The following is a 121896-nucleotide window of genomic DNA, read 5'->3' on the forward strand; positions in this document are numbered from 1 at the left end:
CTGTCAACAGAGCATTTTCCTGAATGTTAATGACTGGAAGCTGTAGAAGAGAAGAAAAGAGAAGAGAGGCTCTCTTTCGCTGTTAGCTCCACTGTTACTGTTAGCCGGCTGAATTGAAACTGGTTTCCGCTAACATAGTTGTCAGGATTGTGCGGTTGAAAGTGGAATTTACGCATTTTTAGGGCTTCGCTCCGCGTAATCTGCTGCTAAGGTATGGAGTTACTCACACCCAAACTAAAGGAGAGCCATTACATATTGTTAACAACCCGTTTTTGAGGTGCCAACTCCAAAGGAATTGCTTTAATTCAATAAATCCTATACACAAAAATGTTCAAACACACAAGGTATTTAAAAATTGTGGAAATCCACGTATTCAATCAATAGAAAAATATATATATGTAAATAATAAAATATCAAAAATGGATTGTTATTGATAACGATTTCTGTAACCAGATGCTATTCAATCAATTAACAGTGTGTCTTTACAGAGCCTTTGTTTACATGTTAACCTAGGGCAAGAAACACGTCTCACCGCTCCAGTGACAACAGCGCCCGTACAGTCATTATTTTAAATGTTAATGGACCGTTCAATGCACGCTAACTCTCTGTTAACACACGAGCCGTTAGTTTATGGGCCTGTTAAACGGTTGAATGTGAGTGCCGACTATTAACATGATTGCTTGCTTGCGGAATAAGTTCCCGTGGGGCGATAACTAATTTTACGTGTTGCGAATGGCATTTCAGCAGAGAATAAACCTCATATATTTACCTGGTACTACAGACACTTTATGATTCCGAAGAGTATTCTGTCCTAAGGCTTGCATCACACCTGATTTATAACTTTCAAACCTCTTTCTATCTCTCACATGCATGTTTTTTAATTTGATTTCAATTAAACGCCCCATCTTGTCGAATTCTAAGATTTAATTAATTTAACCGTTCAATTCAATGTCTTATCAAGAGTTCGATTGGAAAATAAGTCGCGTTACAGCTACGAAACTTGGACTTCTCACGAGTCCACGACCCGTCATCGATGACTTCATTAGCCATTCAAGTTTTTAGTTTTTCCATTTCCTGAATGACTTTCATATGAGGCATGCTAAGTAGCAGCCGAAAAGTATAATTAATAAAGCTCATGGCTGGCCACTCCCCCTTCCGGTGCACTGTGGTCCGGAATTGGATTTTGTTGGCATAAAGTTATGTTAATAAAGTTAAAAGTTAAGCTACACGTCTTAAAACTTTGTACATTTTTAAAATCACAAATAGTTTGCACACAATTGTGTCGTGATTCACTTTCCAGATTGGGTGCCAGTTTCCTTTCTAATCTTGCTCCTGCATTTTGGTAAGATAAGTTTCGGCGTCATTTATATGATCAATTTCCTTTTAGAAAATAATTGCTTAAGAACTGTATATTGACATAAAAATGTAGACTTTATGCCAAAAACAAAAAAAAAAACGAATTCTGGACCATAGTGCGGTGGCCGAAAACAAGTGCCTTTGTGTAATGTTCATTTGCATGGCGCGCGGCACAAAAATGTTGTGTACATTGCGGTAATTAGGCTACGTGCATGGCATTTGAACCCTTTCAATTGCCGTCTGGCATTTCAATTGCGCTTAACAGATGCACCTGCCGCTGTTGGGAAAGCCCTGTTAGCAACTGGAGTTATGTAAACGCTAACAGAGGCGCTCTCTTTCTGCGCAGAGAGCGGCTCTCTCTTTGTTGTTGACTCTCCGCCGAGGTGACGTATTGTATTTTACAGTCGAACGCGAACCAGTTACTTCCGAAGTTTCCCAGCGAGCGGTACACGGGCGGACGATTCGTCCGAGAAGCGAAACGAGTCTGCATTTTTAGCACGTCACGACGAGGCAAGCAAAATCTCAAAAGAAAACACGAAAAGGCGAGACAGAACTGTGCGTGAAACATTGTGCAGCGTTGCGAGTGCTTCTATTCAAAGCACCCAGCGAAAATATGTAAATAAAACGTTGTAAGCGACAGAATAAGCCCGGTTTCACAGTGCGCCCCATTCATATGCAAATCGGAATCGGTGCCGCAAACTAAGCAGCACATAATTTGCGAATTAAATCAAAACACACGTCGCTCCGTCTCGCTCTTTTGAGCCGGCATCCTGGCAGCAACAACAATTGCAGGACATTAAACGGACGCCTGGCTGAACGTTACGCGACGCGAACCGTTAACCGTTACGCTTCCGCTTTACGGCTTACGTAGCTCGCGCACGGTCCTGTGTGTGTGTGTGTTTTGCGGATTTAACAATTGGCAACGGGGCGGATGAGAAACGCGATGCCGCCCACGTAATGTGTGCCGAAATTTAAATTGCACTCTATGTATACGACTGTGTGTCGGCGTGAGTGTGTGTGTGTGTGGATAACGATTACCATAAACGTAAACAAAAGGATTAGACGTTACGTTGCCGGGATTACGCCAGCAGTAGCGACAGACTTTTTCCGATAGCTCCAGCTTCCATTCTCAGGTGAGTTTCGTAAATGATGTATTACCTGAGAGGCATGCGATGTGGGCGAGGGCGGGCCGGGGATCCTGTGGCGGCACTTGTGGTTGCTGTGTGTGGCATGTTAAGTGCAATCCATTATACAGATATGTGCCTTGCACATGCAGGTTTGCTCTCCTCTCGCCTCCAGCCTCTCGCCTTCTTTATTGCCCTGTCCCTTTCTCCGCGTTCTGTTCTGTCCTGTCCTGTTTTTGATTCTGTTTCTGGGCTTTCCTTGTGTGTGTTTTCGGTTACCACAAAACTTAGCCTGCGCAAGTGTGTGTGATCTCCGCACTGAGTGGAGTGGGGGGGAGTGGCGGGGGAGCCCCTTAATGCATCCATCAACTTCATTGGAATGCCATTCAATCAGCATTTCCCTTTTTTCCTTAGAGTTTTTGCCGTTTTGCATTCTGCAGTTGCGCCACAAAAGAAAATGGGAAAAGAGCCCCACTAAGAGCGGGAAAACTGCTGCAGGTGCACCACTCATAAGGTCGTTCTTCTATAACTTTAAAGTATTTCGCAAATACATTATTCGACTGTTATGGAGAAAAATTGTTGTTGAATTGATGCAATTTAAATATACAAAATATTTAAACTGTTTTATTATCTAACTAGAAGGCATAGGAAATAAAACCAGTACATAGCAAGCATTTTTAAAGGGTTTAAGTAGTGATTTTGTTGTTATCAATTGGCTCAGCTGAGTTAGTAAACCTGCGTGTTAAAGGGGTAATAAATCTATTAATGGACATACAAAAGTAAGGTTCTAGCGAGCAATTACGCTCTTAAATTTCCCTACCACTAGCCTATGTATAATTTAAAAGCCAAAGTTTTGGATGGCGACTCGTTTGTTCGAGTTTCAGAATAGAAGTTTCACTATGCTAGTTCGACTGTCGAGAAATGTTCAACTTATGGAATATGGAAATTATAAAGATAAAGTTTTTGTTGTGCTCGGCTGGCAGCAGGAACCAAATTGAACATATTCGTTAGCCCAGTTCCGATGGCAAGACGGGTTGGGGCGCCACAAGTTTTGATTCGGGGAAAGTTTCCGAGACAAGAATATGATAGCTTAATTGGAATTGCCGAATGCAGGCAGGCGAGCGCCGAATGCAACCAGAGAGAAAAGAGCGAGAAACGGAACGGAGAGAGGGTAATTAAAAGTTTTGTCGGGATACTGTGGCCAATGTCGAAGGTCCCCGACGGCACAGAATTAAATACAATGGTGTATAGTATACGTATGTATGTAGTCCATTTATCGAAGGGCTTTCCGGCTTAGCCAATAGTTTCCCTTTCAATAGGCCTCCGTTGCCTAGGCGGCCACCCCTATGCGATCTCGATCTGATCTGGAATCGAAATGCCACAATTGATTGATTCGATGCCATTCGATGCCTAATGAACAGCAATAAAAATTCATTTGGGCTACTTACGACCGCCACTTCAGGGTTCAGCCCCAGCCCCTTCCCTTCCCTTCGCCACCACCTCGGGGCACTTTCAATTGGACTTTTTTAATTACCAGCCAAACATTAAGAATTTTATTCCCGCTATATTGAAATATCGTATGCCGGGTATTCCCCGGCGCTTGTCATAAATATTTTAGCAGGTTCCCGCGCTCCAAACAGAGCAACACAAATATTTTAACCATAAAAATTGGCAGCCCGGCGGGAATCGGCAAAAAATCCTTTTTCATTGCGCTCCAAGTGTGTGTATGTATGGGTGTGTAATGTGTGTGCACAGGACGAGCGAGGTGTATGAAAAGATACAACAGTGGCAGTAAAGAAAAACGCATTTTCCAAAATATTTACACAGCAAAAAGGAACAACGGCAGCGCCGATGGAGAAAACTAGAAAAAGACCAGAAGAGGCACAAATAAAACCCAAATAAAATATGAAACAGGGGGCGGTAGGAGCTATTTTATTTTTCGGCAACAATTTTTGTCGCCCGGCGTTGTCCTCTGTGGGGGTGGGGGGTGGTGACTATGGTGTATCTGTATCTGGGCGAGCTGCAGTAAATAAATATACGCGTATCTCTGATGGGGATTTATGGCAATGAGAGCCTCGGTCCCGGCGCAGCTCCTCTTGCTCTGCCTCTGCCGCTGGCCTAGGACTTAAATAAATGATAGATTGAAATTTATATAGCCTATGGGCCTCGTTGCGCTCCCCGCTCGTTTCCCAGTTCATATTGCACATTTTGAACACTGCTCGATGGGTTTTGATTTGCTCTCGGGCGGCATACTAAAATCGGCGGCACATAAATTGACTAGGTAACTAAATCTATGATGTATCTATTTTCGCACCCGAAATTTCAATGCAATTTCCATGCTGGTTAACATTTGCCACTGCGGGGTCGGATGAAAAGTGCACGAATCGCGGCGGGGAAAGTGAAAAATGTACCATGCTATTTCAGGGATTTATTTGCCGGAATTCGGTTGCCAGTCAAGAGGAATTTGGCCCAGAGATATTGTAATTCTTATGAAAATATTTCAATTCCTGTTTCCCATGTTTGTAAACAGTTGCATTGATATGAAAATCACTTTCAAATCCCATTTAAATGGCTGGGGCTCACCTGAGTTGAGCATCTGTGCCTCGCCTCGATGATAGAATGCTTTGTTTGCCTTGCATTTTCATTGATACATATTTACACAATTTCCAACAATGTTTCATAATTAATTTTTGTGCTTTGCTTTTCTATGCCCAAGCCAGAGGCTTTTTATGCGCCCCCCGTCCGACGACCGCACATTCAAAATGCAATAACAAAAGTTTAACAGGCAAGCGGCAATATGTTTGTTTTTCCAATATTAAAACTTTGCCAAAGGGGCGCTGCAAAAATGCGATGCAATTTATATGAGCCAATTGGCCAAAGCAGCAAAACTGCAGCAATTGCAACAACTGCCACTTCAATGGGATATTTCGGCTGTGGAATTGCAATTTAAATCTGTGCGTTCGTTCAGGTAAAATTAATATTAATTTTAATGAAAAGCAGCTTAAAACTGTATCCCGTCCGAGTACAAAAAGGATTGTTAATATGTAATACCCAGAGGAAATCCAAGGCCAGAGATGCGATAAAATCACAACCGAACTGAGGCCAACGAGAATTTGAATTGTGAATGGCAAGGCCCAGAGCTGAAATAACTTTATTTGCAAAAATGGGAATACAAATGGGAATTGAAGTTTGAAGAAAAGGATGCGAGCAGATAAAATGGACTGGCGCCGAAGTATGCAACAGTTGAAAAGCTGGCTGGAAATTAAATTTTAGCCAGCAATTCACTCAGCCATTTATTACTTTTTAAGTGCGACTTAAAGCCAGTCTGTCTCCCAAGTGCCTTAGACTGTGGCTTATTTTCTGGCTTCTGCGAGCTTTTCCAATTTCCCTGCAATTTTCCAGAGGTAACCACAAGCCCAAACGTCTCCCCCTTAAAAATAAATTCGCCCTAAATGGTTTCTCTGCTTATTTTCCTCTCAAAGCTGCACATGAGCTCTGCCTGCTGACTGTAAAATTAATTTCATATGGCAAATGGATAAGAAAAATGTTTTGCCACACAATCTATGAGAATTTTAGCCCAGCATAGCAGAGCGAGCGATGGGGAAGCGGGGAAATGCCAAAAATGCTAAATAAGATGGCTCACATATCTAAAACCCCAAAGAAGCTTCAATAAATAAATACGTGTGTGTGCCCCCCTAGTCGGACGCCCCTCACCCCGATTCCTGGGGAGTCTGGTTTAATTTTGGGAAAGCGCACTCAAATGTTAATTTCATTTCCCGTTCGCCTTTTGTCTGCATTTCTCTGGGCCTCCGACTCAGTCGCAGCCTCAGCCTCTTCTGTCTCACTCTCATATGTATGTATAAAAAAAAGATGATATTCGTATTTAATTTCAATTTCAAAGGATTTTCCATGTATTTATTCAAGGACTTTATCTTAGGCATAAATTACGGGCCAACGAACGAGCGAGCGAGCGAACGGGTGCGGGCTCTCCACTTGGTTTTCCGTCTGCCTCTGGCTTTCACCTACTTTCTAGCCGGGCCCGAAAGGTAGCCACCCCAGCAAACCCCACCCCATCCCACACACGCACGCTCTATCGTCCTGGCTCTGCAGGAGCCGGGATCCCCTCTGGATCCCAGGACAAACATTGTCTGGCTCTGAGTTGAGGCTGGAGCTGGCGATGGAGATGGAGATGAAGCTGGAGCTGGAGCTGAAGCGGCTCCTGCCGCCTGTGTTTGCCAAACTGTGGCTTCCAGGTTATCTGTCTCACTCCCCATCTCGACCGTCCTTCTGTCCTCGTTGGCGACGTCGTGTGCATTTGGTTTTCATTTACATATGAAGCTCCTTAATAATCCTTTTGTGCACAGGACACAGGCGGAGAAGCGAGTGCCGAGAACCACGTGCACACAATTCGTGTTGCGTGCGCATAAGGAAATGTTTAAATATATGCAAATCTAGTTAAGTGTAATCATTTAGCACAAGAAAAAGTGGCCCTCCTGCTACCAGTTTACCAAGTAAAAAGCATCCTTTGTAAAAAGTTGGCTCAGGAATTTAGAATTTAAATGTATTTAACGCACAAAAAGGAAGTTATCAACAATGGCCAGGCGATAATGAAGTAATAAATGCATCATTCCCTTACCTTCATTTGGAAAATAATGTCACTTAATACGAAAAGAATGAAGCAATTCTATGAAGGTAGCTTCACACTTTCAAAGCTGTTTTTATTTACTTAAGTAAACAGTGGAATATTATCGATACAGATACCAATAAACTGTGTTATATGGGCCTTAGAAACGAAATTCATTCGCAGATAGTTTTTGGTTGATTCATTTGCTAACCCGTTCTTGTTCATTAATCCACGCATTAAATTGAGTGCCCCTGCTAAGAGCGCATTCAGCCAGAGACCTCCGCACGCATCGTACGCATCTCATTACCGAGGGTATATACTAATAAATTGCAAAAGAAATGCGAAAAAATCCATTAACGCTTTGTGGAATTGCGTTTAAGCCGCCAGCCCCTTAAAGCTCGCCCGCATATCCATATAAGACCCTATCCGGAGCTCCGACTGAGACTAACGAGCGGCGTTAGTTTAATTTCTAGAGCAACATTCCAGCTCAGGAATACGGAAAAAATCATACATAATGAATGCAAATGCTTTTGCGCTCATAATTTCATCATCATCATCATCACCACCATCCACGGCGGGATGAGGAATGATGAGGAATCCTTGTGATCATCAGGGAGTCTGGGCTCTCTTTCGCTCTATTGCTGTCTCCCTCTGCGGTTTGGCAGCCAGGACGTTTCGTGTGTCTGCAGCGGATATGAGCCGGTGGCATCACAAACAGGCCACCAGGGGGGTCCGGGCCACCAAGTTGGTTGCCTATTTTCAAAAACACGGCATAAGGATAACAACCTCTTAACCCAGTTTGCGAGTGCGAATGCGACTGCAGGCAGCGAAGTTGGCCACAGATACAGATACAGATACAGACACGGCTACACGGATGCCCAGATACCCAGTTACTGGGATACTGAGATACACGGATACTCAGAAACAAGACTGCCGAGGCAGCGGCAGCTGACAGAGGCGTATCCTTGTGCATGTCCTGGGCTACCCATTTTAAATTGAACTGTGCGCATTTAAGCGTGAACTGACAGCTTGGAAAATCGAAAGCAAAAATAAATTGTCTAGTGAACTTGGTGGTCCACACAGCTGAGCTGATGGTAGCCTTTGGGCTTAGTGTCAGCCGGCGGGCGGCAGGAAATGGGCGGGCCAAAAGGACACTGGCAGGAAATGGCTCTCGGGCCGTAGAGTGTGTGTCTGCGTGCGTCTGTCTCTGGCTATTAATTGAAATTCGTTGTGCTTAAAGCCTGTGCCTCGGCAAGCTAGAAAGTTTTAAAAGCTCGCCAGGACGTCGTAGGCCTTGAAGGACATTACCGGCAGCAGGGCAGGCTGCCGAGGATACTTGTCGCCTCAGAAAGGACCCACTCCTACGGCACGAGCGACCCTCTCAAATGGCATTTGCATATATATCATCTCGTATATCCTTTTTGTCCGAGCCCGGGCTTTGCACGGTGTGTTAAAAACTTTGTCCCTTTCTGCCCGAGATTTGCATAGACCGTACATAAGTTCTTTGCCTGTGTGCGAGTGCTCATATATCAGTCAGACCGTGGTAGGTTCGGCCCATCCGCTCCTCCTAGAAAAACTAACTCTGATAACCGGTTTCGGCTCCGGGATTACGGCTACCCCTGTGCTCCTTGTTAGAGAGGTAAACAAATCTGAAACTAATCCTTCGCAGCCAACTGGCAATTGTAAACGAATTCGGATTGCTGGGCTTGTTTGGATTGAATGCAAACCCTGACGGGTGGACTCGTTTTTAATTAAGAAATTTCGGGAACAAAGTTAATGAAGCATGAATCGAGGCTGCCAAAAGGGTTCGGGCAACGATGTATTACAATTAACGTATCTCAAAATAATAACAGTACTCTTATGGAACCCTAACTCACATGCATGCGCCTAAAACCTCAACATTATTATAATTATTTGGGCTTGTGATCGGAAACGACTCATGGGGTTCTCCCTTACGTACTTTTGGGTTTTGGCAGTCAAATCTAGAGTGTTACTTTCAATACATAAAACCTGAAAGGTCTTACAATTTGGAGTTTGGCATGCACGTATCTGGTGCCGTTGCAATTGCTACTACCCTGATGCATTCTCGGGCTGGAAACGCACTTGCCGTGTCAGCAATAAAATCGAAAAGTTGCCGATGCTCACCTGGTGCTGAAGTTGCTCACCCGCCTGCAGCTGGTGCTGCAGAACTGGAGTTGGGAAGGGGTTTTTCCGGATAGTTTGGGCAACTTTTGCCTCCGCAGGGGATCCGCCAGGCAGCCCGGCTCCTCGTGGAGAAACTTTTCCACAATGCCTTTTTACATATTGAGTCCTCTCGGCTACCGCTCCCTTATGGTTTCTCTTTCTTTTGCATGCCCGCTACTTTTGCGTTTGCTACTTAAAGTTTGCTTTTTGTCTTTGAGTATGAAGATATATACACATCCCCTGCCTTCTGCCCCATCCAAGCCTGCCCCCTCTGGCACCCAGCTATACTTCGTCTGGGGCTCTTTTGCTATCCAAATTGTGAGCAAATTAATTGAACGCAAAGAAATTCAGAAGGTAAACAGAAGAGAGAAAGGAGCTGGAGCGCGATGACGCTGAAACTTCTTCGTTATGTACTCGTCCCAATCCCGACGGTGGATATCCCGACCAAATGCTGCTAGCTTGTTAAATTTAAAACGCTTACCAGTCTGCAATGCTCCGGCACCTGGGGAAAACCCTAAGTGAGGCAAATAGAAACGGCTCAGCTGACCTCAGGGAGCAAGAGGTTACGACTGGGGAATGCTCTTGAACTTTAAAGTTTATAATTGGACAATATCACAGGTACTGGAGTTAAGAAAAAATGGCTAATGTGGTTTTCCATTTGGAATCCCGACAGGTATTGTCCGTTTTTCGAATCAGATTTATTGCTCATGCTGAAAGAGATGGAACTTATTTTATTTTTGTAGGACTTATATGAGAGCTCTCTTACTTTCAATGCTAATCTATTCAACGTTAGGACGAACCAACACACCTACCGAGTCGTTACTTCTTTAACGCCTAACTTATATACCCATTTGCTATCCCTTAAATTGTCTGTGGCATAAAAAAATGTAGGGAAAACGTTTCAAAGTTTTTGCCACTCATTTTTTACACGCAGTCCTTGGGCTTCTGGTGCGAATCCCCTGCGAACCCCTCTCGGTTTCTTCCCCTCTCCCTATCTCTCTCTCTTTCATTCCCTATCTGCAGGTCTCTTTCTACGGCGGCTTGCTAATCCAGGACAATAAGTGTTTGTCGTTGGGATTTAGACAATTATTCACGTTAAGTTGACGTCTGAGACGGGGAGCCCAGGCAACTGACAGTTGCGATTCGCCGGGCTCCGCTTCCTTCGTTTCTTCCGCGTCCCTCCCCCTGTCCTCGTGCTCGACCTCATCCACATCCTCATTCACATCCACTTCGTTTCGAGTCCCAGTCTGGCCTCCTCACGCGCTCCTGGAGCCCTCATCTTTAGAAATTTCTGACGGCGAGTCTGCACAGTTTTGTAATTTCTTCAACGTTTCAATTTGTACCGGTCTGGATTTTGGCCCGCTTATTTTTGGTTCTCTTTCTCGAGGATTTGGCTCCTCGGGGCACACGCAACATTTTGTATTATAAGCGCATTTGGGTTTTAAGGTGTCAGCAGCGAGCGAGTCGCGTTGATATGTCATCTGGAAATAATTTTTATTTATTCGTTCGTTGCCATCGCTAAGCCGTCTGGCAATTTTACGATGACATTTCTGCCTCTTCGAGGGATTTGCGTTTGCCAAATTTGCAATATACATTTTTCATACTTGTGCACGAGGGCGGAAGGCAGGAGGATTCCTTCTTTCTTCGTCCTCACCCACTCACAGCGCTTTATTTGATTTCGTCGCCACAATAAAAAACAAAGTCGAACTCGCACGGAGCTCGGTTCGGTGTCTCCGGGCAGCTTTTTACGCACTCTATGAAGTGACCCGCGATCCGCACGCTCCTCACTCACATGCGTCCGGAGCGTGGAACTCCGGAACCCCCGTCCTGGTCACGTACGGAACATAAAAGTATTTACAAATAATATTTCCATATGGTAAGACGTGACAAAGACTCAAATTAGCGATGGAACGTTTATCTTCGACTGGTGGGTTGCTGGAGGAAGGAAGGTCCCAGCCCCGCGGCAGCTGGCCATATAAAAGTCCGGCCATAAACAAACATCGGGAAAATATCGTCGTAAACATCCAATTTATATATGTATATAAATATCAGAGAGCTTAAAGAAATATTCCCCAACTTTGTACCATAATTTTAATGCCCCGAATCTGAACCTTTTTTTCTGCCAATCAATGCTGGGGTGGGGGTGAGTGTTTAGGCCATTAATTTAATTTTATGTTTGATTTTGTGTGCACTTTTTACGCTTCCACCTTTTTTAATAGTGGATTGCTGTTGCCGTCGCTGGCTCGCCATTGGAAATGATTTTGTTTGGCAGTTTTAATGGCTGCATTTGGCGGCAAAGTTTTTTGTGTTCCTCGCAACTTTAATGACCCAAATTGATGCAGGATTTTGTTCCAGGCACTTTTAATGTCCGTACCGCACTCCGAGCTGGATATTTTGAAACGGAAAGTAAGTCTGCAATTTGTTCTTAACGCTAAGTGGGGAAGCCTTGGAATTGTGCGAATGGACTGACTGAAGGACGTTTAGGGTCTTAATGGATCGTGTTTAGCAGCCTCAGGACTCAAACTTATTCATCAACCATCTGGCCCTCCCGATTGGAAGGAAACCGAACCAATCTCGTGCAGTCAAAGTGGCGGCATCATTAACCCGCATTTATGATCCTCACATCGTTAAGCCAACGCCAAAGCCCAGCTCGAACCACCTTCTACGCCACTCCAGTTTTATGCACCCATTAATGTCTACGACTAGCAGAAGTTTCGCCACGAAGCACCTCCTGTTCCTCTAAACCTCTGAAAACACTTTTAATTGCTTGAACTTATTAAACAGCTGCCACTGCAGCTTGCTACAAAACCCTCTCCTCATCTTCCCCCCGTTGCACCCACAGCTGCAGTCCTAACTTTCTGTATTTGCCTCATATCCTTAAAAAAATAAAAAAATATAAATAAAACTTTACTCCGGCTGCATAGACAAAGACAAAGACCTAAGACTTGGCTTAAGGTCAGCAACTTTTATTTCTTGGCCAACACTTGCACATCCCATGTCTGAAGTGGCTGCTCCATCCCCATCCCCGAGCCACCAACTATCCTCATCCTCGGCAGCGCCCATCGCTCGTCGTCCGTATGCTTATCTTTTTGCTCCTCTTGTCTTCTGGATTTTTTCGACGACGCTGGTGTTGTGCCCATTTTATTGTTCTTGGCCTGGCCAACACCAGAGTCCTCGACACGGCTGCATTTTGGCATTTTGCAGCGGTCGTTTTATTTTCGTATCTTTTTTATTTTGAAGTTTAATGCCAGAGTCGTGCCTCATATTTCGACGATGGAATACAATAGACGGCGGAGCAACAACAGCGGCAGCAGGCGTGCCACGGGGGCGGAGGTGTCTTCTGGTATTCGTTGTTACTGTTTTCCATACCCTGGCTTAAGGTACTTTGATTTGAGCCAAAGAAAGCAGAAGCAGAGTTAATGTGGATGACTATATGATAATTGCAAAATTCAAATGGTATTCTTATTTTCACTGACTGTAAATACATTTTTTAAATTATACTTATATTATAAAATGTATTATAGCTCATACGAATTAAATGTAAGGTGTTTGATTATTTCTCCTTAGATACACTTTAATGTACTTGAGAAGATGTTTCAATAAATCACCTAGTTTATATTTTGATTTTATCATAGTGTTTGGTTTTGTATAAAACTGTCTGTTTTATATTTTACAACTTATTTATAGCTTCATTATTTCTATTTGGTTATTCTTGTGTACAATTTTATGTTTTCTCTTGTCAAGACTTTTATCACAATTTTCATCCTATGGGCACTTAGGGTATTTACCTATTTCGGTCTTGAGTGATTTCCTCTCCCTGCGTATTTTTCTGCAGTTGTTGTTTCTGTTTTTTGGCTGCTGCACAAGTAGTCGATGCTTTGGTGGTTGCTACAGCTTTTGCTTTTGCTGGTTTGGTAATCCGCCTCACTTTAGCACTTGAGCGGCATCTTCTCAGTCTGCCCTACCCCTCCACCATCCACTCCCCCGCGACCGACCCGCCGCCATGAGTGCCCACCCCCATTGTCCACTCGAAGCGCTGACTGCAGATTGAGCAAAAGTTGTTGTTTGCCAGCTTGCCAGCCTCTGGGAAGTGTGAACATTTTGGGCAACACTCCGCGTGCCGCCCCAGCCCCCCGTCGCCGGTCCGCTACCCTGTTTCCCAGGCCCGGCTCAAAAGGTGTTGGTAATGATGATTTTGAATTATTCATGATTCACGACGATTGAAATTATTTGCGCGCGTTCGTTCGTTCGCTGCCTGCTTGTTGTTGGTTGTTGTTAAAGTTTTCTGGCCGCGTGTTGCAAGGAAAGGAAAGGAGTCGGAGAATCGCACTTATAAGGCTGAAGAAGCAACAATAGCATCGGCTGAGGGGTGTTCCTGTGTGTCTGCTCAGTTCTACCTTTTCGCTTTATGTTAAATCATTTAAATTGAACAAAAAAGAATAGAAAACAAAGCCAGCCAGCAGCAGCTGAGGATCTGCCACAATGGCTAGGGGAGGGGTGAATCTCGCGAATGTTCTCAGGGGATGGATGCTAAGCTGGATGTAGATGCTTCAATGGAAGGCATTGCTTGGCTTGGGATCGGATGGGTTCGGGCTCGGGCTCGGATTTGCTACATATTCGGAGTGCCAGAATTGCCGGTTTCAGAGCGGGTATTATGCCACTGACATGGGGTTTGACAAGGCCTATCACAGGATCTGCTGGGTCATTCCGTGAGCCGGCAAATCATCGGTTCGGTGAACAATCGAAATGTCATAAATGCAGATCGCCGGCTGCTTGCTCTTTTCGATGTTTCAATTCTAGTGCTAATGGAATTTGGGATTAGCTCGAGCTCAAGATAATTGGAAAAGAGCAAGTTGGCAAATCACGATGAAACTGGTGCGATCTGATCGCAAAAACTAAGTGATCTTCCATTGTTTGGATTCTCAAGCAAAGTGAGGTGTAGGCAACTGACATTTAGTTATTAAAAATCAGTTTTCGGTTTGTTACATCCTAATATCCCAAAATATAAAGCGAGAACTTCCTTTTGGCAGATGCAACCCACTTTCCAGCAACCTCACTATTTCCCGCTTTGTGCCATTTTCACCGCTTCTGCAAAGCATTTCCCTGTGCCACTTTCTGCTCATTCAGCATTTTCCACCCACCCCGCGACCCCCGACAAGCCCGGCTATTGTAACTTGCGCCAATTGGCACCGGGGATTTGGTCAAAGTCATTTTGCGCATTTTCAATTTGCCAAAACTTTCGTTTCGTTCGCCGCTCTCTCCCTTGACAACTTCGTTCTGCTGGCTGCTGATTTTGGCTGCTTTTGCTGGTTTTTGCCTGCTTTTGTAGTCTTAGTGCATTGAGGCTGCTAATTAGGCGGCATTAAGATTGGACCCCGGGTCGTTTCCCCTTCTCCCCCTTTCCCCTCTTCACCCGCCCCCTGTAAGCGCATTAGATGGTTCAGTTGTGACGCTCACAAAGTCAAAACGAGAAATAAATGCCAATAATTTGGTTCGCTCAAAACCAATCACCCACACACTGACTCCGAAAGTCTTTTGCCCTTTTTTGAATGGCAATCGATTGGGGCGGTGGTGTGTGGGGGGTGGGCACAATTTAGTTTTCCTTCTTTTTGGAAAGGCTAACGAACTATTTTCACAGAAACCAAGACGACCAAAGCCAAGACGAACGAAGTCGAATGCTGTTTGAGGCCACTTGAGGCGGTAAAAAAAAGTGCAAGCCAGGCCAAAAAGAAATAGAAAATCAAAGGCAAAAAGGTTTTCCTCCCTCTAAGCCCCAGGTTTTGTGGTTGTTTTTGTTGTTGTTGTGTTTGCTACGTGCACACAAACTTAATTTGAAGTTAAAATGTAGCGTAAAGTGTAAGGCAAACAAGGATGAGGTGGAGAAGCTCGAGCTGGCCAAGGAAGAGGGTTCGAACGGGACTCATCTTGGCTTTTATGATCGAGTTAATTTGAATTTTCAACAAGCCAACTTCTGCGTGCATCTCGCCTTACTTTGTTTCTGTTTTTGATCAGCTGAGACAAAAAGATTTCTGGCATTTGCCATCGGATTCAACAGGAGCTCAGGCCGAACCCTTTCCCCGACTTTCCGACTTTGTTGATTCACTTTGAAAAGTATTTTCCCGCCGCATGTGTCTGGTATAACTTTGGGAGCTCCTGCGGTTGCTTTTCCCTTTCCCTTTTCCTTTTCACCGCTCCCCACCTTTTTGGGTCTTGGGTGTGTGTTTTTTTTTTTTGGAGCCAGAATCGTTTTGTACGTGCCCGGGTTTATGTGCATAGGATTTTCAATGCCTCCGTTCCCTATTGATTTTTATACAATACATACATTTTTTCTTCCGCTTTTCCTGCGCTGCTGTCCGTCTGATTGGTTGCTCCTGCGGCTGCATCAGCTCTTTGTCATCGTTTTTTTTTTCATATGTAGAATGGCCCCACACACAAAGCATCAGATTCGATTATGCGATTTAATCTGATTTCGCACAAACGAATGATTCAAATGCAAATAACACAAGCACACACATGCCACTAAAGGTGATGGAGGAGTGCTCCGTTGGCATAGAAATTCGAGCTGCTTCCTCCAGCATTCCTCCAGCCGTCCTTTTTTTGGTTAATAGCCTTCGATTTATAACAAGCAGATGAAAGCGAAAAGATTTGCATTACAAAACAAACGACAGGTAGGCCGAAAAAGGGAAAAGGGTTGGAATTGAAAGCTCCTGGCAAAGTCAACCCAGGACATACAATTAGTGTGATGGGGTTCGCAGCAGGAAAGTTGATTGGGCTGCGGTTTGTCTGCTTGCCAAGGCAACTGGTTCCACCCAAAAGGGGGTGGCGAAGCTGGGCTAAGCTCAATTATAATGGGATGCATGCGGGTTCATTCGGTTAAACACATTTTGACTGAACTCGAATTGGATTTGAACGAGCGAAGGGGAAAGCTTACAGAGAATATACAAGGACGTAACCAATTTATAAATAAAACGAACAAATAAAAAGAGTAATGCTCTGGGGTTTCCATAAGAAGATAACGTAAGATATAATGTGCATAGCGACATTGTATAATGGTTATGCTCCTCTCAACAATACACTAATAAACTAAATATGGCATTCCGCTACTCTCCATAATCCGATTCGATTCGATCCTCATATCTCTTAAGTCATTGCCCACTAATACTTTCCTCATTCCATAACTAGCAATCCGAGCAGTAATCAACTCATTTCCATTGAATTACACCACTATACATATGTTATTTCTTTGGCAATCATTTCATTATATAATCATAATTAGGCCGAGCAAGGTGTTGATGCTCCCCATCTAGCCTCCTCTGCATCCAACGCAGGCGTTGAGTGAATCTCCAGCCTCTTTGGAAAGCTTCCCACAATTGGCCTAGTCCGATTGCAATTGGAGTCTGCCGGTGTTCTTCCCACAGATTATCACAAATTAGATGCAGTTCGCGTCGGAGTCTGGCACACATGGATCAATCCGAGCTCTGGCCACATGCCTCGCTCAAATTAGGTTTCCAGCTCGGCACTTGAGGGGAAGATAGATCCCCCGCATTCCTGCCCGCCTCCATGGCCATGCCTGCACATTCTCCCTCGATGGCACATAATTTTCGCACACCACCGTGCGCATGACGACGATGATGGCCCCAACTCGTGTATGTTATGGATGCACAATGGCCTTTTCCTCATAACCAACACGTACGACCAATTCACGAGGCGAGGCCTTCACCAGAGGTGCTAATGCTGATCAGCAGTAACTGATACCACTCGGCTGCGGACCTGACCGGACCGGCCCGGGCCAGGAATAATGCAAAGAAGCCAGTCCAACTTGAAGCCTGCAGCCAGAACAATGCAAAGCCAAGAAAACAACAGAATTAAGTCCAGCTCGGGATGCTGAACAATGCTCAGTGCTGGATGCTGTAAGCAGTAAGCTGGATAGTCGTTGTTGGATGCTGGATGCTGGATGGAACAGGGACCGGTCGGAACGCCCGCTGAACGTGTATCTGATAGGGCACATGGCCAGTGGAGAGTCCCGGCCAGCTCCGAGTTAGTTGAGAGCTGAGTCGAGTTCAGTTCGGAACACAAATCATCTTCCAGCGCTCACGAAATTGTTGCGCAAACTTTCAAAGGAAACAGAAACAAAATCCCACCAAAGAAAAGCAAACCAAACAGAGCAAACGAAAACCAAAAGTTGCCAGCTCTGTAGTCACTGTTTAGAGTACCCTCACCAATGGATAGTTCCTTAATGAATAGTATTTAATGAGTTCTTAACTAACAAGTCATAGACTATAAGTCTTTGGAAAATAGAGATTTTATGTTCATATGGAAATGAACATGGGACGTCCATTTTTTACGCCCTTTCCTATTAAAAGCCAACTCGTTGATGGAACTATGATACTCTCTGTTGAAGGGTAGCCAAAATCAGAGTAAAGCTGGCAATGCGTGAGGGGCTGGCCTGGAAGACAAAAGGAGGCGTTGGTGTTGGTGTTAGCTGATTGTTGTTGCTGTTACCTGTACGGCCCGATGCGGTGTCTGTGGATCTGCAGATCTTGCCACCAGAAGGAGTAGGAGGCGGAGGAGGGCCAGTGGAGTCGGGCGGAGCGGTGTGGACTATGTGTGAACTCGCAAAACGTGACACATTTATATCACTTCGTTTGAATCGCAAAATAATAATAAATATAATAGCAACAACGTTGCTGGGGGAGTCTCTGGCCTGTCTGCAGTCCGAGTCCCTGGAATGGAATGGAATCTTTCGGGTCTCCGGCGGCCGACAGACAGTCTCTTTTTGGCCAGGCCGTGCCCAGGTTTTGACCTGCCGACGCTTCGCTGGGAAGTTTTTATTTTTATTTCGCCTGCTTCTCTTTCGTAGTTTGCCTTTTTGCTTGGTTTGGCCCAAAATATTTGCGCTGCTGAAGCTGGCGGCAATTGTTAAAAAATTTAAGCACCAGCGAGAGATAAAGAGAATGTTAAAGCTTCGGAGGGATTGGCTGAAGTATGCGAATGCGGTGATACCCTGGCAACAGTTTGCGGGAAGGTCGCCTTACCGGCCCTCAGAAAACACCAGGGATGCCTTTGTGTGCAAGTGTTTCATTCAATGAGATTAAAGAAAGCTCTAATTACCTGTTAATGCAAAACATGTTAAATACGCCCGATCGTAAAACTATCAATAAATAAGGTTTACAAAACTAAGTGTTTAGTTGGACGACCCTCTAAAATGTTTTTTATGTCTCACCTTTCCTACAATCTAAGTCAATTCGCCTCATTCGTGGTTTGAAAAACATAAAATATCACTGGTTCCGTCGAAGCTTCTCAACCTTTCAGGTAGCCACATCCTGGGAGGGATTCCTCGGCCACTGCTTTCCCAGCCCCGATGAACCTCCGCAGAGCTCGAAAACTTTGACCATTGGGTCCAGTCGAATGAGTTTTCGGTATTTTCGGGTTTCTCCTTCGCCCATTTGACAATATACGAAATATTGCACCCCTGGGCATGCGACGTTGCCCTCCATCCTGCCTAGAGTTGTCAGCGGACGGCGGCGGATGTATTTGTGGCGTATAATGTTACATCTGCTTAGCAGAAAGATAAATCAACGGAGCGGGCGAGCGTCGCTGGCATCAGCTACCAGTTACCAGTTGCCAGTTCCAGCATTCAGCTTCCAACCGAGCATCCACATCCCAGCAACCCAGCATCGCAGCATCCGAGCATCCCGACATCGGCATCAGCAGCAGCGCCAAACGTCGCACTCAAGTTGACAATGATAAATAGTGAAAAAGCACCAGGCGAGCTGGAGACTTCGAGGGGAGTGGGAATGTTGTGGGGATCCATGAGGTGACAGACACTCCACTCCCAGGTTGGCAAGTGGTGAAAGTTTTTCCCCATCCCGGGGAGAGAACGCTGATGGAAGTAAAACATTTCGATTAAAGTTTATGAAACGGCAACCTCAGCGGACCTCCTATGACAATGAGTGTCAGAGGGATCCCCGTTTGGCCAGGAATTAGTAGCTGCGAATGGATTGGGTCCAAATGCCCGAGCCAACCAACTGTGAGTGCTCGGTGTGAGCTGAACTGTTCTTGATTAAAACTTTGTTCCAACTTAGCCGGACTGAAGGGGCGAAGCCCTTTGAATATCGAGCAGGAAGTCTGACCGAAAACTTGGATGGAATGGGAAGGCCACAGAAGGAAGCTTGGTAGCCATTAGACGCTGCCTTCGACAATCAGTTTTGTCTCTTTTCTGTGCCGACAACAAGTTATCTCGCCTGGCAGGACAATATTTCTTCCCCGCAGGCAAAACAAAAAAAAAACTTTTCCGACCATGGAAAATAAGTTAAGCTGAAGGCGAAACTAAACACCCTTTGAGGTACAAATTTAAATATAAATAAAGTGTCAAACAAAGTACCCGTGCGAACGCTGCAGCGAAGCAGGTGCAACAGCAGGATCCGAGGCGGGATGCTGGATTCTGGTGGAGGTGACTCCATAATAAATAAATAAAAATGCAACAAAATTGCATTAAAGGCAAATTCAGGGGAAGAAGTGATGGCGGCAGCAGCAGAGCTCCTTGGTGCATTCTTTCTGGGTGTCAAGGGGATGCTGCGAAGAGCAGGGTTCGGTTCTCATCAGAAGGGCAGGGGCTGTGGGAGTGCTACCCCTGACTCAAGAACTCCGAGGTTTGCATACAAATAGTGTCGGTCATGGAGGGCGGTCTCGCAGCTGGGGGTTAGGGCTAGAAAAACTAGGGTTCCCAACCCAAGCACGGGCAAAGGTGTTGGCAGGAGCAGCCAAGTGAAAATACCCAGCGAACTGGACGGAATTATGCTAGCGGAAAGTTCTGAACTTATAATTGGTTAGGCGGTTGGAGGTTTTTTACCGGCTAGGTTCACAGATCCCGCAGTGGTTCCAGCTGTGAGATCATCATGAGCCCTGGCTGAAGGATCCAAGGCAGCCTGGCAGTGAACTTCTGAAGGGACTCATGCTTGAAGCTTCAAGCCTCAAGAGTAAGGTCAACATAAATCGAAGCCAGACGCAGCAGGATAGTTTTGGAGTGCAGTCTGTGGTGTGGCGTGTGTGTACTTGCAGCAGACACTGTGTACTTTGGGGTGCCATAAAGCAAAGTATAGTTCGCCCAGTGTCCTGGAATATAAAATGCTCGTGCTCGCACCAACCCAGAGCATAAACAAAACACAAACACCCTACTGGCATGACCCGCATGGAGGTGTCCTCTCCCCAACCCCTAACTACTGTACATACATACATATATATGTATAGAAATATGTGTTTTTATTTACACGGACCCTCCTGTATGTGCCCTCGGTTGACATGATAGCAAAGGCGGCGAAAAGAAAGCCGTTGACGAAGCAGCAGCAAAATTTTGAACTAGTTTAAGTGCCCCATCATGAAGTCCCAAGTTTCTCGTTTTCGCCAGGATTGTTTTACTTTATAAAGCACACTCACATGCACACCCGACCATTGGAGCTGCATGGTTATGCAAAGTAATTTGGTTGTGTTTGTGCTGGCGCGGGGATTTGAGGGGCTTTGCTAGGGTGGCAAGGAGCTGCCAAGGCAAGGACAACACATAAAGCATTGGGGATGCTTCTGCTCCGGCTGCCTGAGCACAGTTTACAGTGCTCTGTCCGCCGGAGGGTGGACATGGAGGGAGCCTTTCCAGGGGCTGTGGGTTAGGTTAGGTGTCCTGCCGGACTGTGTAAACAGCGGCGAGCTTCAGCAGGAGCCATCCTTGCTCCTCATTTTTTGTTCCTCTGGCCCCTGCAAATTGGCAGAGTGCGTGAACTGCTGCCATAAAGGGTCTGGGTTGGGGTTTCAAGGAGCTAGGGGGCACCAGCTGCACATGACCCCCTTTCAACAGCTGCACACAACGAACTGCAGTGCCCCCCACCTCTATTCAAAGTGCAGATAATTTCATTTGAAGTATGGCAAAATACAATTTTTTCCAGCGTTCAAGTTTTACTCTATGCCGTGCCCCATTTTCATTTTCTCTTTCCCGCCGAGTAATTTGTTGCTGGAGTTTGTGCTGTGGAGCTTTGGAGTCCTTGCTCCCCGTTTTTGAAGCTCAACACAGCGGCAGCAGCTCATTTCCTTTCGGCTAATGATGTGGGTCAATTATAGCAGCCAAAAGCGTAGCGAACTCTTCTCCGGCTCTCTCTATTTAGATTTTGTCTACTGGAATTAATGGCATTAGTTTTGTGCATTTAGTTTTGACTAGTGAAGGGAAAAATGGACAGAGGGAGGCGGCTTAGACATTTGCATGTTTGCTGCAGGGAGCTCTGCATTCACCGAAATTCGGGTTGAGAAAAACAATTGTGCTGGTTTCATTTATCCGGCGTCTGGTATTGAAGGGATTTTTTCGATTTGAGGGGTTAGTTTGGGAGAATATAAAACTTTGGTCTGGCCAATTCGGTTTTTTGAGTCTTATGGCTGATTTCCTGCAGTGGAAATGGTTATGGCCTACGGAAGAAGCGTTGAGAATGGCTCTTTTGGGAAGGAAGAGGAAGTCATTAATGATTTCCCTCGTTAGCTCTTTTTTGCTTGGAGTGAGCATCTTTCTAAATTTTCTGTTGCCTTTAAATTTCCTCAGCTGCTTAGTTCGGGTAAAAATCCTTACCCATTTACCTACTCGGACATTTGCCAAAAATCTGCACCTGAACCGCATGCACGTTCCGCTCAACTAACCCACCTATCAGATCCCCCGTCCCATCTTTCGACGCCGGCGTATTCGTGCATGAAAATCAAATCTCTATGTTTGTTTTTTGCACAAAGTTTTTGTAATATTTTTTAAATGTCAACGGTCTTGTTTTTCCTCCCTACAATGTTGCTTTTTTGCGCGCCCTTTTCATATTAATGCTGCTTCAATTGTACGCTGATTGGCAATCGAGAATGTGACTTGCATTCGGGAGGAGCGACCTCATCCTTATCCGCTTTGGGGCGGAACCGAAACAAAGCCGGCGGGTACGGGTATTTGAATGTCGTGGGTGGATGCTGCACTTATTAAATTAAAAACACACAGTCCCGCAACTACAGGGTATGCGCTGTACGTATGTGCACTGTACACAGCTGAAATACATACATATCTCTTTTTTTTTGCTATTAAACGTGTGCATGCTTCGGCAATTTGATTGTGGCCGAGCAGGCGTATGAAAATCAATTTCACGCTGAAACGCACCAAAAACTTTAATAATATTTGCGTCGCGGCACTTAACAGACAGCAAGGACGACGAGGACGGCGAGGTGGAGGTGAAAATTGGCAGAAGGAAGGGCCAGGATATCCACGCAAAGTGGGCGGTCGCAGAAAATGCGAGGGGGCACTGAGTGCATTCAATTAAGTGTTTCAATAAGAAGGGGAAATGCATTAAATGGAGTGGTCAATACCAAACAATTTCACTTACAGTATAATTTGAAATCTAATACATATTCTTGTATAATTTGTGTTTGCACTTCTTGTTTTTTAAAGAATTAAGCTCTCGACTACAAAAGTAGATGAAGTTTCAAGTTCGTACAATTAAAGATCATGCAAAGTGGCAGTTAAACCTCCGCAAGATCTGTCCGTTCGAAAGGGAGTTCCCAATATTCGTGGACCTTTATAGCCATTCTGATGTCGTATCTTACTCCCATTTCCTGGGTAACCTGGTCTTGGAATTTATCACCTTGCTACGAGAACCTCTGAATCCGCTCTAGAGGCCCAGAGTTTCGCCGAAACCGAGTCTCGCAGACACTTGGCATAGTTTTGTGGCCACCGGGCGGAAGGTTCCGACTGGGAGTGGAGTGGAGTGAGTGCGCCGAGGATCCTACACGTAGCCCTAACTTTTGCTTCGAACATAAAGTGCGCGCTAAGAATTTACCGCATAAATTTTGAACAAGTAGCAAAAAGAGGCAGAGGTAAAAGCCAGAAGTTGCAGGTAGTCCCGCCGAGGGGCGGAGTGGAGTGGAGTGGCATGGTGTGGTGTGCTGTTGTGGGGCGGGCCGAACTTACAAACCGCACTTTGGCACAAAACTCACAAGACACTCATAACTTTTTATGTTGGTTCGTTGCACACATCCGAACAGCCCAAAAGGCCAAGACAGAAGTCCAGAACCCAGAACCACTGACCAGGAGGGGCGGGGGAACTGATGGCGGAAAGGTGGTCCGGAGACCACCCTAAGATGCAGTCGAGTGGTGGCTGCCGGTGGCTCAAGCACTTGGCCAATTCCCCTGGCTTGGGCCAGGGCAAAAAATTTAAGTTTTTCCTCAGCCGCGTCGCGAGTTTTTATGGGTTTCGGTGTTCTGGTACATAATTACACAATGGGAAATTTAAGTATATTTATCTTAATAGTAAACAAATATAACTCTCTTACATTCGCAAATCTGCAATTATGAACTTACCGACCCATTTTATTAGTACTAATTGAGGGAATTTCGTTTAGTCGTTCATTCTCAGTTGTTTACAACATTTATAACATAAATAGTTTTCTCCACGTGTACTTCTGCCATCATCCCCTTGTCGTTGCTCATGTGTTTACAAAGTAATTACGTACCTAAAATTAAATTCATAAGAAGCTGACGAGCAAGAAGGCGGCGAGCATTTAAGAAGCATTTCAGTTTCTCCTGGCCAACGACTCCGGCTCACTTTGTTTTCCCATTTTTTCTCCATTTTGGCTGGCATAGTTGCTGTTGGGGGTCTGCTACAGTTAATGCACGCTAAAAGGTTTTCCCGCCACTCGCTGGGCGGTGGCCATGCAGATTAGCGGGGATATTAAGGCAGGTATTTAAGCGCGGCTTAGGCAGCGAGCGCCGAACAAGATGAAGACCCACTTTGGGCGGAAAGTTGTGAACAAGCGGACTTAGCCGGTGCAGCAGTGCAAAGTTTAATTGAATCGCGGGGAGCGGGGAAGCTTGACATGCTGCAAAAGGCTTGAAAGGGGGGTGGGGGTGGCTCAGCGGAGAGCAGTTGGACAGGCGGTATAAGGTGGCATCAGTACTCGAGTTTTATGGAAATTTAAGAAGGGTTTAGCAGTGCGTCCAAGACAGACATCCAGCGACTGGGGGAAACACGTAACCCGAGTGGATTGCTCAATCTCGGTAGCTTGAAAACTAATCTGAAAGAAATCCAATCGATTGGAAATTCATTGAGAAATAATAATAATGAAGGTAATCTTTATAAAAACGTTGTAGGGTTTCTCGGAGATGAGGAAGCCAAAAAAGCCAGAAGAGTAAAGCACGGCTGAAATAAATATAGATTTATTTGAAACTTGAGATAAAATGATTAAATATGTAAGACTTATGTTAAGTTTTCGGCAGCAACAAATCAATTCAAAGTGTTGCCTTCAAAGTTAATATATAACGTGTATTAGGTCCAAGGAGCCCTCCAAATGTTTTCGGAACCATTTGGAACTCTGCGGACGTGGGAAGCTCTTGGGATTTCTTAGAAAACTAGAAACAATACAATAAAGCACAATGCCGGGCCTTCCGCCGAAGGAATTTTTTCAGCTCCTTTGGCTTGCATACATCAAAATTCCTTCGCCTCCGTGTCCGCTTGCCATTTTCCTGCGGGATCCTTAAAGTTGTTGGCTTTTTTAACGCATATTTTAAAGAAGCCGCGGCACAGATTTCGGCTCCCTTTGTATCTTTCGCCTACATTGTGGTGCTCCGCAGTTGAAAAGCCGTCGAGGGAGCACGTGCTTCCATAACTGAGCCCGGTGGGTACAAATGTGTCTAGGATATGAATAAGGGAACGAATTAATTTTGAATATGTGGAAAATCTCGCACGCCAATGTACGGACCGCACCAGGAAATGCCGGCAATAATGCCTGCCAAAAGGGGTGGCCGGGGGCGGCATTTCCAGGCAGCTCCAGGGAAAAGCCCCAACAATGAAGATGCCAGGCGATACGACAAGTACGTCAAGCTGAGGCGACGAGCAAGGACTTCAGTCTCTGTCAGTGTCTGTGTGTAGGCCTTTTATTGCTATTGTCAAACTATTGTGCCTGTGTTTGCGAGTGTGTGCCTGGTGCTCTCTTCCATCCTCCCCCCACCCCCTTCCCCAGAACACCACCCCTCCTGAAATCCCACTGTAGGCCTCTTCATCGTCTGTTCGAGTTGCTTTTTATGAAACATCAAAATGTCAGTCAATGTCATTAAATGACTTTTATATTACACCTAATACGATGACAAGGCCTCCAGCCTGTCTGCCAGTCCAGCCCTCCCCCGCTTGATATCTTTTTGAGTGTATCTTAAAGATTCTAAAATTAGACAATTGTGTGCGCTATGCCAGCCTGTTTATTTGTTGTTCTTCTAGTGCACGACCCAGAGATATTCCCCGATTCGCCTCAGACTGACTGTGCACACATGTGATTGCTTTTTGTCTGCGGTGACAAATCGCAACTGGAAACTGGTTCTCGCTTCTCGGTTCTCAGTTCTGGGTTCTCCGACCACCTCTTATCCAAGTGGCATACACCTCCTCGAGAACTCCATGTCGTCTGCGTCGTCTCGTTGAGAAAGTCAAACAATTTGTTGAAATAAGTTGGAAATTGAATGAAATTGTCAAAAGCATTTCGCACATTTTATTATTTTTATATTCTTTTTCCAGCGCTTTTTCTGCCAGGCAAAGTTTTTTAGTCGGTTTTGCAGGGTGTGCAGTGGGTATACAAAGGAGATGAGCACTATAAAGGCGCGAAATTAAAATAATGGTATTAAGTCAGTTAAAAATACTGCCCATGCATTGTTGCATTTAAAATGTTAGATTCTCATTATGAATAAGTCATTATGCGTACGTAGATATTTTACAAATAAATTCAAATAAAACATGTGTCAGTTACAACATGCTTTTCGAATATTCTAATATAACCATCTCCTTAGCCATTTAACTGTCACTGTGTTTATTTGTGACCTTATTCGGGAGTTTTGCATCCCGATTCGACATCTGCGGGGATTTTTGCTGACTTGGCTGTGGCAAAAGTGAAATTTTCCTTCTTGGCGGCATTTCCGCCCGCTCTACTCCCCCTGGCCCATTTTCGCTTTCTTATGTATGCATCATGTGTTCCAGGGGCTTTAATAAAGCACAAGCTAAAATTGGTGTCGATGTGTAATGAAAACCATAAAATATTTAATAAAAATATTTACTATGTGTTCCGTCCGACATCGTTGGCGTCATAAATTAGTTGTTTTTAGTGGCTTGGCCAAAAGTTTGAGTTGCGCTCTCAGCCGGAGTTGGAGTGAGGAATCTGGAGTTCGGGGGAACTCTTTGCGGTTGCCTAGCCTCCGAACATATATACATTCATATATGGTATATATAAATTTCGGGGGCGTGAGCTTGATTTATGTTCGAAACTTGATATCACGTTCGTTCAAGCGGATTTTTTCCTCCTCATCTACGTTAGTATCCATCCCCACATCTTATTTCGTTCCTCCATCTCGTTTTCCGACTCTATGTGTGGTTTATTTTTATGTAAAGCGCATAAAGAAAAGTTTTTTAGAGTCCGCACATAAACTGATTTTTATTTATGGCATTAGCAATGGGCATGGGACGGGAGTCCGGACTGGGAATGCGAATGAGATCGAGAATGGGGAAATCGAGACGTCGTGATATGATGAAATGGGAGCACCCTCTGGCCCATTAATCGTGGGGACTGGTAGCGATGAGCCCATCACGCCTTTTAATTATGCCAGCTCTTTAGTTAATAGTTTTAGTAACGCAGCTGGAGCGGGGGAGCAATATTTGTCGGTAATATGAGGGCCCTTAGTTTTCCATCTCCGGACAGGGGGTTCGGATCTGTTCGTGTTCGGTTGGTAGTGTAAATCTGCATTTGAATGGGAGTCCACCAGGCATTGAAATCTGACTTTTATGTTGATCTATTAATAAGGCAAAGGGGATCGTCTCTAAGCCAGATGAAACCATAACAAAGAGCGCTTCCCGTACAAAGTGAAGTTTATGGGGAGCCTCAATGGAGAAGTCAAAACATTGTGGTCGGGGTAAGATCCAAATCCGTTTTTTGTGAATACATTCTGAGGGTATGAGAATGTGTTGCTCGGAAATGGGGCCATATATCTTTTATTGAAACTATAAACTATAGGTATCTCGAAGAAAGTTCATCATTTGCTTTCTTCTGAATAGAATTCTAGTTTCATTTTCCTGAACTTATAGTAAATTCCTAACGAATTCCCGGTACTTATCATCCCCGAGATCTTGATGCAACTTTTCCGGGCTGAAGGAGCGGTGGTTTTCATTTGCCTTCGTCCACTTTGCCGTACGGCTCCTTTATCCTTTCGTTCATTTTTTCTATTCCGCCTTTGCAGTGACTCCTTGCTGGCCACAGCCATTTTTTATGGCCCTCGCTCTCCTTGCCGGCTCTTTTAGCAGCATCTCTAGATTTCTTTTAATGAAAAATTTGTTACAGCGTTTTATATAACAAACAAAATGCAGGCAGAGCTGGGCAATAACAGCAACTTTGTATCCGGACCGCGCTATCCTGCTTCTCCCTCTCTCCCACTCTCGCACTCACCGACTCACTCGCTCCTCTTCATTACTGACTTTCATTTGCTTTTTGGCTTGGCAGGGGCTGATTATTTTTAACTGGCAAACAGCTAATTAAGTATGGAGTAGCATTGTTGTTGTTCCTGTGCCCGTGCCGTTCTTCATCTTCTTCAGCCAGCTTGTTCATTTTGTTAAAAACGTCTGGCAGAGGGCGCCTTTGTTGCAAGGGGAAGGTGCAACTAAGTGCGTTGAATGTAGACTGGGACTACCGACTGGCGAAGGCAATGGCAAACAAAGTTGCAATAAATGACGGAAAATGCACAAAGGTGGCCCCAGGCACTGCGCGAAAAATGGTTAAAAAAGGGATCCAGTGGGGGGCAAGGGCTGGCCCATTTTCGGTCAGTGCAGCTGCTGTTGGTTAACTTGGTTTGACGTAGTTATGTCGTTTATAATAAAAACGTCGTTGCGACTCAACGCGACTTTAATGGCTGTTTGGAAGCCTCCTCCTGGCCTCCCCTTGGTCTCGTCCTTCCCCCACGATCCTGGGCATCCTTTGCCTGCATCTTTTCAAATCAAATGAGTGTGTGCAGGCAGCAACAGCGAGGCAGAACAAAACAGGGAAAAGTCTGGCGCTGCTGATGCTGCTCATTGGAGTTTTCTCCTCCGCTTTCTTTTTAGCCCGCTCGCTCTTTCATCCTGTGGTTTGGGCCACTCCAGATGCGACTGCCTGCATGTAAGTGGCCCCAGGACTCTCTTTCTGCTGCTCCTGCACAGCAAGAAAACCTTGCTTCAAAGCAAGTTATATATTATTATATAACACAGCAAGATCACTTTTAAAGACAACATCGCGTTGATTTTTTAATTGATGAACGTTCAGTTGAATATGGATTATAAAGTCAAGATAAGGTGTAGGTATTCTGCATTGTAGTCTGAGAAAAATAGATTCCATGATCTTATGTTTTTCAGTGTATAGCTCTTCCTTTCTGCTGGTGCTGCAGTTGCCGCTGTGCGTTGTGCTTGTGCTGCTGCTGTGTGTGTGGCATATAACTACATTTAGCATTATATCGACATCTGTTCGGCAGAAAGTCATCAAAAGTACTAAAAAGCAAAACAAAGTTGCCCTCGTCCTGCCAGCAGGCCAAGTCCAAAAGGAGCGAGGAAAAACTTTTCCCAACTTCAAGTTGGGAGCTGCTCTGAAGTGGAGCGCTCTCCCCTCCGTCGCCCTGTTATGTATTTTTATTCCATGTCCTGCATTGCATCGAAGTACAAAAGTCAAGAGATTTACTAAATAATGATGTAGAATTTATTTGCAATTGCCAAATGTGAATAAACATCGGGGGATTTGCGCAGGCGAAGCATATTTCAAAGATTTTTGTTTGGAGGAGCGTTTCCGGCAGAATTCGCTGATTAGAGGCTCCGCCGAAGTAGAGTGATTCATTAGCAGATCCAATTGGATGAATAGCGCGGAATGATACTGTGTGTGTGTTTGAAGTGCGCTGAACCAGTGACTCATATCGCCGTCGTGGATTTCGTTTGGTTTTTTGTCCGCTGCCTGCCTACCTGCTATATTACTACCAAACAAAGGTTTTCGGATTGTGTGGAAATTCATTCGGATGGAAATTTCAATGCATTTTTCGGCTGCGTTTTCCAGCAGTTCCCTTACCTGCTTGGTTCGCCGCTGCCTCGTGGAAATTCGTTACATTTTGTGGCTGTTGTAGTGAGTGCAGGTGGGGAAATTGTGTGGAAAAAAGTTGTTGCATCTCCTCCATCGCGTTGACATTTTCTTTGGCCCGCTGTGCTGCACTATGAGCCAGTAATGAGACAGACAAGACCGACCAAATGCACTTTCCCGTTTCCCGCCTCTCTTGGCGAATTGAAACTTATTTATGCAACAAACAAAGCCAAATGCCTCATGGCGGAGATTGTTGATGGCTGTTGTTGGCCTCGTTGTTGCTGCTGCTGATGATTATGACAATATTTGCATTGCCGCTGCTTGTGCATACATATTTTTACAACCGGAAGTTGACTTTATGCATTTTGCCACTGTTTACACACTATTCAAAAATTATTGCGCAACATTTTTTATGGACTATACTCCGTCGCTCCATGGCGCTATGTTTGCTTTCGGTTGTTGATTTAAGTTGCGGCCGGGCTTCTGCCTTTGACAAGTCTGTTCCATTGAAAAAGCCATGTTAATCGATTGTATAATGCCTGCAAACAACACCACACAAACAAATAATAATATATTAAGATACACTTTTTTGGCCAAAACTAATTTATTTATTATTATTCTTTCGTTGCAGGTTCGTAAGCCACCAAATGATACTGCACTTAAATCGAATGAGTTTTTCACTTAACGAACATATAATTTTATGCGGACACACGATGTTGGGCGAGCTAATGCATCTCCATTTCGTCGATCGTCCTCTGAATTATGACAGTTTATCTGAGCCACCCTATCTCGGTCTTTAGGCCATTTACTAATTCCATTTGCTACCACTTTGGCCGTAAAACCGACTGGCTTTTCATTAATATTCCATCAGGGGCCGATATGTAGATGGGAATTTCTTATCGGGTCAGCTACATATGTACATGCATACATACATTCATGGATGTCGGTGACTCAGCCGAATGAAAGGGGCTAGAAATGCACTGGTTCGGAGGAGGGGCAGATAAAGGTCGGTCTTAACTTGGCTAATGGCTGCTCTTTAACCATTTTATTGTAGCACTTTCCTTATCGGCAGGTTCCCCAGAACCTTTCGCTCTCTTCCGCGCTGTGTGTGGCTCAAAATTTAACCCTTGCGCCGCCTGCATCCATAGAATGCCCCATTTGATGGTTACACGGTGGAAACCTGGTTTGAATCACTCGTCTATATGGTACGCCAATTTTATGCAGTGGGCGGGGGGCGGGTTTACATTGTCAAATAAAACTAGAGGCCTCTAAAATGGCTTTTAAAGTCATAAAATTCCACGACTCTCGAGTCGTACCGTAAAAATTAACGATGGGTGCGTGGGGGTCGGAAAATGGAAGGAACTAGCAAATGTTTGTTTTGCTTTTATTGTTCTGTTTGCTTTTCCCTGGTTGGACTTGGGCCCTTTTTTAATAGAATTTCGCTTAATTTGAGTCCGAGGGGGCGGGGTATAAAAACTTTTCCACTCTTTCCTTTTTTCAACTCTTTTAATTAAATGGTTATTGGCAAGAGGGTCTCTCCTGGGGGCGGGGGCAATGTCAATAGTCGGCGAAAGCGTAAAGCGTATTAATGATGAATATTTATGTGCGGCCGGAGCGGAAGTGCAGGAAAAGCGGCATAAATTAGGTGGAAGTGCGGTCAGGGGGTTGGTCGATTGATTCGAGCGGTTACCGACGGCGATAACTTATAGGGATAAAGGCACTCCGAGGTTAGATAGATAGGGATAATTATGCGCCAGCGCGCAAGGGTTAAAGCCGCGCCGAGTGGATGCCTCGATCGGGCAGATAGCGCGGCTGAGTGTGTTCCCTTCCATTTGTTCTTGTTTTCCTGGGAAGGCTGCTCAGTCATCAATTGTTATCGCGAACATTGTTCTTCCCATCGACGCTGACTTATGACGGCTAAAATTCCATGACACTTTTCCTCACTAACGATGTAACCGCTACACAAGCAAGTTCACACAGGGATCCCGTATCCAGAAATCCTTCGGATTTGGCTGGTGGCAAAACCTGCGTTAGTTCCGCTCGCCACACGTTGCACGTCAAGCAAATTGTCTCCTGCTTCTGCCCCCTTCCACCTCCCTGCTCCTAGCTCCACCCCAAGACTTACTTCCGCTAGGAGAACGCCAGCACCACCGCCACCGCCGCAATAATCCTGCAGCTCAGTCGAAATGTCGCTGGCAATCTAAGGAAGAGGAAAAATGCCAGCGACAGCGGTGGGGAGTCAGTTCAGCTGGTGGAGCAGCAGATGCTGCTGTCGCTCAACCACCCACTTCCACACCTCCTCCACTCCGCCGCCGCACCACAATCTTCTGCCCCTTCAAGGCTTTGTCACATTCAAGATGCTGGGACTGCTCCGTGGTGGAGTAGCCGAGGAGAAGAAATTCAAGTAAATTGATTTTTTCTATGCTCTTGGCTTTGACTACTGGGACTGTCAGTTGGAAATCGCTTCGTCGACGTTCCATCCCATCCCGTGCCATCCCATGCCATCCCACTCCAGCATCAGCTCCAACCCACTACCCATTCACTACTGCCCCTTAGTGGGGCCTTGCAATTTTTGCTTTTGGCGCGTAATCGACTTCATGCTTTTGCTTTTAATGGTATTTTTCCTGTGGTTCAAACTAATATCCATAATGCATAAATATTGAAACCCTGCGACCTAACCCAGCACCCTTCTGAACCTCCAATCATTGAGCTGCCTTGGCATTTTTTGCTTGATAAATATTCCTTTCCCTTCTGGTGATTCAACTCCAAGTCGTTGGTCGTCGTCGTCTTGGCCTTTCGCACACATATATATCATTTTTTCCTGTACATATATATTTGGTGCGTCGTTTCGCTTTTATCATCATCATCATCAGTCGGTGAGTTTTCTCGTTTTTATAAAATTTATGCGCAAAAATCCCTACTACGTCTGCAATTTATTGCATTTTCGTAAGTCGAGCGATTTGAAAAATGCCACCGGCATCAAAAGCGACCAAAAAATAAAAACATCGAAGGGAAACAAATAACATTTTTGCTGATTTTAATGTTTTGTCAATGTCCCAGCAGCCCTCGCTTTGACCCTCCGCCCAGCCTGCGGGCCTGCCTTTGTTATTGCTGTTGATTTGTTAATAAACAATTTTTATGTCCTGCCGGCCATTGGCATATAAAAAGCTCACACGAACGACAACAATTTTTATGGCTGTGGGGTAGGCTTACTGATTGATACCCTCTGTTAAGGATGTTTTGAGAGGCTTACTTTTTTTCGAAAGTCGTGAGAATTATTTAAGAAAATAAATAATTGATGCAGAAAAACATGAGATGGAAGGTTACTTTGCTTATTTATACCAATGTTTACCAGAAGCTTGCCATCTTTTAACAAAGGGTCACTTTTAGCCGCCTTTAGGTCATATCCATAGTCTAAGCCTTCTTGGGGCTCTCTTATTTTTTCCACCTTATTATCTGGATAACTTTTGGCCCGACTTTTGCTGACTGCGAGCACAACAGATGTTGCATTTTCCACTTTCCCCTCGGTGGTTGCTCAAGTTGGAGGAGCTGGAGCATGTGGTGGCACCTTGAGATGGAGGAATCGAGGCTGACTTTGAGGCTGAGCACGGGCTCAGAGCTTCTTGTTCGGCTGCTGGCTCTTAACTGACGGCCATATATCTTTCCACGCTCCCTGGTCCCGGCTTGGTTCTGTTCGGTTCGGTCTTAGACCATTTCTTATACTAGTCACAGTTCTATAATTTCTCGATTTATTCTCGCCAGCGACAGCCTGTGTTTTGTCCTTGTTGTCCTGGCTCTGTCTCTCTCGCTGTCTCTCTCAGCTGCCAGGGACAATCCAAACATTATTCAAAGTCAAACTTCATTCGCGCTCACACTCACACATGCGTGCAGGCAAATTTTTAACCACATTATTTATTTACTGTTTGCTCTGTCTAGGCACACAGCTCCCGCCCAAGCCACCCCTCCCCCCTATGTATGTAAATATGTTGCACACTTCTGTGCTCGCAGTTGTTATTTAGATTGTTTTTTGTGCTGCTGCTGCCGGTTTTTCTGCCTTATTTTAGTATTTGTATCAGCCACAATTTATCAGGGACCATAACAAAAGGCGCCGAGTTGGCTGCCAAAAACCGAAATCAAAAACCAAAAACTGCACGCCGAACTGCTCCCCCCGCACCACCTCATCCTGCTGCTGATGCTTCTGGATTTTTTATTATAACGCGACACATTTTCTAACTCGACAAATAATAATTTCACCGTGGCATACAGCAAATATAAATTTCATGCTCTGAATATTGTTGAAATGAAAAACCATAAAAAATTGCCTATCGTAGAGCAGTGATGGGGGAAAATATGATTTGCCATCAGAGAACTGCAGCCCGCCACTGGCACTCTACGTCCACCCGATAAACACTCGGTCTCTAGGCACCCCGTCTTTTTTGACACCCTACTTGCGGCAACATAAAATATTCGGGTGTTTTACCAACGTTGTGTTTTTGTTACGAGTAAAAAAACCACCCGAGGCCTGCTGCGCAAGAGCCGTATGGGTGAGTGGACGCACAGTCACCGATCGGCCGCAGGTCATTTTTTGTACGCCTAAAATTTGTATGGGTGGAAGCGCGACGGGTATAAGAAATGAAGGGTAAAAGGGAATACCCAAGAAAAATTTCGTGCTCATGTCGGGTGCCACCCGTTTCGAATCATTTCCTTACTAATTTTTCACAAGTCGCTAGCTGAATACTCTAATGACAAATATTCTTACATAAATTCATTTTTGAAATGAATTTTGTGACATTATGTACATAGATTCGGCTATTAGCATTATTACTATTACTATTATTTTTACTATAATTTACATTTAAATAATAAAAACGTTAATAATATATATAATATATAATAATATATAATATAATAAAATATAATATAATATAATAATAATATAATAATATATAATGAAGATGAAGGGCATATTTTACAAAGTATTCGACAAAGTCTAGAGCCACGCCGAAAGAATAGTGTGTAAACGTATGGAGTGTAAAACGTATGGAGTTACGCATCTTGTCTGTGACTCGACTATCTACAAGAGTAGATAGACTGATAGAGACTATTACCCGAGTATTTTTCGAAACACCCGAGTATTTTTGGAAACACCCATGTGTTTAACGGTAAACCCACAAGTGCTTTTGTCACTCATCCCTTTTTAGGCATTTGTCTTTTTCTGACTGTTTGTCTTCTCTACCCTCCGTTATGGGTGCCGAGTATGATCGGCACCCGCGACGCAGGTCACCGTATTGATTCGGGTGCGGGCACAACGGGGTGTCTTGTCTACATGTGCAGATGTATACTGTGTGTTTGTAAGTACCCGCAATGTGCGTGGCGGGTAGCACCCGCACACAAAATTGTTGGGTGTGAGTCGAGTGGTAAAAAATGCCACCCTTGCAGTTCTCTGTTTGCCATAAACAAAGGAAACTGAGAAATGAGGTCGCAAACAGGCTTGAGTCGTTGGAGGGGTAATCCATCTTAAAAGACCACTAACCACGTAAGGAAAATATGAATCTTTTAAGGATCCAAAATTGGTTCCATTTAAAAATGGGTAAAAAGGGTACCGCAGCCTTTTCCCAATTCGTACAACATTTTCTCTTAACTATATGTTTACGTTTTAGAAAGTGCTTTTATTAGTAGAACTCAAATATATGGACAGATATCGAACACAACAACGCCTAACTCTGGCTTATTGGCCACACAAGCTCCAATTGTTGTTTTGGCATATTTTATGCGTGTTTATCTTTATACGCTTTTTTGAACCGACTTCCACTCACACAGCTACTATGACAATAAAAACAAGAAGGAAAAGTCTATAAATTAAATAAATTGTAAAATATGACTGCAAGGGGTTGGCGGGTCAGCAGGGGGAGGAGATCGCTGGGCGAGGGACGCGGGAAAGAAGTCTGCTCGATATTTTATTAAATTAAATACTTCTCTGCAATAAAGATTATCAGTTGGCAAAGGCTGGAATGATAGAGCACACAGACAAATAGACCGGGCGACGACTCACTGACTCCTCAAACAGAGACGGGGTGTTCTGGGTAGTAATGTTTGAGGGGCGATTGGGGCACTGGGTACAGCATCACATACTCTTACATGAGCGTTAACATTGTAAGCAGACCATATAAATGTAAATGAACTTTCCTGATGCCGTTTCCGCTTTCTCTAGTCTGCATAGCATTTCCTGTCACACACACACACTCACGCTTACGCACACAGGCCCAGTTAGGCAGCCATTTTTTGGTGATGCATGATTCTCGTGCCACCCACTCCGCACACAGCCTCGCCTCGCCACTTTGCATGTGACTCTTATTCAGTTCCGTTTTTATTTGCTCAAACAATATTCGACATAGTAATTTTATGCTTCGACTGCGGAACACATAAAATTATCTTTTGAATAAATAAAGATAAGAGGAAAACACACACACACACTGGCAATAGGGATGTGGATGTACATGCTGGCAGAAAGAGAGAACATTACGTACATTGACATAGACATAGAGTAGATGTTCACATTTTAATGTTTTATTCAAAAGGAAACATTCAGAGACGAAGATGCAAATTAAAATATCATTCAATGCTGGCAATTTAATATATTATTTTTGATAAATGAATACGGCACTGCCAGCAGCAGAGAAATACTTTCCCATTAACATATGCATCAGAGAGTGTGTGTGTGTGTGTGTAGAGCGTATCTAACATAGATACAGGCGGGCTAAATCGTTAGAGCCTGGTTAGAGACACCTACGCAGATAAATCTTGTGTCTTACGCTTGGCCAAATATATTTCTAGCTCTGCAGAATTCTTTGTTACATCTCATATTTAAATTTCGGACTTGTATTGTTTTTGCTTGCCGAAATATTTTTGCACTTTTCGAGCTTTGCTTGCGGATTAGGGCAAGCTGGAAAATGAAAATGTTTTGTGGACCTGGCTAAATGGTTTTCGGTCCTTTTGTTTGTGCTTTCCCGTTTTATTGGGCACAATAGCACGCACATGTTTATGGTTGGATTTTGGACAATGCAAATCGGCTTAATGATTGAAAGTTGTTTTTGGACTGATTCCCACACGATGGCCCCATTATCAGTATGAATATGTAAGGGGTCTTTTTTATTTTGTTGTGAAACGCTGTCATTCCGCTCTTCCTGAAAGTCCATGTCCTAAGTTGGAAATTTAAAGTTTTGTCAATCATTAAAAGTTTCCCTATGAATTCGTCAAAAGGTATCAATAAATCTGCTGGGCTCAGTAGGTTGAATCCCCCACCCACTAGCCTAGTCATATTAATTAAACTTTTATGCAACCCCACTCAAAATATATGCCACTTGGCTCTGTCTGGTCACGGAAAATGTCGGATGTCATGTGAATCGGCATTAGGCCTTTTAACCCAAGCCCTCATATGCATGTATGTACCGTGTGTACATATGTACATATGGAGATGTACGTATGTATATATCGGTGGCCATTTTTGTATCTCTTCGTGGTCGGACGGTCAATTCGATTATTTTTCATTTTTCACCTTTCCCGTTTAAACTTTCACATGTCGCGTGTAGTTGTAGTTGGCCTCGCTTGTTGTTGTAAATTCCATGTAAATTAATTAAACTCGCTGGCCGTGCCACAAAAAAAGACAACAAATTGCCAGGAGCATCTGGGATGAGACCGACTCGCCTCGGTTTTGGTTTGAATGGAGAATGGATGAGGAGCAGATAGCGGATAGCGGAGAGCCTCCATAGCGTAAAAATTATATATTGCATGTCAAAGGGCAGACAATGTGCCCGCAAGGGGTCAGGGGCCGGGTTGTGGCATGAGGGTGCCACTTAATATTTTTTCATATGCCACAAATCGACCGCACGACTATCGGAGGCCGCCGCTGGACTCCGCCAAAGGACACGAAGGATACGCACAGGTGCGCGACAACAATTAACGAAAATTTATTCAATTTACGCACCGCCCCTTTTGACGCACCGACCAGATATTTATGGAGTTATATCGAGTTTTTTAATAATAAATGCAATTTTAATATTAAGCTCTCGCCGCTCTTTCCCCGCACCCGGCCGCTATTAATACAAATAAATTAATCAGCGCAGTTTGCAAATTGCTTCAATGAGCGACCAAGTTCTCATTTCGATTTCAATTTTAATTAACAATTACCATTCGGCATGGCTCTCCATATAATTACCATTCCGCAAACGGCGCCATTTCTCTTTTTTAGCAATACATTTTAAGCGGATTCCTATAAATTATTGTGTCCAGTCAGTTAGGGTCAGACAGGCGAATCTGTTGCAATTGTCTGTTGCAAATTGGGGCTGGGGCTATATGGCTACACCTAGCAGATAATCTGCGGTCGTTCCAAACAATCCACCAATATCCTGCGCCGAAAAGTTGGAATGCAATGGGGCCAAATTATCAGTCGGTCATAACTTATTGAAAATTATGATAATTGCTCAATTGCCTAATTGAATATGCATCAGGAAATATCCCACTTGAGTGGGCGTCTTGGGGGGAGAGGCGGTTTTCTTGAGGAAGGGCTGAATAACTTTCAATCGCTCGCCGCTGACCTCGTCCGCATTCCACTGCCGCATTCCGGAAGCCACCACCCAGTTGGCCAAAACCAACTGACCAGGCCTAGACACGCCAAATGCTCATTCAATTTCCATCCTTCGTTCGCGTCGTACTCCGCTTTTATTATTGATTAAAAGTGTGCAAACGTTTTTGCAGCAATTTCGTTTTTAAAACCACTTTTCGATTTCGATTGGAGGTGGCGTCTGGCCAGGATTTTAAGTTTGTTTTTTGCATGGACATCACGTATTCAATCAATTGCAACGACGACTATGATTCGAGGGGGCTCGTACAGCGGGTGGTGCAGTGCTCAACTGCGCTTATTTCGGTTGACCCATTTCGCCAATTGGCCAAAAATGTCTGCAACGTTCTCGAATGCATCTTTTGAGGCCATTTCCCGTCCCGTTCGTCAAAGCCGGCAGGGCACTGGCCAAAAATTAAGATACGAGCCGTTGCCAGGCCAGGCCAGCATCGAACAGAATGGAGCAGCAGCCGGGCAGAAGGGTGGAATGGAGCAGGCCAAAAGCTGCAGCTGATTGCAGATTGGTTTAGACAGGAATCCGCACGAACACACACATGCACAGATGTAGGGGAAGCCTCTCTGTTCTCTGCTCTGCCTCCTCGGGTGTTGACATTTATGTCCAATGCAGATTTTTCCACAGACGGCCAATGCCACACCGCCCACACCCCCGTCTCCTCGCCCTCTTACCGATTTGGCCCCAGCCGGGGCAACAATAAAATTTGCCACTGTGACGGGACACAAACAGGACGCAGGATGGTCGGATCGGTCGGCCGTGTGGTCAGAAGGGCAGGAAATCGGGCAGCATGAACTCCTGTGTTAAACAGGCCAAAGTCCCAGTCACTCCTGGTTGGCGGTCGAACAATGTAAACGCTTCGTGTTGTTACAAAACTTGTTATAATTTCATACTCGCAGGATCAAGGGTAGCTCCGCTGGCGGGTATATGCGTTAATTGATTGTAGGATAAAAAGGAGAGTAGTTTGACAGCATCAAGGTCAATTGAATATTTTTAAATCAATCCTTCCGCGCCTGTAATTCATTGAAAGAGGCACTGTGAACACTTTAGGAAGATAAAATAATTGAATTTTTCCACAAGACGATAAATCCTTTGACTGTAAAAAAGTTTAACTTAGACGCGAGAGAACTTCTGGCCCAGGTAAACCGTTAGTCGAGCCCCTCCGGCCCTCATAATCCATCCCACTTATGGTAAGCAAGTTGTTTAGGCTGCCGCCCACTGCATTCCTCCCCAAGGATGCCCATCGAACGCTCACCCTTTGCACATCAGTAAAAATCATAGCATACTGCGGGGCGCCGGCTTTTGAGCGCTGCAGCGCTGTGCAGGAAAATTTATTGAGCAAAGTTGCTGAGCTGATGTATTGCCTGGTAGGCAGGCCGGCATCCGACGAGATGGGCGAGTGGGCGGTTCAGTGTGGGGGGCGTGGCAGGCGGGAGCGGGCTGACAGTTGGCATACTTTATCATCGGCGGAGCAACGACGACGCTGAGGGATAGCCGAAGTATGTAGCAAGTAGGATGCAGGATCAAACCACAAAATCCAAACTGATGCACACAAATAAAAAGGAAAATAAAAAAGAAAAAAGCAGAGAAAGGAGCTAGCAGCGCTGCAGCGACTACACACACAGTTGAGCTCCCTTTCCATATGTGTGCATTACTGGGGATTGCATGGTTGTGGCCAGTGGGTGGCAAAGGACTTTAAACGGAACTTGCCGCTTCGCTATGCGCTTGTATTGCTTTTGGAGCCATTGTGGCATTCCCCATCTCTTTCATCGCCGCCCATCTCCCTTCCTCTCCCGTTCGCTGTGTTTAAAAAGTTTTATGCTCGTCACGAGAGAAATTTATTGCACTCCGGTGTTCAAAGCTTTTATCCTTTTCATACACCACGGCTAGCCATATATGACAAGGGTATACGAGCACCATGAACCGTGCCTTGTGTGTCGGAAGAGTATTGCAAACAAATCGGATGGATTCAACACAATTAAGTGCAGGAGATCAAGTGATCTGGTTACCAGAAATTACCAGACTCAGAGGTTACCGATGCTAGACAAATCCAGTTTATATTCGTGGTTGGATTACTGCCCTTATTCCATTCTATCCATCCAAAAAAAATCATGTGTTTCTAAAATGGTAGCACTTATGCAAGCCGCGAGTTATCCTTCGGTTAAAATCTTAACCCCATGGGGCAAAACAACACGATCGACTTGTAACAGTGGCACGATTGGCAGATTATGTGTTATAAGAACAACGTGAAACAATAATAGTCGTATGTTATGCGCCTATTTCAGCACTCCAATGGGAAAGGACATACTTTGTGGTATCCTGTAGTCTGTAGCTTTTTATATACAGCAATCCTTGCTGTTATCATTTTATTTTATTTTCGGTGGAGTGCCGCCCCCTGTCCGTCACTTACATTTCGGACTCGGACCGTGCCTGAAAAACGGATGTGATTTATTTGGTAATGCTAATGATGTTTTTGCTGCAGACGCCGCCTCCTGTCGCTCAGTTGAGTCGCTCCTCGGCCCACAGTCCCTTTTACCCAGTTTATTTGAGCAATTTTTATCGCATGTGTAGCAAGTCGGCAACAACAACTGAAAACAGCAGATGGAGGGGGGAAAAGAAAAGAAGCGAAAACCTGCCGAAAGTTTTTCGACAGGCAACAACAAAAAACCTTTGCGGAAAATGCTTACATTTCGTTTTCAATGTGAAAGCGGGGCGCTGGGAAACTGTAAACATTTTGCCATTTATCTTGCGTAGCCAATAAATCGCTTTCGTGTCCCCGTTCCTCGTTTTTGCCGCTGGCAAGGTACTCGAAGTTAATTTTTTAAATGAGCCAAAGATTTCCTCCATTCCGGCTATATTCATGTGGCCTCTCAGCGTCTCCTTGTCTGCACGAACCATGAACCATGAACCAACCATGTATTCAATGTCTTGTCACTGCCTTTGACAGCCCCCATTCGATGGCATTCGAAAGCGATCTAAGGGCTTTGTGCTTTAATTGTCTAGCTTAGGGTTTTGGTTTATTACACAGACTTAGTCGACATTGAGCTTTATTAATTGTTTGCCCAGCACTCTTCCCTCCCGACCACCATGTTTGCCATGACTCCATGTCACCAGCAGTCAAGGCAGCTGGAATGGCCGACCCACAAGGTTATGCTAGGGGACAAGGTCAAGCCGGGGAAGGGGATGAAAAGTCCTGCCAAGTTTTGCAAATGTCGAGATGGCCATGGAGGTTAAACGCATATGATGACATGAGATCAGAGACAAGTTATTACGAGCGGGGGAAGTTCAATAGGAGATAACAGAGCAGGGTTATTGAGATATATAGAGCCAAAATTAGTACAACCAATTTAAGCAATTGGGTTTCAGGGGAACATTAATTTTTATTCCGACAAAGAGCTTAGAAACCCTAAAGAGACGACCCGGATTAAAGTTTAGCTCCCCTCCAATTATATTTTCCAGCAGCGTTCAAGCACCTCCCTAATTTAATCCAATGCCACAATTGTTTTTATTATTTGCCAACCCTTTCAACAAGTGACTTGCTTTTCCATCATCAAGCTAAACTCACCCAGGGGACCAACTCCCATCTCCCAGATGTTGTCATATTGGCTAAGCCAACTGAGCTGTTCTCCGACAAAAGCCACAGTTTTCAAGCTACATTTGCCCCATTCAGAGCCCTCTTCTCCTGGGCTGAGCATGACATTGAAGAAAACGCCGAGGGGCCTTGGAGGGATGGATGAGTGTGTGGCTTGGGGGCTGGGTAGTTGGGAAGTTGGGTAGTTGGGTGGCTGGGCGAAGTGCCTGGGTGATGGCGTCTCAGCTTGTGGCAGGGACAATTAAAACGGTAACCGAAGCTGTAATCGTACAGAATGTTTACACTCAAATGGCTGCTTTGTGCACATTCGCCCCTGGAATCCCGCACCCTGGGAACCTCAAGCCGTTTCAAAGGGAAATATCAGGCATTGTCATCCACTTGAGTGGAGCAGCTCTTGGAAAATTAATAATTTATTTGTTTTGTCATTCAACATTGTAAATAATGCGAGAGATTTTCAATAATCTTCTTTGTTAATATTGAAATTAATTTGTTTACAGTTGTGCTACTTAATTAAACAAAACGGGAGCACGCACCACACGCACTTCCCGGCCCCCAAGCCCCCAACCCCCCAATCCCCCGAACCCCCATACCCGATTGTTGGTTTACCGCAAGCTCATAAATAACAGCAGGAGGAAGCCCGAGCAGCCGGAGCAGACGGGCTAGTGTCGTGCGGGAAGGACACGCGGTATCAAGGTGGAGCATAAGCCAAGCACAACAAATGCATTTTAAAGCCTTGAAGAGGATTTCGTCCTGTTCAATTATGCAATAAATTTATCAGCGATACAGGTGGCTCCCTACTGCGCTCCACTTCCGCTCTTAGTGGTCTGCACTGATTTTGTCTCGCCGCAGCTGAAATATTTATGCCACTTGTCGAATTCCTCTTGATTCCCATGATTGCATTCGATTAATTAATACCCCAGACACATTTAAATAATCATAAAAATATATGTTTCTGCTGAGGCCGAATGGCATGAAATTTGTAATGGCAGGAAATTTGTTAGCGCTCGCCGTAACAAATTAAGTGAGAAACATCAAATTGTGTTCCACTTCTGCCCACACGTCGTCACACGCTCCTCCCCGTGGATTCTTCTCTGGAACGCAGTTTCCTAGTATGTCCCAAACAGATTTATCTATTCATCTAGCTTACATATAGGCATGTATCGCACCCCGTACCCGCCCATCGCCCATTAGAGATCTCGTGGGGAACAAAAAATTAGAACAACTTAGCGACATGGGGAGAAAAAGAGCGGCGATAAAGCCGCCGTGCCGCCTGTCATCATTTATTTTGTCAGTCTAAAAACAATTTGAAAACTTATGGCTGCAAACAAGATACCGGCCCGAGATGTAGATACAAATGAGATGGAATCTGAGAAATACTCGGCCCCAATCTCATCGAACATGCAATGCCCTTTTGGCTGAGGAAATTCGAAAAAATCGAAAGGTTTTTCTTGGCTTGGAAACTTTGTATTTAAAATTATTAAATGAAAATTTCGGTAATAGGTTTACAGATCAGTAGTATTTTTTGTATCTGAAAATTCAATTTATGTTTAAATTAAGAGGCCACGGCTTATAAATACAAAAGATCAAAGGAATATTGTTCTATAAACGAATCAGTTTGAAAACATCTTTAGAAATGCATTTCCATTCCCTACTACCTACGAAATTAAATTTCAGAGTCTATATTTCACTTGTCTTCCCTCCCATTTTGAGCACTAAAAGAGCAATCAGATCTTGGACACAATGTTTCCTCGCCTTAATCCATTTCCTTGTGCCATAATTCCATTTTTCACGATGATAACCCGGACCAGACAAAAGTCTCCTCGCCCGGGCAAGGTGTGTTCCCAGGCATCTATTGTCGGAAGACGGTCCTTTATGCCAGTGGGTCCATTCTTTCATTCTTCTCGGCCAGCAGGTCGAGCCTTTCAGCCCGGCTAACAAAGTCATCAGGCTGGTCGGAGAGGCCCTTTTGGCAGGGTATCAAAGAGATGTGGCTGGATATCCGAGGTAACGAAAGCCCAGGCAACGCCTCCCCGCTGTCTCTTAATGATGTGTGGCTGCTGCAGAGAGTCTTTCTTCTTTTTGCTGCTTTTCCTTTAGTCATCATTGTCGTCTGCACCTACACACACGCACACACAAGTCATTAAGTGTTAATTTAATGGCCAGGAGATCTTTGTCACAGATAACAAAATGCATGCAAGAGAGTTCAGTTCGGTGCGGTATGGCCGGCTGGGCTGTCTTCTGTGGATTCTGTATGCTGTTCGGCTAGGGAGTTCTCTCTTTTTGAGGCCCTATCAGCCAGTTGGCATCTCTTACAAGTTTTGTGGAAAAAACATTTTCTGTGCGCAGCAGGTGATATATGTGTGTGTCTGTCTGCTTATGGAAACAACAAGCGGCCAATACCAATACCAAAATAATACCAATGCCCCCAGCCCCCTGGTCATATGATATTTGTGTTGTCGGTTTGTTAACGCTGACAGACAATTAAGTGTTTGCTTTATGTTTATTGGAATGGACTTTGGTGGGGACTTGGAGCTGCGCGCTCCGTTCCTCCTTAGCGAATTGATTGATGGCGCTGGCTGAAAGAGTTGTCTCGGGTTACCTGCCATCAAACATTTGTTATTTGCTACTTGGTGCAGTAAAAGGGCCAAAACTAACAGCCTACAAGATGCGGATTCCGGAATCTGGATCTGCTCGGGCCGGGCCAGATGACGTAACGGAACGGAAACTTTTTAATTAAAATTCGAAAAATTAATTAAATATTTTCTGTGACGTCGTCGAAAACAACAACAAGAAGACCAAGTACAGGCAGTGCGACGGCGTTGACGATGACGACTTTGAGATTAAATTTCCTACCTTCATACCTACCGAAAATGCAAAAGGCAGCCCCAGACACAGGGGTCCATGGTGCGAGGGGGGGCGGGCCATGGGCAGGAGGGAAAAGGGAGAGCGTTGAAAAGTTTCACTCTGCCAAAATAAAAAACAAGCAGAAAAAGCAGAAGAATTTCCCAGGCAGGAGGCAGCAAAAACGGCAACAATATCAAGTGCAAAATGAGAAAATTCACTTGCCTGGTTCAAAAACACACAACTACGAGAAGTGAGGGGTGTGGGGTGGGGGGAGCATTGGGGGGAGTAGTTGTAACGGGGTCCCGACTTATAGCAATAGACAGAAACAAAAGAAAGTTCCCGGCCTGGGAATAGAAAAGGAACGTTCGTTCGTTTCTTAGTGCTAGAGAAAAGTGAACGGAGTTTCGCAATTGCAGAATGAGTAAGAGCCGAGAGAAGAGGCAAGTTTTATGATGCGCAGCTGATAAGCCAAAAAGATGACACACAGCCAGCAGAAATCGCTGGAAGTAGCAAGAGTGGGGTCTGGAAAGGAGGCTGGCAGCTTTCTCCAGCTATTTGTGTATCCATTGCAAGCTAACAGCACAAACAGACCCAGAGTAAACCGAGTTGGATTCTGCAGACAGACGGACTGCGAGATTTAAGTTGCAATTTGCTCAGCATAATCCTGCATACTTAATCCACTCGCTAAAGGTCATCCACCTACCCGGATTGTCCAAGTTATCCGTCCATACCTTTCCAAGCCCATTCAATCAATCATCCTTAGGGCAGCGATATATGGAGATAGAACCCCCTACTGCTGTATTAACGTATGCCCTGTGATAAGATGGATATCCCCCAGCTCAGATACTTTCGGATTCAGATACTCCGCTTTAAAGTTGGCCTTTGTTTGCCTTTCGTTAGAGCCAACTCAAAAGATAACCAGAGCTTGCCAACTTCTATCAGGGTGTGTGTTTTTATATATCCGTGCATTTAATCCAATTGCACCCAAGTAGAACTTTTTATAACTATGCCGACAAGCCAATTATGCCAGAGTAAATAGCAATCTCCACCCAGCACCAGTTGAAAATGTTTAAAACTTAAACAACGCTGACATATTTCCCCAGATGCCTTCAAACTTCCATGCCAAAGTGGTGAGAAGAACGAGGTCGGGAGGAGCTATACAAAAATGTTATGTCAACGCAGCTCTGAGGCCGACAGCCCCCCTTTTTCCCCCCTTTCCCCCTTTTCACCGCTTTGATGGCAAGAAAACCTTTTTTCATTTCGTGTTTAATGAAAAATGTCAAATAAAAGTGCCCAAAACAGAGAACGTCAGCAAAGTGCAAAAAGCTTTGTGCAATAGTTTGCAGGTGAAACGAGGCAGGAGGTGCAGAATGCCAATAAAAAGCACACGGGGTGGCGGGTGGATGGCCTGCGGGGAGGGGGAGGGGACTCAACTCTTTTCGGCACACTAATTACTATTTATTCGAAACGAAAATTGCTAACGAGCAAAAGATATTACCAGGGCCATAATAATCAACAGGCAGCAGGGCGCTGAACATGGCCATCCAGGCATCCAATAGAAGGAATTATTATTTTTTATGATTATTTAAATTACGCTGTAGCTGGAGCTGGAGTTGGAGCTGGAGTAGCCCAGGCAGGAACTGCTGGAATGTCGGTGCAATTTACAAAAGGCAGCCACTTTGCAGCTCCATAGCTGCCTTCACTAATAGTTTTCATCAGTCGGCTGGCCCACTTACAGTGGTCTAAGTCTCGGATGAGTCCCGCCCAAAAGCCCGTTGCCCGAATAAGCCCTAATTCGACTAAGCTTCACATTTTCGAACCACTGTACATCCAGTGGTAGCAAGACCGAAGAAGCCTGCAGCTTTTAGTGCAATTGGCTGCCAGCTTGTTTAATGATCATTAAATACGAAGACGACACACGATGGACACAGAAGCCTTGGGTCGCAGGCGCAGTTTTGATTCAAACCGCTCTTGACCAGGCCTTAATAAATGAGAACAGGTAGTTCCTCATTCTCCTGCTCCCCCTCCTCCTGCTCCCTCCCGCCACGAAAAACCCCACTCAGCTCAACTCAACTCGAGCCCGGCCCAGACTTGTTTTTTCCACCGCCTCTGTTGCCCGGGGCCAAGTGCTTTGGACTCACTCTAATTAGTCAATTTTTTTACTCAATTAAATCTGCAAGGCGGCGAGCGGAGGAAGCGGCTCCGATGGGCAGGAGGGTAGATGGCCTGATGGGCCTGGAAACGGCGGCAGAAGAGCCACTCGAGTAAGCAAATGATGTGCAGTAATTAGTGGAGTCCCAGCGCATCTGTATAAACGTGCATACCCACATAATTCCCAGTTTGACTTGTCTCAGAAAACCTTGCTCCGTTGACGATAAATAATAATTTTTTGCCCCACCGCACGGCCGGCACTGGCAATTTTCGCTGGCAGGCTGCAAGGATGACAGGTGCAGTGACAACCACACATGCACATGCATCCAGATACACGTTCGCACAGGCACAGATACAGATGCGCACTCCCATGGATACCCAGATACTCGGCTGCAAGTACAACAACTTACATGTCATACAAGTTGCCTCGTACATTTATAATCAAGCTGCGGCAACCGCAGAACTCTGGAATCGACAACAACCACGAGAACGCACGGCATCGCTGCTGTTGTTATTGATGTTGCAGTTATTGTAGTTGTTGCAGTTGTTGCAGTTGTTGCTGCCACATGATGGAGCATCTTGGACGATGACGAAGGCCCAGTAGCATCCCGTGTACATGCCGCTTGTATCTGCTAAATGAAAACATACACGGCAAGCCAACCAGCCCCTTTCTCCCGATCCCTGGGCTTCTGGGCCAGCGGCTAAGCAAAGAAATTGCCACAAACTGCACACTGGGATGCGATTAGAAAGTATCGAAATGTGCAAAAAAGAAGTACTAATTACTAATGGTGGTGAGAGAGCATTCCACTTGGTGAGGGATATTAAAATGTGAAAGCATTCGATTACTCCCGAAAGTGGAAGGTGAAAGGAAGAGAGCAGTTCGCACAAATCAGAACCCATCGTTATTAATGATGTGTGAAATGGAGAGGGCAGGAATGGCTTGTGATTGGGCCAATGAGTTGGCTAAATATTGTAATTAGAATGGAATCAATTAAGGGAAAGGAATACCTCAGCAAGAAAACAATTTGTATGGCATCAAATTTCCCAGTGGGTATGGCAGTGATGGCCAAACCAAAACCATTTATTTTCCCGTAAGCATCGACAGCTTAGAACAATAGATTGGCACACTTACCTTTAAGTTGGATGCTGAAATGGTATTTGCTTCAAGCTGACTAGACAATATATTGCATTAGTTTAAGTTCTCCTGAGTGGTCTGTGTAAATCAGACGCGATTCTGTTGAACTTAGAATCAAGCTTCAGTAGCATTAGTTAGCTTATTTTCCAACTCAGGGTTGAAATCAATATGAGTTTGGCCTATTGCAAGCACCTTGGGACCCCCTGAGACCTCTTCCATGTGGACTTGCCCCACTGTGGCCATGGCAAAACATCCTCATCAATGTCGTTGTCCGTCTGCCGGCGCACAGAAGCAGCCACAGACCAGATCTGGGGCCACAGCCTCCCCTCCTGCATAACTACCCGCTCCATCTACAAATCGTGCAATGATGAAACCCATTGGACAAAGTCTTTGACTTGTATTCATTTTTTCCAGCTTTTCTTTCGCTCTTTCTCCCATTCTTTCTTTCCGCTTCTGTTGGCTCTTTTTTCTGTGCCGCACGGCGCTTGGGAAGGCTTTTATATGCCTCATTCAGTTGCATCTTTTTGCTCTCCCATCAGATGGAGATGGAGATGGAGCCACCTTGGGCTTGGCGATAGAGGGGGCTACAGGCAGCCGGCTCTGTCCGTTTTGTCTGGGTTTTTGTGTAAAAGCGACTAATGTGTCTACGGAAGCCATTTCGTGCCTTTTAGAACCAGTTGCCGGAGCAATCTTCGAGTTTGTGTTTGTTTTTCTTTTGGCGTAGTTAATTCGCCAAGTAATAATATTATACGAGCGGCCGGGCGAAGTACTTGTGCTTATGAATGTCCTCTGGAGATGGTGGAATCTCCAGAACCTCCTGAAATGATCGATACTCGGGCAAGGAGGCGCTCACGATGCCATCGCTGGCTGTGTGTCGAGGACCACTTGTACTTATGAATGTCGTCTTGGTCTTGGGCAACATGCTGTGCACAGGCTGCAGCCTGGCAGAAGGAGGAACCTGCCGGACCTGCCCCCCTCCAGGCTAAATTGGCTTGAATTTTACGGCAGCAGCAGCGACGGCCAGAGCAACAATCATGATGATGAGGACGATTGGCCTCGCCCGAGCTCGGCCTGTATTTAAGAGACATCATTCATCTGACCGCCCCATCAACGACAGTCGAAGTCTGCAGACTGCAAACTCTGCCTGGCAATGACGACCACGATGATGATGATGATGATGATGACGACAGCAATAATAATAACAAACAGCAAGAGCAACAGCAAAAACAGGGGAACCCTGTGCCCTGTGTTGTACAAAGTACAAGTCCGCATAATTATAATCAACGTCATTTAACGTTGCCGGCCGTCACTCAGCGCCATCGAGAACATGGAGCAAGAGGAGCCCGAGCCCCATCGAGCTCATTGTTGTGTATCTTTCGGATACATTTTTGATAACAGCGGTGGAGCGGAGGGGCGGTACAATAACTTTGTCGTTGGGAAGGAAGTGGAACATAAAAGTCACCTATAAATATACCATAGAAATCTGCTAGAATATTGCGGCCGTATCTTCGAGATACATTTGTCGAATGGCAGGAACTTCCTAAAATTACTTTTATTGGTCAACATTAGGAAGAGATTGTTATGGCGGGGTATATCTTGCTGAGATATATTCAATTTTCCCAAGGGCACATCGCATAAGATAATCAAAACGTTATTACTATCTGGGGTAGTGAGTGAGAGCATTCCATATTCGCAATGGAGGAAAAGCATTCTAGTCTCTGAAATCATTCTCCGTTTGGGGCTTTACAATTCTGTTTGTTGGCCTGGCGTTTGTTGACCTTTGTCAACTTTGAACACGCGACTAAGCACTCGGAATTAGCGCAAATACATTTTAGTATCCACGCCATACGCACTCACACAGCTGCGGAGGTGTCTATGAGTTGTGTCGAGCCAGCGGAAGTTGGCTATTTATAACAAATTACCAACCATTTGACATTTACCCAAAACGCCGACGTCAAATTAAAGATTTGTGTAAGACAGTGTTGGCTGAACAGGGGGCGGCTGGGCGAGCACTTTTGGCATGTAATCAAATGTAACCGCACACCAAATATGCGCAGACAGCTGCGATGGCAACTGAGGAGGAGGGCCTGAAGAGTAGGACAACTGGTGGTATACGGATGGACTAGACGTCGGCAATGCGCTTGCGGTTCGCTTAGCTAAGTCGCGGCGATTTAATACAATAAATCCCATTCCTCGCCCAGTCTGGCCCCCACATGGCTTCCTAACTAACAGAAGGAGGGATAGTCGTCCGGACAGAATTACGGACAAACGGACGGACAGACAGGCGGACGGACAGACAGGCGGACAGACGGACAGCTATTTGACTCGGGCTCAGTTCTGGGCGACCTTCTTCATTAAAATTATGACAAGCTGTAATTATCTTCGATTTGCTTTGACCAAGCCACCATGCACTAATTGCGTGCGAGGTGGAAGACGCTTGACATCGGAGAGGGAAAAGCCGGAATTAGTCATTCTAAGACACAAAAGATAATGGTTCGGTTAAGTGCAGACGGGAAAGATTTTGATGTGAGTGAAACTGATTTCCATAGCAGATGATTTCATTCTTAAATTTTAACGTTTTAAATAAGTGTGAGATATTATACTCGTATTTGCCATCTTCCTGTTAGTGGGTTTCCAGTTCTTATATCTCAGGTTTGAGTTGTTATCCCCCCGCCGAATTTAATTTTCCCGCTCACTCGAGTACTCTGAGCAATTTCGATTTCCGACGTACATTGCTGTGAAAACTGCGTGACCAGGCTAATTAACGCTTCAAGGAAAATGTTGACGAACTCCCAACAACAACAATGGCAGCAAAAATTAACCGTCAACTCTGTTGTGATGTGTGGATAGATGGATGGATGGTTGGGTTGTATGAATGTCTGCGCGGCTTGAGTAGACGGACGAGTATCTGAGTAGCTGGGGATGTGTATCCCATAGATACCGGTTCATAATTTATGTAATTATATGCGTTTAAACATTGCAGCACGAAAGAAGACCGAGGGCAGGAATCGAGTTCTTTCAACCATTATAGCCGACAACAAATTATAGCAATTATATAACATTTTTTCTCTTTCCTTCCAACTTTCAGGTTGCATCCGCCCGATCAGGCAGAGCTTAAGCTTTGTTCATCCGCGGCTTTGTTCGTGTGACAAGCGAAACTAATGAGCACAAATCGGAAGCAGGAAGCAGCAAGCAGCAAGCAGCAACGAAAGTAAAACTGCTTAAGTAAATACTCGTAACTGTGATAAGACCAAAGAAAGCACAGCGGATCACAAGTTGCGTAATTACGAGCCATCGTCCAGTGATTTTGCGCGCAATAAATGTCAACGTGGCAACAAGGAAAGTAATCACAACTATTTGCTAAACCCAAGCACCCAGCAAACCAGCAAACCATCTCACAAAATGGCTCACCCACGGAAGGCAGTTGCGCCACCAGCAACACTTCAACTTGCCCCACCAGCACAAACAGCACAAAGCCCGGCAGCAACATTGCTGCACAGCAGAAGAGCCTCAAGTTCAAGGCGGTCATCGTTAATCAGATGTTTTATATCCTGCCACACGTTCAACTTCTTCCTGCTGCTTCTCCTCTTCGCCAGCGGAGTCCGGGCTGCCGGCAAGCTGGCCACTCGGAGCAACAAAACATCGGGCTCATCGGCAGCATCGGGAGTCGGAGCCGGAACAGCGGCAACTTCGGCAGCGGCGGCGGCAGCGTCTGGAACACCCATTTGGGATCATGCCATCGATTTGAATGAGGATTTTCGCATACTATGGCAAATCATTAATCAGGATATAACGTTTGAAATACAGGCACGTACCCTGGGCTACGTCGGGTTCGGATTCTCGCCCGATGGCAATCTGGCTGGTGCCGATATGGCCATCGGCTGGGTGGACAAGGGTCAAACCTATTTTCAGGTAAGTGAAGCGCAAAATAAAAACCCAGCACAAAGAAAGTTCCTGAGGGTGGGGTTTGGGCTGAATACCCGTAGATGGGGTCTCCTGCGCTGCGCGCCTAACGATTTTTCATTCCCCGCAGAACGTTTTCATTTTTCCGATGCGTGTGGACGGAAATTAAGGGCAGTCCAAGCCGGCCGGTTGGTCAACTAAATGAAAAGTTGTCGCCCTAATATCATCCAATTTATTCTCACACAGTCTCGTTCCCAGGGCAAACATTTTGCGCTGCCTCTGTGTTGATAAATATGTTGTATGAAAAGTACACAAGAAAAACATTTTGCCACTCAACTTGGATTGTAATTAATTTGTGGCAAAAACAAACAGTCCCACAAAAAAGGTGCGCGAAATGTACATATACACGTAGACGGCTTCGCCGACTCGGTCGCTTGAATAATGACAAACTCATTTGTGGCATAGGACAGAAAAGTTTTTGTTGGCGCTCCATCCGCGCTTCCCTGGCTAGCTAGCTAATGGAATAGTTTTTAGTTTTGCGGTTGTTACTTGATTATATCACTTAATCTGGCCGCTCGGGAGATATTGCCAGATATTTATTGCCCCGTTATGTCATTTCCCTGGGACGTGCTTAAGGATATCGAGGTCGCCAACTGGATTTGTCCTTTTCAATTACGGCATTATAGCCAAGGTATGACATACATACTTACTTTTGGCTTTTGTAGGTCACATTTCACGTTAGTCCGGGTCACCTTCTGGTTTTGTTCGATGCGACTATCGGATTGTAGAAATTAGTAGGACCGATCAACCATTCCGTTTCAATTCATCAAGAAACCGACCACCAACCGCCAACTTTTGACCTCGCCAGCCAATAAAACGCTAATTTTTCGTTTTTATGTGTAAGACTCGTTGGAGACGACGTCATTTGGCCAAGGTCCTGGGCCAAAAGAAAGTGGTAGCACCTTCACAGCTCCTATTGAAGTGGGTGACCCTCCAGGAAGAGTAATAGGAGTCGTCACTGCAAAGTGTCTAATGAAATGCGAGTATTGCGTGCTGTGGTTGCGTAGCTCTTCGTTTTCCTTTCTCTCTTTTATTTTTTCACTCCTGGCCTGACAGGATATGCGTGGGGCAGGAGTGGGCGGTGGGCGGTGCGCGGTGGGTGGTAGGCCAATTGTACGGCTGACACAAACAGAGAAAGCTTTTTTCTTCCTCGTTGTTGCTGTGTGATTTAATGATTTTCGAGGCAGCCAACGAAAATGTCACCCACACACATAGCGATTGTTATTGTTGTTGAATGTTAAATACCAGCCAGATACATTAATATGTCTGTCTACCGCCCCCGACCTGCCCCGCCCCCTGCTCGGTCTGCTTGTGTGACGGTGTTAATTTCACATCTTGACGTGTCGTTGGTAATTGCGAGTTGCTTCAAACTGTACATACAATATCGTATAATGGGACTCGTGACTGTCACCTCACCACCCCGGTTTTTGTGGGGGTAGGTGGGCTGGGGAGCTTTGCTTTGCCTTTTTGTATGGGCGCCGATTTGTGGAGAGGTTAAAAGGTTAATTAGAGCTGAAATAGATATGCCGATTTAATATATTAATTAAGTGCCACAGGTGCACAAGCGAAGGTGAGTGAGGAAGGACACAGACATGATAAAGGACCTGGTCTAGTTTGCACTTGCCCCGGGCTCAGTGCTTTTGGCATGCATGATTCGCCTCTTCCCTCCTCGCCTCGATTCAGAGAAGTTTATCGCCTCTAAGTTTATAATTACAAGTGTCTGCTGGCCGGCCTGCTAATTGAAACAAATTATGCCATTATGCATATTTCCGATATGAAAATATTTATGGCAATCAGAGCAGCCTCGTCGCCCACTAATTGTCTAATTTTTGGAATACTATTGTCGCCAGGAGGGGTATGAAATATGAATAGGCCAGTACATTTTTATGTGGCTGGCATTTATGGAATTTCCATTTAAAATTCAACACACATCGAGAGGGCGGGCGGGAGCAGAACATTGACCATAAAATACTTGCTTCTAGAATTTGTTCAATTGACTTTAAGCAGAGTCGGAGGGAATGGAATCCGGTGCCTAAAGCCTACGGGCGACTCGACATCGAGAGTCTCTCTCTGTCAAGAGTTTTTATCTTAAGTGTCAGCCCAAGGGCAAATATATAAGCATAAGCTTAAGTATTTTGGGCGGGAAGGGCGCAGATGGGGGATAAGCGATGGAGCAGCCACTGACATAGTTCTCATTAGATTGAACAATGTGTGGGAATTTTCGCATTCAATTTGGGTTTCCTTTGGCTCGGCTTTTTGGGCAACTGCCATGTGCCTTGGCCTGGCATACTTGAAATCGTTTTTGCTGGCATGGTTATAGCCTCCTCAGCCATTATTATGATTATTTCGCGAGTCTGACAAAACCTCAAGAAGTTTATTTTGGTTTTTGAAAGGCTTGTGGGAAAACTTTAAAGCCAATTGAGTGAGCTCAACTTTCAATATTAGAAGCTGTTGGAAAATATTTAATATTTACTAAGTAAAATTCATAAAATACATGTACATAAAACATCGAAATTGAAAAGTCCAGAATAAAACAAACAATTTGATAATGCAACAACAAACGCAGTCCGAATTCAATCACATCAACATAATTTTAATATCTGAATATAAAAAAACTGCTTTGAGGAATGTATTTGAAATGTATCTCACAGATAAGCACGCATCTAACTGGCATTTTAAACATTCCTAAGTCTTACCAACCGCTTACACACAGCTTTATTGGGATATCACTCAAGTGGGACAAATATTTGATAAGTTTCCTCGGGTTCCCTCCTTATCTCTCTGTTTGGCTACCCAGGCTTTCCCAGCAGCCGGTTCTCGGATTTCACCCAGAACTATCATCATTTATTGGCCAGTTGACTAGCATCTGAAGTTGACACTCCCACAGCGCCGACGACGACAATAAGTGTAACTCTGTAAGTCCGTTCTCGGAGTTCCCCTGCGAGCAGAAACTTTGCCCACTTTCACCCGCAGAGTAGGAGACGTAGAAGTCGGCCAAGTCACGCAAAGTCAAGTCGAGTCAACTCTACTGAATTGAAGACGGGGACAGGCACTAAATGGCCTCGGCGAATCCGCTTTAAAAGCTGACATAATCAACAAGCCAAGAAGTGGATCTGGGGATGGGGATGCGGATGCCGATGGGAATGGGGATGGGGTCCCGGCCTATTAGTCGCCCATTATTTTGTAGATACTTTTGCGATAAGCCCTTTGCCGTTGCCGCTGCGCCGAAAAGCGGCGATGATGATGATGATGCCACACCTAAAGAGAAATACTAATTTCGTGTAATTTATTTTCAACTTTTATTACACGCGCCCCGAGGAGCGGGAGTCTTATCAAAATTTTAATTAATACGCATCTAAGAAAAGTTTTGTGAAAATGGTTTCAACGCCGAGCGGCCGCTGCTGCCGGCTGGCCAAGGCCGAAAGGGCCCAAAGCCAAAAGCTTCTTCTTCTGACGTTAATTAGTGCCATCCGAAGTGGCTGGCGACTTTGTTGCACTCGCTGGCGGTAGTGAACTACAACAAACAAGCCACAACAAGCCATTAGCTGTTTAGAGCAGCCAACAAAAACCAAGAAGCGATTAGTATCTTAAAAGTACTTAAAAGGTCGTTACCCTGGCCCCATCTAAATACGCAGCGAAACAAAACAAAAAATGTGGAATACGGCGAACTTGGCCAGCGACTAATTATTTAATTTCAAGTTTTAAGCATGCCTCAAGACTGTCAGTCACTCTGAATGTAGCTTACCCCTAAGGGCAACCCCACCCCGATCCGCTCCACTCGTAGGTACCCAACCCATTAAGCGCAGAGATAACAGATCCATTATAGGAGAATTACGAGTGCGCAACATCAGCGGAGCGCCATCAACATCACAGTCGTCGTCGTCATCTTTTGCTAATGACCATCGATGCGATGTCGATGTTTTGTGCTTGTGGCCATCGCAGTACATCACTCAAACCCAAGGTTGCCTAAGAATTGACAGCGGCGGCGGCGGGAGGGGGCTTGCTCTTGGTATCCAATGTATCTGGTCGGTGTCCATCTGTTTATCTCATTTTCAAGTGGTTACGCTGCACAAAAATAAGACGAAGCGATGCCGAAGCTTCATTACAAACTCATTAAAGTTGCTCGAAATGAAACAACAGTTTTGGCAACCTTTTGAACCCCATGCGTGCGCACTTTTTCCCCAGATATAAGTGTATCTGCGAGATACATTCGACATTACCATCGACATTGGCATTAGCATTAGCGCGATGTTCTATTCGGTCGTACTGTGCTGTTAATTATCGGCGGATGATTAATTATGGCATTCGGTCCAGTTCGAGCATCGCAAGATCTGCGGCTTGCTTGGGGTCCGGTTCGGAAAACTCCCCAGCTCTCCCTTTTGATTGGCATATGAGTAATGAGCTTTTTGTTCTGCGTTTTTTCCTTTTCCACTTTTCGTATTTCATTTTTTTGGTGCCCATGACATGCGAACGTCTTGGAGTGTTTTGAGTAATTTTTCTGCTTGTACAATTTGTGTGTGAAATTGTTTTTCCCCTGGTCATACCACAAATTCTATCTGCTGCCCACACACACTCGTCATCGGTTCGTAGATACATCTATCCAACTGCTTGCATGTCATCACTTCAGAGTTCAGATACGGAGTTCTGGGTTTCTTTCTCAGCTTTTGGTACTCGCTTTTTGTATTTGTTTGATTGGTCCGCTGGTGCTTTCATTACTTTCTCACAGCTGTGGCTTAGTGGCGTGCTCAGCGCTTAGAATTCAATTAGTTTTATAGACATTATCCAATTTGTTCCTCTTCCATTTGGATTCGTGGCTCTGGGAGTGTTGGGTGCGTGTTCCGCGGGAGTGTGAGCCCGGTATCCATAACTGAAGCGATTCGCGTGCGGAGCTCAATGGCTATTCTGGATCGCACTCTCTATTGTTCCGTAAAGCACTATTTGTAGTGGCGACACGCACACTCACAGAACGCCTACGCACACAGACACTCCTTCATAAATCATAAATACATGCTGGCAAATTATACGGATGAGAAACCCCTCTGGTTCTGGTTTCGGTTCTCCTCCAGCAATTTCTCTGCTCGCGCATCGAAAGCACCAACCCAAACCAAATAAATAATAGTTAAATTTTTTCTATTATATCTTTCCAGACGCATAAATATTTTGTTATTTAATTTTGTGATATTTACCCTCGACATTGCCTTGGGCTCTTTTATTGAGTGTGGGGAGTGTGGATAGCAAATTGCCCCAATTGTTATGGGGAGTTGAGGGGGATATGTGAGAAAGCTCTTCAATGGGATAAGAATGGACTGTTAGTCTTGCGATGATAAGCTATATTCTTCCATTGCAAATTGCAAATAGGGCTTAAAACTATTTACTACTTTTGCGGTCCACTCCCTTTTTGGTCAGCATTACAAAACGGAATTGCAGTGATTATTGCCATTACCATAACTCAAATCAGCAGCTCATCAACTAATGAAATTCCATAACTTATTGATGTATATCCCCAACTCCTGCACCAGCATTCCAGTCCCAATGGACCCAACACATTTCAATGGCCATAAACTATGCATGGGAAACTTTCTCGGGATGTGCCGCAAAAGTACTTACCCAATCGAAGCGAATCGAATCCAATCGGGCCCGACCGAGCTGAGCGATTCCAAGTGCATAGATTTATGCTAACTTTCGGCCAATATCAACGTCATTACTCATCAGTTTCGGGCTTAAGCTCACTCTCATACACACTCAGAAACACACACGCACAAGAAACTGGCAAATCAATTAACTGCCAAATCAATTTACAATTTATGCATAAACTTTATAATCAATAGACTTAAGCGCACGATGACTCCGCCTCGATCTCAATCCCGATCCCCCCACCATCCTACCATCTTGTCAGTTTTAAAGCCAGAGCCGTAACAATTATGGAGGAGGGGCCCAGACCGAGGACGGGCAAATCCGTTAGGCCATAAAAGCCATAAATGCTCAATTACAGGAAGTAAATATGCACACTTGATTGCAGAATATTGCGTAGATGGCCAGGCCTTTGGTTCTGGCTTTTACTCAGTCTTTGGCTAAGACTCCGGTCTGAGCTGAGACTTGTCCTGGCCAAGTTGGTTGACTTTTAAAATTATCGCACATATCAAAACTGCACAAAGTGTCTGAGCCTGTGTGTGTATGGCAGGGAGAAATTTAATTTCATTACTTTCATGTGACATAAACCGTTGTCGGATGGCCTGGCTGGATTTGGCCTGGGCCTGGTCAAAAGCCCCTGGTCGTGTTGTTTCGTCTTCCCGGGCTTCATGGCTCCTCTAAGCATTTTGATAATCTATTGCACATAACGCAAACCTCAAAAACCGCAAAACAGCCAGCCCATACCCCAAGACACTCCTCATGACTGGATCCTGGGTACTGGTTACTGGATACTGGAACCCCTCCACCACACCATCCCATCCCATCCGAGCTGAAGGCCCCATCTTCGGGGCTATTAGTGCGTCGTTGTCTTCGGCGGGACAATGCCAAGTGCGCATATTTGCTTTAGCGGCCGCATCTTCGACAACGGTCGCCTCTTGGCCAAGACAACGGATAATTGCAGAAAGTACCGTTGGCCATATGCGAAAGATTCTTTTTCCCAACCCCACACTCTCCCTCATCCCAACCAGGCCTGGCCGCAATTTTCGTTGCGTTTGCAAAATATTCGCTGGTGTCTCACCAGCTCAATTTATGAGCGTTGAAAAGGCTTAGAAAACGCGAAAAGGGGGGAGGGGTGCACAGAGAGGGGCCCCTTGATTATGTTGATAATGTCAGCAGGAGAAAGGGGTTAAGAGGGGCCAGCGCCAAACCAGTTCCGACCGGTTCCCAGGCAGCATCTTCTTCTGGCCGGCCAGTCATATTAGCCCGTCCCGTTGCCAATGTCGCTGCTTGTACCTGTTGTTCGTGCTGCTGGCGTGCGTAAACCGCCGGAGTGCAGCCCAATATGGTCAACGCTCTTTTAACCATGTTTACACGTTAAGTGTGTTTGTATGTTAAGCATTTGCCTCTTCGCCTCTTTCTTGCGATTCTCGCTTCCCAGGCTCGGCCGCCCGGCATTCCCAATTGTTTTTGCAGTTGTCGCCGCTGTTGTCGAGTGTCTTGCTAATCACTTTTTGATTGTCAGAGGTACCAGAAATCACACCCGGCCCAAAAGATGTAGATAGATTTGCTCTGCATCCTCTGCATCGGCCAGCTGAATTGGTAAATGACCATCTCGAACCGGGTAACCTTTCTAGCCTGGGCTATTTGTATATTTGTTTTGGCGTTTGTATCTGATATCCGCACACTTTACTTGCTAACGGGACTGCAGATGCCACCAAGCCAAAAGGAGTTGCGTGAAAGCATATTTATGTAAAGTGTGTGTGTTTTTTTCGAAAGGCGAGTTAAGTGACATTGCAATTGGTGAATGGCAAGCGGAACGCAAAAATAAAAATAAACTAAAGCTAAATCCATATCTTGCATCTCCCTCCACCAAGCTGCCGCGCTCTCTTTCCTCTTTGCGGCGGCAATTTTTATATTCATCATTAATTAAGCGCTAAACAGACGCCCGCTGCGCGGAGTTTCTGGGGGATTTTCATCGGGAAATGGTGGGGCTCCGAAAAGAGCTCAGCATGACATCATATTCAAGAATCGGTAAGGGAAGTCGTCTTACATCCATGTATGCACGTATGCATGAATGGAGCAGTGCGAGGGGCGAAATGTGAGTGCTGTAAACTGAGAAAAATCGTTGGAAAGTGTTAGGTAGTTCTAAAAATCTTTTGGGAATTTAATAAGTTTACTCGGTCAAGGGGACTTTATTTACTTACACCTAGATGATATCAACATATTTCTCCAACAAATTAAATATGCTACCTTAGCAATGAGAATCCTTAAAGCTAGTAACCTTTTTTCTTAGTGCACTTATTAAAAACTGCGTGGAATTGATTTGGAAATAGAAGCAACCGCCGCAGCTCATCACGGGGATGGAGGGAACGATTATGATGGTGATGCTGCCGGATTGCGGACGCTGCGTGGTGAGGACTCCTGCCCGGGCCGCGTGTTAATTAAAAGCCACTGGACGCTGGACCGGGCGCCTGGTGGGCATGCGGAGAGCAGGAGGGGCGATTAGAGGCGACGGGGAGTGAGTGCAACAACCTTGGCACTTCCTGGGTACTTAGTCAACGCTTCGGCCTCTTGATTATGGCTGCAGTGCTGGGGTGGGGAACACACACACTCGGTCTATATCTATATATATAAATGTGTACTCTTAAATGCGAATGCGTAGGCAGCACCAATATATACGCTCCCCATAAATCCCCTTTCGTGCCCAGTAGCTGGAGACAAGGCGATTTGAGAATGGGCACTGCGAACTGAAACTGGAACTGGAACTGGGCATTAGCGTCCGCTGACTAATGATGAAATGCGTGGCATTCGCTGAGCTGGGTTGGGTTGGGTTGGGTACGGGCACGGGTACGGGTACGGGTCTCATTTATGTAGAAAAGGATTAAGGCCATAAACCAAATGGCTGACGTTGGAGCTTAGCATGAAAAATGATTGCCGGGCCAGTCATCAGTCGGTAGTTTTTTTTTTTTAAAGGCCCAGCCCTACCCTCCGAAGGTAGGTGTTAAAGTGCCACAGATTGTGGCCTCCGTCTCGGACTCCTCCGATCTCAGCCAGCGGAGACAAGTGCACTGGCGGAGAAATAAGCTGGGATTGGAAGCTGGACTGGGATTGAGATTGGAAGCTGGGTGCGTTCTCGGGCGGCCAAAGCCTCTGAGTTATTTGCATAAGTATTTCTGATGTACGTTGATGATGGAATTTCAGTGACTCGATTAAGGCGGTGAAAATGTGCCCAAGCATTCGGGTTATTCAGTATGGAAAATTAATTAGAAATCCTGGCTAGGGCGGGATTGCCAGCGCCTAGAGCGCCTCGATAATTCATGCCAGGCGATTGAAATCGTTTGGGCCAACATCTTTGGCTAATACTCGGACATTTGTTCACTGGCCTCGGCGAAATGCCCCCGCAAGAAAAGTTTTTATTTTTCAACTTTCTGTCAAACTTTTGCGGCCACCGGAACGAGCTCCAAGTCAAACAAAGCTTGACCACATCGAGCGAGACAATGGCACCCAAAGGCGCACTTAAGGCGGTCAAAATGCACACAAATCAAACTTGGCCCAGTCCGGTCGGGAGACGACCGTTGGTCTTTTATTAAAAAACCGTAACTAATGATGCCTAAATTCGCAATAAAAATGAAAAACCAAAGGCACAATATGGTCCATTAGAGGGCTTTGTTGCTGTTTTTGCCGAGCTATTAGAGGTTCGCCGGTCGCAATTTGAAACAATTTTAATAATACAAAATAATATTGCGCAGAGAAGCCAGAAAGGCAAACATCGTGGCTAGAAGAGCGGGCGGGCACCGGCTTATTGTGACAAATTTTAAGTAATTTCATTTTTATTTCACCAACAGCTTCAGCTTTTTATATTGTTCAAAGGCCCGAAGCAAAGGAAGTAGACGCAAAAGCACAAAATCAGCCCAAAGAAAAATCCGAAAACAAGGCAGAACTCAAAGCAGCTTTTCACTTTATATAAATTTCCCTTTCGCAGAATCCCAGCCTGCTTCCGTCTCATTAAAGTCGCACTGGGGAAAAACAAAACTTTCGTAGTCTCCCGAATTCCCAGAATATTTATTTGCACCTTCGCCGAAGGAGAAACGCTCCCCCCTTCGACACTTCCCGCTCTTGTTTTGTTTATTTTGCATGTGTCTAAAAGGCAGACAAAGCCAAAGTCAAAGCCAAAGCCAAATCCAAATCCGAAAGCCACATGGCCCAAGGCGTGCGAAAGCCGACAAAACGGAAAATACTTCAATCAATGTAAAAATTGGGCGAAAAAGGTAGAACATATAGGCCAGGTTGGTGGGACTGAAACGGCCTGCAGTTGGGCAACTGGGTGGCTGGGTGGCTGGCACCAGGAAGTGGAAAAATAATCAGAGAAGTTAAATCTGTGGGCGCCATATGCCCACCGCCAGGTCGACAGACAAACCGACTGACACTCCGATGGCGAGGGAGTCAGACAGAGACACACCCAGGCACATAAACAATGAAATGGCTGCTTAAATATATCTTCCTCTTGTATATGCATACCCTGTAGAGCAAAAAAGGGTAATCCCTAGGGCATGACAATTGGAACGAAGATTTGGGCGATGAACCAAACGACTGTTACTATTGTTATTACGATTTTTCCAAAATTCCAATACTTGCAAAGTATCTGTCCCAAGTAATGCATCTAACATTTAATCGTAAACCATGAGATACATTAACAAAATTGTGTAATACAGGCTTTGCAATGCAATGAGTGTCTTTGCTTCGGTTACAACCAGCCTTCAAACCAAAAAATTCGACTCGGTTTGTTTGAAAGCCGAGAGCAGAAGTACCCTGCAGACTGGGTAGGTTTGGACCGGGGTTTCGCCGCCCTCATGGCAATTGTACTGAGCTTTTGAAGGCTCCTTGAAAACCTATTGGAGCTATAAATCCTTTGTGTTTTCAATTTTTATTTTATTGCTCTCCGCAGGCAAGTGTGTGTGTGTGTGTGTGTGTGTGTGGGTGCGTGCCTCGCCCAAAGTGTTTGTTCGTGTATGCGTGAATTTGAGTCCTTGTGGCAAGGTGAGCACCAAAACACCGAACCGAACTCTGCCATTTTTCGGGGGAGTGACTCAGTGGCAAGAACAGAGCCAAAAATTACAGCACGCTTTCAGGAACAAGGCGCAAATGCACAAAGTAGTAGAATTTAAACAGATACAACTCAAACTCGGCCCCTGGGGGTTGGCCACTTCCATTTCTTTGGGGTTAGTCCTGGGACGGGGGGTTGAACACTACACTTCCGCGTTCGAGGCAATTGAGTTAATCTAGCAATGAGTTGAGGCCTGATGGGGCAGGTAGAGCAATTGGGGATGTGTGAAATTGTTGCTGGGGTGGCGTCTCTGAAGTGGGCGTCTCCGGAGTGTGGTTGCAGCAGATAGCAGATGTGCCTAAATAATTGCTGATAAATAACAATAATTCCGGGGACGGGCGAAGACAAAAAACGTAATTGGACGCCCGGATATTGAAAGTGAAGTCAGCCAAATAAAAGTTGATTTGTCTGGGATATTATATTCGGACCTGAATAATTCCATTTAATCTGGGCAGATTGCTCCGTCATTTCCGAGGCTGATTCTTGAACACTCTTTTGATTAGAAGCCGGGTGCTAAGGTCTTTAAGTTTGCTGATGTTTCGACAGTACAGTAATCATTTGTTTTGTTTTAAAGCTAGCACCAAAGTCGCAGCACAATGGGATCTTATACATATATACACTCTAAGGACTCGATTGCATTCATGCTCCTCGCTTCATGTTCTATTCCCCAAGCAATTCATTCAGTGTAGCTCTTTATCCGCCCGCTGTTTTTGTGCCATTATTGTTAGAGTTGCTTTGTTGCTGCTGCTCGCTTTTCACGCTCCCGCCATTTAAACGTAGAAATAAATGACTCCTTGGCTGGAAAGTTTATTTTAACCTCCAAGCCCGAGAGTGCACGGAGCAATAATCGAATTTGAGTGAATTAAGATTGGGGAATTGGTCTCAAACAATGGAGTGAGTGGAAAGTCCTGCCACATGCGAAAATTATCCCTAAAGTAAACACAATAAGAGGTAGAGAAGAGGCTTTCTCCGGCTGACCCTCCTCCATCCACTCGAATGTATTTTTTTATTTGTTTGCCGATAACACTTGGCACTAAAAGGGGACCACGAGGATGGCAGCTGGCACATGTCCTGGCCGGCCTGGCCTGCGACAGCAATCAGGACTCTCTACAAATAGCAACAAGCCAGCTTCCCCTATCTCGCCCTATCTGCTCTCCGCTTGTGTTTGTGTTTTCATCAAATAAAATTGACACACACAAGTGTTAGCCGCTTAGGTTGACAGCCTTCCCTTTACTTCCATTTCCGCTTCCACATCTGCTCTATGCTCTCCTTGGCTTTCCCTCGTCGGGGGACCGAGGATCCTACGGCTAAGGACCCGACTGAGGTCTCCCCATGCCCACTTTGACTTTGGCCGCCTGGTTAACTCCCCATCTTGGTGCTTTTGGGGTGTTTGTGCTAGGCCTGAGCTTTTGATTTGACAGTTTAGTTAAATTAAATTGGGGTTTAGACAAAATAAATAGGAAGCCCTGAGCGAACGGAAAATCTATTCAGTGACGTGAGTCTCATGAACCCAAGGAGTTTTGTTACGTTGTCAGGAAATCTAAAATTCGGCTTATGTTTTGCTTTTACTTATGTTATGAATAATTAATAATCAACAACGTTAAGAAGATGCTTAGCAAAAAACTTGTGAAATATAATAAAAACACATAAGTAAAATAATACAAATTTCATTTTAATCAGTGAATTTAAGCCTTTTGCATTTTAATGGGACACTTTATTCAATATTCTACGAATCGGAAATTTCTCAATTAAGTATACAATTAATTTGACTTTTGACATTAATTTTGTTTGTTTACATTCGTGGCGACGTACAATCACACAGCCCAACAGCTACAAGGTAAATTTCAAATGTCTAAATTGCCATTTACCTTCATCAGAAAACTCGCCTGCAAGTGGAATCTAGTTATATCCTAATCGCCACTCAGACACACCCACATAAACACTTTATACCCCCTCCGAGCCCGGTTTAAAGTTCAAAAGCGTTTGAGGCAACGAAATGTTTGAGCGGCAGAGCGAATCCCGGAGGGTTGGGGTTGGGTGATCCAAGGGTTTTCCCGGGTTATCCAGGGTTCGGAGGGGTGGAGTTGGCTTGGGGCACCCGGCGATGCCTGCGTCAATTGAAGTTTTAACATACAAATGTAATTAAAACGTTTTACGTATCCGCCGCCAGGCACAAGAACCAACAGCACAAAGTGTATGGGGAAACCCTTGGCGTCTCGGTGTGTGTGTGTGCGTGTGTCCAGAAAGGGGAAAGCGTTTTCCATTCCTCACACAGCCACAAACACACACATCCCTACAGTATAGTATACACTCACACAAACCAGGCCGAGACACTCGAAATTGTTGCCGGCGGATGCAATAAGTTGGTGATAAGGTGTTCATTCCCTGGGGTCCGCAGGGGAAAACCTTTTGCAAACTTGTCAAAAATCAGAGAAACGGGGAGAGGATACAAAAAACGTGTTTTCCGAGTTGCTCCCCGGCAGTGAAAACAATGCCAATGTCGTTGTTAACCTTTTTTCAGCATTCGCCGCTTGGCTGCCGGGCACCCACCACCCATTACTGGCCCAACCCCCACCGGTGGAACAGCTCCCCTGGACTATGACGCAAACAATGATATTTACATTTTTTATCTTCGTTACCCCGACCTCACCCTCGAATTGGAAACAAGCCGAAGGGCTCCAGGCATCTCGGCACGTTTTTGGGGGCATTCGCATTTGAGGAGCGAAATAAAAACGGTGGGGATGAGACTCATATCAAAGCGATCATAGATTTATGGCCTTAATAATAGACGAAAGAAGGGACGGGCCGGCTAAAATGGACAGAAAAGGGAGAACGCCAGTGGACCAGTAATTAGAAAAAGGATTTTCCTGTACATTTTTTCGGAAATGAGCCATTTCGTTTTCTCCGAAAAAATAGGCCATAAAATACGTGAGCTGTTGCCCAAATGGAAATGGCGGGAATTTACGCGAGACTTCTATCTCAAATCTTAGTTGTTTTGAATTTAAAAGTCCACTCTTTCGTTCAATGTGCACTTATTAAAGTGTCGTCGTCCCCATGGTATATATTCATCAAATTCGCCCTTTAAAAGCGACCCTCAGGGTTGACAGCTTATCAAACTCCCAAACAAAGTCACAAACAAAAAAGAATCCCAAAAAAGGAGCAGCTGCCACAAAGGGTGCACACCACACACACACATGTGTGCTTGGAAAATATGCGGGAGGCGAGACACCATTTGCTCATTAAAATAAAATTTTTGCACAAATATTAAATAGCCGAAAATGTTCCGAGGCATATAATCCGAATGTCGCTGGCAATCCCCAATCTGCGACTGACATTGAGTGGTTAAGTGGTGAGCCGGAGGGCAGGGGCACTTTCATTGAGGGACGAGTGCAAGTTCATTTTTCTGAGATAACTCTCTGGTGGCACGGAAAGTGTCAAAAACGCTTAATAAACGTCAATGTCAGGCGATTCCAAGTCAGCGGCGAAATTCAAAATTTTTCAAACAAAACACACTTCTGTCAGTCGGGGAAGACGGGCTGCGAGGCTGGTGGGAGTGGGGGGATGGATGCTGTCAGGGTTTCAGGATTGGAGATTGGTATTGGGGATTGGGGATTGGAAACCGAAGCGCAATTGAATTCGCAGAGTCAGGCGAACCGGGAAAGGAGCCGGAGCATCCTAGGACACCCAGGACACACATCTCGGTGCCAATCCCTCAATTCCGGCTCTCGGTTTCACACACTTTCATTTCATTTCACTTCCATCCATTCCGTTTGGTTCGCTTCGTCTCATCCAGCCGTCGTTCATTCGCTTGACAAATGGAGTGTCATAAATGCAGCCCTTAAGGGCAGACCTCCCCTAACCCTCCACCCAAAACACCTCCCACCCCTTTATGCTAAACGACACGTAGACAGGCAGACCCATCCCACAGACATCCACCCCGCCCCTTCCACCACCCACGCAAAGCAGGCCGGAGAGCTAAAAATGCACTGGGGGATTGGAAATTTATTTGAATTTGCTTTTAGTTTTCGGGTTTGCCTGTGTGTGAGATACATTCAACAGATTTCGATGGCAGCCGTTACGGATCGCATTTAAAAGTGGTTTCAATGTTCAAACTGGGCGACAGAGTTGTCTTTTGCACTGGTTGCACTGATGGACGAAAGATGTACCTAGTAGGCATTCATTTAATTAATTTACAATTTTACCACGGTATTTTCAAAGAAATTTGTACATATCTGCAAGTTTTGATTATTTTTTTTATTATTTATGATATCGTTATTATTTTGAAAGAGAACTGGCTGGTAAACTGGTAGATTACTTGAAAATCCGGATCATCTACTATCTATGCAGTGTGTCCGAGCAGGAGTGTTTGCTCCTGACCACCAATTGCACGGTACCAAAGAACCAAACGAACACCACCCACCACCCAGCTGCAGAAGGGACACCACCCGTAACCACAGACGAAAAGTGACAGACGTCAGCTTAACAATATGACAAATACAATTTTTCGTCTTTATAATTTAATTTTGCTATAAAAACGCATTATGGTATAATGCGTTGGGCTATGTCTGACTGCCCCGCCCCCTTACCTACATCAAACGCAGAGTGCCATCATCAGCGTCAGCATTCGCATCCAGCATCCGCATCCGCAATGGTATGCGCACTCGCATCCGCATCCGCAGGCGAGTGGGCGTGGCCGGAGGCAGAGAGCCAACAGCGTTTGGGCGGCACACTCTCGGACAATTGAAAGCGATATATAAAAAATAGTCACTTCCTCTGGCTCGCTCTATCTCGCTTCCTTTGTTTCTTCTCATAATTCCTCCCTTTTTATGAATTCTTTTTATTCCTCCATTTTTGCGGTATTTGTCAACAAGGAGGGGGTGGGCGGATGATAATGGAGTGGGGGGTGGGGAGAAGTATCTGGATGAACGCCCTAGAGTTAATTTTGAGTGACGTGCAAAGTTTGTTAATTGAATTTGCCTTTTTGATATGTATGTCACATTGATGATGACGCCGCAGTACAGTGGGGACTAGCTAAGTGGGTTGTGTACATGACATTAATTGAGCGCACTAGTTAAAAGGGTTGTTTGCGCTCCCCCTCCCGTCCATTACGTCGCCACCCCACCCGTACCCGATCCCGCCGGTTATGGACAGCCATCAGGTTCAGCCGAGCTGAGTTGCCAGTTGGGTTTCGAGAAATTGTTTAATGCAAATGGGCAAATGGGCGAATCAAGTTCCCCCTCGGGGCTACGAGACTGAGATTGCGGATAGGAGAGTGCTAAAAAACAATGGGGAGTGGGGCGGTCCCAGAAGTGGAAAATTAAACAAGCGTTGACTTTGGAAATTAAAGAATCCCTTTGATGAGTGCTGTCCAATTAGGGGTTAGAACAACAATGAAATTATCTCTTCCTTTTGGCCATTAAATGCAATATTCTGAAATTGGTCCAATAACGCTATTACGGCGCTATTTTGAAATTACTTCAAGTATGCAAATTGTTAGCAGAGAAAAGAGCTTGTTAAAGCGAAAGAACTTTAGTAGTTCATAGTTCGAAGCTGTCTTTCTTATCACACACCTGATTGGTCGATCCACTTGCCCGAATGTCCACTGTGCACTTTCATTAATCCGGATGTTACTCTTTCTGTGCGCTGTGCTCCACTTTGATTTTGATTGTGTGCAGCTGCATTTCATTCGACCACGTTTTCACCCATCCTACCCCATTCCATGCCACACCTCCTGCCCGTTTTTAATCATTTTAATATGCCACTTTTTGTCCGGCTGTCCGACGCTGCTTAATGCATCAATGAATTTAACAGTTATCAACGGACAAGTGGCGAGGCGGGAAAGTCGGGGGATTGTTGGAGGAGCCGGGGAATGGGACTGACAAATGGCACGGACTAATTTATATGTGTCGAATGCCATCGCATGCATTCATACAGCCTTAGTGGGCAATAATCACTGGACGATTTAATGTAATATGACCATTGAAGAACATTTAACTCGTTCAATTGCTGTCATTCCCGTTCCTGCTCGCCTGCTCCATTTTCCGCTGGGTTACAAATTGCCACACTGACTGAACAAGACAAAGTGATTGATATTTAATCTAAAATAAAAGCCGAAAGTCCGTTGGGCAATTTCAATTTTAATAAAATGCCTTTTATCTGCATGAATAGAGGGGCGGGATAGATTGAAATGCAGTGGGTCGTTGGGTTTCGGCTGGGATGATTGAAAGATGGAGAGGGAGATGAATGAAGGATTCTCCCACTTGGATCTATACAATGTTTACAATCGGAGGGCGGGTGCCGGCCAAGTTGCATTGCATTGCACAATTTGTTGCTGTTTGATTTCATAAAATATTAACTAGCAATCTGCAGTGTCTGCATATATATGCTGCTTATGTAGAAAGCCGGCCAAAGTCTAGGGTTAGGCAAACACACGCAGCTCCCGAAGATGAGAATCCGACTGAATGATGGTCAGCCAGGCTGGCTTAAAATCAACTGAAAGCGATTTAATTTGCCAGAGTCCGAGATAGAGAGCACTCTGGCTGGAGGATACAAGCTCCTTCGGTTTTTGGCTGAGGCTTCAATACCATCCGAAGCACTCAACGTGCTCGAGCCCCCCTTGAACACACTTTAACTATATTAATTGATATACTTGCTCGCAGCGGTAATTTAAGCCAACTGAAGTCGCCTGCCAATGCCAATATCATCAGACCGCCCAGCCCCACGCCTCCAACTACTCATCAGCATCATCAGAGGGGACGGGCGAACGGGAGTGGGAGTGGGAGATTTGGAAGTGGAATTGCCTGGGTGTGGGCTGAAGCCTGATTCTGGGTGGAGATTTCGTTTCTTGATGACTTTGCCCAGAGGCGCGCTCTCTTTTTGGCGCTGACGTAGGGGAGAGTCTGCCCTGCTGAGAGATGTACACATTGTACACACAGAGCAGACTTTGTGCACTCCTGCAGGCAAATAAGCAGGCAACATGGCGGATACGTAATCAAATGTACATAAGGCATCAAACGACGACGGCGGCGAAGCCATCAATTCCTAAGCCAAAACAAGCGCGGGCGAGTGTGTGAGCAGGAAAACTCACTCGGCTCTCCAAAAAAGCTCCTGTAGCATATAGTATAGTACATCAAGTGCAGGCTAGAAGGCTGGCCGGCTGGCCGGCTGGCAGGCAAGGAAATGGCGCAGGAAAGGAAGGACAAGCAGTGCACAGGAAAACAATTTACAATGCCACCAACTTAACAGGATGAGCAGCGCAGCAGAGGAGCAGGCTCAGAGGCGGGGAAGGGGGGGTGGGAGGCTGCCTACAATTTTGGCACTGGCAAATGGCAATAGATAGCTGAGACAGTTAGATAGTTGGCAGCAGGAAGGGGCGTTTCGCAGAGGTGGGCTCGACAAGTTCTCGGGAAATTACGAGTTCAATAGCTTGGGCCCGCAGACCTCTACCTCCATTCATCACACTTTTTCGAAGCCGTTTGCCATTTTTCCGTTTTCCCCGGAGGTCGCTCCATCTGAATCATAGGAACCTGTCGTAAGCTGCTAACCTTTCTCAAAGCGTGAAAACTCCGAAGAACTTTGCTGGCAACTCTCCGAAGGCACACATTAGTTGGTCTGTGTGTGAACAGAAAGGAGAGCTAACATTTTGATATTCGTGTGATATGTGTAGTGGGATTCAGTGGGAGTCAGTGGAAGTCAGTGGGAGTGAGGAGGGGAGCCAGAACCAACCCTTTTGCTGTACGTCTGCTCCGGAGTAAATCTGTACACGATGCCGGGCATTAGTGGCGCTTCGAGTGGGGGTGGGCAATAAGTTTAATGTGTGCTGCGAGCATATTCCAAGGCCTTTGCTAGCCAGCTGTCAGTTCAGCTGAGTTCAGATGACTTGAGCGGAGTCGAGTTGAGTTTGCCGTGATGACGGTTCCCCTCTATGTACTTCCCTGAACTGTCCCAGCTGACGTTGAATTATCATAAATTGCCGAAGTTTGTTTTTGGCATAACAAAACTTGGGCGGAGGTCCTCCACGAGCCACAATTCTGCGAATGGGAGTGTGAAAAGTTGCCATCAGGCGAAAATCACGACAATTAGGTTCATGTTGTGTGGCGGCGCAAAGGGTTTCCAGCATTGCAGTGGCGCAGAGTGGAAGGACTTTGCATAAGTCCCCTTTCTCCCCGTCGGCCCATCCTTGCCGCATAATCCTATTAAATTCACGTTGCGGCCTGGAAAAGCAAAGTAAAGCAACTAACCGGCAGGGGGAAAAGCGCAAAAGGTGCTTAATTTGTGCGCTGCTTTTATTGATTTCCCCCAGTCACCGCCCCTTCCCCTTCCCCATTCCGATTCCCGATTCCCCGCCTCCGCCCTACACACACACACATTAGAAGAGGAGCTCCGGCTAAAAGGCATTAAAGTCTTGACAAGGCTATTAAATGCTTAAGAGGCAGCGACGTTAATGACAACATCGCAAAAAGGCCAAACCAGGGCAAACCAGGGCAAGGAGCTGTCTGCTCGAGCAGAAGTAGTCAGGCAGACGCGACGAGAGCCGCGCAAGGATTACAATTTACGAGTCCTGCGAACCATGAAGGTGTGATAAAATTTCAGCAATTAAAAAAACGTGTGCGTTGACAACGCAAACGAGAACGAGAATGGGATCCGGCTGGGAAAGATGGGGAGGAGTCGGTGGGTGGTGGTGGAAACGCAGCGTCGAGGACCTGCGACAAGTACAACAGGAGAGCCGAGTCAACGTGGCATGCAACTTAAAAAGAAAGTGGGAAATTCAAATTTCAATAAAGGTCTTAAAGGAATACTCTTTCGAAGGAGAGGAACAAAATTTAAGAAGACACTCCCATTAATTATCGAAATAATGGTGTTAACAGCTTGCCTTGCCTAATTAGAAAGTTTTTGGAAAAAACTGCTTAATAATAAGGTTTTCTAATTAAAGGCTACCTGTCTTTCTGCTTATTTTTGTTTAATTATTAAGACTGAAATGTGTAGCATACTTATGGGCCCAATGTTATGATTTATCACTAAATCTATCTCAAAACTCATGAACGCTGTCTTTAAGACCCTCTCAGTTTCCTTCAGTCGACATTGGCGACATTTCTGCTTCTTCTCCGAGAGTCTTTGTGCTGCCAACACACACACACACACCCATGGGAAGTCACCCACACACACCTACAAATAAAGTTGCGAGCAGTTTAAACGTCGTTGGCATTTGAGAGCAGCTCCAAGAATATTGCAAATTTATGCGCCCTCCCTTTTTGCATAATTACCCCTCGACGACCCTGGGTAACCCTCCCCCACTCCACCCACCACCTGCCGCCCCGCCCCCTTCCCCGGACAGCGACCACGCCCACGCACACGCAGATTTTGATAACGTCGCTTCATGTTGGGTGCTTGCAACATTGCAGCGCGTATTTTTAATTTCCGTCAGTTGCCGCTGTCTCTCTCTCTCTTTTTTCTAGATAAGCGGGAAACATGTCAAGGTATGACTATGTGTTTGGCACTATGTGCGAGTGTGTGTGTGCCGGTTTGGGTAGATAATGTAAAATTAAAAGGGAAGCTGTGCAAAACAGGCAAAACGGGAAGAGGAACTGCGCGCCTGCGATCTTGAATTATGCGTTCCCAGATTACCTCCCCTTCCCCCTTTTAAAAAAAAGGACAGCGAATAGTCAGAAAGAGGGGGGGAGCAAGGGAGAGGGGCAGTTATCGCGCCATAGATGAAAAATATTTCTACAATTTATGTTAAATGTTTCGCCACAGCAGCGGCGAAGCGGGAGAAGAAAAACTTTTAATTAGCTAACTAAAATGGCAAATGGCGCAGGGTCTGAGATATGATTAATTAAATGCCGGCATGTAATTCGGTCGGTAACAACACGCAGCACTGGATCCAGATGATATAAATTGGGGCAAATTAATTGCAACAGCCTCAGGTGTGTGTGCCTGTGTGTGTGTAAGTGTGTGCGTGGGTGAGTCAGCCTCTCCGCTTGCGTGTGTGTTTGTGGGAAATTTTCGAGGTAATTAGATGATGGAAAACGCTCATTTCGCTATCAGATGTGATGGGGAGGGGAGGGGGATAAGTGGGAGGAGGGCGCTTTGTCGAGGATAAGACAGATGGATAACTTTTTTCTATGCGCTATAATCTGTCAGCCGGGATAAAGCAGCTTGGGAAAGTGCACATCCTGTTAAGTGTGATAAAAGATGCGGCATTAGCAGAAATAAATCAAATGCTCAGGTGGAGGCTGGACCAAGGCACTGACCACCAGCTGCGTGTTTCCTCGTAAATGATGGAGAATGCAATCTCCCAAATGAATTGAGCAAAATTATTAAATGGAAAACGGAGAAATCGAAACCAAGCCAGTTAAGTAATTCAAAAGTTAGCTTCTCTAGCCAACCTTTTAAACTCAAAGCTTTAATAAGCAATAAATCGCCTTCAATTTCAATCGATTCCTGGCCAAGTGAAAGCCAAAACAAGCAGAGTTGTGTTCCTGCCGATTGAAAGGTAAAGCGAATATTTGGGAAAGTCTCTCCATAGTTGCATATGAAAACAAATAATTAAATCAATAAAATTTTGAAATATCCACTCTGAAGACAACTCCCCGAATTCCATCAGCTTCAATTACGGTCGAAGGGCGGAGAGAAGCCCCCCATCTGCATATCCATCCCAATCCACTTTTGACTTTGCCAACATCATCAAAATTTTTGCCAAACAACAAAAAGATGGAGAGCAAAGAAATTGGGGAGATGGGGCTGACAAGGGAAGATGGCAAGCATAACGCCCATTTCCAGTCAACTGCCAATATGAAAAGCCGAATCCTTTCACCCGGCACCTAGCCACCCATTACCGACCACCACCCACCGCCCAGCACTCAGCCACAACAAGCTGAGAGAACATTTTCCAAATATTGAGCAGGCAGACAGCAGGGGTCATGTTGTTATATGTATAAGAATTTACATACACCCACGTCTATCTGGCTTCTGTGTTCGACGAGGCCGGCCAACATGTGCAAAGAAATCGGAGGAGAAAGGACGAATGGGGACGATGGGGATGGTGGGGACGACAGGGACGAGGCCCACGAACATTTTTGTATTTTTAAACCGAAAAAGGGTTTACCCATCTGCTTCTTTCCTTGGTCTTGGGCAAAACTACTTATAGAACTTTAACTTTGGCAACTCTGTCAAAACACTTGGAAGAGCCAAAAGTGCAGGGCCTTTTGTGGGGAAGAGAAAATGCCTTGGGTGCTCCCGGACTCAGTGGAAAGTTTAGATTACTTCACCAAAAAATATCATGAGAAATAAGCGCACCTACTTCATGTACAGAAAACACTAGAACCAACGTGCTGGAAAAGTTCGGGGGTCAGAACTAAAAACACAGGACTTCTGCTTAATGATATGGAAAAATATCCGATATCTCGTTACGTTTCCAAAACGAAACCCAGAATCTTCACAGAGGTGCAAAAGCACAGAGATGTAAATTAAGTATTATTCTCACATTCTTCCCGCGTTTTCCATTCATTAATCCCCGTTCGCTTTCGCTGCATTTAATTACAGGATCGACACGTCACACGGAATGGAGACCCTGAGCCGGTGGTGGATCCCTCGCAGGATTATATGCTGATGCTGGGCTACGAGAACGCAACCCACACGGTCCTCCGCTTCCGACGCAAACTGGACACATGCGACCCCAGCCACGACATCGCCATCACGGTGAGTTCAGTCCATCCGGAGTCAACTCTTTAATAAATATACTGGTCAAACTTTCGGCAGCTGCAAGTGAAATTTATACCCTCTGCGGGGCGGGGTATGAAGTCGGAGTCCAGCCTGACTCATAGTTTATGTTAATAAAAGTTTCCGACTGCCGCCACCACAACTGCTATGATATAAGCGACTGCCATCAAAGTACTCAAGTGATTTCCACTTTTCTCGGGGGAGGAGCTCGTGGGCGAACACTGAGAAAAAAAAAACAGTTGGCTGGTGCCAGTTACTGGTTATTCTGGATGGTCGTATATGAGGAAAACGTACACAAGAGGGCGATACGGAATGGTTATGAACTGGTTATTCAATACTTGATCAAGTAATCTTTTTCAAGATTCCCTTCACAATGTAATGGATTTGTTTTTCTGTGTAGGGAATAGAGTGGTTCCCGTTTTGGCAATAACGTTAACCAAATATAAACAGTGAAATTTGTGGCATGCTAAGCATACGGAATCAGCCCCGAGGCCGCTTCCTTTTTCCCAGACGCGAGCAGCAAGGGTCAAAGATTACGGACTGCGGATTAGGGGTTGCATCCGATATCCGTTAAGCCCTGCTGCCGCTTATTAGCTGCACTCCTGGGCCATTCCAACAGGCTCATATTGGCTGTGCAATTAGCTGCCAAATCTCTCCATCGCCAGCCAGCACTTGGCACTCCATCAAGGCCGCAGATATCGGGAAAATGCGGGGAGCGGGCGAACAAGTCATAGTGATAAAAGTTTTATCACGTATAACTTAAGCGTAAATCTTAAAGAAAACTTTCTGGTTAACTTGAGTAAACAAAGCGCGTGGCGCAAACACCCGAATACTTGCTGGAGGGAGAGGAGGAAGGGCACAGGACACATATGCCAGACATGGCGACAAGGACCAAAGGCAACCGAACGCCCCAACCACAAAGAGTATACACATATTGAGATATAGTGTGCCTCAAGTTTGACTAACCCAAAGGAGCGGGGTGCGCAAAAAATGTTATGCAGAGTCGCGTGTGTTTGTTCGTAGACACATTTGGTTATTGCTTTATCTAAACTGTCCTAGTAAGTCCCCTTACCCTTCTTTCCCTCGCCTTCCCCTGGCCTTCGCCTCCAGGATCCAAGGACATTTTTGTGGGAGGGAGCCGAGCATTTTATTTGTCTAGCATATTAATTGGATTTTGTCGCGTCATCAGTGAACTCGCATGGATAGGACTGAGTGGAATCTCGGGGATTGGCTGAATGGTGGGACCCCACCTCACCCGGAAAAGTCTTTTGGCCAAATCGCCCTAGACAAATTAGTTTGCAATAAGCCAGTACTTAATGTTGTTGTAGCCTTGGCAAGCTTTGTTGTGGGGCAATTTTGGAGCACAATGCAAAGTTTTAATGAATTTCTGTTTTAGCTGACCCCGCTCTACGCAGTTCGCTTAAGTTTGCCGCTACAATTTACTCCGAATCAGGGAGTGGATAAACGGAGACGGGGCTGGGGGAGGGGCATCCCAGCTTGCCACTATTTGTACAATCCAAATACCCTAGAATCTCAGGGAGTATTTGCTTTTTGAAATCTGTTTCGCTTGGAAACTGGCATCCACATCATCGAAAATGATCTCGATTGAATTGTTCTAACTTGTATGCAAGTATTTTTTTATATAATGATTTTAAAGAAAGTGTTGCAGTCATGGAAACATATTGAGTGATTCAAATTTCTATACTCTTCTTTCTAATAACTTAACTTGTAGGTTATATTATATCCACTGAATCGCTATCCCCACTTTCATCTGCTCAAAAGAAGTTTTCCCCATTTTGGCTTTGCTTTTGTGCTTTCCCCCAACTTCTCCACCATTTTCGGTAAGGTATTTTGCATCTTGTGCGCTCCCTCCCCTTCCTCCCCCGCTGTCCCATGAATAAAAAGTAAACTACAACTTGCAGTTTTTTGCATTAAGTGCGGCGTGGGGTGTGGGTGGTGCAGGGTGGAGTGGGAAAGCAGAAGCAACCATTTGGCAAATTAAGCGCTGTTTGTTGTGCATCCGGAGGGGTGGCGGGGGAGGTGGGTGATGGGGTGGGGAAAATTAATAATGTATTGTGTGCAGAGCCATTTGCAAGGTTTGAGTTTGGTTTGTCCAGAACTTTGAGGTCAGCGTGCAGGGCATGATTTGCCATGCACTTAAAAATTTATTAATTGTTTGCGTTTCTGCGAGAAGTGCACCCCCAATGCCCCGAATTCGCCCCCAAGCAGACCCACTTCCTTTTCGCGTTTAACGAGCGGCAATTGTGCAAATTGCAGCAAAAGCTCGCTGTTAGAAGAATCCATTTTGTCTATGGTGTAAAAAACTCAAACCACTACTTCTACTTTGATTAGATTAGAACTCCAACCCTTTCAAGTACCTACTCATTGTTTACCATTTAAGCCGATTTCATTATTTGATCCCTTTCCCAACTTTTAAAACTAATCTCCTTCAGCCTTTACATACTATTTTCTCGACTTGAGCCACTTTAAAGCCCACTGAAGCCTGGCATATGAGCATATCAGTCTGAGCCGCTCAAGTGGCATAATCATTTTAGCGCACCCCGCCAGATCTGACCCATTTTCGTATAAGAATGCCCAAATTAACCCCGCCAGGAGATGAACTCGAGCGGAGCCTGCATTTTTGATATACCAAAATAAAAATTTCCAGCTGTTTACGCCCGTAACACAAAATCCTATTTTAAATAACTTTTAGCGATTTCAAGAATTTCCACAGCCCACCAACCCCCGGGAGCCACAATATTCCGGCGAAAGGTCATAAAAAATGGAATAAAAAGTGCTGCAGGCTGCTCGGGGCGGAGTCAATCAGCTGCTCAACCTTTCGAGTTGCCAGTGCTCAATTAAGCGTGTACAATAAATTCCCCGGCCGTGGAGCAACCCCTATATCGATATAGGGTACTCGAACGTAGAGCATATGTGCTGGCGAAGGGCATGATCTCGGGAAAAGTTCAAAGTTTGTCTCGACCGCTGTTCCTATGAATATAAATAAAAACGTTATTTATATAATTAATTGTATCAGTCGGAGGAAATTGGCCATGCATGCGAGCAACCCTTTTCGCTGACCCCCGCTCCTTTTCGGGCTCATACATAAATAAAACTGCAGGGGTGGCGGAGAAGTTGCACGCACGTTTTTCCCAATGAAAGCAATGTGGGTGGCCGTTGGGAGGCAGACAGCCGCAAAAACGTCAACCGCAATACAAAAATTACAGCCACTAAAAACCGCCAACGACATTGGCGACGACGAAGTTGAAAAATATCAATCGATGTGGGTTCATTTATGTGTAATGGACATTAATGAAGCGCAAAGAGCGTGACTAATAACGAAATTACCAATTGGCCAAAAAGAGTCACGACCGCAATGGACAGATGACGTCATTGGATTTTCCCTCTTTGTGCCCCCCTACCACCGTCTTGACCCAGTGCAAGTGAATAAAGGAATGAACTTTTGGGAGGGTGGGTATCTATGAAAAGAAATCAAGCATTTCGTGGATAGCAAGTGCTCGATTGGGGGAAGTGGGTGATATAGATAGATAGATGGAGGAGCTTGCAGAGGTGGAATAATATTACTGCGCATAAACCATAAAATGCCATTAAGTGCGTCATTTCAATTTGATTTCGAGGCTCTGATTTTTTATTTTTCCCCCTAACTTTGCTTAATGCGAGGGATAAAATCGAAAACGGACACAAAAAGTTGAAATTGTAAAGTTCTCTCACTGCGTCGGTCAATTCCTCCAGCTCATTGAAATATTTTTAATGATTTCCTGCGTTATCCCCAAACTTCGGCACTTAAATCTAAACGACCGCTGGCGAATGCTAAATTATGGCTCAAAGTAATCACAAAAGGATTAGGAAGCGACTGTCAGATAAATTTGGCATGCACAGATTGAGACACATTTATCACTCAATATTCCAGTCCTTCGTCGTTCTGCCGTTTGCTTAATTATTTCTCCTAATTTCCCCCACCACCTACGCTTCTTTTTCTGGATTGATAATGAATGGCTTTCAATTTATTTGGGCCAACAATAGACGCTCGAAGTGTTTTTGTCGTGGCTTTAATTAAATTTTCTCAACTCGCTTAATTGCCCTACGCCCACTGCAAATCATTAAAATCTTTATGGGCGGCCGGCCATCGCCCTGCCAATAAAACCCTCGATTTGACGACGTACCCAGAATTGTCATCAAGTGGCCTCCATCCAATCTCCTCGACCAAATGGAGAGCTCCTCCTTTTTGAAGGCATTACATGTACATACATATCTGCTCTTCAAAGCTTTTGTTGTGATTTATGCATAATAATTGAGTAATTACAATTTTTAATTTCCCATTGACTTTCATGTTGCATTATTATTTTTATTGTTATTATTATTTGCTTAGGCCAACAAACAAGCAAGCGCGAGCCAGAACAAAAAGAAACTCATTTAAAATGCTAATTTTCTAAACTGGGCAAATTATAATTCAACAGAGACCGAAAGCAACATTCCGCGCCGAAAGTGACAATTAACACTAATTGTCATTATAATAATTTCATATTGTTTTTTGCTCTAAGTTGTTGTTGTTGTTACCACTAGTGCTGTTGTTGTTGTTGCTCTGGTAATTGTTTAAGCTCGCCACGGCATTTTGCTGTCCCGACAATTTAAAATGCAAAAACCGGAGTGGAGAAAAAAAGTCGTGGGACGCAAACTTTGCCGTGTGAAGTTCAGCCGAGTTCGAAGCCGGGTAAAAATATTGTTTTTAATATAATTTATGTGCCCGGTGCAGAGCCCAAGTCGAAGTAGTTCTGTAATGGAATTATGCCCCTCTTCTCCGTGCTCTCCACGCCATCGGATCCGCACATGGCGCTACAATTTTTGCTATGTGTTTATTATTTTAACACGAAACTTGCACTCGAGCTGAGGAGGGGTGGCGACTGCTGGGAGCTTTCCCCACTTGTAAACAGTAATTTTTGCCCATTAATGGCGGGTCCTTGCATACTCGCATGTGTATGTCCGTGCATGTATGCTGTACATATTGTTGTTTCCTCGCAATAAGGACATAGGAACGAGCAGCAGGAAAAACAAAAAGGCAACAAGTCAAGTCGACAGTAATTTTCAACACTTACCAGCGGGCTAAGGACCCAGGGTGCCCTGGGTGACCTGGGTGCCAAGAGCCCCAGAGCCGCAGAACCCCAGGAGCTAGGGGTTCAGAACCCCAATGGCCATTGCAATTTTACATCAAAGCAGCGAATTCTTCGAAACAAATCCAACCTCAGTGGGGGAAATCCTGTGACGAAAGAGCACAAGAAAGCCGGCGATTCCGCAGAGAAAGCGTTTTGAGGAACAGACATTCGCAGACATTTCCCTTCCTGGCGCTGACTTCTGTGCAAAATCGTGCCATAAACACGACCTCCCAGCCCCACCATTCAAACGGTCCACATATGTGAGCAGTTTGTCACGGCATAAGCCAGCGCTTGGGGCTCCAACTTGGGGGCTCCGACTTGGGGGCTCCCAGGAGTGCAGCAGCTATGGATTCGCGTCACAGCAGAACGCAAAAACCAAAACCAAAGCACTGACTTTTATAATGAATTATTAGTGGAGTGGTCGGGGGGTTGGGGTTGGGTCTGGTTTGAATGTGTGGTGTTTGCGGGTCTTGCGGTTTCAGCTTGGCACTTAAAAATTTAATAGGGCTGCAACAGAAATACCCGCTCGGCGTGCAAGAACCCAAAAAGGAGCCACCCGAACCCAAAAAAGTATGCAACGGAATTTAAATTGATTTAATTTTTCAGGTTTTTTGTTAAGCTCGGCCGGCCAGCCAACTGGAAATCCTTCGGCACTTTGTTAGTGCCAAAGTCACAAGAGCATAACCGAACATTTTAGCCGTTGCCCCCAAAATACAAAAAAAAATGGCAACTAAAAGCCAAGTTAAGTGCTTAAGGTGGTCAGCAGCTCCATTTCTGCGCGCAAAAAAGGCCATTAATGCAGCGGCAAAGTTCAAGTGGTCGCCGAAAAATGATGAAATTAACCTTCGGCCAAAACGCAAGCTGTGCCACTCTTAGCCCCTGCAACTCGAAACTCCTTCTACACTGAAAGCCTCTTTTGCAACACAAACACTCTCGTCTAAGCCAGACCACTTTACACTGGCCGCGCAGCCAAACAAAAATTGCGCATAACTCCGGCTCGGTGAAAGTTTCGAGTTCTGAGCTGGGCTCCGCCACTTTACCACTCCTCCACTTCGGCGGAGTTCTGCCCACGGAGTTCTAAACGTTGCCCAGCCCGGACGGAGGGCCTGAAACCCCGTCCTCGTATATTTGTCAAGCAAATGGAATAACCGTTGCAATTGCTACAACGTCAAAGCCAAACAAAAATGTTATTTGCCGCTTTGCCCAAAAATCAAGTACACAACCAGTTCGCAGTCCAAAAACACAGTGCTGCCAGTGGGCTGGGCTCTGGGATTGAAATGTGGAGGGAGCGAAATGTGGATTTTGATGTTGCCTGGCACCCGAAAGTTGTCTAGGCGGAGCAGGAGGTCGGTTGGTCCTGGAGTGCGGCGCTCGCCTAGTCGCTTTATTAAAGTTAAAGCCCAGCATTGTCCCCTTTTACACATGAGTTTGCGAGTTGACGAGCTTCGAATGAGCGAGCAAATCAACCAACGAATGCACAGTCGCACAGTCGGACGAGGAAGTGCCCAGGAGTGAGGGAACCATCGGGGCAGGACATATAAACTGTAAAGAGATTCTCGTATGCCCAGATTTCCAGCTGCACCCATCGCAGAAAACAATCCAAGCGTGGCAGGGTAAGAACTGGTCAATCAGCCTTGGTTATTCAAAATGAATAAGTCGGATGAGGGGTATTGTTAATGCTAAATGTGAATATTTCGGTTGTTAAAAAACGACACACTTTAAACTAACCATTTGTGGAGAAGACTTTCAAAGATTGCTTATGAAGTATAAGCACCACTTGTTTTCTGGCAAGCATAGTGTCCGCACGTAAGATTAGCTTCTTATAAAACTTATACTAATTCAATTGTATAAAAATCCCAACGGATCCCCAATCCGCTGTACTCCATCTATAGTGAGAGTACATTTCCAAATGGTTCACTTTCCGACCCAGGCCCGAATTCCCCCCTTTTTTCGGACTGTGATTTCCACGAATCGCGCTCTGAAGTTTGCACTCGCCGTGTTGTTTCTGCTCCGGAGTGAGTGCGGTGGTAGATTGGGTTTTTGCGTTTGGGTGATGGAGGCGGGCTCCATTTTGATGGTGTTGTGGCACTAGAAGTGCATGTGAAACGTGCACACCAAAAAACCGAAAGCAAGCACCAGGCAAACCCAACACAACGCAATGGGAAACGTTTGTTTTAATGCCCCAAAGCGACAAATATTGAAAGAGAGAGCGCAGAGAAGTTGGAGTCTGGGTGCTGCGACTGCAATACTAAACTCCAGTAGGCGATTTAACAGCCAAAGTAATGCAATGACAAACAAAACAGCCGGCACGGCAAGGTTTTGCAGTTTTTCAGTTTTTCAGTTTTCCAGGGGCTTAAGTGCAGAAGCTCGACCAGGGATCGCACGTTTTTGGCCATTTTGCCGTCCGAGTTTTGGCAAACGTTTTTCGAGGTGAGCGACGACGGGGGCAGGGCCATAAATAACGAGCCCAGTTGAGTTGCTTTTCAGCGCAGCTGGTTATGGCCCGGACTGGTGAGGAGTTGTCCTGTCAAATGCAACAGGGCCGGCACAAAAACCAAAACGGCCCAAGCCAGGACGTTGCAAAAAACGCGAAAATCTCCGCATCCTTAGAGGCAAAGTAATTAAAGTGGCAAACGCTGACAGCCAGAGGGCGCCACCTAAAAATCCGTCATATATAAAAAGCAAGGATATACACGTGCAAACGTACATGTATGGAAACCGCATGCGAGCCGCTTCCAAGCTCCTCATCCGTTGAGCTGCGCAAAACCAATTTGTTTATAAAAATATTAGACCACATATTGCGAGGGTTGGGTGTGTGTGTGTGTGGGGGGGGGGGGGGGGGGGAGGTGTTGGTGGCCCTGCTGGATGCCATAAAGTATGCAATAGTTGCCTGACCTGTGTAGTTATTTTATTATATTATTTATGGTCAAATGGCGAAGTAAACTTGCATTTTTTCGCCCCGCTTTTTCCGCTTTTCATTCGGTAAACTCTCTGAACAAACTCGGTTAGTAAATTCATTTTAAGCCAAGGGGGACTGGCCATTCGCCCAGCGCTGCAGCGGAGTGAGTTTTTCCGCTCATACTCCGATGCAAGCCAAATACCGCGCTAGTGACCAAAGCAACCGCAAAGTCCGAGCAACTAAGACACATCCACACATGGACACATGGACGGGCGAAGAACACAGATACAGACACACTGACACACACAAAGTAACCGCAAAAAAGTGGTCAGTTGGCCAAAAACTAAACGAAATGTAATAAAGCAACGGATATGCCAGTTTGGCTTGAACCCCACTTCATCACCACCTCTTACCCCCTCTGCTCAGCATTTTATCGGAAAAGAGGTTCCAGGGATATGTTAAAAGCATTTGCAGCAGCAGCAGCAAGCACAATAAATGAATATGAATTAGGCAACAGGGTAGCAAAGGATGCAGGAAAAATCGAAAAGAAACTCCATACAGATGTGCCAGTAATATGAAAAGAGACCCCAATCGACTGGGTTGAATAGCTCTGCAAACAACCTGGATATGGGTGCTCGAGCTGGGAGCTCTTTATTGAACATTTTTATCTCGACTTAAACTTAATTAATTGAATTACATTGGTTAGCAAATCGAGTAATGGCTAACGAGCGATTCCCTTTGCCAATGAGTTAAAGAAGATTGGATTGATGCCTCGAATGGTAAATGTTTGAAATATTATTAATAAAATACGATGACTCAAACGTCAGCAAATTCGTTTAGTTTAGTACATTTCTGTAAGAGAGGCGTTATAAATTGCCATTTTCATTGCTTGTGGTTTATTTGTTTGACCAACTTATTCGTAATTTAGTTTTTGGACGGAAATCACCCCTTTTTACGGCTATTTAGGCCTGCTTTGTGCCACCATTTCTCGTCTTAATTTGGGCTATAACTTAAACTGTATTTGCTTGGCCAGGCACTTTCCTTTTGACCCATTTGAAGATGCCATCTTGTTTACACTTTTGTCTTAATCTCCTTATGGGTGGCAATTTTAGTTTCATTTGCCAAATCGCACACATACTTATGCCTGTGTCCAAACGTATTTGCTGCAATAATTTACGCTGCATTCCTCTCGTGCATTCCGAACTCAAATACTGCCGCTTTTGTCCACTCAGAAACATTAATTTTCCTCACAGCTTAAACAACATTTTCATTTACACACACACAAGTGAATAAGTGAATGGGGGTGAATGGGTGAGTGAGTCGAGTGAGTAAGTGGAAGAGTGAATGAGCCGAGACAACACCTGCGGGCACTCTGGGGAGAAACCATATTAGATTTGTTAATTTAAATGCAATTGCCAAAAGCAGTTGCACCTTGAGCCAAATGGCCTTTGCCTTCCTACCATAAATAAATCAAATTAATGTCAATTGCACCGACAACAACAACAACAACAACCAGGCTTAGCACAAATGTGTCGAGACATTCTGGCCAGATTCAGCTCAAACGACTCAATATAATGAAACAAAAATCATTAAGCCACTTTGCGGAATGGAGAGAGTGTCGAAAAACGATTACAGGCCTGGGACTATCTGAAATATTTGGGCTGCTTTGTCCATTGACTTCTTATTCCGGCTGGGCTGTCAGGATCGGGCCAGGATCCCACCTGTCTGGGTCTCCAGCTGTGCCCCAAGATGTGTCACGATGCATGTGGGCTGGCCTCCGATCCAGACGGTTGTCAACAATGTGCAATGATTTCTCTCCGGTCGAAGGCAATCACAGAGTCTGACACGGCAATTAGACTGCAACAAAAGGGTTCGGGGGCACTGACCACTTCTGCCTATTAGTTATTGAAATCAGCTGTCAGAAAGTTCCGAAAATTGCACAAGTCCCAACTGATGACTGGAATGGCATAAATGCCACAGCAACGAAAAGCACTGACACACACTGCGAGAAATCGAGGAAATGTCAAGGAAACTTGGTCACGTCTGAGTGGGACTCAAAGTTTCCGATGTAATTTCCCACATGCAAAATTGATATTCAATGTGCTTTGGCTAGTGTAGAATGGCCAAGAAGAGCAGATCCCTCGACAGCCACTCACAAAAATGGCCGACGTGACCATGGTAACCTGTTTGGCATTCACACCAGGGTAGGCCAAAAAGCAACGGGCACATTTTAAAAACGTAGTTGCTCCAATCAGTTATGGATAGAGTTTAATGTAATCTTACAAACCCTGTTTTGATTTAGTGCAGACAACACTGCGTATGGATAATATTTATTCACATCCAATCAGCTGGAAAAAGATATCTAGCACAATGAGAGTATAAAACCTTTGAGGGTCACCCTAATGCAGGCAGGCACATGCACTCGTAGGGATAGACACACACATCCAAAGGACACGGGTTTCTGGGGAATGGTTGATTTGATTGCCGGGCGAGGAGAAGAAGAGTGAAGAAGAGCAGCAAGAATGGAAAGTAGCGTGGGTTTTGAGCTCAGCTGCTGCAGAAAGTTTCCACAATGCCAGTTGCCCATTTCCCATTTCCCATTTCCCCGCTCAAGTGTGAATTCATGTAAATGTGTGTGCCAGTCCTGTGCCGCATTTGTTTGCTCTGTTTATAATTCAATTGTAAATGCATTTCAATTACGTGCACATTAAACGGGGCCAGCGCAGACAAAGTTTTCGGTGTCGGGCCAAGGACTCCGACTTGACCACTGGGCCAAGACCAGGACCAGGGCCATTACCACGGCCATTGCCGGACGGAGTCTGGGCCAGAACCGGAGTCAGAGCCAACTTAGCGAGCGGAACACGCTCCGCATTTAAGGACAATTGGCCCATTATGGCAGCGCGTTGAAACGGCAAAACGAAAGTGGGCAAAAAACAAAGAGTGCGAGGGGAAGGCATCCAGAATAACAATGCCATTAACAACTACTGCAAATGGCTCTTAAAGGTGCAATGTGTGAACGAATGCCGACGAATGGGCAGTCCAGCTGCCTGTTGGTTGCCTGCGGAGAAACGAGAAACAATTGCAATGATTTGCAACTGAACTTTTAGTCCCATCTAAGGCCATGTGGAAAGCAGTTTTCAAAAAGTTCGAAAAATACGTTAAGCAGCAATTGAGACCATTGTTTGGCCGGACAGTTTGGCTGACTAGAATGAGCCATCTATCACCAAGGAATATGTCGCAGGATTTGTAGAACAGCACATTATAACAATGAACTAAACCAAATGTTTTAGAAAAGATAAAAAGATAGTTGTAGAACAAAGTTAGCATATTTAAATACTTATATCCATTAGGGCTAAACAAACATTTGAATCCGAAATGTCCGCATCTGCAACGTTGTTAACCAGGCCTAATTGAATGCGAACTGGGCCAAAAAGTCGCAACGTGTTCCGACCCCCCCTGAATAATCGACGGGGGTTAGAGTCACCCCCGTTGCGTTGAGAGCAGTGAAACCTGCCTAGTCAGAGGTTAAATGACCTTTGGAGTGCACTTAACCAGGCAGCAAGGCTCAGCCGAGCGCTGCGTTCGAGGCTGTATCTGCATCGGTGTGTGTGTGTGTGTGAGTGTGTATGGTTGTGCTAGTGTGTATTGCTGTGCTGAGCTGTGTCCTGCAACCCTCGCAAGTTTTTTGGGCCGTAACCAAAGCCACTCTAATGAGTCGTCCAAGTCCGAGCTCCAGTCCCACCGCATTCACAATTAGCCTCGAGTCCTTCTGGTCCTGCAGCAGTCACTAAAGTGTAACCTGTATTCTTGACCACACTCCACTCCACTCCCCATTTCAGTTCAGCCCGTTCACCGTGCCCACAACATCGTCATCGTCATCGTCTTTGGCAATTAAGCCTTGGCCGACCGTTGACCACGGCAAATGACCGCAGCCAGTTTGCTTTCATTAATTTTTGGTTGTAATCCTTGCTGAAGCTTTTCATTTCATTTTAGTTTTCGCCTCGCAGTTGTTGTTCCACTGGCTACGGCCGGGCTCTTTCCGGACTCGCCGGACTTGCCGGACTCTTCCTCGTCATCCTTGTCGTGCGTGTGCATAGTTCGGTGCACACTTTTTCACACTTGGTCGTACCTACTGAGGATGCCCAGTAGCAGCAGGGGTTGTATGGGATAGGGGGTCCAAGAGCGAGGGGGTTCTGGAAATCTTCAAAGCCAATTTATTTAGCTATAACCTTTACGGTAAAGTTAGCCTGGAGGTAGACAACTTTGAGATCCTTAATATGGTATCCCTAGATAACCTGGAAAGAACAGCCCAAATGGAAACTTAGAAATTATGAATTCGGCTTAAATAACTAAGCAATTTGAACTTAAATATTATAGATGAAAAAATGCACATTTAGATAAGAAAATAATTTTTCTTAGTTATCGTAACTAACCTACGGATTAGGAGTATATATCTTGTAGCTAGGAAATGTAGTATATCCTTTAAATGTAGAGTAATAATTTTCACTTGCTGATGAATTCCTTTTGATCCCATGAATACAAACTTTTATAATTGTTACGAGTAAAATCAGGATACACCCATTCAATTGAAAGCCACAGATCCTTCCGAGATACAAAGCAATTACATTTTAAATTTCTCCCCATCAATGCTCTAGCTTTCAACCATTCAACCGAACCGATGGTGACACTTTGATGAGCTCTCATCGGCTCTCAAAGCGGCGCCATTGTCTTGCCGCCGTTTGCAATCCAAATCCCTTTCAGGTCGCAAATTAAACAATTTACAGGTCACTCCCCAGTCCGGAGGCAGCGCTGACCGGCGACGGCCTCTTTTTTCTTTGTGTTTCCGGGGACTGACCGTTGAGTTTTTTGCCACAGTGGTCATGTTTTTACATCTGGGCCATGTCCAGGCCCAGTCAGCTTCGGTAGCCTCGGCGTTAATGACTTTTGTGCTACGCCCGCTCCTTGCCTGGCTCCCTTCAGTCAGTCGCCTGGCCAAATGTTTTAAAACTGGCCAGCAGTTTTTGTTGCTCTGCTGCTGCTGCTTTTGCTGCTTCTGCTGCTCCTGCTGCTGCTGTTATTGTGGGTTGTTGTTACTGGCGATTGCCGGGCGGTTAGTGCGCCGCGTTTGCAACCGCCCGCAGTGTTTGCCAGGACAACCAGGACAACCGACTCATTTGTACAGGTTTTTTACACACTTCGCCTCGTTCGGCGACGGCAGTGGGCTGGTGGAGTGGGGAATGGGCGCTGGGGAGTGGGAAGAGGGAATTGTTAATTAAAGTATTGTCTCCTCGTTGCTGGCAAAATGAACAAGTAGAAACAAGGACCTGGCCCCACTAGTCCTACTCTGCTCTGCTCGTCCTGGGCCGTCAATTGTCGAACATGGTACTCTACAGTTCCACTTAACAGCTACAATGGGCACTTTGCCACAATGAATTCAAATGGATGCCCCCGACGTTCGTTCGTCCTTTTTTTCACTGCACCGCACTCACACACTAAGGACTGCATGTGTTGTTATTGTTGTTTCTGCTGTGTCGCTGCACACACACGTGGACATGACGTGCACACAATGACAGCTGACTGTTGGCTTCCAAAAGCCCCGAGGCCACGGCAGTCCACAAACGAGAGTTCGTATCGTGAGGGGGGAGGGGAGGGTTTAAGGCCCGGGGTCAGAGGTGAGACAGGAGGTGCCGGGCGGGCAGTCGAAGGACTCATAGAGCAGGCCGTGATTCTTTAATGACTGCTTTAATTTTCGGGTTTACCAATTAAAACTACGTGGCCAATGAAAAATACATGCAGTACGGCGCTTGCATAATACAAAGGCCGAAAGAGAGTTCTCCTGGGAGGAGGGAATCCCGGAGAATGGGAAACATTCGTTGAGCTAGACGAATGCTTGGGGGCACCCACTTGAAGTGTAAATTGGTGGCCCAAAGATGCAATTGCCGAGAGGAAATGGTCGAGGATTTAATTCAGCTAAATGCACCGACCAGACATCTGAAGTACACAAGTACAGTCTGTGCAGTGAAATTTGGCAACGCAGACTGGCCACGAGTGCAGCGCCGAATTAATTTGTTAAATGGGAATTAAATGAATGAAATGCGGTCACTTGGAGAGCCAGAGGATCACGGAATAGTGGCGAACAATGAAGATGCCCCCTGTTTCATTCGTTCCGGGTGAAGTGCGGCAACGTTCTCGCGCACGCTGCAATTTGCACCATTAACCCGCCATCGACAATGCCCAACTTCAGCTTCCGACTGCAGCTGACCAAACATCCCATCCACCTGCCCCCATAGTCCACCTTGCCACCGTCGTCCTCCGTCGCCGGCTGGCCAGCTCTGCCCACAGGCAAACATCCTTGCTTCCTTCCTGCCCTGTTGTTACCGGCTGCCCAACTCGCAAGCGCGAGCTTCTGCTTTTTTTGCGAGTGTGTACTTCATTTAGCAGGCGAACCTTGTCCAGAATAAACGGGGGAACGAGTGGTGGGCAGGAGGGCTTCCGGACCACGAGGGGCATTCCAGCCAGACAGTGCATCCGTGTACACGTCAGCAACGACATTATTGCCGCTGTTGCTGGGTTGTTGCAACGCCATTATAACGCCATTTCGACGACCCCACCTTGACCACCTCTGGCAACTAATTTTTTACACATTTCTCATTTTTCAACCCGCCATTATCCGCTCTTCTTTGCAGAACGACACGATGCGCCTGCTGTACATGTACCACGCCCAGGATCCGCCGCACGGCTCGGTGCGTCCTGGCACCCTTCCGGATCCGGCCCGCGCCTTCCGCCCCTACCGCCCCATGGTCCTCATGCAGCGCGCCCAGCTGCCGATGCCCTCACCCACGCACGACGAGCGCGTGCGAGTCCTCGAGCTGCGCAACGAGGATGTGGAGCTGCCCGCCGGCGACCTGCCGCTCTTCTGGTGCAAGATGTTCAAGCTGGAGGACATCAATCGCAAGCACCACCTGATCCGGGTAAGGAAATTCGATTCAAGACGGGGCTTGATACTCTGTAATCTAGGGTCTACTTAGGTCGCTACGATAACTGAGATTGCTTAACATATGTATAGCCAGGATAATTTACTATAAGATAAGATAATAAAAGATATGCTTTATTTTAATTAAATATTAATATTAACTTTTATATTTAATAATCTAACTAGTACTAATAATCTAACTAGTATTCTCGCTGTCAAACTTCAGTCATAGAATGATATATTAAAGTCGCAACTCCTGCAGCTCCTTTAAACATTTTTGCCGGGTGCAGGACTAAACGATATTAAATACAATGCATAATTAAGGCCAAGTGCAGTGACGCGTTCTGGCATTCCGCTTTTGTCTGGCAGTCACACTCCGGCTCTCCGCCGGCTGTATTCCGCATTGTGAGCCGTCGTTGTCTCTTGGCCTCGGCATAACCAAATTGAAATATTAAAAATTTATCCCCGTCTCGCGCGCCCTATCTTTCCCACAATGCACATCACATCACTAACCGTTGTCTCCCGTCCTCCGGTTCATTTTCTTTTCATGGCTGCAGTACGAGCCGATTTATGATTCATCGTCCAGCGTGCACTACTTGCAGCACATAACGCTGCACGAGTGCCAGGGTGCCCACGCGGAGCTGGAGGAGATGGCACGCGAGCAGGGCCGCCCGTGCCTCGGAGCCCGATCCATTCCGCTGGCGTGCAACGCCATCGTGGCCTCCTGGTCGCGCGGCAGCGAGGTAAGCATAAGCATCCGAGAACGGAATCACAATCTCCGGCCCCGATACCTCCATTCCCACCCATGCCCTCAAGCCCAAAGCCCCGAACCCCGATGCCCCGAGACCCAATACTCTCGACCATTTTCGTCATAACCATAACCATGCAATATTAATTCAACCTTCGCAAATGCCTCCTTTCAACACGAAAAAAGCGTCAGAGAAGCCATGGCAAACGAACCCATACGAACAATTTGTTACCCTAAGTTACCCTTACCATCCGTGCTTATCATCATATAACAGAAAAATAGGAATTTTCAAGTCATGGCTTGACCTCTGGCCACAAGGATAAGATCGCTAATACAGCCAATAAAATCTGATTATAGTAAAATCAAATTTACAACCAAGACAGATCCGTGAAACGTGATCCTTCCACTTGCTCCTTCGGCGAGTGCATATTCCCCATGCTCGCAGTGTATATCGAAAAATGAATACCTTGGCCCTATTGGCCCCTGACCCCTCCGCCTGACTCGTGTTTTTGTTTTTTTGAGCAGCTCAGACGACTCAGGGCAGGGTTTTTATAATTTCATCAGAAGAGCGCCATAATGCAGTGGCATGTTTCGGCTGCTGTCCGCCAGGGGCGCTGTGCATTGCAATTGAATGGCAATGGACGAGATGGCAAGTCGCGTGGTGCGGATAGCTGGGGAGGTGGACGCCGGGCAAGGACTCCTCCGATGGCTGCATTTAAATTGCACATGGCCATGGCATCCACTTCCGTTCAGGGCAGCCCAGCCCAGCTCCTCCCTCAACTTACATACATATATATACACTCATGTGCGAGTATAACAACAAACACTCAACATACTCTTATTCCCCCAACTCAACCCAATCCAGCCCATCCATTGTATCCCATTTTTCCGCTGTTTGCTGTCATTTTTGGGCTTTCTTTTCGCAGGGCTTTACTTATCCACATGAGGCCGGCTACCCGATCGAGTCGCGGCAGGCGAAATATTATTTAATGGAGACCCATTACAACAATTTGAAGCCCGACTTTGCCCAATTGCACGCCAGACAAATGGCGGATAATTCGGGTTTGAAAATCTACTTTACGCACGTCCTGCGACCTAACGATGCTGGCATACTGTCAATCGGTAAGTATTCCCATATCCTCATATTCCCACAGCCCTCTATCCATCCATCCCCAAGTAAAGGGGTTGGCCATATGCATATATGGATGTGTGGATATATAAATTGCAGCTGGGCGGACCAGCGGGTGCGAGTGGGAGAGCAGCTGGTGCCCTTTGTATATTTTATGCGACAGGACTTTCTATATCTGTATAGTATGTGTACGTGTGTGTGTGAGCGCGTATGCAACTCATGTCATGCAATTTATGAGATTGCCGAGTGGACTGGAGCGCCACGATGGGTGTGGAATGGCAGGTCTAACCGCATTGGTGGGGCTAGTAAAACAAAAGCTTATGACTTTGCCCAGCTTGTCCAAATGCGGTTTAGTTGCGCTTGGGTGTTTGTGGGCGTTTGTATCTGTGTATGTGCACGGGCTGTCTGCAAAAACAGGCAGAACAACAAACAAAAGAGATAAATCCCGGGAAGGAGCAGCCAGACAGCAATTTAACTACCTTTTATCCACCACAAAAGTTTATATCGTCACAATTTTAATTCGACCCGGCCTGTCAGACAACGGCAAGGCTCTTCATTTTTTCATTTGAGCTGCTCCAAATCGCTCACAAATAGATTTTCATTTTAAATTGGATGTCCGTCCATTGGACTCAGACATACAGACATACACGCATCCAAATCAAACAACTCGAACGACTTGGCATGTGTCTGTAGTCGAAACAAAAGCGGCAAGCTGAAACTTTCTAGCCAAGCAACTAAATAATTCAAAAAGCAAAAGGTTAGGTGCTGCCGGTAACAGTTCATTGTGGATAGTTGCAGCGAGGGCTTCTCGTGAAGATACAAAGATGTATACATGTTAAGCACATAGTTCAAATAAAGTGAAATTAAATGGTTACTTGTTCAAATATAGATACCAAGTATAATATAAATGAATATTAAGAAAGAGCACAAACTAAATTATAAATGTAGCACCTTGAGTTTTAAAGCTACTATAAGTATTACCTATTTATTTGTTCAAGCCTTCGTTATTAGCCAATTTCCCAGGCCCTCATTGATACCACACTTTCCTTAAAGTTCCGTCGAGTTTCTCTCGAATTATCATGTTTTCTACGTCATACTTTTGACTCACAAAACGTCCGTCGATTGAAAGAAATCCGCAAAACAGCAATTTACAAGCAATGTGGAGTTATCCCCACCTAGCGCCTAAGCGCTTTTTGAGTACTTCTCAATCACCCCCCGCTGCACCGCGCATCCAAATCCAAACGGACCGAACAAACCACCTGAAAATTCTTCAGGTACTCAATTTTTCTGTATACACGGCTTATTGTGTGGCTCGTGAGCAGGCAGAGGATAACTAAAATACTAATTTCACTTTAGAATTTATTTCTATTTTTTCGTGTTGGCCGTGCTGGGCTCTTTCTTCTGTTTGTTTTTGGCATTCTGGGTGGTTGCGGTGGGTGGAATCCGGGGTTGGGCACCTCCCACCGGCCCGTCCTTGCTGTTGTTGCTGCAATTGTTATTTCACTTTTGTTGAGAGTCACGCAAACCAATATAACTTTTCCCCAACCGCACAGAAAAGACATGGCACAAGCGCTAAATAAAACGGGGGAGTGGGGGAAACGGGGCGTTTGGACGGTTGGTAGAACTTCGACTACTTACATTTCATCCATCTTTTCGTTTTTTTCGGTTTTTTTTTTTTTGTTTTGAGTAGGTGTTGCCAAAACTTCCGGAGTAGAACGCCGAAAAACAGAGAGAGAAGTGGATTAATACATCTTGATAGAAAAATACAATTTGGGAAAGCCGAAAACAGAGGAGCATTTCGCTATAATCCAGGGAAAATTCGGACGGGAGGCCAAGATCCGATTCTGAGGGCTTTAGGGGCGGCAGACGGCATTTGGCATTGAAATATTTAATTGGAATTTAACGCATACCACGCACACAAACACATTCGCAGCAGCCAGTCAATAAATAAAAAATGAGGAAAGCCATAGCGAAAAATAAAATGTTGGCTACAATTTTCTCCTGGTTTGCTATAAATTGAATTACGGAGGGGAGCTAAAGCCAAAGCTTTCGGGTCCCACACGCATAAGTAGCTACGAAATTGCTACGTTTCCGGTCTGTTTCCGTCCCTCTCCCCCGGTCGCCCGTCTCGCTCTCGCGGGCTGTGGCAAAATTTAATTTCAATTTAATTGGTTACTGATATAGCGCCCTGGAGTATGCAACGAATCTGTGATTAATGTTGCGGCTTGGCGAATTTTTATGGCACCTTGGAGATGGGAGCTGGAAGGCTGAAGGTGGGGCGAAACAAATGAGATTGGGTATGTTAAGCCTGCTCGGGGATTGTAATCTGGAGCTCAAAGCTTATCGGGAAATGAGTGAACATCCATTGATCTCACAGGGAGGCGGGAAATGAAAGGAAATTTACGGATACGGTCGTCTTCACAAACGGACATACATATCTACCAAAAGTTCATTACGCAAGCGAGTGCGATTCATTTCGTTCGATTCCTAAATCACTATATTAATAAATGAAACTGCATAAGTCAGGAAACATTTTCACAAAATTTTCCCAAATGATATAAAGAACTTGATGAACATGCAAGTGAACATTCAGGTATAGAAATCTATCTCAATCACAACATACAAGTGCATTTAAGTAGCCCGGAAAAATACACAGCATGGAATAAATTTTAGCTGCTGCCACTATGCTCACCTGACCCAAAAATGTTTATATCAAATTTGATTTCGTGGCCGAGTTTCAGTCAGCAATTTCGGCGTCAAAATATACAAATAAATATGTATGTATGGCCGGTATCATGGTATCAGTGTCTCCCATGGACGCTAATCAAATCGTTCCCTCTTTTTGGGACATAAAGTGAGTGAGCTGACGCTTTGACACAAATTGCCATTTAAAATAATTAGAAAAGTTGCAATCGGACATTTTTGCATTCTGCCATTGCCATTTGCCATTCCATTCACCGTGTGCTGGCTGTCAACATGCAACTGCCGAAAACCCCGCCAACTGCATTGGATGGCAGCGTTAAATATCGATTTGAAAAATATGTGTAGTTATGAATTGCCAGCGAGCTTGTCCCCGCCGCGCTTTGGGCCAAATCAAATAGAAATAGAGCCAATCGCCCCTCCCCTCCCCACCCCCTCGCTTTTGGGCCATGCCGGCGAATTTCGTCATGCTTCGCATGGCCAATATTGAATTTTGATTTAATGAATGGAAATTTGCAGTGGGATAGAGACGGCAATGGAATCGAAATGAAATGAATCCAAACGAATTGGAAACTCCCATGGCCATGGCCAGCCATTTCACAGCGAGAGCTTTGATAATATTCAAATGGACTGATCGAATTGAAAGTTAATGGAAATCAATTAATGGATAGCCGCAAAACTTTTGCCGACTTTCATGCTAGCGAACTTCGAAAAGGAGCTCGCTCAAACTTCTTAAACGACAGCTCATCGCTCGCATGAATCGTAACTTTCAATTAAATTGATGATAGAGAATTTTAGTATCATAAAGTCCTGACACGCGCATTCCCCCCGCTCCACCCCCTGCTCCCACCACTGGTCGATTGATTGATTTCGGTCGCATGACACTTTGTGAAATGACCAAAAAATAGGAGCTAGGTTGGCCGAGCTGGGTGAAAAGTTTTTAAAGCCATCGCGGCATAGTTAAGCAATTTTTTCGGTAATTGAAAATTGATTCCCTGCTACATGACAAAGCCAAAACCCATTCGGTGGCGACTATGAAAATTAATAGAAATAATCTCGCCGGCAAATATGCAAAGCAAATTTACATATATTCCCATACATACTCGTAGAGCGTGCATATAGTTATGGATATAGGGATAAACTATAGTATAAACTATATAGTTCCCAACTGCGCAGCAGCGGGCGTAAAATTCAATTCATTACGCCATATTCTGCCCGTTGAGGTTGTTAAATTGGAAAAAGGCGCACATATCGGCCAGCCAAATGGATATTTTATGCAAAGGGTTTTAAAGTTAATATTTTTACGTATGTTCAATGAGATTAAAGCGGATGAGCCGGAGCGGGAAAAAGAGTGGAACGAAAGTAGGTCAGCGGCATGGGGAAGTAGCGCACCTGCGTCGAAGTTGTAAACACAAATGCAGAATGAATTGGAAAAATAATTAATGCAATTGGGAACTAATCTTAAATCGGCATATTCAATAACAAAATGGTTGTAGCTCCTTAATTGGCTTCGCATACAAGCGAATTTGGGGAAGCCAAATAGATAACCAAATACAATAGGCATCCGAATCTCAGTGATCTCAGCCCTTTAAACACATTTAAAGTTCTAGACGCACTGGTGTAATCGCTTTGGAAGGGCAGGGCTAAAGGATTTAAACAACATTTAAGCCCAGATTTACGAGGCCGACACAATAAGAGAGCAGCGCGAAACACAAAAATGGAAATCAATTGCCAGCTGAATTCAGAAATGGGCTCCTCCAGCAATGCCAAGTATTTCCCGCGAGTATTTTGATTGGCATACTACAACCCCGTCTCCCTCCCACGCACACCAATTGAAATGCCAAACAGTCGGCAGAAGGAGCGCAAATTTATATGTAGCACATGAATTTCAAATATTTTTTCACCACGGCGGGCGACACGCGGCCCTAATTGAGTGTGGGGAGCATCGGATCTGGGATCGGGGAGTGGAAGATGGGAGTGTATGGGAGAATCCTGTGTATGCACAATATTCCACAACATTTAACTAATTGAGCCAACGTGGGGCCAGAAGCGAGCCCCCAAAATTTGTAAAATTCAAAATTTGATTTGTGAGGAATCTCTTGGAAATAAAGAGCTGTCCCCTAATTGATATGTGGGTGGATGGGTGGATGGGTGGGGGTTAGCTGGCGGCAGCTGAGAGCTGCATTGACAAAGTTGTTAAAACATCAAAAGCAGCAATTAAAATGTAATTACACGTTCTGCGCCAAATCGAATTAAAAAATCAGCGTTCAAAGTTAAATAGAGTGTCGAGTGCAGGCGGATGGCTGTGGGCGATGGAGAGACACTGATGAGCGATGATAACGAGGTTGGGGTTTCCACATTCCGCTTTCACGGGCGGAACGGGATCCGTCGTTAACCACGGCAGCTTTTAGCGGCTCCTCCTCACTCGAACCCCGTGGAACCGTTAATTAAAAGCACTGAAACGTTTTTGAAGCCAGCCCAACTCAACTGAACGCAACTCTCTTTGCAGGAATGGACCCCAACTGGCGACACATCATCCCGCCGGGCCAGAAGCGGGTCGTTTCCGAGGGACAGTGCATCGAGGACTGCACCGGCTACGCCTTCCCCCAGCAGGGCATCAACATATTCGCGGTGATGATGCGCACCCACCAGATCGGCAAGGAGGTCAAGTTACGCCAGGTGAGTGCCCTTGGATTTCCATATCCCTGACATACTGGGGTCTCCGAAGCGCCATGCTAATGAGCTAACTTCTGCTCCTAACCCCGTTTTCAGATACGACAAACCGAGGAGCTGCCGCCAATTGCACACGACAGCAATATAGATGTTGCCTATCAGGACTTTCGACGTTTGCCACAATCGGTGCATTCCATGCCCGGGGATAGACTCATCGCCGAATGCATTTATGACAGTTCGTCACGAAAGGCAATTACCCTGGGTAAGTGCTCGGGGACTATATACGAGTATACGAGTGTGCGAGTACTTGTGTGCACATACAGAGTAGTCCTGCACCGAAGAAAGCGCGCCCGGCCCAAACAGCCATAAAGATTGCAAAAAAGGCAGGATTCAGTATTCAGTATATAGGAAATTGTAAAAGCCGAGGACGAAGTCCCAGCATTGTCGTGAGCGAAAATGTTCTATAAAATTGCCGATGGCGCTGGAGTGTAAACAGGGGTGTGGGCGGAGGGAGTTGTGTAAACAGGCAGTGGCAACGGTGAGCAATCGTCGTTATGACACATTTAAATCAGCCAAACGATATGCGACAGGCGGCGGTCTGGGGAGACGGATAGCAGGATAGCAGGATACCAGGACGAACCGTTGCACACGAAGGCGCAAGACAAAGGCGCCGGCCACTCTCATCGAGAGGAGGAGCAGGTGGATCCTGCCGGCGAAGACAGAGCAGCCACGTCATTGTAAAATACATAAACCAAGACAGTGAAACATTTCACTTAGCCACGGTATGGAATGGAATGGGATGGGATGGGATGGGATGGGATGGGATGGGATGGGATAGAATGGGATGGGTTGGCTGCCAGGTGTTGTAGTGGGAGTTGTCTTGGTCTTGCTCTGCTCCGCTCCTGATGTGACAGCTGCTCAGGACTCAAACGAAATGGACAATGCGGTACAATGGCATGCTGGAGTCTGTATAGAGGTTGTTATTAATGAGATTGGAATACTGGAAGATGGCAAAATGTGAAGCTGACACAACAGACAACGATAATGGAAAGAACTGATTTTGAAGGATGGAGAAGTGCATGTTGCAGCAACAGGGACTCAATTCAATGAGAAGCGCATAGGAAGGCGCTAGAGTAAAAAATATCTGAGCAATTTAAGTGGACAAGGGCCATGTGGGGATTCGCAGAGATAGATAATGCAGTAGATTTCGTTTCCGACGAAACAATTAATAATAATGAAAACATATATGCTGCAACTAGATGTTTACAAGATGTCATTATGTCCCTATTTCCATACAGTAATATAATAAAGCCCCGTCTTACAGGGTTCCTGCCAGTGAGGCACTGCAGCCCCATTAATTTCTCCGTAGAGTTGAAAGAAATAAAAGCACCTAACGCAAACTTGACTTTCTTGCTTGCTTGCACAAATTCAAACACAATCTACACGATTCGGGTGGCGGAAAGGAAGCAGGTGGAGAAGCAGTGGGGGAAGCAGTAGGGAAAGCAGTGCCTGGAGAGTGGGGATTTGCTAGACGGGTGACAACTCTCAATAGAGACACACAGAGTCTTAATAGACAACCGTAACGATGTAGCACCACCGACCAGAATGGAACAGAACCAGATAGATCCACAGACAGTGAGCAAGTCAGTGAGGCGTGCGCCCGGAAAAATAAAGCGTTGCCCATCTGAAGCGTTGCTCAAATAAAGCCAGGCAGCAAATGGGCGACGCTCCTGTTCTATTCTGTTGGGTTCAGTTCTGCTCCGTTCCAAGCCATCAGCATCAAGGCTGTCTCCATTCTGCAATATTATTATGATGGCGCCTTGGCTGTTTCACTGTGCTGCCAACTGCAGCGGCCGCTTAATTTCGTCCTTTGTTGCCAGCCAGCCAAGCCGGCTTGAGCCGAAGGGACTCGCAGAAACTCCAGAGCAGGATGGGGCCTTACCTGGCCAGTCAGCCAGCCAGCCAGCCAGGATATTGTCCCCCAGTCCCGTTGACACTTCCTGCATTCTACGGGAATTGGGAATGGGAATGGGCATGGGCTCGGGGATACGCCGCTTTTGTTTTTTGTTTTTCACAGCTGCATTTCTTATGCCGTTCGTCTGACTCCCATCTCTCTTTTCTCCTCTCTGCTCCTCCCGCACAGGTGGACTTACCATGAAGGAAGAAAGCTGCACGGTGCTGACACTCTACTATCCACGCCAGAAGAAGCTGACAACGTGTCACTCACTGCCGAGTCTGCCCACAGTGTTGCACTCGCTTGGTATCGAGCAACTGGCAACGTAAGTAACATATTTTCCCTTATTTCCCTCTGCCTGCCCCATCATAAGTGCATGTACAATGCTGGGTGGTCGAGTTCCGGGCTCGGATGCCGATCCTGGGCTAATGAATATTGACACATTCCGAATAAGAGTATGTTTCATGGAGGGCGTGAATATTTCAAAGGGAAATGGATTTCATTATGCCGGGGCTTACTGAGAACTTAATCGGAGGCACAGAGATGGAAACTTTTTAAGGGATATTAACCATAAATAAATGCTATATATATAGATATTATATTATAATTAATCGCCAGGATGGAGTAGTTAGAGTCCTCTCCCAATCAATTTACCCGCCATTCACATTCAATTTGGATCCATTGTAGCTTTCCGAAGCTCGTCCTTACCTCTTCGCCTATTCCTCGACCCGTACTCTTCATTCCGCCCACTCGACGTTGTCGGGACCCGGCTTGTGTATAAGGAAATTCGGTTTATTCCTCTGTTGACTAAAGTAATTGGTGATTTAATGATGTTGTTGCATAACCAAATCACCTAACGAACTCGCAGAGCGCCAGGATAGGAAGTGCCAGTGGGGACAGGAGGTCGGAGCTCCTCGTCGCCGCACTCGGGTATTCTCAATTCTGAAGTATTTGCCTAACAAACAATCGGAAAATGAACTGAGCACTGCACCCGGCTCTGCTCTAATTGAGAATTGTGAATGTGGAAAAATAAATTACGAGACAGCAGCAGCCCACGCCACGACCTCGCTGCGGAGGAGGGACCTCGCTTTTATTTAGAAAATATTGATTTCTATTACCGTCAAGTGGTAAATAAACAGCGAACTGGAGTCCTGGCATCCGACCAGCCATCACTCGGTCGTCATTCAGGGTCCATTCAGGGTCCTTTAACCCCCATCGTTCACCACCACCCACCACTTGACTCTTCGATGGTTGCGCCAGTGCAGCCCCATCTCCGTCTGGGATAAATCAGCCCGGCACCATAAATATTGTATTAAAGCGTGCGCTGAAAATTAGTCGAAATTAAGCGATGGTCGGGGCAAGGACTTGCCACGCCCTATTAATCACTTCCTTCTATTGGCACAGGCCAGGGCCGAATCGAATCGAATCAAGCCGAATCAAAGATAATTTTCCACGCTGTGCGAAGAGATGGAGAAGCACCGCAAATCAAAGTAAACGGCATAAATGGATTACGGTTGGTCCGGCCAAAAAGGTGAGGAGCGGAAGACATGGCCACGTAAATGAGTTACTCGGCTGGCCAAGATTACATTTGAATAAAAAGCGACTGTTGCGGCTTGATTGGTTTCGGGCAAGATGGTAGCGAAGGAGTGCTAATCACTATCTTTGATAACGGGTTAGCAGCGAATCCATTCAATATACCTAGCCAAGGATCCTATCACATCCCATCATCGCATTTCATGGCACTAAGCCCGCACAATCGAACCCACCATCCACCGGCTTTGTTTGCTTACAACTTTTTGTTGTAAGTGATTGCGGAGCGGAGGCCCATGGCGCATCCACTGGCTTTTTGTCCAGACAATGTCCACTTCATGGACCCATGGACCCAAACATCGCATCCCCCGCCCGACCGCCCGACCGTCCTACGACATCTGAACTGAACTGCGTGTACCCGAAATCGACATGAATTGATAAAGTCATTTGCAATTGTCTGTCGTTATGGGACTGCCACGGACGAGCGGAGCAGGGAGTCGGGAGTCGGAAGTCGGGAGGAGTACGGGTTCAGGCCATCTCCGCCTGTGTTATTGTTGGCCTTGTTGTTTCACGCGCTTGTTGTTGTTTGTTTAATACAATGCCCCCTGCCCCCTGCTCACCGCATTGTTGCCATTGTTGTTCTTATTATTGTTGTTGGTCAGTTATTATGGCCACTGCAATTTTGTAGCGCTTCATGTCCGGCTACGGGCAGGAGTCCCTCCTCCGGCCCTGAATTCGAATCTGATCTGGGATCGGAGCTCGGGATCCGGGGTCCGGGTCTGGAGCTCCTGCATCCGAAAGTGCGAATGCGATATGCGGATTAAAATTCATAATGAAAGCCCGAACGACAACAAGCGAGTGAAATCGGTGGGCCTGGGAACGGGGCACAAGGAGTGATGGCACTGCAACAGTCCCAACTTTAAATGGGTGGTGGGGTGGTGAGGTAGTGAGGACCGGCGAGGACTGCGGCTCCTATTTGTTCTATGTCTAGCTATGCCCGCAGGTAGTGCATGTTGTACGCTTCAGGTTTAATTAAACAATGATAGAAAGCGAGCACAGGCGAAACAATAACATCACTTTGCCAGGGGAATGGGAACTGCGGCGTCTGCTCGTATGTGGTTCGTTTAGAGGGCTGCCCTTGTGCACTATCAACTTGTTAATCCTTTTAAATTCCAGTATGCGGTAATTAAACAGGAGTTGCGGAGGGGCGGGATAACATTGAATTTCTCAAACAGTGTGCCATTAAATTTGAATTGGAAATTCAGGAGATAATTGGACAGTTTAACAATTCGATTTGTTTAAAATACAGCAAGCTAGACATCGGAAAAATCCTTGCTGCAAATTGATGCTTTTTATCTTCTCGTTCACACAACAGTGGTCACACACAACCGGTGGCACGTTGCTACTCGGCATGCCACGCTGAATGATAAGCTAATGACGCACACAGGTCATAGCCAGCAGCATCGGGCGGCCAAATTGAGGCTCAATTGGTCTGCAACTAATGTAATTATAAGCCACTTGCAAATGCCAACCGGCATCCTCGCAATCAGAACCTTCTCCGACACCCCCAATCCCCAATCCCAATCCCAATCCCAATCCCCATACCCCATTCCCGAAATGGACTCTAAGCCGGGATGCTTATTGTGGTTGAAATTCAATTTAATTTGATACACACTGATTTTCGGCGAGTGTATCAAAGGGGCTTCCAAAATTGTTTGCACTTCAACTGTGGCCGAATTGACCAACACACACACATACCATACTCTCTGTCGGAGCGAGATGCGACACAATATAACCGGAGTGGTGATGATGGAGCTCTGCCCAGAGCGGGGGTGCGGGTGGAAGTGAGTGGGTGTGGAAGGGTGGCGGAGTTATCAGAAGGCTGGACCACGTTGTCCTCGTTGTCGTCGTCATCATGCAAAACTCATTGAAGTCGTTAGCGTGCGTCAGGGCCCAAGGCCATAAAGCACACAATGCATCCGAGGAGGGGGCGGTGGCGGATGGAGGATGGCTGGTGGAAGGTGGGTGGTGGGTGGTGCTGTGGTGCTCGGTTCTTATTGTGGGGCGACTGAGAGGAAGTGCAGTAGCTGGCAACAGGACATCAACTGGCTGGGGAATGCATTTGGCACAGCGAGAAACCAATCGGTTGGTTGCTAGTTGGTGACGAAGTTTAAGGATGGAAGTTTTCTGTATGAGAGATATGTATAGTTCTCTCCTTTTTTCGAAATTACAGCCTCAAACGAGATGCAGTCTAAACGCATATTACAAAAGATATATAGTATTGATTTTTCTCACGAGTTTAAGGTTGCACTTAAATTTTAAATACAGAATTCACAATTCACCGGTTTCTTACCGTGCATCTTCGAAATCGCGCAGCTCCATTGATCATGCGCCCAATGGGCTGCTTTCTGTCCCGTCTGCTCCCCTCCTCTCCTCGTCGCCACATACTCGCACACGGTTCATTCCCTTCCAGGAGTCCTTTGGCCAAAGCCTGATTCCTGAATCGCCACGATGCGATGCCGGCCCGATTGCCCCGTTATTGGCTTAATTTTCGTTTTACGTTTTGGGGTTTTGTTGCCTGATTTTCCGAGCTGCCCGATGACCATTTCGGGTGCGCCTTTTCGAAACGAGTGGAACGCGTCGGGAAAAGCGAAAAAGGGAAAACCAGAAAAAATAATGTGATAGTGGTTTTTACAATTTACGCACTTGCCATGGCCACCGAAATTAATTTTAATTGTACGTGCGTTTGTGTCTGCTTTACCACTGGCCTGGATCTGGTGCCGGCATTAAAATCAAAGTAATTATTCAAGTTGTGTGCATTTCCATTTCCATTTCCACTGCCACTTCGCTCCCGCCTCGGCTCCCGTTCGCGGTTGTTTTCCCTGCCCACCGCGCCAGCCTTTGTTTATTGGCGTTTTCTGTTTGTTGAGCTACGCAAATTGGCTTCATTTTATAGTGCCTGACTCGCCGCTGGGTCGCAGCTTTCGTTAATTGTTTGGGGCTGAGTGATATAGATATCCTCTTTGTGCCCGGTATCCCATCCCAAAAGGGAGCCTCATTAAGGCTCATGATATCCTTTATTGCTTTATGACTTTTCCTTCTTGGCCATGCCTTCATCTTTGCATATCGGATGACTGGCTGGCTGCACACACGGAGTTTTTCGGCTTCCGGCCTTTGTTATCGATACTCCTTGCGCGGCTCATCGCAATTATCCTGCGGGATGCTCGGATGCTCCCTTGCTTTCCTCATCTTGTTAGCTCGAACCTTTGGAACGTGAGAAAAGTTACTGAGTTAATTAATATCACGGCGAACGAAATCTTGTTTATACTTAGAACGGAGTTTGTACCTTTATTACGCCTTCTTTGGAGCTCAAATTGATTATGTCTTCAATGTCTTGTACCCAAAAATCAATTTTTTAATTTGAATGTCAGGCTATTCCTAGGTATCCTGATCCAATTTTCTTCCAATTATTTTGAAATCCTTGTCTTTGACATTTTAATAGTACGAGTATAATAAACAGTTCGATGTCCAAAAACTTTTATATTCGGACTGTTCCCATTTTGCCAAATCACTTAACTTTAGTTTAAAGTTGCCTTCATATATGTGTATGCATTCTTTGCCTTTTCTGACATTCTAATAGCTAGATTGATCATGTGCCCATTTTCCAAAACCCCCCCAACGCCGCCCACTTTAGTTTTCATTTGTCATCAAGAACGGTCATTTGGTCGTTATGCCAATTGCAATTGCATTCGACTTCAAAATTGAATTCTGCAATTCTGCCCCCATGCGAACAGGAGGTCATAAACGCACACCAGTGCACACTTGCTACCGTGCCACGCCCCCCTCCGCCTCCGCCTCCTGTGTGTTGTGTGGAATGCGCCGTCGTCATAACGCTACATAAATAAACCCATTGCAAAGCGCATTGCAGTTGCAGTTTCAGAGCCCCACTCCGGAGTTGCAATGGATGTGCATGCGGATTGGCACAAGAAGTACAGAAATGCAGCGGGACCTGGAGTGGATGGAGCTGGAGTCCATGGCCGTGGCCTAGAGCTGGTTCCGCTCGGAATGCGTTTCGAGGCTGGCATTGTGATGTGCCATTGGATTTTATAATCAACAATGCCAAACCAGTGACTCCCCAAACCCAAGCCCAAGCCCACTCGGATCCCCGGAATCCCAGATCCTTTGTCCTGCCGAATGTTGCTGCCGACTAGTTGGCTGCAATCCTGTTGCTGCTGGGCCATCATTTTAATTATACTGAGTGCCAATGAAGTCAATGGCGATAAGGCTAAAACGCCGTCGATTGATGCCGCACAACGGGGCGTTCGAGTGGCGAGTGCTGAATGGTGGGCAGGGCAACATCCTCTCTAGGATGTTATCCCGTTTTTACATTACCGACATCTGTGTGCGTTTCCACTGCATTTATATTTATTATATGTATGTTGGAGGTCACGGCGGCTTCGGTTACGGTCATGCAGGCCGGATATATTAGCAGGCGAACCTTGCGCCCCGCCTCTAACATCCCTGCAACACCTCACCCCCTACACCCCGCCACATCCATCCAATGAACCGCAAACACCAAATGTAAAAGGGAGATGCACTACAAATACACGGTTAGAAATTTTCTAAGACCTTGGTACGCATCTTCAGAACGGAGTAGTAGCTATTTATACATCAAATAGGAAGGGTGATGTGAAACAAAGGAGTGAGGCTGGCCATTATAATGAAAGATATTCAAATTATATATCATATATTATATATATATATATCCTTGCACCTAAACGGCATTGTGCCTTGCAGAGTACCTATTATCAAATCAGAAATGATAGTAAATTTCTGTAAGTGTACTGCACTGCCGCAAAACAGATGGACGGAGTCGGGCCGTGCCATATATTATTTTATATTATTATTATGGCGGGACGCAGGACATGGATCCGGACCGCACGGACACGGACATGCGGGAGGACTCGCACAAGTGGCCAGCGCCATTAGAGGATGCTGGCGAGAGGGGAGGTTTTGCAATCAATCCGCAGACATTAATATTTTTCGTGTTTCCAACCGCAAATTGTTGCGGCTGTTGCAGCGGCACTTCCGCCTTCTCCACCCCCAACCTCTCCAGCTCGCAGAATTGCTCGCCACCCCTGCCACTGCTGCCTTTCCTGCCACCACGACGGGCACCTTTCTCCACTCGGAGAGGGCTTTCGCAGACACAACCCTCGATGCGGATTGAGTGGAATCATAAATTAATTAAAAGAGATTTGTTTGCGGCTTCCAAAGGATTCTGCCAGCCGCCAAAAACAACTCGCAGGATAGCAGAAAGAAAATGTGCGTTTCTCGCTCCTTCTCCCTCTCCCTTTCTCTCTATCACCGTCTCGCTCACTCGCTATGTGTGTGGGCTCTATGAAATTAAAGCAACATTTTTCGTAATGCCCGGCAAAGAACAAAATTAATTAGCCTAATTGTAAGGGCGGACGGACATGTCGGGGGGCAGACGGCTCTGAGCCAACCGAACGAAACGAAACGAAGCGAAATGAATGAATGAATGGAGGGAATGAATGAGATGAGATGAATATATAGAAGGAATTTATATTGCACAACATTCGAGCCAGTGGTGTAGTTAACAAAAAGGGGTCCAGCGGGTATAGATTATCTTCTGAAAGGGAACTACACGTTAAATCCATTAATCCACAACTCTAGCAGAGCGAATTATAATAAAAATCATCTAAAATAATAAGCCATATAGGATTATCTTCTAATCGGGCAGAAACTAAAGGGGAAGTATTTCTTTAAGTTTTCCCAGGTTTTAAGCACCACCTCAATTTATCAATGTGTTCAATTCGGTTTTTGAACTTTGCGAGGGTCTCGCTTTTGCAAATCTCAGCAATCTGACGTCAACTAATGACAATAAATCGGTGCGAGTCGGACTCTGAAAAAGCCTTTTGCCTTGCAGTCTTTGGAAAGTGATAAATGGACATGCCTAAGTAAAAACAGAAATCAAATTAAAAAGCCAAATTATACATATTTGTTATAGGAGAAAGGCCCCGAGCAGCGGGATTGACACAATTGAATAATCAGCAAACAAACAGAGCCACAGAAATGACTTCCATGAGCCAATCCATTAGTCATCTCCCTCGACTCTTCCGGTCGGGGTTTTCCGTTCTGCAACCCCGAACTACGCCACTGATTGCCTGGCGCTGAGGTTTTACACTTTTGGCCCATTTGTTAGGTTTTTCTTACCCTCGAGCGCCATACGCCCTGCGCCCTGCGTCGTGTGCGGTTTTTATTTCGCTTTGGCAGACCGAAATTGTAACAACGTATTTGACGCGTCACAAATGAAAATCTAAAAGATTAATTAGCTCAAGTTTTTGTTGGGCGCGCGCCTCGCTGACGAAAATTCGAGCGTAAATCTGCCAGGACTTACCGAGCGCAGGGAATCCACCAGCCGGGGATCAGGCTTGCCCCACCCACGCGCCCCATCGCATCGCACCCTCTTGATTCTGGGGTAAAAGTTGAAAATCTGCTGGCAAAGCGCCTTTTCGTGGTGCGGCACTCACTTCGCTCTGCGAGTGTAATAAATTTTAAGTCCTAATCAAAGTTGACAATAATAATAAAGTTAATAATGTTATTTAGCGTCCTCGCCCTCTAACGCTCTGTATCTTATATCTTATGTCTTATCTTGCAGCGACTCGAACCCCGTGCTTATATCATCGCCGCCCGAATTGGCCGGAATGACACTGGAGGCACGTCTGATATCCTACGACTGGGAGAATCAATTTGGCGAATTCCAGGAGGCCACACGCAAGGGCAGCTTCAAGCCCATTTGCTGGGGGGCCAAGAATCATGTGGTGCCGGTAAGTTAAAGCCAGACTTTTCGATTTATGCCCGATGATATCGGCGATGGTCCGGAGATGGAGTGCTCTACTTTTCTACCAACGACTGCCAAGATGGGGATTGTCCCCGTCCGCTTTGTCACAGTTGAAATCGCATTAACCCTTTTTATCTATCTGGGCATCTCAATCTCGTCCTTCTTACTTCGCCATTCGCCCTAATCGCAGGGAGCATTTCGCTCGTCCTGCTGCTTTACATCCATCAGCTTAATCAGCTAAATTGCTAGACAATATCTGGGATAATTTTTCTTGCTGCCATTTGATGGCTCCACCCACTCCCACACCAACACACCCACAGCAGCAGGACCCAGACAAGTGCTCATTTATTCATTGGGCGGGGTGAGCGGCGTGGTACAGCAGGAGAGTTAAAGCAGAAAAGACATTAGGGCCAACCCACGGCCCCACGTTCCCACATCCCCACGTCCACCGGTTGGGGCAAAATGCGGGTAATGTCTACCGGAAACCGCACGTTATAAAGTGCAATCAATTGCATTGCGGCCATGGGCAGCGTTCGTTCGAGTTTGTTAGGCGCCACTTTACGGCAGTCTAGAGTATGTAGTATTGAGTATGTAGTATGGAGTATGGAGTGGATAGTGCATGGTGGAAGTGGCACTGGATGGTGGGCCTCCCTTTTCGTAGACCAAGTCACATATATCAGGCCAACACACGTACGACTTCGACAACGATCATTCTAATGGGTCACACAGTGAGGCGAGCCGGAACAGGACCAAGCCGGCGGACGACTCCCAACCAGCTGGCCCTAATTCACGTCCAAAATGGTTTAGACCAACTGACTGAATGCTCCCATATGAGCATGATTCTCTCGCATTCTCTTTCTCCGCTTTGCTGGCTCGGCCTTTAATACTTTGCACTGTGGAAATTGTGGGAAATTGCTTAAGTTGGGAATTGTTGCCATTTTTATGCCACCGCCTTGGCCAGGCGTCCACTTTGTGTTTTCGCCTCCGGCTCCGACTCCGACTGAGGCTCTGGAGCAAAATTATCAACGCTTGAATTGCCATCGATTTTCCGTGCTATTGCGTTAAATATTGTTGGCCGTTTCAGCTCGGTTCAGCTAGGGCACCGCCATTTTTTGCCGCTGTCCTTTAGTCAATAATTCATTGAAGAACTCAGCCGGAGGCATCTCCACTGACCTCCCACTTGACGGACAGGCCCATCGAATTTGTAAAAGCCCTCCAAGCGCCCAAATTAGCAGAGAAGCAAGCAAAAAAAAAACCAGTAGTGTGTGTGCTCGGGCAAGAGGTGAACGGCAGTTAAATGTAGCGGAAAATATACAGCGGCAAAAAGGTGACAAAGGAGCAAAAGAAGTCTGTGATTAGTTTTCACAAAGCTCCCAGATCCCCAGGGTTCGGTGAATCGGAAGGCCTAGTTCCCGCTCACAAAAAGATTTCGAGCTGATGGGGCTCAGTGAGCAAGGGGATTCAGCCCGATAAATTCCGGAAGCTTAACCAACTGGGAAATGCCCTTAAAGTTGAATGATTGATATCGCGTTATGAGCGGAGCTGCTTGCTCCGCACACAGCGCAATCAAGACTTTTGCACCTACTCCTTAATACAAAGTCCTCTTTTTGGGTCGAGTTAATTAGCATAACATTAAATATGGTAGCGCACTTTTTTGGGCAGCTTTGGCTTTCAAAGCCGGCAAAGCGGAGCCCACAAAAAAGGCCAAAGCCAAAGCAGGCCAACCTAATTAGCATGTCAATCTCTGCACACAGACACGGGAAAAGCTATGGCCTAGCTTTGGGGCAGCCAGGAATTGAGACCAGAGCGAGCTATTAAAGCCTCAAATTTATGCATAACACAAAATTGCACATTTTATGCTGTTCAACCTGAATGGCCATGGAAACAAACAAACACACATTCCTTTTCAATTAAAATTAAAATGTCTGTCGGTGGTGGCAACAAGGCGAACGCTTCGCAAACCCACACCTCCACACCTGCAGGTGGACTTGGATGTGGATGTGTCTGTCAAGCATTTGGCTGCTCCCATGGAATCCCAATCCCTCTCTGCTTCTATTCGGTCCTCTTTTGAGCGTCCCCAAAACGATTCACAAAATGCCTTTTCAAAAATTCAACAACCAACAACGAGCTCTGCCATCGTCGTCGTCGTGGCCGTCGTCCGATTTGCATAATATTATTAGTAAACACTCGTTATGAAGTCAGCCACGCCCACCGACCACCGGCCACCGGCCACCGATGTCCGCCCCTCATACAAATGCAGACATTCGCTAGATTTAGATTTTCGACTGGGCATAAAATATTTGACCGCAGCGCAAGTCCCAGGATCTCCCCGCAACCACCTATTTATAAACACAAATTTATTCAGCGTAATTAAAACACAAAATTTCGCAGTGAATTCACTGGGGACTCCAGGAGTAAACACCGCGTGGGCGTGGGAATCGGGGGAAGTGGGTGTGGAACCTGCTCCAGAGCTTCATTGTTCTGCAATTGTCCCGGGGTTCTACTTAAACTTGTGTGCTGTTTACCCTGTCTCCTTTGAATCTCTGTTTCGAAAATGTTTTTGCTTTGATTAGGATTTTTGATAATATTATTTGGCTCTTGGAATGTTAGTATTCACTCTTTCAAAAGTTATTATAATAAAACGTTAAGTTATTATAATAACACGGATAAATTGCAAATAAGGTAAACATGGATTTGAGAATTCCTTATTTTAGTTTTGTTAGCTTGAAATACAAATACGAGTAATTTAAGTAGAATTTCTTTGGGCTGAAATCAATGGCGGTACAACCTAAATTTGGCCCCAATTAATTCCATGTTGGTCGAAAGAGAGTATCCCTATGTCAGTTGTCCTTGGTGTGGGTCCTTTACCTTTTTTGTTGCACTGTCAACGGCATAAATAAGATTTTCAATTTCCTCGCTGGCTCCTCCGTCTCGGAAGGACATCAGCCGAAAAAGCGTTGGAAAAGGAGAAAAATGTAATTAATGTCGTAATTTATTATATACAGATCTAGAGCCACAGCCGCTAATGTTTGCCATTTCCTTCTCTTTATCGCCCCACAGGGCTCCGAGTTCCTCGAGGGCTACAGCATAAATGTGACCAAGACGTACAAGAAGCACCGGCGGTGCAAACCCAAGCGGCCCCTGGCCCCGCCCACCGAGCGCACCGCCCCGCCGCCCGCGTCCGACCTCAGCGAGCTCCCGGTGCTCCACGAGCTGGACAACAACAACATCATCGAGGGAGCGGCGCGGAGCAGTCGCAGCTCGGCGACCGACGTCCACAGCTTGAGCCGCGGAAGCGGGCGCCACTTCATCAGCTGCCTGCTCTGGCTGGGCGCCTCGTCCTGGTGGCTTCTGCTGATGCTCAGGACGTGAGGGGATTGAAAGGGATTCGGCGGCAGACGAAGCAGCAGCACCACAGGCACCACCGTCTCAATACACTAAACTAACCATACAGCTGAAGTGCAGATGAAAATCAGTGAAAAGCGAAAATAGGGTACTGAAATAGCAAACGCAACTCAACTACAGCTCTCTCTCTAACTACAAATGACATCTCTTAATCCTACTACAGATACAGATACATATACAGATACAAATAGAAGCAGAATGAAAATGCGGAAAAGAGGAAAACATGAAATATTCATAATAAGCTAGCGTATAACAGCTTTTCCAGACCCCCAACCCCGTACACCTGCTAGTCCCTGACGCCCATTTATTTAAGCTCCTCCCTCCACAGTTTTGTTGATTTTGTTCTAGAGTTTTAGTAAATTATTAATGATTTTTTTAAGTAGTCTAAGCTGAAAACAAAATAAAAACAAATGTCAAAAGCAAAAACTAAATCAAGAAAATGAAAAATATGAAAAAAACTAAAAAATAAGGAATACCATGTCGAGAAAAACCGAAAAGCAATAATTAGTTGTTGTTGTCGTTATAAAATATACAAAATGCGAAATTGTAAAAGATACAGATATTATAGATATACACCGTGGCTACATATATAGCAGTCATTCCTTCAACCATAACAGATATAAACCATACACCTATATTTAGATATCTATGTATACATATAGGGTCTGACTTATGTAAAGCTTGAGCGTCTGATGGGTTTTGTTGGGCATTGCAAGAAACAATCGTAGAAGGGAAAGGCATCAAGTGGCAAGTAGAGGAGCGTGCATCAGGCCCTTCATCCCTCCCCCGGTTAAGTTTAGTCCGAGCTACTAGGTGGAACTAAGTTCGAGCGGAATCATAGATACATCACTCAAGCAAAACACACACACAAACAAAGACACAAGCATGCATGAACTTTATACGTCCATTTAAGAGAAGCAAATCGAGAGAGACAGAAAGGATTTAGTTAAACGTAACTTTAGAAAAGACTTGGATGAATTTACTCTGTTTTGCAAAAGACTAAGAAGGGAAATTAATTAACGGAAAGCGAGAGCTAACTCACACAATTAAATTTAGTAATTTAGGCTGATTTAAAGGCAAGTTGCAGTAAGGACGCAAATGAACCGATATATTTTGACACCTGATTATTCGTTTTTGGGAACGCTGTCAACTCACAACTATCCATTCAATCTGACTGCAATTTGCATGTATCTTATTCCTTTCGTTAACCTATTCAAATGACACTACACTCGCGCTTTTTGCTAAGTTTCATTCAGTTACCTAATGCAAATCTACCTGCTCTTTCAACTACAAAACGAAATTAAGGAAAAGAAGCATAAATATTCAGAACACTCAAAGTGTTGCCTCCTCTCTTTCTTACTCGCTGTCGTTCTACTATAACTCTACGTTTAGCACGATAGGCTATAACTTTCTAGACCTAAGTTGTAAATATATAGTACTCTAGCGGACGGAGGACGGGAAACTAATTGGATAAATGGAAAGGTGGAGAGAAGCATTATACAGGGTGTGTGATTAGGTAAGGCTCTCGATCAACTCGATCAGCTCGATTAGCTCGATCGGCTCTAGCAGTTCTAGGCGTAGTATTGGATGTCCCTATAGGTTCTACCTTTAATTACATACGGATGCGGATAGACAGTTAGGGGACACTTAGAAGTGTTCCACGGCGCCGCCAAGATCTGCTCGAAGTAGTAAAAATATACCATATACATACGACATAAATATAAAGTACATTTATATATACACATACGATAACTATAACTATAAAGTCTATATATACAATACCATACATCTATAAGTAGTTACGTGGTTCGTAGTTGTAAATGTGAATGTGAGTATTTTATACAAAACAGAAGGAAACGAAATAAAAAAGCAAATAAAGCAAAGCATAAAGCGATAAAAAGAAGAACATTTTTATACCAAAAGAAAAGATGATGATAAGCCCCCTTGAAGCGATCGCGAACAGTCGCACGCTATATATACAAATCATATATATTTTAGGATAACTGATGTAACTAAGATTAGTGGCAAGTTGGCGTAAACAGAAAGCAAATGCAAAGTTGAAACAATCAAAATAACATTTAAACAACAAGCGGCAAAGAGGAAACACTTTTTTGCGCTTAACTATTAAAAGTTTGCCTCACACAGACACACACACGCACACGCACACACACACTGACATCCCAGTTAGCGGAAAAAGTAAAACTTTGCTGCAGCCAGAAACGCGGCCTTTATATAGTATATGGGCCATCCTGTTTTTGAGGTTTTCCCACTTGTCGGGTAACTTTTTAATGGACCCTCTTCTCATCCCGAGTCCCATGCCTTCCAGTTAAACGCCGGCGCCTTCAGCCGTGCCGGCAGCCCCAACTAGGTCTAATTAGGAGCGATGAGCAACCGACATCGTTCTCATAGTTTTGGCATTCGATTCGCCCGCTGTGTCCTTTGTCATAGCAACCTGGCCACTTTTTCCGTTGCCTCTTTTTACCTTTGTTTGGCACATTAATTAAACTTCTTGCCCGGAAAAAGCAGAGGAGGAAACTGGGCAAAAACAAGGCGCACAATTACAAAGGCAGCGGAAGGAAACTAAAACGAAAACATTCCTTCTTTGGCTCGCCAATTGAAAATTAGTTTGGCCAACTGGCAAACAGACAGACACACAACACACTCAGTCACACACAAAAACGGAGGGAAATGTATTCATATAATTTAATGAAATGCAAACAACAAAAACGGTTTTGGAAAATGTACTTGCGATAGAAACGATAAAAAAGTCGGAAAATAGTTTCAAAAACTACTTATACAAAACGTAATAAAGGGGAACCAGACGAAAGCTAAAATAAAATAATCCAAATAAAGCTAAATACACAGGAACACAAATACACCGGAGAAGCGCATTGGCAAAGCAAAAGATAGCCGGAAATGGAGACCAGGGGTCGGGGAAAGGTGTCTCGGGGACACAAGCTGATTAGGGGCTGCATCATCCTGACCGAGATTCACGAAGATTAATCCAATGAATCGGGCTTCTTGACCGAATGGCCCTGGGACGATAGGAGCAGAATACTCGAAACCCGAAGCGCAGCTTTAGAGTCCATCTCTTCTGCCCGGTTTCGGCCATTCTCAGGCTCTGGTGGCTCAATGCTTTGTCCGGCACGGCCACTTGGCTCTGTCATCTAGCCGCCTATAAGCATTTAACATTTTTCCACTCCGCTTTGACCCACTCTGACTATGGTCCTTTGTTGGCGCAGAAAAAGGTGAAGCGGGGCACTCCATTCAGGAAACTAATAAGTTTTTAAAACTGACCCAATTAGCTCGTTTAACTTGTTTCCCCATTCTGCCGGCGCCTCAAAGACACCTTTTGTTCATCTGCTCAAAGGCATCTCGAGAAAAAGGAAAAGAATAGCCCGATTCACTAGGATGCAGTTTGGAGGCTGTCAAGATGGCTAAGTAAGAAACACGGAAACACACCCTCACACTGAGAAAACAATATAGCATGTTAGTAGTATCAAGTGTATATGTTCTTAGGCCCTCTATTGAAAGTTTTTATTTTGCGGAAGCGGGAAGGCGAAGAAGCGAATGAATGTGAAAATGAGGAAAGACGGGAAACGAAAACAAAACACAACCTACCTAAAGCGATAAACAAAACCTAACTATTTTTAGTGTGTACCTTGATTTTTTCATAGCAAAAGAAGCCCTAAGCCAAGATGGCATGTGCAGCGGGAGATCCCAGGAAAACTAATCTTAATAGATATATATGAGAAATAACGTAAAAGTAAAAGCAATAATGAGCAAACGCATAGCTATCAATAGGAAGATCGAGAGGTAGGCTAAACAAATACTCTAACTCTAGGCAAACGATAACAGTAAGGCATAGTTGACGATCGACGGAAGAAACGTGTAGCATACTTTTTTGGGCAGCCTATTGGCGGAAACGGAAATGGAAGTGAATCGATCTATTACTGGTCGGAATTGAAGAAGGGAAAGCAAATGGGAACAGGAACGGGGCGATTAAAAGAGATATGAAAAAGGCAGAAATTGCATATGATTAAAGCGTAAAACAAAAACTATTTTAAAGTAGAGCAGTTTGCAAAAATATTTAAATGTGTCGTTAGAAAACCCCCAAAAATTGTAGTTGCATTGTCGTTAGCCATAGTAGAAAAGTTGCATATTGAATACGAGGACACAGGAGCTAAAAGGAAATGATCGAAGAAGCATACATACCATACATCAATCAAAGAGAACTAACATAGCCGGCATCTTAGAAACATCATCAGTATTTGTGTATAAGCCCTGCATGAAACGAAATACATACAAACAGGCCCACATAGATACATAAACATATGCATACCAACATTAATATATCGTAACGTACGGATAAATATAGCTAAGCCCAACCACCCAGTAACCCAAAGCTGTCCCCCGAACAAACATATAGATCAATCCCCTGAAAGGAACTTTAAATACAGCCCGTTAAAAGGATAACAACACTTGATCATAAGCAATAGACATCAGAATCGAGCTCTGCGAGAACGGAGGCAACTGTACTTGACACTTGAGTACGAGGACAGCGAAAAACCAAAGTTAGTACCTCCTAAATACCAGTAAATCACTAAATCCCCTAACGGGCTTTCCTTAAGCGCTCTTCAGTCGCCGCCAACTGGCCCGCACACTTTCAGTTCGAATGACCTCAAGCTGAGCTCGACCTTACCTCAATCTGTCAAAGGTTAAAAGCAAGCGGTTGCCTCTACTCTCACAGCCAAATCAACACTCACGAACAGCCACACACCGACACAGTTAGAAACCAGACATTTTTGATACCGAACTAAATGATAATGATTATTGAGAACCGGAAGCAGAGTGAGGAGAACAAAAGGACGTCGGACGAACATCATTTACGAGTATCTATTGTGAACTACATTGTTTGATTGAGAGCTAAGTTCCGACTACTACAACCACTACTCTCTATGAATGTTTTTAAGTTATCACTAAAATAATTTTGTAATATACTAAACCGCAAGCTAAGCAACTTTTACTATAACAACAAATGATGAAAACCGAAAAAGTAAAAGCAAAACAAACAATAAAATAAAATATATATTAAATATATATATACATATATATATATAGAAATTAAACGTGTTTCATTGTCTCAGCTGACCGTCTTGGGAAAAGTTCAACTTGAATGGATTTAAAAAAAATAGTTTAATTTTTGGCAACCACTTTTTAATTGAAATTGTGTTTTCGTAGCGCCTACAAAAGTTCGGGTACTCGTACAAATATTTCAGTGCATAGGTAGATTATACCCTCTTAAATTCCTATGTATTTATTTATGCAAATTTAGTTAAATGCAAATTAATTACATAACTGCCTGTAAAGGCTGAAAACGTTGCCAAATGAAAATGTTTATAAACTGCAACAACAAAAACAGCAGCTCGGCGACTTCGCACACGTACGCGCGTACTTTAATATAAACAAGCCGAACGGAAAAACGGGTAAAAGCGAGGTAAGCCTCGAAGCAAAAATTATTTTTGCATCATTAATTTACATTTATATTCAATTAAAGCGCAAACACATTGCCGGGAGAGGCCACCAATGGGGGTTCTGCAGTTGTGCCTACCACGCCGCTGGGCGTGGCACTGGGCAAACACCCGGCAGAACCCGGCCAAAACGCGAAAGCAATGGTTCTCGAAAGGCGAAATCAGCCAGGAAAAATAATATTGAAATAAAGTCGGGTGAAAAATTGTCCCACATTTAACCAGTGCGAAATTCGAAGTGGCTCTAGGAGGATGTAGCACGGAAATGGGGCTATGAGCTAACCATTTACTTCATCTTTGTAATTTTGGAAAGTTCTTTAATGTATATTGTAAGATACTTCGTGATCTTCGGATCTTTAAAGGACTCTTCCTCATTAATCAGATAGCTATTCTTGTTGGGCTTGTCGAAGTCCCCAAAAAAGTGGGTGTGAACAGTGCACTGTACACTGCAGTGTACACATAAAAAAACCAATAAATAAAAATATTAAATACCATGTAATACAAAACCTTGTTCATTAGTTGGCAAACATATAAAAAAGGTAAATTATAATATTTATTCGAATTTTAAGGGTAATCAATCGGGAAATCAGATTGCGCTCTTCAGGCTCTTATGGCGGATATCCTTTAGCTATACATATATAAAGCTTATCAATTTGCCTATCAGAGCTTGTTGCACTCCATCATTTGGCCAGGCTGCCGAAGGCAAAATCGCTTTTCAGCTCATAAACCATTTCTATTAATTAACCATTTAAAACACGCATTTGCACATTTGCCATGGCCACTTAAACTGTGTCAACAAACAAAGAGGAAAAACGGCAGTGAGCCAGTGCGACGGAGAGTTTGTCAACTTTCTGACCAAGCCCTGAGAGTATTTAAACAATTATCGCCAAAGTGCATAAAAAGTGTGTGTTTGTGCCCCGATATAAACAGCTCAAATTTCGAGTAGTGAGCGAGTTTGTTTATTTATTTATTCATTCAGCACGCCTTTCCAGCCGCGGCGATTCATCGATTGCGGTTGGTTTTGGCCCTGTGTGAAATCAGTTTAAGTCCTTTTTGCTGGTTTTGCTTTGGCCGGGCAGTTGCAGTTATTAAAATTACTCTGCAAAGTGATGCGCATTTATAATAATTTGCATATTAAATTATTTTCAATGGCAGGACAATGATTTTCCGATTCGGCCGCGGGGACGCCGACAAATGATAAAATAGCCTCAAAGACGCAAACAAACAACGGCAGGATAAAAATCGCACAAAATCGAATTAAAAAGCGTTTAATGTGCCAGGGATTTAAGCTCAGGGTGTCGGCGTTGGACGGGCGTGTCATTATTTGCGATATATAATCTGCAATCGTTTGCCATTTTATCCCCAACTTTTTATGATCATTAAGCAATGCTTTAATTTTTTACGAAAACAATATTCGATTGCATAAAATGGCTTTCAATGGAATTATGTGAACAAAACATCGAAATCCCACTGGGCAGAGAGAATAAGAGTTATGTGTCGGCTTGGCAAATTGCCAGCAGTGCGTATACTTAATGAGCTCAGGCCAATCGAATGCGTTGTGGCGAGCATTAAATTAGAGGACTTTAAAAGCGATTCAGCTGAAACACCTTCAATCACACCCATCAATATCCTCGCAATCCAATTTCTCCCAACCGGATCACCGCCAGCTACCTCGTCAACACCCCGCAAACTATCAAATCTCATTTGCCTAACACTTTTCGATCCCTTGATGAAGTTGGCACGGCAACTTTGCAGCCACATAAGTTGGTAGCTCGTTGGTGGGAGGGTGTACGTTCAAATGGGTATTGGGAAATTCGAACCCAACACTTGAAACTCACTCAAACACTTGGCATAATGCGAGCCTAAAAGCGTGCCACATTTGTAAGCCAACACTTAGCAGGGGGTGGAAAGGGACGGAAAGGGTGGAAATTATGCAGCAGAAATAGAAATAAAATGTAAAATGCTGTCACATTCGATTCGAGTGGCAATACCAACAGGACGGACCAGGAAACAACACCTAAAAGAATTTCAATAATTTCCCCAGCAATTCCTGCTGACAAGTCTCGCATTTCTATAGCCATTAACCCTTTTTATGGTAGCCAGTAGCCACGACACACCCTATTACCTGGATACCTGGATACCTGGGCATTTGCCAGCCGAAATTTTAGCATATTTCCACAGTTTATATGCCAAATAATGCCGAACTGTGCATTTCTAATAGACGAAAGCCAATTTCAGCACTCTCATCATCAGCATCCACCCATTCCACCCACACGAGTAATAAAAATCTAAATTTCAAAGCAGCCTGCCAAACATCATCGAGGAAAGGAACGACTGGGTGGGGCAGGACCTTCCGAGTGACAGAAATTTTCGACAAAAGTCTTGGGCGAGGGCCTAAGGACGAAGAACGAAGAGGTATTTAGGTGCGGCCAGGACAGGTGCAGCAGGGACACCTCTGTGACAAGCCAAGGCATGCCAAAATCTATGCCTTCCGAGTCCGATGACGAGACCTGCCCCCCATCCACGCCTGGATGCACCCGGTCCCTTTATGTCTGTCTGTGGTTTTTGATTCCGACATGGCATGCCAGCCACCTGCATGTGGGGTGCATTCCCGTAGTGCAGGGCAGCAGCTGGTCGTAAAGTGCAATAATGCCCGAATTTATGCAAGTCGAGTGTAATAAAAATATGCATAATTCTGCAATAAATGATCTTAAGAAAAGCACACACCCAAAAGCCTCTGCTTACTTTTCCACTTCCTCAAGTGCATCCAGGCGACCAAATGTGTCGAAAACTCAGGTCTTTGGTTAATTTTTCATGTGAGTGTGTCAAAGGTTTTTACTCTAATCAGGCATTTTCTAAAAAGAATATTGTTTGGAACAAATATTTATATAAAAAGTGCACTATAAGATAAGTTATTAATTTTTAATTTGTGTATATTTAATTTTAGAGATCCCTCAAATATAGTGAAAATTGAAAAGTCCAGGTTGCACTCCATTGGAAACTTCACTGTGGCCAAGTTAGCTACCTTGGTTACTTTGTCGGCTGGGGTTTTATGTCTTCATGGCCTGCTGCTATGTTGTTTAAGTGTTATGCGCTGCACCACCCCTCCGATCCTGATGCACTGACTCCCAGCGATACACTGATACCCAAAGAGGCTCATAAAGGGTGAAATCTTCTGGATTACAACGACGTGGGCGAAGCACAGGCGGGGTGATGGAGCAGGATGAAGCTTATTGCTCTGGCCATAACTGGCGCTGCTTTTGGTAAAACTTAAGCAGTTCGCAGGTGTTGCAACGAAATTGCAGTTTATCTAGCCAGCCATAGTTTCGTCCACCCATCCCATTTGCCACCCCCGGCAAGTTATCTTCGGCATATGTTGCGGGTCACGAGGAGGTGGCTTTTTAGGGGGAGATGGGCTGGCCGGACTCGCCAGAATGGCGCAGGAAATTAAGTTTTTGTGCTGTTGTATTGCGTAAATGGCTTTTTAGTTCCCACGGAAGTGAGTTGCATAAATTTCGCCCTAGTTCTCCTCGCCTTCTTTGGCCAAAAGCGCGTGTAAAAGCCATGAAATCGGAATCGAAAACGAAAACGAAACGAAACTAGCAAACGGAGATGATTGACGAAAAGCGGGAGGAGTAGGTGGCTCTATGGCTAATGGCGAATGGTAACTGGAGCAAGCATAAATCTTCATTCGAGTTTTCGCAGTCATGCTCTTCTCCCTTCTCCCCTCCGCCTCCTGCAGCTTTCATTTCATTTTTGGGTGTGCAACGAGACGTAAGCAGCTGCCACCCACTTTCCATTCTCCACCCGCCGACGAGGCGTAGAACAAAGGCCATTATGTACAGGTGCTGCTCGTCCAAAAGTGCCAAAACAAAGCAGACGCACTTGCTCACACGAACAACAACCGCCCCGTCCCCGCCTACGCAGCTCATACCCAAACACAAGGGCCACGGCGCAGACACATTGATTAATGAATTAATGAGCTAAACTTTGCACCTCAATGACAGAAAAGGCAGTGCGGCGGGTCGATCTCCTCCTGCTCCTGCCAAGTATTCCTGCTTTTAATGCCCGCGTCACGTCACGTTACGTTTGCCATTACGTTACTTCGCGTTGGAGCCGCCTCTGACCTCGGGGTGCTATCTATTGGTTCAAGGGGTCACTTGGTGGCTGCCTCTAGAGGAAGCTGTGGCTGCCAGATACCACATGACAAATATGTTTACTTGTACTTTCATGGAAATTTAAAACGAAATTTTTGCAATGATTGTACAATGCATGTAACATTGATTTAAACAACTATTACTACTTTTACTATTGATTATACACACTTGATGTTCAAGATATGTAACAATAATTTAAACAACTATTACCACTTCTGCTTTTACGTAATTAAAGAGCTGCCTCTTTCCGTATATATTTATTCCTCATTACGTTACTTTTAGCGCAATTTGCAAGGTGTAATAATGCAAACTCGCACCCCGGAGCACAATAAACGAAAATGCCACATGATTTGTAAAAACCCGTTTGTCATCAAGCTGGGGAAAAATCGTGGCATTTCCCTCTGTGATTTACATGAGCTGGCTCATTCCTCACGTGTCCATCCCCATCTCCATCTGGGTTAGGTTGCAGATCCTGCCAAGAGGCGTGCGGCAGACTACGAGCCAAGTCAACGTCAATGCTGCTGCTGACACGTGATAAAACGCTGCTCCGGCAGACACCCACCCACCCATCCACCCACCTGCCCCACTCCGTCGCCAGGACAGCGGTACGTTGTAGGTGAGCAGGGCACAAGGCATTAACATTTACAAGGCACACGCACACCTGCCCCCGCACAAGGTGGAGGAGGGGCATTGGTAGAAACAACAACCAAAACTTTGGCAATTCTTTTGTGTGAGGAACAGGGCACACCACACATGCAGCCCCTGCCCTCCATTATATGTACTATCCATCCATCCGCAAGGTGGTAATGTGCGGTCCAGCGGGGTGGGTGGGGCCGGAAGTGGGGCCACCGCCTTGAGGAAGCAACGGAAACTCCGTTACGGACACCCATGGATCCCTGCCTGGGGTCGGACGTTGCCATTAACGTTTCTATTGTGAGCTTTTGGCCTTAGCGAAATAAATAAAATTCGACAGTTGCGATGGACATCTTCAGACACCTCCACACGACGCCCCAGCCCCTCGACCCAACAAAGTGAAAACTCAAGCACTGCAAGAAAGTTAGAAACACATTAAGATTCGCCTGGACTCGAACTGTTCTAGGAGAACAGGAATGCTCTCTACTTTGCATAGTTTCGTTATTAGTGGAGGGATCTTGTTTTACTCCTGAAATAAATGTTTATACTAAAATCGTTGAGACAGAAGGTTACGTTTCCAACCTGCGAATTATACGGATATCCTTGGCCAGAATGACTTGTCATCGTCCTTACCATAATCGCTTTTTAGGCCCCACAAGCTGAATGTATATCCTGGAAGAATTGTTTGATTTACTCATCAATGCGTGTCTATGATAATATAGAACTATTCTATAGTATTTGAAGTAAAATTAAGGGATCTAGCTTAACTAAAAAAAGCTAAAACTGCATGGTTTCTAGTATGGACCTTAGTAATTTGATTCATTCACTTTGCGTAATATATTATTATATGTATATAATATAAAATAAATAAAATATTTTATACGATAAATTTACTTTGATTGATGTATTATATATTACTGAGGTGGAAAAGGCTCCTAACCAATTGTCGCGGGTTACATAACTTCTTCTATCGGAAGAAACATTAATAAAAACGGTAAAATATGTTCAAAATCTACATCCAAAGTTTCTGGTAATTTCATATTATTAAAATATTTAAATAGGAATAATAATGAACATGGTATTTACAAAATCCTCCTTGCTCCTTAAATACAATACTATAACTAACTATTTCGCAGGGGAATGATGACTGCTTAAATATTTTTCACAGTGGTCCAGAAAGTTTGTGGTTTTCAAATTTTGCAGACGATCCGAGGCCCAGGATGAATTCAGAGAAAACAACAAAAGAAGCTGTCTTCGGCTAGCCGAAGCTTATTTACCCTTGAAGCAAATATACATTTAAAAAAACATATGTATACTGATTAAGGACACATTGAACAAAGTTAAGGGATATATAAAATTAAAA

At 45.2% G+C, this 121896-nt stretch overlaps 1 protein-coding gene and 1 long non-coding RNA gene across 2 annotated transcripts; one reads left to right on the plus strand and one right to left on the minus strand.

Moving 5' to 3' along the window:
- The first annotated feature begins 1743 nt into the window (after positions 1–1743).
- Positions 1744–115344, plus strand: LOC6739100 (MOXD1 homolog 2). Its single transcript, XM_016171927.3, has 11 exons — positions 1744–2489; positions 50844–51667; positions 73995–74150; positions 88928–89212; positions 89772–89957; positions 90889–91084; positions 96301–96470; positions 96564–96726; positions 98608–98743; positions 106628–106796; positions 109871–115344. Exons 2-11 carry the CDS (start codon positions 51158–51160, stop codon positions 110180–110182), a joined length of 2283 nt encoding a protein of 760 aa, XP_016032941.2. The 5' UTR covers positions 1744–2489; positions 50844–51157; the 3' UTR covers positions 110183–115344.
- Positions 86402–103447, minus strand: LOC27208789. The gene is made up of 3 exons (XR_001601045.3): positions 103295–103447; positions 102302–103212; positions 86402–86536 (listed from the first exon to the last, which is right to left on the minus strand). It is a non-coding gene; the product is annotated as an uncharacterized LOC27208789 (long non-coding RNA).
- Positions 115345–121896: the final 6552 nt, after the last annotated feature.

Source organism: Drosophila simulans, chromosome 3L (assembly GCF_016746395.2).
Source record: "Drosophila simulans strain w501 chromosome 3L, Prin_Dsim_3.1, whole genome shotgun sequence".
Classification (NCBI taxonomy): Eukaryota; Metazoa; Arthropoda; class Insecta; order Diptera; family Drosophilidae; genus Drosophila; species Drosophila simulans.

Excerpts from the sequence above, each read along its gene's own strand:
- LOC6739100 (XM_016171927.3), top strand. The coding sequence starts at position 51,158 with ATGGCTCACCCACGGAAGGCAGTTGCGCCACCAGCAACACTTCAACTT. Across the intron at positions 96,471-96,563 it reads AGGAGGTCAAGTTACGCCAG|ATACGACAAACCGAGGAGCT; the intron begins GTGAGTGCCCTT and ends CCCCGTTTTCAG. Across the intron at positions 106,797-109,870 it reads CCAAGAATCATGTGGTGCCG|GGCTCCGAGTTCCTCGAGGG; the intron begins GTAAGTTAAAGC and ends ATCGCCCCACAG.